Source organism: Sorex araneus, chromosome 3 (assembly GCF_027595985.1).
Source record: "Sorex araneus isolate mSorAra2 chromosome 3, mSorAra2.pri, whole genome shotgun sequence".
NCBI lineage: Eukaryota > Metazoa > Chordata > Mammalia > Eulipotyphla > Soricidae > Sorex > Sorex araneus.
In genome coordinates, this window is record NC_073304.1 from 195,809,149 (window position 1) to 195,953,327 (window position 144,179).

Below are 144,179 nucleotides of genomic sequence, written 5' to 3' on the forward strand. Positions count from 1 at the left end.
GGGCTGAGCATATGTTTCACTTGCAGGATGCTCAGGTTGGATCCGTGGCATTGCAGGGTCCCCCTGAGCTCCACTAGGGAGTGACCCTCAAATACAGAAATGGGAATAGCCCCTGAGCTACCAAGTGTGTCCCACTCCCCCCGCACCCCCCGAAGAAAAATCAATGGTAGAATCATCAATGGCACAGGGGATAGGGGTGCTTGTCTTGACCATGCTGGAAAATACAATCTGTTGCATAGCCCAAACAAGAACTGGCTGAAGGAAGATGAGACCTGAGTCCCAGTGGGGATGATGCTAGTGCTCAAGGACACACAGGTCCCTTGAGAAGCCTTGGGTGTTAAGGGGGTGAGGGAGTTTAGTCTCTGCTCAAGGAGTTTTGAAATCCAGATTTCAGAATTGCACTGGATTCCCCCATAGGCAATAGGGCAGAGAAATGGGGAAAGGAAGGAGAACAAGGGCTATGGGAATTGGGGGTATTAGGAAAGAGTATCTCTTCTTTCTCTGGAGCTGGTATTATTATTATTATTATTATTATTATTATTATCTTTTGGGTCACACCTGGTGATGCACAGGAGTTACTCTTGGCTCTGCACTCAGGAATTACTCCTGGTAGTGCTCAGGGGACCATATGGGATGCAGGTTGGCTGCATGCAAGGCAAACGCCCTATCTGCTGTACGATCACTCCAGTCCCTCTCTGGTGCCATTCTGATCTGATTCAATAGACCCACTTAAGGTACTTGAGGCAAGCTCTAGGAACCCAGAGGATGAGGAACTAGGCTTGTGAGAAGTTCATCTGCCCTGGTAAGACTGTGGGTAACATCTGTGCCAGATATCTCTGCTCAATCCCCAAGTGGCCACTTCCGAGTGTCAGCAGGTAACATCTGGGTCTCCTCTCCTCTATGCCAGGCACAGCAGAATTCATTACACACATCCTCAATCCACCTAATCCTAAAAACTAAATAAATATGAATTTTGAATCCTCAGTCTTCAAAAATGACTATTCTTCAGCCTGAGAGCATACATCTAATATATTTGAGACCCCAGATTCAACTCTGAGCATCACACAGTCCCCAAAGCATCAATCGATATGGCCCCTATTTTTGAAATGTTAAGGGCTGGAGCCATGGCACAGGGGTAGGGTGTTCGCCTTGCACGCAGCCAACCTGTGTTCGATTCCTCTGCCCCTCTTGGAGAGCCCAGCAAGCCACCCATGGTGTATTCAATATACCAAAAACAGTAACAATAAGTCTCACAATGAGAGATGTTACTGCTGCCTGCTCAAGCAAATCGATGAGCAACGGGCTGAGAGTGACAGTGACAGTGAAGTACTGAGGAGATCGCACAGGAGTCAGGGGTGATTCCTTTGTAAGCCTAGAACCCCAGTTTGATCCCTTCACTGAATGCCCGTCTTCCCCAGAACCATCAGGTAGAGGTCCCAATCTGCTCCCCCAGCACTCTGCTGTACCCAGCACCACCAAGATGACCCTGGTGACCCCCAGCACTGCAGGCTGCGGGGCCTAAACGTTGCTGCAAACTCGGGCCCTAGCATTGAATTGACCAGCCTGGTTGGCTGGGAATAGTCCCTGGGCCCCTGGCCATTGCTTAGGAGCCCTTCCCAAAACTAAATAATTTAGCTGTTTAGGCAGAAATAGAATGAAATCTATGGAAATATGCATAATCACTCCAAGGGAAAAAAATCTCTCTCTTTCTCTCTCTCTTTCTCTCTCTCTCTCTTACCCCCTCCAAGTGAATGAGGCAGAGATTAATGTATTGGAATCAAATGTATAACATTATACATGGATTACACGGAGGGGAAATGGAGGGGAACTGGCTCAGGAATAAGGTGCCTGATAGGGTGCTGATGGAAAGGAAAATGAGGCTTGAGAGATCAATTCTGCTTTTGAATCCGCTCCAGTACTGCTAGGGCCTGCTGGCAGAAATATCCTCACTTATCAAATTAGAAAACAGCCATCCCCAAACCTTTGGAACATGCACCTACAAAGTAATTGCTAATGTTTTGGATGATGTGTCTGTTTGTCACTAGGGATAATAGAAAGGCATGAAAAGTTTGAAGGTTTATATTTTTGCTGCCTGATTCTTGATATAAATCAACCCCCAACCCCCAGCGGTATAGAGAGGAAGTTTTATAATGCCATTGCTGCCTACTAGGGAAGGGCATGAGCCTCTGTGTGAGGACAGGTGTCACTTGCAGTCCAGCCATTACTGTACGACCCTCAGGTTATTATTTAACCACTCAGAACTTACTGATCTTCAGAGAAAGTAATCTACCCACTTACTTTGGTTTGTCTGTTTTGGGAACACACCTGGTGGTGCTCAGGGGCTACTCCCAGTTCAGTGCTCAGGTGCTACTCCTTGCTCTGCTGGGGGTAGGGAGACCACACAGTGCTAGGAACTGATCCTGGCCCCTACATGCAAAGCATGTGCTCCAGCCCTTTGACCTCTCTCTCTGGTTTACCCACGTATGAATTCACCTGTCCACTCAATAAACTTCATCTACACTAGACATTTTGCTATGTGGGTAGCAATAAATATAATCAATGCACAGAAGAACATGGCAGATTCTGGCCTTCAAGAAGTGCTGAGACATACACAGATAAATGAGAACTAACCTTGTTAGGGTTAAACCCAGGTGCTTTGATCAGAGGGCTTGAAGCGGAACAGGTTTCTAAAGCAATAGAGATTGTTCTGCCCGACAAAGAGGATTATTCCCTACTAATGATCATCTGGCTAGAGCTCCACAATGTGCCCGTGGAGAGTCTTGCAGATGACCTCTGCGAGAAAGGAGGAGAGGAAATGAGCTGAGAAGGCAGCAGGAGCCATTTAGGTGTAGGTAAAATGGAACTGGACCACGTGTTGGTCCCTAGCGAGAGTGGATGCAGCCCTGCAGTGCCAGGGGTCTTCTCTGCATCTCTCTGCCCAGGGCGTCGCTCCAAGAAGATGCTATTTTTCATTAACAAATGGTCCATTACCTAGCATTATTTCAGGAGAGAACAGATCCTGCCCTGCTTGTTCAAGCAAAGCCTGAACTAACAGCCTGGCATGGAAAGACAGGCCTCTTTCTTGCTTGTGATGTTATTTGCATCCATTTGGCTCCCTCCCTTTGAAAACAATGTGATTCAGGGCATAATAGACATGCAGCAAAGTGCATAAACCTTAAGCAAACAAGTGAGTTTTTACATATGTCCACACCTATGTAGCCACCAGCAGATGAGGGTAGAGAATATTTCCTAGGCCCCTCTAGGCCCTCCCAGGCCCAAGGAGAAAAACAGTTCTGTTCTTTTTTGTTGTTGTCTGTTTGTGTTGTTTTGGGGCCATGGGCTTACTCCTGGCTCTGGGCTCAAGGATCACTCCTGGCATTTCTCAGCCGACCATATGGGCTTCCAGGGATCAAAACCGGGTCAGCTGTATGTAAGGCAAGTGCCCTACCTGCTGTACTGTCGCTCCGGCCCCTATCTTCTAACTCTTTTTTTTTTTCTTTTTGACTTTTTGGGTCACACCCAAAGATGCTTGTGGGTTACTCCTAGCTCTGCACTCAGGAATTACTCCTGGTGGTGCTCAGGGGACCATTGGGATGCCGGGGATCATACCCAGGTCAGCTGCCTGCAAGGTAAATGCCCTATTTGCTCTACTATTGCTCCGGCTCCCAGTGAACTCTTTTTTTGTAGACTCTACCTCTTTATTCCCATCTTATATGAAAAGGGGAAAAAATGTGAATGTAAGTTATCTTCATTCCTAGGGGAGAATGAACAGTTTGATTTCTGCCCTGCTCCAGATCTTAGAAAACACTTGACATTAGCTAGGTCAGGGCTTTTGCTTCCCTCTGTCCAACACTCCTCATCTGTTGAGGAATTAGGGCTTCTTCTTTGCCCCAATTCAGTCCATGGACCCACCATGAAGAATTGGATTTTTCCCCCAGTGTTTCAGAATGAGGAAAACAAAAAACAAAACAAACAAACATACAAACAAACAAACAAGCAAAATGGTTGGTGGGTCTGGGGAGTGGCGGAGTAAGTGGAGGTTTGTCGTTCAATGGGTGAAGTTTCAACTGGGAAGACTAGCATGTTCTCCAGCTGAGTAATGGGGACAGTTGCAACAATGTGAATATGCTTGATACCACTAAGTTACACACAGAAAAACGGCAAGGAGGATAGATGTGTTATGTATATTTGTTATGTTGTGTATATTATGTTATATATTTGACCACAGTAAAAAAAAAGTTACAAGATAAAGAATCTTTTAGCGGGGCTGGAAGATAGTCGCTTGCCTTGCAAACAACTGACCCAGGCTTGATCCTCAGCACCCCATAGAGTCACCCGAGCACTGCCAGAAATAATTCCTGAGCACAGAGCCAGGAGTAAGCCCTGAACACTATTGGGTGTGGGCCCCCGAACTAACTGTCACTGTCACTGTCACTGTCATCCTGTTGCTCATTGATTTTGCTCGAGTAGGGCCCAGTAACATCTCCTTTGTGGAGAATTGTTGTTACTGTTTTTGGCATATCGAATACACCACGGGTAGCTTGCCAGGCTCTGCTGTGCGGGCAAGATACTCTCGGTAGCTTGCCAGGCTCTCTGAGAGGGGCGGAGGAATTGAACCTGGGTTGGCGGTGTGCAATGCGAATGCCCTACCCACTGTGCTATCGCTCCAGCCCCCTAAACTAACTAAATAAATAAAGTAGCATTTAGGGGCAGTGGTGGAGGGTTGTGGGTACTTAGATGATGATTGGGTGAGCTAAAATTTGTACATCACTCCTATTTTTATTTTTAGCACTATTACAATCATTTGTCTCAGTGATAATAAAATGTTTTATTAACTAACATTTTAAAAAATTAAGTAAGAGCAAGAGAGATAGCACAGTGGGGAAGGCACACACCTGGCACGTGAATGATCCCAATTATACCCCAGCAGCCTGTGGTGCCCTGAGTACCACCAGGATTGATCCCTGAGCAGAGCCAGGGGTAGACCCTGAGCACTATTTGGTGTGGCCCCCAAAGATCCCCCCAAATATCCAACAATCCTATGAATTCAGTGACTTCTCTAAGATAAATTTTATTTTATTAGTGATTACCTATTCTCTATTCATTAGGAAAACAATAATACATGTGTGTGAGAGCTAATTTTTTTTAAAAAATTTGGACTACACCCAGTGGTGCTCAGAGCTTATTCCTGGCTCTGCCCAGGAATCACTCCTGGTAATGTTCAAGAAACAATATCAGGTGCTGAAGATCAAACCAGATGCTAGGCTGTGCCTTGCCTCCTATAATACCTCACTGGCCCTCAAAACTGTGAGGCCTGTGCAAAGATTCCTAAGCCTGAGCACTGTCTGTGAGACACGGGCCTCCTCCCAGTGACCGAGAGCTCAGACTGTGAGTGACTGGTGGCACCATCACCCTCCATGAAAGACCCTGCGGCTCCAAGAGTGGTGGGATTTCTCCACGTCGCAGCAGCCCATCAGCAGCAGAGCCAAAACAGACTCTGGCCTCAGCTTCCTCTAGCAGGTGCTCCCGTCTCTACCCACTCTGCTCTGCTGCGCACGCGCTCCTCTGCGCCTCTGTCTTCTGTTTCCTGCAGATTCTTCGCTCCATGTGACCCACAGCTGGGCCGGTCCCATCCAGCCAGGAAGTAGGACATACAGCCAAGAGATGGGGCCTCCCCCACCCCCACCTTTGTAATTTGACCCTGTAGCTCAGGGGGGCCGCTGCTCCCTCTCATTCTTATCATCGAGGCTGAGGCTGCGGGTGCAGTCTCTGTGAACCGGGGTAGAGACACCTGGACGCCCAGGGTTCAAAGCCAAAGGCTGCGCGGAGTCCAGTTTCAGCAGGGCGGTGCCGTCAGAAGCCAGAGCAGGTGCCTTGGCGGCTCTGGGAGCTGAGAGCAAGGAATTCTCGGACACAGACTATGCTGAGCATTTCATACGGTGGGCTGGCCTGCCTCTGCCTTTCCTTGTCCCAGGCTTGATGGATGCTATTGCTCCCCACCCCCTCCTGACACTGCTAACCACGTCCAATTAATTCAGCATCGTTTGCTTCATTACAAGCTTTCAGATTGGCAGCCGTGTTTGCTCAGTGCAAAGAAAGGAGCAAGGTCCTGGGTTTGGAGAGGAGAGAGGACAGAGGCCTGCACTCCCTGCCCAGTGTGTTCCAAGATGCTGGCAGGAGCGTGAGACAGGCAGGGCTCAGGCCAGGTGCTCATACCAGCAAGACATATCTTTCCTGTAGCCCCTATAGCCTTGATTTCAAATATGACAGAGGGTCAGAGAGGGGCAAGGCCTTAGAAGCAGCCAGACTAATGTGATCCCTGGGACCACATAAGGTCCCCAAATCCAGAGCTGGGAGTAAGGCCAGGTGTGGTCCCAAATCCTTCTCCTCCAAACATGGCAGAAATGGGGATGCCATAAGACATACTCTGTGGGATTAAATATGCCAGCCCCGTGCTGAGTGAGCCCCTGCCTGCTGACTGTGTGACTTCCTGCAGGGTCCTGGGAAAGGCGGCCCTGGGCAATGACAGAAGCAGGGTCATTTTATGGGCCTGGACTTTAATCCCAGAGGAAATACCAGCAGAGAGCCAGGACCTGCTCACAACAGGCAGGGCTGAGGCAGGGGCCCCTGGAACAGGCTGGGGCAAAGGGCCAGAAAGGGCTGCAGAATCAGGCAGGCCAGGGCGGGTCTCAAAGTCCAAACCTCACCTGTGGTGTGGCCCGCCTGATCTCCACTGTCTTTGATTCCATCAAGATAATGATACCGTGTTCTTTAGACCATGGGGATGAAATGGGGATGATGAGAGCATGATGATGGCTAGTGTGGTTATGAAGGGAGGAGGCTGGTATATGTGAAGATTTGGTGTCACTGCTGGTGGCCAATGAAATGAGAGTCTCTGATGTGTCAAGAAAGTGCTTGACTGGCATCATGCTGGGGGTGGAAGCTGTCAGACTTGCTTGGCTCCTCAGAGTCACCATCTTGACTGCACATCACCAGTGGGAAGTTTTAGAGGGAAAGAACCAGGACAAAGGGGAGGGCTGGTTCTCTGAGGCAGACTGCAAGACTGCATCTTCTCTACAAACTTTTTTTTTTTTTTTGCTTTTTGGGTCACACCCAGCGATGCACAGGGGTTACTCCTGCTCTACACTCAGAAATTACTCCTGGCAGTGCTGGAGGACCATGTGGGATGCTGGGAATCAAACCCGGGTCGGCTGCGTGCAAGGCAAATGCCCTATCCACTGTGCTATCACTCCAGCCCCCTCTACAAACTTTGAACAAAGTTAAGGGTTAGGTTTTGGGGAGAAGGGTAAAGGGATGAGCTCTTCTTTTCTTTAGGTTTTGGGGCAAGGAAGTCATCTGCTCCAATACGGATCTTTGGCTGGGTTTTTGGCTAACGACCTGAGTTGTAAACCTGGCCCCATCACTGTGTGACCTTGGGCAAGTTGCTATAACGCCCAAAGCCTCAGTTTCCTCAGATGTAAAGTAATATCTTCCTCACAGGAATTGTGTCAGGATTAAGAGAGGGAATTAGCATTAGCAAGAGTGTTGGCCCATAGGAGGTGCAGGAAATGTGTGAATGACTGTAACTTTTATTAATGGTAAAGATGGACCCCCATTCTGCCTGGAGGGAATTTCACAGAGACTCCGGAATGGTTTATCCCAACCCTCTCCCTGAGGACTTACCCCCTTCTCCATTAAATAAGAATATTAACCGGAACCTGTGAGTGTGGATGATTCTCTGGGGTGCAGGGATGAGAGAGGACAGTGGCCTGGGTCTCCCTGTGCCTTTGTCCCTGCCACAAGAGTGGTGGGTGGTGCTCATGGAGGGCTCCAGGGCTGTGGGGACTGAATTCAATCAACGACACATGCCAGAATGCTCCAGAAGGCACCTGCCTCTGTGAGCAGCTGCCCTCTGAGTGGGGAGCACCAGGTCTCAAGCTCGTCCAGGCCCCAAGCCTCACTCTTTCCTAGATCAAGAGCCACAGGACCCTGTGGGATGACAGCGGGAAGGATGAGAATGGAACAGAGGGGAGAGCATACGCCGCCGCTGGCCCTGCCCATCCCTCGCCCTCTGCCTGGCCTCCACCCTTGGCTAATCACTGAGTCTGCAACATTAAAATCTCCAGGGGAACTGTTACAGAGCCAGAATGCCCAGGCCTCACCCCAGACCAATTAAATCAAAAACCCCTGGGGGTGGGTGCCAGGCACGTGCAGTTTCTTGTCGAGTCCTCAGGTGAAATCAAGGTTAAAAATATTAGCTGGTCCAGGGTAGGTCTCCAGAGTGGTAGGAGTGAGTGATGGTCTGCACCGAACCGTGGAGTCTGTCCTCCAGCCTCACTCTGCTCAAGGAGAGAGAGTGGCCCGAATTCACTGGTCTCCCCACTCCGCAGAGCTGGTGCCGTGGGCAGGGCAGTCACCGCGGCAAAGGCCCAAAGAATAGCAGTCACCGGGTGCCTTTTATGTGCTAGGTATTTACCAGACATTGCTAATCTTCTCAAAAATTCACCCATGGGTGCTGCCATGGGTGCTTGATAGGTGCTGTGAGACACGCTGCTGCAGGTGCTGCTGTGGGTATTGTCTTGGCCGCTGCCATGGGTGGATGCTACAGGAGATGCTGCTGTGGGCACTGCCATGGGTACTGCCATGGGTGCTATGTGGGTACTTCCATGAGTACCACAGTGGGTATTACCATGGGTACTGCCATGGGTATTACGTGGGCACTGCCATGAGTACCGCAGTGGGTGCTGCCATGGGTACTGCTACGGGTGCTATGTGGGTACTGCCATGAGTACCACAGTACTGCCATAGGTACTACCATGGGTGCTACGTGGGCACTGCCATGAATACCACAGTGGGTGCTGCCATGGGTACTACTATGGGTGCTACGTGGGCACTGCCATGAGTACCGCAATGGGTGCTGCTGTGAATGCTACAGAGAGTACTGCCAGAGCATAGGGGTCACCCAGAGTGGAGGGCCAAAGTATAACAGTTACCAAGTACCTTTTGTGTACCAGGTACTTACTAGACATTTGCTAATTTAAAAAAAAAATCACCAGAAACCACATCCTGGATGGCAAGCTGAAGGATCTAACCATGTTGCCCACCCACTCCTGGTCACTCTCTACCTCCAGGACTGTGCACCCAAACATCTGGGAGCTTGGGCTTTTGTTTTTTGGACAAAGGACTGGAGGATTTTTTTTGGGGGGGTGTGGATAGAGGATAGGGTTGTTGGGGCTGGAGCGATAGCACAGCAGATAGGGCATTTGCCTTGCACGCGGCTGACCTGGGTTTAATTCCCAGCATCCCATATGGTCCGCTGACCACCGCCAGGAGTAATTCCTGAGTGCAGAGGATAGGGTTGTCAAAGGAATGTGTTAGGACAAGTCACAGAATGTTCCAGCATCTTCTAGAACTCAAGGTGATGAAGGGTTCATGAATAAGCGCCCTCATCCCCATCCCTACTCCCTTTTTTTTTATAAACCAGAGGTGTATTCATATATATATATGTATATATATACTATATTTTTGTAAAAGTAGTTTACAATAGTTCATCACAGATAATATTCAAACACCAATCCCACCACCAAGCTTCATTCTGGAGCCATTTAAGCCCGAATATAAGAGAGTACAAACAAGTATTTTAGAAACCAAACAAATGTGTGATACTTTTGATAAGTAAGTGAGGTAGAGTATAAGAGGGTATAAGAGGTTGTGTGGCCGCAAATGTGGCCGTGCGCTCCATGGAATTCTGTGGCACTCTCTTCCAGGAGCTTTAGTTTATAGTCTCTGGGTCTTGGCTGTTGGTGAGATTACATGAAACCAGGGGCAATTTGTGGGTGTGACTGCCAAGCTACTGGAAAACTAGGAGGAGGCCCAGTCCTGAGCCTAGTGGGCTTGGAGATCTCAGTCACGGGTTCCCGCATTCGAAGGTGTATTCTGTACCTGTGAGTTTCAACATTGCTGCCTATCAGATACTCTAGAGAATATGGGAATGGGGCCTGATGTTCTGGCCGTATCCCAAAGCAGTTAAGTTAAAATCTGCAGGTGGGGCTCAGGCATCTTTATTTTTTTTAACTTCAGGTGAAAATGTTCCACCAAGGTATAAACCCATAGTCTACCCTTTCAGAATTGCCCCCAAGGAATGAGTTTTGGTTTCTGGGTGTGTGGGAACATTAGTTCACCCTCCATGGGGTTCCTTTCTTTCCCTGTCTCACCTCCCCATTTATGGTGCTTCCTTGGATTACCTCCCAATCAGGTTCTAATACTGAAATATTGGTTGCAGTGTCTTCTGTAGGAGTCAAAGGAAGCAGAGATCTCGAAAGGGGATGTATTCTGATTAGCCATGACATGGCAGAACCATTATTTGTAGGGTTTTTTTTTGAGGGGGTGTCACACCCAGTGGTGCCTGTGGGACCATGCAGTACAGGAATCAAATCCAGCCCCCACCACCCCACCGCCATGCAAAGCAAGTTCTCTATCAGCTGAATACATTCCCAGCGTGAAGAGTCAACATCTGAATTCCTACTCTCCGGGCTGGAGCGATAGCACAGTAGGTAGGGTGTTTGCCTTGCACACAGCCGACCCAGGTTCAATTCCCAGCATCCCCTGAGCACCTGAGCACCACCAGGAGTAATTCCTGAGTGCACCAGGAGTAATTCCTGAGTGCAGAGCCAGGAGTAACCCCTGTGCATCGCTGGGTGTGACCCAAAAAGAAAAAAAAAAACACTTTGAATTCCTACTCTCCAAAGACTGCAAGAAGATGGAGGAGATAGGTCCTCATATAAAAATGAAAGACCAAGCAATTCTTAAAAAAAAAAACCTGGCAGACGCAGAGGCAGGGTGGGGTGGTGGGGGATGGGGTTGGGGTGGTGAGAGGGATACTGGGATCATTGGTGGAGGAGAATGGGCACTAGTGGAGGGATGAGTAAACAATCACTGTATGACTGACATGCAAACACAAAAGTTCATAAGTTTGTAACTGTACCTCACAGTGATTCAATAATAAAAAAAAAACTGGTAGAGTATCACTGAAACAAAACAAACAGGTCTCAGAGAGATAGTTGAGTGGGTAGGGTGTTTGCTTAGCACATGACTGACCCGGGTTCCATCTGTAGCACCCAATATGGTCCCCCAAGCCCACAAGGCTCTGTGATCCCTGAGCACAGAGCCAGGAGTAAGCCCTGAGCACAACTGGCAATGGCCCCAAACCTAAAATAAATAAAACAATAAAAACCATAATAAGAAACAGAATTCTTTTAGTGGCAATGTGTGGCAAGGTCATTGACAATGTTGAGCCCTCAGGAGCAGAAGTGAAGAGTCAGAACCCAGGGCCTGTTTGGAGCAGTGAGCTGTCATCTGGAATGGGCTGGATCTAGGATAGTGGGGAGTTAGGCAGTCCCTGGACCAGGAAGTCCCCCAGGTCTCCCAGTCCCCACATTCCTTCCTTCGATACCCACATTGACCTCATGCTAAGTGGGGTGAGTCTTCTCTATAAACCTTTGGAACCAGGCTTAGAAAGTAAGAAACACACACAAAGCCACAGGAGGGAACATGGGTGAAAGGCCAAAAGACCCAATGTCAAGTCTAAGGAAGGAGAAGCTATGTCTCAATGACAGAATGTCAGGATAAAAATGCATCTGCCAGATCACACCCTCCCATCCCTCCTCACACCAGCTCTTGTCCACTCATGGCATTATTCTTCTTAGAATCCAAAATATGCCTCTGTTCCAGCTGCCTTGCCTCCACTATTCCTTCTGCCATGGGATCTCTTTGGATCTCAGACTGGGGGCAGGAGAGATAGTACAAAGAATCAGGCACTTGCCTTGCACGCAGCACACCCCAATTTGATCCCTGGCACCACTGATGGTCCCCTAAGGACCATCACGTATAATAATCCCTGTGCACAGAGCAAGAAAGCCCTAACACTGCTGGGTATGCTCTTCTCCCACACAAAAACATCTCAGAATAGCCCCTTTTCCCCATCACTCAGACTTCAGTTCAAGCGTAGCTTCTTTGAAAGATATTCCAGGCTGCTCCACCCCCTTGGCTGCCTCCCACAAGTCTCTCTCACATCGCCCCCTTTTATCTTCTGTATTGGACCCAGCACTGCTGAAATTCAGTTCCCTTAGATCTGTTTCAGTTTCCTCTCAGTCTCCCCTTCCAGGCTGCATGAGAGCTGGTGGGACCAGCTCTGTCATGTACAAGCCTGTTCTCTCCACGGCTCCATCAGCAACCGATGAAAGTGGGTAGGCACGGAGGGCCATGAGAGGGGCAGAGCCTGGTGATAGAATTGGTCTGAGTGAATTCTGGGAGGTGGGAGTCCCAGTGGGCAGTCTTTGCTTTTTCCACACAGCATTTGTGCCTATGAGCTGTGTTCAAGCAACCAGATTGGTCTGAAAAATGCAGTTCCCCACAGTAACCAATCAATACAGCTAGACATGCTAAATCAGGTTAAGACCTGGCTCTCCCCAGGGTTTGTGTTCATGCCATAAATGGCTTCTGAGCAGCTCAAGGTCAAGGGCACCCCACGATCACCACACTTCCATCCCCCACTGCCTTCAAGGCTTCCCCACAGGTTCCCCCAACTGTGTGCTCTGGGCTGTTGCTCTTCTGCCTTCCTGCCTCTCATCCCTCCCACTGGAATGCCCTTTCCTTCTGCATGCTATTTCTCTGCCCAAGGTCTGAAGTGGCCAACGCACACGCTGACATTTCAAAGCCCAGCAGAGAAATCAATCAGTGTGTTCTGTCCTTCAGCATCTCAGGAACCCGCATGACTGCACTGGGCCCGTATCTGGCTCAGACCATATCGATTTGTAATGGTATCTGTGAGCTACTGAAGTTACACGTGCAACTGCTTTGATGAAAACAAGGGGCCATGGAGCCAAGGGGACAGGAAGGAAGGGAGCCAAACTACCTGAACTTGAAATGAATTGACTACTGTTTGCTAGTGGTGGGGACTGATCACTGACCCAACCCCTCTGAGTCTCAGCAAAGGGAGTTAATTCTAGTACCTACAGTCTAGAACTGCAGTGAGGCTCGAATATATTACAAAACGTAGTGACTGGGGCTGGAGCGATAGTACAGTGGAGAGGGTACTTGCCTTGCATGTGGCCAATCTGGATTTGATCCCTGGCATTCTGTATTGTCCCCCAAGCACTGCCAGGAGTAATTCCTGATGGAGGAAGAAGAGGAGGAGGAGGAGGAGGAGGAGAGGAGGAGGAGGAGGAGGAAGAAGAGAAGAAGAAGAAGAAGAAGAAGAAGAAGAAGAAGAAGAAGAAAAGAAGAAGAAGAAGAAGAAGAAGAAGAAGAAGAAGAAAGAAGAAGAAGAAGAAAGAAGAAGAAGAAGAAGAAGAGTGCAGTCAATAATGACAGACCATTCATAATAGTATTATATGCAAAAATAAACAGTTAATTTTTTAAAATGTAGTGTCTGGAGAGAGTACAACAAGGAAGATGACTGCCTTCCATATGGCTGATCTGGGTTTGACTCCGCCATTGCATATAGTTCCAGGATTACCACTAGAAGTGATCCCTGAACACAGCGTCAGGAGTAAGCCCTGAGCACCTCTAGGTGTGACCCCATAAACAAAAAACAAAATGTAAAGCCCAGAGAATAGGGCCTTCTCCATGGTGCTCTAGAAATCTGAGTGATTGTATTGTCTTTGTACTGCCACAGACACTATGTCCACTAACAATCCCTACTCAAGATTGGTGTGATGAGAAAATTAGAGAACTGATGTGGAATCCATGTGGCATGTTATAAACACTCACTAGATATTATTTCCATCCCACAAGGGGTCACAGTCTGGTGACTATCGGCTAAGGAAATGGCTCCCTGAAGTAATGAGGATCATTAAAAGTTGTTTGGCTTGCCAACTTCTCAGAAAGATGGCTCTCAAGCATACAAGGTAAGCCTAGCATGAGGCTGACCTGAATTCAGGCGGTGGGGAAACACTTTGTCCCACAGAAGTCGTCTATTCTGCAGCAAAGGCCTTGTGGGCTGGGGGATGTCACGGGGTCTCCATGTGACTCCCAGAGCATGATTAGTGGGCCGTGGGAGGTAAAAATCCACCCCCAAGGAGTCAAGGCTCCGGGTCTCAGATACAATGTCTTTTTTATATGTGGCCTGTGTCTGGGCCAGGGCCTGGATCATATGCCTATTTGTATTGAGGGCAAAGGGGAGAGAAGGCCAAGGGAGAGAAGATTAAGGATTACCAAGTCCCATAAACATGAACACAGACAGCTTGCAGGACTGTCGGGGATCCAAGAAAAGGACCTGAAGAAAAGCCACATCTGTGGGAGGGTGAGGGGAACTGGCCGGAACACAGCTCTGTGGGTGGGTGCTCCATAGACACTCTGAGGGAAAGGCCCTCCCCTCAGATGCTGCAGCAGAAGTGATGCTCTGAAGATGGAAGTCACGTGGTAGGCCCATAGTGGGGCAGTTGGGATTTGACCGCTGGTTTCTGAATTTCAGAGCCTGTTTTCCCTATCAGGTGTGCTGGTCAGGACCTTGAGGGAGTGGAGGGAAAAGTCAGAAATCTTCCAGGGTTTATTCTGCAAGGGAGGTGGGGCTTGTGGCATATGGTCATGCCTTTGCTCATGTCAGTAGGAAGGAAATTCCTGTGGTGGACCAAGATCAGTGTGGCCATCATGTTGTGGATTGTGCCTCCTGACACTCTGTTCTCCCATAACCAGACAGCCTTGATCCTCCTGTTTCTGGCAAGTCCCACTGCCCATTTGGATGGACAGATTTTGGCAATGTGGGGGTCAAGAAAGAGCATAAAGAGACTCCCTCACTCTTTAACCTTCGAGTTATTCCACCTTTCTCTAAGCTTTAGTTTTCTTTCTTATCTGTAAAGTGGGGTTCTAGTCTTTAATGAAATATTTAATAACACCTACCTTGAGGAGATAACATAAGAAATACTAAGAATAGCAGGTATGTGGCCTTGCATGCAGTCAACATGAGTTGGATCCCTGGCACCCCATAGGGTCTCCTGAGCCCTGCCAGGAGTGATCACTAAGTGCAGAGCCATGAGTAAGCCCAGGCCACTGCCGGGTGTGGCCCCAAAACAACAACAACAACAAAGATTCTTTTGTTAGCTGGTCTCCCAGTTATTGGGTAGCAAAAGTGAAGGTGAGAATTCAATTCTAAAGTGCTAGACTTCAAGATGTTTTACCTTGGCCTTACAGAAGTGTGTGCCTACAGGCTGCCATAGTAACATCATCAGGAAGTGAATCTCTGGAAGGGCAGGAGAAGGTTGGAGGTAACTGCTGGGCACAGAGAGTATTTGAGAAGAACTGAGGGACATGATACTTATGAGTCCTGAGCTCTGAGATGACGACCTGACGTCAGAACAGGCAGGAATGTTAGGGGCTGGGTCCTGCCCCATCCCCACCAAACACCTGGGACCTTTATCAAAACAGATGCCTGGGTCCAGTCTTCAGAATTCTGATGAACTAGATTTGGATTGAGGCCCATGAAATGTTTGTTTTTTAAAATACAGAAATCTTCATAATTTTGCATTTTATCATTGAGCAGGGGCTCTGTTAATCACTGCATCATTCCAATTTTAGCATATGTAATGCTAAAGCAAGCACTGAAATGTATTTTTAAAACATTTCCCACTACAGAACAGTGTAGTGTATATTGTGTGCTTTATACATAACATTTACATGGATAAATGTAAAACCTTTTACCGCAAAATATACATATATGTATATATTTATATGAAGAGAGAGAGCAAGAGAGAGCATTGACTTAAAATATCTCTGAAAGGAAGGATAAAAACATTCATTAATTGCTAGAGTAATTGATGGTCAGGGGCAGAAGAGAGACCACCAATCCTTAATCTGCCTCTTAATCTGCATTATTTGCCTGATCTAGTTATTTCATATATGCAAAATAAATTTTTTTGTTTGTTTTTTTGGGTCACACCTGGTGATGCACAGGGTCACTCCTGGCTCTGCACTCAGGAGTTACCCCTTGCAGTGCTCAGGGGACCATATGGGATGCTGGGAATCGAACTCAGGTCGGCTGCATGCAAGGCAAATGCCCTACCCACTGTGCTATCGCTCCAGCCCCAAAGTAAAATATTTTACATATCTTTCAGCATGTTTTGAAATTTATCTACATCATAATATATTAATATTTTATTTCATTTTTATAGCTGAATATTAGTCAGTTGTATGGATATACCACAGTCTTCTCTGTTCTGCTGATGAACACTGAGGCTATTGTGAAGGTGCAACTGTGGTCATGTGCTTGCTTAAGTATCTGTTCTGTTCTTTTCAACATAGGAACTAACTTGATGATCATAAGATCGGTCTATATTAAGCTTTAAATTTTTTTAGGGGCTAGAGAGATAGTACTGCCAATAGGATGCTTGCTTTGCATGCAGCCAACCTAGATTCAATTCCCAGCATCCCATATGGTCCCCTGTGCACTGCCAGAAGTTAATTCCTGAGTGCAGAGTCAAGAGTAACCCCCAAACATCACTGGATGAGGCCCCAAGACCAAAACCAAAAAGAATTTTTTTTCTTTAGGCCTCCCAAGTATTAACTGGGGTCCTGGGACCAGATTGGGCAATACCAGGTCTGATGGCTTACTGCTTGGCTGGGAGCCACCACAGTTATGTCCATTGATAGCTTGGGGGTCCTTGTGGTGTCAAGGGTCAAACTGAACCTAGCACCTATAAGACATGTTCTCCAACCCTCAGAGCCATCTCTATGTCCCTATATCACATTTTTGAGAAGAAGCAAATTGTTTTTGACAGTAGTTGAAATGTTTTACATTTCAGGGAATACTGACTCAAAAGTTTCAAAGGTATTAGGTGTAAAAGAAGAAAAAAAGGTAATCTCATATACTTCTTTTCTAGAATTGGGATGTAGCTCAGAGGTAGAGCACTTGCCTTGCAGGTGTGAGGCCCTGGGTTCAATCCCTGGCAACACCACACACACACACACACACACACACACACACACACACACATACACACACAGAGTCTTAACAGACTTCTGACAGTCACGTAGCCTGTTTCCATAGTTGGCACAGAGAGTGGGCACTATCTCCTCATCCTTCTTCTCCACCTTCCCCTTGCACTCCACACACACCTGTAACTTACTGTCATTGACTCTAAATAGAAGCTTTCAGCTGCTTCATTTTTTCTCTTTTTTGTTGAAGGACTGTCAATGGGATAGGAATTGCAATTTTATCTGCTATTATTGGTGTCATCTGACTAGCTGGTACATTAACTGGCTTTATTTCCAAAGGAATTAGTCCCTGAAGTGTCATTGGTAAATGATAGAAACCCGGCACATAAATAAGAAGACAGGCATGCTCCACTGATGCGCCTTAGGAAGTGATCAGTTTGATCTGGTGCACTATACTCCTTTCCTCCCCTCCCTCCCCTCACCTCCTCTTTCCTCCCCTCCTCTTTCTCCCTCTCTCCCTCTCTCCCTCCCTCCTTCCTTTCTTCCTTCCTTCCTTCCTTCCTTCCTTCCTTCCTTCCTTCCTTCCTTCCTTCCTTGAACAGAGCAATTTGTGCCAGGCCACTCACTAGATATTTTATATGAATTACATTGTATAAAACTCATAATAGAAAGGTATTATTGATATCGGTTCAAAAAGAGAGAAATGTAAGTAGTAGAACTAGGGCTTAGTAGAACTAAGCCCTATGGGGCTCAGATATCTAGATTACTTAGAGCTTCCTTTTCTTTTCCTCATTTTCCCTCTCTCTCTGCCCTCCTTCTGTACTCACTCCCGGCGTGCTCGTATCCTAGGCACCTTCTGTAGATACTGAGACTATTAAGATTGACAGCTGCAAACTCCCGTTACTCTTTACTGGGTCTATAATCTGTGTGTTGTTTCAAACCTATTCCAGTTCTTCTCAAATGTGCTCTTGCACATAATAAACAACCATGGCAGATCAAAGTGCTGTAATGTGGAAGTGGAATCAAAATCAGGCTCTGGGCCCGCATGGCCTTTGATAGAGCCCCCAAAGCTCATACTTCAAAGGCGCCACTGATAAATCTGCTCCTGCCCCTCCTCAGCTGCCCAGAACTGTGCAGGTGTGTCTGCGCCTTGAAAAAATAATAAAGTCAGAGAGAAGCTTTTCATGGGAGTTTAGCCACGTGGAAAGGTTGGGGAGAAGATTTTAATAAATGCTTTTCTGTGGACAATGTGAAATTCAGGGATGGGTGGCATCAGCTGGGCAGCACACTGTGGAGACATTTCTCTAAACCAAGAAGTCTGGTGAGGGTTTCAAGGCTGGAACCTGACCTTCCTTAGAAAGAAGTGCCCAGAGGGAGATGCTCACCTCATGCATTTGTGTCCTTCATCCAACCCAGCCTTTGGGTGCTTCAAGTTTGACCTTTTTGGGGAAACTCAGAGCTTTACGCAAATAAACCTATGGTGGGAGGTAGTGTGTTTACTTTAAAGGAAGCATTTATGTTAATAGCTTTATAAATTGCACCAGCATTGCATCATTAAGGATCTGAAGAGGTCACCTCAATGTTTAAGTTAGACTTTGATGCTACAATTTATGAGAGATAATATATGCTATTAAAAGTCTATTGTAATTCTTTTTTGTTTTGTTTTGCTTTTTGGACCACACCTGGTGATGTTCAGAGGTTACTCCTGGCTCTGCAACCAGGAATCATTCCTGGTGGTTCTCAGGGGACCATATGGGATGCTGGGAATAGGACCCAGGTCAGCCACGTGCAAGGTAAGCACCCTACCCTTGCACTGTACTATTTCTCTGGCACCTGGTCTACTCTAATGCTGATCAAGACAGAAACTTGGTAATCACAATCTCAAGTTCCTGACCACCCCAGACATTCTTCAGCCCCAAGTGTGCTTTAAAGTTGGGGCTTGGGACAGAGACATTGAACGGAGATGTGGCTGGGGGCACGTAGCTGCCCCCTGTAACTCTAGCAACACTAGGAGTGACCCTTGAGCACAGATCCAACAGTAGCCCCTGAGAACCACCTGTGGGGCCTTAAAACTCCCCCCAAGGGGCTGGAGCAATAGCACAGTGGATAGGGTGTTTGCCTTGCATGCAGCCAACCCGGGTTTGATTCCCAGCATCTCATATGGTCCCCTGAGCACTGCCAGGAGTGATTCCTGAGTGCAGAGCATCGCCGGGTATGACCCAAAAAGCAAAACACAAACAAATAAAAAACTCCCTCCAAATAAAAACTAATAAAGTTAGGGGTTATAGGAGTTGGCAGGGAAATTTTATACATATCCTTATGCTCTTGCCAGTCTCCTGTGGATTAGAGTTCAGGATTTGAAACCTGAATACCCAAATTCTGTGCTCCATCACTTTAACTTGGTCGAATTACTTAAACTACTTTTTCCTCACTTGTTTTTTTAAAAAGGGGTTATGGGATGATCATAGCGTTGTTGTACCTGTGAAATAGTGACACCCCCGTGAAGTGCTCAGGAATGACAGTAACTTCCCGGCTCTTGTCACCCTCCTCTTCTCCCTTCTGCAAGGGTTGGGCTGAGATGAGCCAGGGGCCTCTGAGGGAATTTATATTTGTTTCCTGGAGTCCCTCAACAAACCACCAGAAACCAGGAGACTCAAAACAAGAGATACTTAAAGTCTCTCAAGAGTCTGGAGGTCAGAAGTCTAAAATCAGTGTTTGTGCTACAGATATGACTCCACAGGCCAAACACATGGCTTGCTTACAGGAGACTAAGGTGTCCTCCTGGTACTTCATAGTCCCCCAAGCACTGCCAGAAGCAATTCCTGAGTACAGAGCTAGAAATAGCTCCTGAGCACTTCTGGGTGTATTCCCCAAACCAGAAATAACAACAACGAAAAAGCCAAAAGAGCTTCAAATCAAGATGTCATCTGTGTGGGTTCTTCCTGGGAGAGAGATCTATTCCGTGCCTCTCTCCTCTTCTAGATTCCTTTTTTTTTTTTTTTTCATTTTTTGGTTTGGTTGGTTTGTTTGGTTTAGGGGCCATCACCAGCAATGCTCAGGGCTTACTACTGGCTCTTACTCAGGGATCACTCCTGGCAGTGCTCAGGGAACCATAAGAGGGTCTAGGGATCGAACACAGGTCAGCCATGTGCAAGGGGAGCACTTCACGCACTGCAATCTCTCCAGCCTCCTCTCTCTCCTAGATTCTGTGACTCTGGCAGTCCTTGGGGCTCCCTGACTTATCCATGACTTCCCATGGCTGCTGTCTTCTTCTTCTTCCTCCTCCTCCTCCTCCTCCTTCTCCTTCTCCTCCTTCTTCTTCTTCCTTTTTTTTTTTTTTTTTGCTTTTTGGGTCACACCCGGCAATGCACAGGGGTTACTCCTGGCTCATGCACTCAGGAATTACTCCTGGCGGTTCTCAGAGGACCATACGGGATGCTGGGAATCGAAACCGGGTTGGCCATGTGCAAGGCAAACACCCTACCTGCTGTGCTATCGCTCTGGCCCCCACGGCTTTCTTCTTATGTATCTCTCTCCAGGGGCCACTGAATCACGTCAGACCTTCTGTTTGCACCCCAGCAGGCCACATGCCCCAGAAATCCACCTGACTTGGTCAGCCAGCAAAGACTGTGTGTCTGCATTGTGAAGCTCTGCTCATGAATGTGACCTGTAACCTATGTTCCCCAACACCGGCCGTTGTTGTACCCTTCCAGCGCACGCATGCGCACATGTAGCAGATTCTCTTGTTTTGTCTTCCTGCATTCATTTTCTCACATCTAAGTTATTTTCTTTGGGCCTCGTTGCACCTTGGTTTTTCATGTGGTTTTCGGCTTTGCTTACTTTCTCCACCAACTGTATGGACTCCTGCCTATCCCAGTCCCTGCATAGGAACCCCTAGGAGGTTCAAGGTCCCGGAGGGAGATTCAGGCTTAATCAACCTTCCTATCCTCTCTCTTTGCGTACTTACAACTCTCATTCTTTGTTATGGATCCCCTGGTCAGATCTTCACCACCAAATCAGAGGGAGGAAGAGAATAATTATTCGGATAATTCAGTCACTCATTCAAGCCAAAATGAGTCTTTCCCCCACTCCTGAAGGATCCAGATAATTGTTTCAATCCTCAGGTTCACATGGTCCCTGGAGCTCTGGTCTCTTAATTTTGTGACTCCAGTTAAAATTTGGTCCTGGTGATAAATATTTCTGATCTAATTGTTTCCTCCTCTCATGGTCTACTGGGGGTATTTTCAGGGAAGAGGATCTGTAGGTAAGTGAGCATTAACTTCAAGCCTGAGCAATATTAGACTCAAAGCTCCCACAGCAGACCTGCTCTCCATATTGCACTTTCTGGAAGGACCCCAGTCTATTTCATCCCTCCCAACCCCTGGCACACTCAGCAGCAAGGAGCAAATTACCATTTATTAAACTCTAATTATCTTTTTCAGTTCTGCTCTCTGTGTATGTGTGCAGCACGCAAGCCTGTATTCCATCGCCATGAAATTAGCAGTAAGTCGTTAGCATAGCATTCATATTTATAGACAGGGCTGGGGAGGGGGCTGCCAGCACGTCATGGTGCGAAGTTGAATGCCCTTAATAGAAGGTTAGGGACAGAGCCTCATCTTAGCGTGATCCAAGCACATGGCAGACGTAGGGGATGAGAGATTTGCAGTGACAACAATGATTTAGGCAGTTTTGAGACAGCTTCAAGCCTTTCCTGGGAGTCTATAAAAAGTTCAAGCGAGACGTCTTACTTTGGGAGAAAAGCCTGTTCTTTATTTGGGTGTCACGGAGACAGGGAGGCTGACAGGAAATGACAGTGTTCTTGTGCTCATCATTCCAGAGCCTTGGAACAACAGCTCGGGATGCATGTGAGGATTCCTTTGAGCTGGTGGGGGCATGCTCCAGACCCAGATGTCCAGGCTGGGCTTCTACCTGAACAACACAAGTTTTTCCTAAGATGCTTCTCTATGCTTTGGGGGCTGGTTAGGGGAATACCCTGGTGGTGCTCAGGGTGAGAAGATGCAGTGGTGCTCCGGGTGGTGGGGACGAACTCCTGGCTCTTTGCTTAGGATTAGAAGTGCTTAGCTGGGAAGTGAAGGGAGATCATTTGTGCTGAGGATTAAACTGGGATCAGCGAGATGCAAGGCAAGCACGTTAGACCTGTTCTGTCTCTCCGGCCCAAGTTTCTTCTTAAATCGCCTGCTCTGCTGGATAACCCTTAAGTATTTGTTGGGACAGTGGCATGTGACAGAAAAAGCCCTATCCCACAGCAGTGGGGAAAGTTAGCTGTGTACCCAGGTAACCAAGTTTGTGGATAACACACATTTGATGAACCTGACTCATCAGACCCAGCTCAGGACAGTTCTTAAGTCTGTGCCCCTTTCAATGATTCTGAGGCTTCATCCAAAGCACACTCTTATTTATTTCCTGCTTCCTACTGTGAAACTTGACCCTGACCTCTGAAAAGTATATAGATTCCCAGTCACAGTTTTGACCCTCAGCCCCCACCCCCAGGGGAGCTGCCCACTTCCGTGGGACCCCACTTCTGCTGCCTTACACTTGCCAGGTGCTCCTGCCAGTCTATCCATGCATCACTGGCATGTCACCCTGGCTGCCCCACTGCCTTCCGGCCCTGGATCTAGTTCAGCAACTTCAGAGGCCATTTTCTGATGACCTCGGCCCCGCCTCTCACGAGATTGGAAACCCAAGAGCTTGAGGGAACATAAGAAACCAGGCCCACGTTTTTCTTTGCAGTCATTGTGTGGCACTGAGGCAGGACAAGGGGCACTCAGAGGAATCCATCCCCCCTGGCAGACACCTGGCCTCCCTTCACCTATTGTTCATCGGGCTGGCAGCTCCCTGCAGAGTAATCACCCGCGGCTCATTAACAAGCTGTGCTCATTTGCATGTCTAAATATCCCTGTTCCGAGAAAACAGCCCATTCCATCTCCCCCTTATGCATAGAGAGGAAAGGGGCGGGGAGGAGCAAGACAGGGAAATGAGAGCGCACCCCTTTCTCGGTACTGCTCTCACCTGCCGCCAGTTTGCTTTTTATGCCAGCTCATTCTTCCCTTATTAAACTTCATCTTACATGCACTCCCGCTTTCCTCTCCACTGGAAAAGCGCTAGGATGCTTTTACTTCCTTAGGTTCACCTCTTCTCCGACTCGGCCTTCGGAAGAATTCCCCGTCCCTTTAAAAACCAAACCAAATCAAAACAAAAACCGCCACCGTACCCTTCTACAGCCATCAGCCTTATGCAAATGTCTAAACACACCCACCCCCATTCAGCCTGCCGGAGACAGGAACTGTCTATCTATAGATCAGCCTGATTACAGTTCATTTTTATACAGCGTGAGAAGCGTGAAAAGTCACAGGCTGGGGGCAAAGCAGCTCGGAACCGCCCTACAGATGCCTGGGATACGTAGACATCCCTCATTCCTAAAGGGCCTGGATGGGCCGGTAGGAGCCCCCCCTCCCCAACACACACACACACACACACACACACACACACACACACACACACACACACACACTACCCCCCCCCCACGCCCCGCAGATTTCTGGTCTGTGTGTAGAAAAGGCTGCCATCCTGATGATGCCTTTTAGGGCATAATCATGGGGTGGTGGGGGTGGGGAGGGACACTCAGCTCTGCCCAGCTGCCAGCTTCCTGGGGAGATGGATGCGAAACCCTGGACCCCCAGGGCAGGCGCCAGAGTGGCTGGGCGTGGCTAGGGGCGTGTCTTTGTTGGGTGTGGGTGTGGCCTCGTCGGGTGGGGGCGGGGCTGAGTAGGGTATGGGTGGAGAATCCAGACCCAACTTTGTCTTAGTTTTGTCACCGGCTCCATCCAACTCAGCAAGTTTGTTGGATCCTCTGCGATGGGCATGAGTCTCTGCTAGTTCTTATCACATTTGTTTGCTTTTTTTTTTTTTTTGCCTTTTTGGGTCACACCTGGCTCTGCACTCAGGAATCACCCCTGGCGGTGCTCAGGGGACCACATGGGATGCTGGGAATCGAACCCGGGTCGACCGCGTGCAAGGCAAATGCCCTACCCGCTGTGCTATCGCTCCAGCCCCTCTTATCACATTTAACAAATGCTTATAAATGCATGTCAGTCCCTGCTCTAAGCACCACACGAACATAACTCATTTTGTCCTTATCCCAGTCCTGTCCGGTAGGTACTGTAATTACCTCAGTTTATAAAGAGGAAACTGAGGCACAGAGAGGGTAAGTAACTTGTTCCAGGTTGCACGGTTCCTGGCGTCATGTCAGGACTCTAACCCATGGCGCTTAGCTCCAGTCTGTGTTTGCACCTACCGTGGGCGCTTTCCTTAGAACCAGAACCCGCTGCCACTGCCACGCACCTGTTCTGATTTCTCCCGCTTCCATTCACATGAGTTTGCCAACAGCACCCCATTATCTCTTGGGGAAATCTCCTGCTCTCCCAGGGCCGGATGTGACCCCATTTCCAGGTCTGGTGGTGGATCTTCACCCTTCAGTCCAACCAGCCTATTCCATTCATAGCCTTTCAGGTTGGCCCAGCACCTGGCCACACTCTCTTTGCTTTCAGGACCCCAGGGGGTCGCTGGGAACTGTCCCCTACATGATGCTGCCTGCAAAGAGGATGTGAGATCAGAGTAAGTGTCAAGTGGAACATAAGAATGAATGAATGTGTAGAAGGAAGAGCAAAGAGAGGCATCAAGTGTGGTGAACTGTTCAAATTGGTAGACCAGGTTTAATGCTTACACTGTTTTCCAAACTTACTTCTGGCTCTCAATATTTAATAACTATGTAATATTGCTTTGGTTTAGTTTTAGGGCCATACCCAGGAGTGCGCAGGAACTGTTTCTGCTCTGTGCTCAGAAATGACCCCCCCCCCCCGGCAGTGCTCAGCAACTGTATGTGATATCTATGACTTCAACAGGGGTTGGCGAGTGCCTTAACCCCTGTACTATATCTGCAGCCCTATACATAATATTGCATGTATTATGTATACAATACATAATATTGTAATAAGGCTAACTAAACCTTTTATTGGCTAAACAAACTTAACTTGAAGTATGCCACTGGCAACATGTTTTATGCACATGTCACAAAGTAAGCATAAGAAAATTGTGTGCATAAGAAAAACAGTGCAGAGCCAGAGAGATAGTTTGAAGGGCTGCACACAGGCTTTGCATGCAGAGATCTAGGTTCAGTTCCAGCCTCAGCACTGCATGATGCCTCCCAACCACTGAGCCTGGGGTAGCCTCTAGGTGTGGCTCAAAACCTGGAAGAAAAGAGAAATGGTGTACCCTGAGATTAGTTTTGCTAAAAGACTAATCTGGGCTGGGGCTGGAGTACAGTGGGAGCACATTGGCCTTGTACACGGTCAACCTGGATGCAATCCCTGCCACCGGATATGGTCCCCCAGACTACCAGGAGTGATTCCTGGGTACAGGGGCAGGGCTAAGCCCTTAGTACAGAGCCAGAAGTAAGCCTTGGGTGTACCTTCTCCCCCAAATAAAACAATATTATGGGGCTGGGAAGATAGCCCAAAGGGCTGGAGCACATGCCTGGATTGCAGAGGCCCTGGGTTCAATTCCTGGCACGACATGGTCTCCAAGCATCACATGGGTGGCCCTGGTGGACCTAGCACAGTTGGGCTTAAGCAACATTGGATCAAATATTGCCTGGAATGGCCCATGATCATTGCTTAGAAAACTCCAAAACAAAGTCAATATACTATACTGGAGTTCTTCAGCCATCAGTAGCATGAGCCTAACAGCAGGGCTCCTAGGCCTGGTACCTATATAGCATAGTAGGTTAAATTTGTGCTTTTTGGAAGTGACAAAGGGATGTGTGAAGGGTACATGAGTCCACGCTCTGAAAAGAGTCCTAGATGTAGAGCCTGATAGGCCCACACTGGCAGGCTTTAAATAACCAGCCTCACTGGGATGCTGCAGCAGGGGCCCCTCCCTCGGGAATGGTGGGCCTCTGTTGTGTTCACAGGCCAGGAACCTTTTTTGAGGTTCCCAGCTGGATTGCCCTGAGCTCTCTGAGCTGGGTCCAGCCCCTTTCCCTTTCCAGACCCTTTATTGTTGAAATCAAGCCTTTGGTTCTTCACCTACTGAATGCCCAGGTGAAGAACTAGATTGGGTTGCTCTCAGACCCTGCCTGCATCCTCTTGCCATCCCTGTCTTCCTCCCAAGCCCCAGTGGAAAGACTCTGTTTGCTTTTAATTGTCTGGTGTGTGCATGTGTGTGTGCATGCATGTGTTTATGTATGTGTATGTGTGTTTGGCTGTACACTGAGGGATCACTTCTGACAGTGTTCAAAGGTACCAATGGGGTGCAATAACCAAACCCAGGTCTGTTGCATGCAAGGCAAAGGCCCTACCTGCTATACTATCACTTCTGCCTTATATCCTAGGGGGCTTGGGGAAAGTGAGAGATAATATTTTATAACTCTTACCCCTTGTTGGAATTTTCTCCAGCCCTCCCCCCGGAAAACAGACACTTGGTTGCGCCTAGTCAAGGTGTTGAAGAAAACAACTGACCAGAAGTTCACATTATAGGTTCAGTGAAAACAAAAATGAACAGAAGTGTTTCTTAATATTTTTTTCCACTGACCCACCTCATGACTGCTTCAAATATCTTCAACATCAACTTCCCTCACTTCTTCAGAATACCCTGATTTCCTTGATTGCAAATGTCTATTTGACCTGTTTGTGAATGCCAGTTACCAGTATTTCTTTAGAAGTTTGGCTCTTGTAGCCAGAGCTGGAGCCATTGTCCCTGGTGGACACTAAGACAGGGTGGAACATTTCATGTGGAAGGGCAAGTGCTGGGTCTACTCAGGGATCCTGGAAAGCCTGTATGTTAATGAGAATGTTAAGAAGCTGGCATGAGGAGGCCGGAATGATACTAGAGTGGGGAGGGCATTTGCCTGGCATATGTGGCTGACCTGGGTTTAATTGCCAGCATCCTACATAGTTCCCTGAGCACCACCAGGAGTGATTCCTGAGTGAGATCCAGGAATAAATCTGAGTATTGCTGGTTGGGACCTTCCCCACCTCCAGAAAAAAAGAAGCTGCCATGATGGTGCCTAGGCCCTGACTGGCTTGTGCTCTCTTTCCTACTCCCTGAAATAAAGAAAGGCCTTAGAAAAACGAAGTCTGATTTTTAAAATTAGAGTCTCCCCCACTGCCTCAGTGATGCTACCATGTTTTCTGGATCCTCATCATGGAGTGTCCCTGTCCTCCTCTCCTGCGTCTGTGTCTTCTTCTATGCGGGGGTGCCGCCTCCCTTCCTTTCCTTTGACTCAGCACCAAACTCTCTCCCCAACATGCTGCTCTCTGGCTTTCCCCTCCTGCTCTTCCCTGCTGAGTCTCTTTGAAGAGCACTACCATTCCTTCCTTTAGTTCTGGATCATAACAGTGGATCACTGAGCAGATCCCAGAACGGTCTAGAAAGGCCTCATTGAGCAAGGAAGAAAGTTATTATAGGGAGGAAGATCCCTCCTCACCCAGGGATCCTCCTTTTGATCTTCATGGAAAATAGAGGCCCTTCTTTGCATGTTGGAGGCCCAGATTTATTTCCTACATCACATGGTCTCCTGAGCATCACCAGGAGTGATCTCCAACAACTGAGCCAGGTGTAACCCCTGAATATCCCTGAGTGTGGCTCCTCAATAAAACAGAACAACAGTTAAGAGTCTCTAACTTTGCTCTAACTTTCCATCCCTTTTCATACCTTCATTTTTTTTTTTTTTTTTTTGCTTTTTGGGTCACACCCAGCGATACTCAAGCACTCGGGAATTACTCCTGGCGGTGCTCAGGGGACCATATGGGATGCTGGGAATTGAACCTGGGTCGGCCGCATGCAAGGCAAACGCCCTACCCACTGTGCTACCGCTCAGCACCTTATCTTCATTTTTTGAGAGAGAGAGAGAGAGAGATGTTTATCCTGCTATTCACCATCTACTCTTTGACTTTAATTCCCTTCCTGTCCATTCCAATTTAGGACTTGATTAATCAATTTTTTTTGGTTTTATTTTAGGGGAGCCATATCTGGCTGTGCTCGGGACTTACTCCTAGATCTGTGCTCAGGGGCCACTCCTGGGGATCATATGTGGTGCTGGAGATTGGACCTGGGTTGATTGTGTGTGAGACAAGTGCCTTATCTACTATATTATCTCTCGGTCCCCTCGATCATTTCTTTTTCTTTTTGGGTCACACCAGCAAAGCTCAGGGATTACTCCTGGCTCTGTACTCAGGAATTAACTCCTGGTGGTGCACAGGGGATTATATTGAGATGCCGGGATCGAACCTGGGTCAGCCGCGTGCAAGGCAAATGCCCTACCCGCTATACTATCTCTCTGGGACCCCCTTGATCATTTTTTACATCCCTCCCTCTCCTACATTTCCTACTGCTTCTGCTCAACGTATAAATATAATTGATTTCTGCTTTTTCAGAAAACCCTCCTTAACCCAAATCCCCGACACCCTCCCAATAGTCATCCTTCAGCCTTCCTTCTACTTTCTAATTCCTTCAAAGAGTCTCTATACTCACTGGCTCTTTTTTAGTATAGAAATTGGGTTCCAGCCCCAACCCTATTCAACTGCTCTCATTTTAGTAATCTCTCCCCGCACTCCCCCCATCAGCAGTACTAGATATTTTTGGGGAGAGAGGTTTGGGCCACATTGGCAGTATTCAGGTGCTACCCTAGCTCTGTGCTCAGGGGTCACTCTTAATGATGCTTTGGAGATCACATGACAGTAAGGATTTGAACAGGGCTGTGGCCATAGCCACATGCAAAGCAAAGTGCCTTATTCCTATACTATTTCTTCATTTCCCCCTCCTCCCCTTTTTTTGAGGGGTGGGAGTGAGTGGTCTGGGTGATGTAAGTGGAACAACCTAAGAGTCATAGGTTAAATGAGATCATAGGTCTCTGAGATGTCTGACGCTGAGACATAGATCTGGAGTCTCAGCGTTGCCCTGAACGTCCTCAGTCACGCATTCAGGTTCCCTAAGTACAAGCGTATTATCAAATCCTAGAAAATTTACATCAAGTGTTGGAAAAATAGTCCAGGGGTTAAGGCACTTTCCTGCATGTGGCTGACCTTAGTTAGACCTCCTGGTATCACATATGATTCCCCAAGTACTGCTGGAAGGGAGCCCTGAGCACAGAGCTGGGAGTAGCACCTGAGCATCACCAGATGAGACCAAATTCCATTCCCCAGAAATTAAATATATATATATATACATTAATATAAGACTATTATCTAATCCATAATTAATATTCATTTCCCCTCCCCCAGTGATCACAAAAATGTCCTTTCTAGATCCTTTTCAGCTCTCTGTAGACTGCATTTCAGGATTACTCACTGAATTAAATGTCTCTTTAATCTTCTTGAATGTGAAACAGTTTGTCTGCCTTTGCATTTTTCACCTTGGCATTTTGAAGATGAAGGGGCAGTTGTGTGGTATGTTGGTATAATGTATGTAAATTGGTGTCTGTCTGCTGTTCCTCTAGATTAGACACAGACCGTACATTTTGGGCAGAAATACAACAGAAATTATTGTGATGCTGTGTTCACAGTGGCAGATCACATCTGTGTTTTTGTTTCAGTATTGGGGACAACCAGCTTTGGTTATTCAGTTTTACTTCACTATAACAGCAGCCTGTTTTCTTTGTGATTGATAAATCATTGTGGTGACCATTTACAATGTTTGTGCTCTTTCCCTATTCACAGGATGGAAAGTAAATGCCCAGGGTGAGTAATAGAAGGGCTCTTTGGGAAACAAGTATTTGAGGGGAGAGACCCTGTCCTGAATAGGATTTGAACTGTTGTGAAAGGTGGGAGATCTCAGTATCTGTGTTGCAAACCATAATGCACAAAAGGAGCGAGAGAGTATGGGGGAAGTTGTCTGCCATAGAGGCAGGGGGAGGTTTGGGATGGGGGGTACTAAGGGGGTACTAAGGGTGGTAGAAAATGTGCACTGGTGGAGAGATGGGTGTTTGATCATTGTGTGACTGAAACTCAAACCTGAAAGCTCTGTAACTGTATCTCACAAGGATTCAATAAAAAGAAAAGAAAAAAGAAAAAGAGAAATGTGGGGGAAAGTCCCCTCTCCCTTTTACCATTTGAGGTTTAGCCAGAAAGTCCATCGATGAGCCAGGAAGTCATCACTGTTTATGAGTCACCCAGTCTTGGGCATCTGTTGCCACCATTCCAAATGGACTAAGATACCATTCATATAAAGATTTTTGCATTTGGGGGTTGTGGAACAGATTTTGGTGGTGGTCAGGGGTCATTCTTTGACTTTGTTTTATTTTCTTCTTTTTTTCTTTTTGGGTCACACCTGGCGATGCACAGGGGTTACTCCTGGCTCTGCACTCAGGAATCACCCCTGGCGGTTCTCAGAGGACCATATGGGATGCTGGGATTTGAACCCGGGTCAGCCACATGCAAGGCAAACGCCCTACCCAATGTACTATTGCTCCAGCCCCTCATTCTTTGACTTTGTGCTCAGAGTCTGCTGGTGTTTGGTGGGAGACAGACTATATATGGTTCTGGGAATCAAATTGGCATTAGTCTCATGCCAGGCCAGCATCTTAACCCCTGTACTGTCTCTCCAGCCACAAGATCTTGTCTACATTCAAGACATAACTGGAAGCCATTGGAAGTGAGGCAAGACCTGCTCTGATTAATGATACCAAAGGCTACCCAGGTTGCTATATGGAGTCAGTAGGAGGGTAAGAAGAAGGCTTGGAGGCATTTAAGTTGGTTTTCCTCAAGAGCACTAAAGCAAGCATTTTATTTTATTTTTTTAAATTTTATTTTATCACCATGTGGAAAGTTACAAAGTTCTCAGGTTTATATCTCAGTTATACCGTATTCAAACACCATCCCTTCACCAGTGCCCATATTCTACCACAAAAATCCCCGGTATACCCCCCGCCCCCCACCTCAACTGTATAACTGATGAATATCACTTCATTTTCTCTTCACCTTGATTACGTTCCATATTTCAACACAAAACTCACTATTGTTGTGGGAGTTATACCCCCAAACAAGAAAACCCTATTAAGGAAGCATTTGATAATTAGTTTTCCATTAAAAGATTGTATGTTTTCAGGTTTTAGAAAAGATTGCGCAGCCGCATTAGCGGCTGCGCGGCTCGGATGTGTCCCAGTCCCGAATCCCGGAGCCGTGTTAGTTGCTGCTCAGTGTCGCCAGGGCTCCATCTGGAGAAGGTGTGCAGGCTGCACCTCCTCCTTCTGGCTCCCCAGTGTTGTTGGCCCCAATTCGGGTCTGGAGCATTTTCCGGGCCGCGTTAAAGCAAGCATTTTAGTGCAGAAAATATCATAACGACATGGGGATGGAGAATGGGGGACATAGTCAAGAAATAGTCAAGAAAAGATATATTGAGTAGGTTCAGACATGGCAAATTGGAGCATCATTCTCACGAGGACTGGGAGCCAGTGTCCAACATGGACCTTCAAGTTCCCTTGTGGTAGAATGAAGGAAGTAGAATACCAATACCTGCTTCCTCCTCCATCAATGAAAGCAGAGACTGAAGTGACTTTAAGAATATTTTTTTCCAGCCAGTCCTGGGAATCGAGTAAAATTACCGCCCCAGAGAACCCCCTCTTCCCCCCTGGCAATGAACTACAGTCCCTGGGTATGGTCTGCAGCCATCAGGCTCTGGAGGAAAAAGCACTGAGAGACAGGTACCAAGACCAGCTGGGGGCATTGGTTTTGACCTGAGGCAGGTGGTATGTCTCTGCATGCTGCAGAGATGAACAGGGCTGTTCCAATAGGAAATCTTACCCAAAGGAGCCCAGGTGGGCTGAAAGATAGTTTAGTGGGCTGGAGCTCATGTTTTACATGCAGGAGGCCCAGGCTCCGTGCCCTGGTCTGCATGGTGGTCTCCTGAGCACCATACAAGCAACCCCTAAACACTACCAAGTGTGACACCCCAAACAGAAAAGAATCAGAGCTAGAGAGGGAAAACTGAGGCCACAGTGGCACTTATTTAAGAAGCTACTGCTTGCAAATTGCTCTGGTCTTCCGGAAAAGACTGGAACACTGATGGGATGGGATCTTGCAGGGGCCTTGAAGATCTGGAGGAGCTGACAGGGATGGCGACTGGAGAAGCTGCTCTGTTTGTTATTTTTCCCATGCCCTATTTCTTTTTTTGCCCCAGGCCCAGGAAATGCAATTGCATTCTGAATCTGTCTCTCTCTGTGACAGGCCTGGAGCACATGCTCAGACCCCATCTTTCCTGCCACATTTAGATCCCTGATCCGGGTCCACTGGTTCCAGTGGACCTCCCCAACCTCTGACCTTCGTGTACTTCTCGGGACTCCGAGCATCCCTTTGGTGCCTTTGCACCTCTCTCTCTCTCTGTCAACAGACCTGGTGGTGACCCCCTGCCAGCACAGTGCCTCATCGTGCCAGCCTGGCACAACTCCCAGAGAGGCTGTCCTTGGCTTGTCCTATTTCATTTCTCTCCCTCATTTGACACTAACATTGACAGACAAAGACAAGAGAGATGCCAAACCCCAGGGCGTAACCAGTGTCATTCAAGCGCCACCAAGTTAATCTTCATGATCTAGACGCCTGCCAGCCAGGAACAGGACTCTCTGCTCATGGTACAGAGGTGGAGAGCTGCTTTGTAAAATGACAGGTCGAGCAGCCATTTGTCCTATCTACCCCCACCTCCAGATATAGGAGCCCCAGAGTCCAGCTTCTGGAGAGGACAGAGGAAACTGGTGTCAGGGAGGAACCAGAAGGGCTGGGGAGAAAGGGGAAGCTGGAACAAGATAGTCATCTATACTCACAGTCGAGTCTGAGCACTGCCCAGGACGAGTGACATCTTAGTCAATGAGGGAAGCTACTGCCTGAGATCTTTTGTATTTAAAAAACTCACCTTTTGCACATAGAATAATTTCCTACCCAAATCAAGGCTCTCATGGTTAAGAAGTCCCTGGGGTTGGGGACATGCTCCTGCTGCACATGTGTGCAGGAGCCCTGGGCTCAAACCTCAGCACTGCACTGTCCCCAGAGCTGGCCTGAGCACACCTGGGTGTGGTCCAAAAACCAGACAGCAGGGCCAGAACAGTAGTGCAGCAAGTGGGGCACCTGTCTTGCACGGAAGGAAGGAAGGAAGGAAGGAAGGAAGGAAGGAAGGAAGGAAGGAAGGAAGGAAGGAAGGAAGGAAGGAAGTTTGGTTTTGATTCCGGCTACCACATATGGTCCCCTGTGCTTGCCCAAGTGATCCCTCAATGAGTGCTGAGCCAGGAGTAAGCCCTGAGCACCTCTGTGTATAGTCCAATGCCCCCCTCCCCCCCCAAAAAAAAACAAGGACTCAAACAAGGCCAATGTCATTGTTTTTACCTTTCTATCAGGACATTAACTTAATGTTGAGTTTCCAGCACTCTATTCCTCTCTATTTGGGGCCACACTGTGCTCAGGGCTTTGTTCAGGGCTTTCTCCTGGCTCTACAATAAGGAGTCCCTCCTGGTGGGGCTCATTTCGGGTGCCAGTGATCAAACTCAGAGCAACCCCATGCAAGGCAAGTGCCCAACTCACTGTACTAGCTCTCCAGCCCGGGGCACCCCTGTTTTGGTTACACAACATACCTGGCTGAGGAGTGGCTGGATGTGAGCTTGCGTTGCCGAGAGCACAGAGCAGAGCTACCAGGCTCCAGAGCAGCACGTGTGACACCATCTAGGAGTGAGCTCTCCACTGTATGCCTGCAGGGGTGGCCTGGGGAGACCTGGAGCTACTTCCTAGGTCCCTCTAGAACATTCCTGAAGCAAACCGCACACTTAGGAGAGGAGAGGATACCAACTATCTACATCTTGGTGGGGAGGCTGCTAGAAAGCCCTAATTGTCAGAGTAGCAGTAAAATCTGAGGACCCCCCGAGTGACTTTGTGGACATAGGGGTCATCCCTTGGATCCTGAATTTGGCCAACATTAAAAAATTATCTCTCATAAAGCTATTAATTATAAAGACAGTTAAAAAAATTTATCTCTCCTGGGCCTGAGCAATAGTACAGTGGATAGGGCATTTGCCTTGCATGCGGTCAACTCAAGTTCGATCTCTGGCATCCCATATGGTCCCCCAAGCACCAGCAGAAGTGATTCCTGAGTGCAGAGCCAGGAGTAACCCCTGAGTACTGCTGGGTGTGGCCCAAAAAGCAAGAAAAAAATATCTCCCTCCCTCCTTCCTTCCCTCCTTCCTTCCTTCCTTCCTTCCTTCCTTCCTTCCTTCCTTCCTTCCTTCCTTCCTTCCTTCCTTCCTTCCTTCCTTCCTTCCTTCCTCCCTCCCTCCCTCCCTGTCCTCCTCCCTCCCTCCCTCCTCCCTCCCTCCCTCTCTCTCTCCCTCCATCCTTCACTCCCTCCCTCCCTTTTTCCTTCCTTCCTTCCTTCCTTCCTTCCTTCCTTCCTTCCTCCCTCCCTCCCTTCCTTCCTTCCTTCCTTCCTTCCTTCCTTCCTTCCTTCCTTCCTTCCTTCCTTCCTTCCTTCCTTCCTTCCTTCCTTCCTTCCTTCCTTCCTTCCTTCCTTCCTTTCTGCCTTCCTTCCTTCCTACCTTCCTTCCTACCTTCCTACCTTCCTTCCTTGCCTCCTCACACCCAGCAGTGTTCAGAATTTACCCCTGGCTCTAAGCTCAGGGAACACTCCTAGAGGTTCTGAGGGAATTGCCAGGGATTGATCTTGGGTTGACTGGGTGCAAAGAAAGTGCCCTATCCACTGTACTATCTCTTTGGCCCTAGCCTGAAAGCTTTCTTACCTCTCCTCTTTTTTTCTATTGAGCTTTTAGCAAAATTCCAGTGAGATTCCAGTTTTTTTGGTCAGAATACACAGAGCCATTCATTCCAGAAAAACTGCAAGTGAGGAGTGACTTTGTTTCTGACTCAGCGCTTCTTTCTGTGGCAAGTTGTTTCGTTTCAAGCTGCTCCTGGTGTGCGTGGGCAAGAGGCATTCTTCGCAGGGCAGGGGGCCTCTCCCGAGGTTCCTTAGATGGGAAAGTGCTTCCTGTCACCATGGGTAGGGGGTGATAGTGAAGAGGGGCATATGGGAGTGTGGTGGAGGTGTGATATTCTACCCTAAAATATTTTTCTAAAACAGTCTCTTTGCAGCTAAATCTGACCATGTGAATGGGATTGAGTGGCGCTTCACTTAAAATGACAAGCTGGGCACATGGCACTCAGGATTTGGGGGGAAGGGTTGGGCCACGCCCCCAGGCTTGCTTCCTGGTGGGGCTACGCCTGGTGGTGCCACTGGGGATCCCGGGAGGGTTGGCCAACAAGCAAGGCAAGTGTCTTAACCCCTGTACTAGCTCTCCAGTCCTCACTCCAGGATTTGTGCTGTAGTTGGGTTTTGCATCCTAGAGAGACCTCTCTGGAAACTTGATTTCAAAGTCGTTTTATGCATCGAGCTAACACAGAGAAGTGCAGGACCCCAGCCAGTGAGCTGTGCAGAGTGCAGTGGCCAGTCTGGCCCTCCAGGTTCTCGATGAAGTCCCACAACCTAACTTGTAGGCTTGTTGGGGATAACACAAGGGGATAAAACAAAGAGAGTGGATTTTTATCAAGTGTTCTGAGTAGAGCCTGGGGAAAGGCAGTACATGAGTGATAGAATCTTTTCTAGCCTCTAAAAATAAAATCTACCAGCTACTGAGAATTTATGTTACACGACTACCAGCTCCTCAACGTCTGGCACCATGCTAAGTACTTTATGTACATTTATATATTTATTTGCTGCTTTTATTTGTTTTAATTAAGACGCCATCATTTACAAAGCTATTCATAATAGAATTGTTTCAGGCATACAATGTCGCGACACCAATCCCAACACCAGTGTCCCTAGAGTCCCTGCCATTCCCCAGGCTGCCCGCTTGGCAGGAATATAACAAATTTATTTCATATTGCTTGCTCCAACAAAACTTAAGGAGATGGAAAATGGAATTATCAGAAGATAAATCAACAATCTTCAAGGATACAAAATGATATTATGTTTTTATAGGAGACTGGAGGTCAAATCCAGGTTTGGGGCCCAAGACTCAGCAGTTTCTCAGGACCTATTCCTGACTCTGTACTGACCCTGGTTCAGTCCCTGACACCATGTGAGGTCCTTCAAGTATTGCTATGAGTCCCTGAACACAGCAGGATGTGGTTCCCTTTGCTACCCCAAATTGAAAAAACAAAAAACAGACTACAGAACCAACTTCTGCCTGAATTTTCATAGCTATGTGAAATTGTCAGAAATCTCTCTCTCTCTCTCTCTCTCTCTGTGTGTGTGTGTGTGTGTGTGTGTGTGTGTGTGTGTAAGGAGGCTGGTGGTGGAAAACTAATTATACATGGTCCTGCGGTCTGGAAGCATCAGGATTTGAATCCAGTTCTGCCTTATCACACACAAAGCTGAGTGCCTGCTCTCAGAGGTTCTCTCTAGCCATCACATTTTGGTTGAGCACTTGTGACTTCAGGCTATTTCTGGAGTCTGCGATGCTCTCTTGCTCTAGAATGCAGAAGAAAGAACTAGAAGTGCAACTCCTCTGACCATCTGGTCTGCTCTCTATTCTGATGGCATTTGGAGGAAAGACGAGAGCAGACAGCGCGGGAGCCAGGAAAGAAGGAGGTTGGCATCAGCGGAGGATGTGGGGTTGCAAGCAACAGAAGTCAATGATCGCCAAGTTCCACAAAAAGGAAAGGATTAGAGGAATATGGTTGCCAGGGGACAGCCCAGAGGGAAAGGTGCTTGTGGCTGGACTAGGATTGCTAGTGGTCAGACTGTGGGGAGTAGTGGGGAGCCCCCTATGGCAAGAAGCTAACCTGCTCATGGGTTCTTTTGGGGCCAAGTGCCAAAATTTCATGTGTGCACGTGATCCCTTAGTCTGGAGGCAACAGGATTTGAATCCAGGCCTGCCTATGGAGAGGAAGGAGGCAACGGGGAGGAACTAAATTTGTCCAGGGAGGGGTGGCCTATCATGGGAAAGGAGGAAAGCTTTGTTTCTCAAAAGAAAATCGGGACTGCATGCTTGACAATCCACTTGATAAAGGACAAGCGGAAGAGTCATTGCTGAAATCCCTTTTCACAAAACTATTTCAAGAAGGGCTCTACGAATGGGTCTAGGGTTGTGGGTTGATAAAGAAGCACATCTGTGGGATTTGGCTTAACATTTCAGGCTTCAGGGCAAACATCAACAACAACCTCTTTTTTTTTTCCTTCTCAAATAGCCAAGTTCTTCCCTCCGGTCTTCCTGTCCTCTTTGTGGGTGGTGGTGTGTGTTGTGATGGATGAGTGACCAGTAGCCCAGAGCCACGTACACTTGGTTTTTGTGGCATTGGCTAGGTGATCCCACTGGATTTGAGGGAAGTTTTGGGGGTGGGGAAGGCAGAGACTGAACTTGAGACAGGTGCTCTATGAAAAGGTTCTTTGTGTAAAAGTTTCAATATTCAATTTAATTAGCAATAGGAATAAAACAGGTTGGGTCCGGAGCGATAGTACAGTGGATAATGTGTTTGTCTTGCACACAGTGGACCGTGTTCAATCCTTGGCATCCCTTCTGGTTCCCTGAGCACTGCCAGGCATGATTCTTGAGTGCAGAGCCAGGAGTAACCCCTGAGCATCGGGAGGTTAACTCACTTGCCCACATGGCTAATGAATGGCAAGCAGCCCTTAGTGTCTTTTTTTTTCTATGCTAATCTGAGAATATTAAATAGGAGGAGGGGGCTGTCATCCAATCACAAGCTGTGAAGGTCCTCAAGGCAAAGGCTTCCTGCTAGCTGGGGAGCTGACCAGGTATGACACTTGCCTGATCTGGGCTGCCAGTTGCAACTTCCTGTTGGATCTGAGATGTTCAATTCCATTTTCTTAATGGCTGTCAATCAGTTCCCCACTGCTTCCCCTGAGGTGGGACCCAGCAGGGGTGTCGTCAGCACTTAGAAACAGTATTAAGAACAAAGCGAGATGGCCCAGCCTTCAGCACTGTGGGGAATGAGCTGTGCTGTCACTCAGCGGTGAATGAATTGCTCCCCCAATCACTGGGCCACTTTCTGAGCATGCCCGCTGGTCATGGGGCTAACAGAGAGGAGATGGGACTCCCTCCCCTGGTGCCTGCTGTCACTGCCCTTCCAGACCTTTCCTCTTCCACCAGTGATGCCCAACAGAAGCAGAAGAGAAGGGCCAGGGAAGGAGCTTCCTGCAGGAGTCTGGGTTTTGCCTTTGCCTGGATGACGCCCTGAGTTCCATCCCTGGTACCAACCCTCCCCCCGCCCCCCGAAATGTGAATCACACATGTCACTCAAAATTCTCTAGCAGCAGGGCTGAAGTGATAGCACAGCAGGTAGGGTGCTCATCTTGTATGTGGTTGACCTGGGTTTCTGGCCCCCCATACGGTCCTCTGAACACCACCAGAAGTAATCCCTGAGTGCAGAGCCAGGAGAAAGCCCTGAGCATTGCAAGATGTGGCCCCAACCTCCTCCCCACCCCCAACCACCAAAAAGCAAAACAGAACAAAAAAAAACCACCCTCTGGTAGTCACGTTTTGTTTCAGTTATTATTTGTATTTTAGTAGTCGCTTTTGGTGAGGGGGCGGGTAGAAGTAGGGGGCGTAAGGGAGGTACCGCTATACTTGGGCTGTTCCCAGGGCTTACTCTTGACACACTTGGAGGGGGGTGTCACTGTAGCACTATCCTCCTGTTGTTCGTGGATTTGCTCGAGTGGGCACCAGTAGTGTCCCCATTGTGAGACTTGTTACTGTTTTGGGTATATAGAATACGCCACGGGTAGCTTGCCAGGCTCTGCCGTGCAGGCGAGATACTCTCAGTAGCTTGCCGGACTCTTGGAGAGGGGCGGAGAAATAGAACCCCGGTCGGCCGCGTGCAAGGCAAAAGCCCTACCCACTGTGCTATTGTATGTAGTGTGAGGATCAAACCAAGGGTGGCCACATGCAAAGAAGCTCCCTATCCACTGTACTATCTCTCTGCCCCCCCCCCCCCGTAGATGTATTATTTAGATTTTTTTGGTGACTCTAGCATGCTTGGGCTTACTTCTGGCTCTGCACTCAGGAGTCACTCTTGACAGTGCTTAGGGATCTGCAATGAGCAAAGCAAGATCCCTGCCCCCACTGCTCAAGTGTGTGATCCATAGGAGGGTCTACGAATTCGTGCACATAATCCCCACCATCACAGAAATGATAGAAACAGAAAGAAGAGGAACCGTATTAATGTTGTTGTAAAGTAAAATAGTTTTATTTGAAAAAATTTACTTAGAGATGTGTGAGGGCAGAGAGAGAGGTGTTCACAGTGAATGTAGGCCTCTATAAAGTGAAAAAGAATCTAGTGTTTTTGTTCTTTTGTTTTAGGGCCACATCCCTGGTGTTGCTCAGAGCTTTCTCCCTGGCTTTGCACTCAGGAATTACATCTTGGTGGACTTGGGGGACCCTATGTGGTGCCAGAGATCAAATCTGCCTTGGCCGCTTGCAAGACAAGCACCTTACCTGCTGTAGTATCACTCCAGTACCAATCCCAAGATTTATGTTGGGATTAATGTTGCTCCTCAAGAATTTTGAGTTCCTGTGTGACTCACATTTGGCTTGGTTTGCTCTGGTGCTAAGAACTAAGTGCTTCATACGTGCAAAGCCTGCTCTCTAGCATGGAGCTTTTGTACAGAGGAAGTAAGGGGCATTCTTTTAGGGATGGGTGAGGACTTCTGAAGTGGAGGAGTTGAGTAACTAAGTGAGAAGGAAGGTGGCAAAACCATCCACTGGAAAACCAGTGGCAGAAGAAAACGCAGAAAGGATGCTGAATTTCTGGGATGACAGTTGATGAACAGAGAATGCATGGGGGAGGAACCGAACCTCTAATAGAGGTTTAGTTCCATGTGCATTGCTCGGGGCTCCCAACTCCAGGCTCTGTGCCCTGTGCTGAGTGGGATACACAGAACTTCAGAAAACATCATTCTGCCACATGAGAAATTTAACCTAAAAGGAGATAAAAGACAGTTTTGTGCATGTACTTGATGTACGCTCTTGTGTTGCTTGGTAAGAATCATTGGAGATGTTCCTTCATTGTTAGGGAGAGGGGAGCTCTGCAGCTTCCAGAGAAAATGAGACTTGATTACTTTTATTTGGGGGAAGGGGTTGGCCTTACCTGGCAGGGCTCAGTGGATGTTCCTGGCTCTGTGCTCAGAAATGACCTATGGAGATGCTTAGGAATCCAAATATGGTGCCATGGATTTGATCCAGGGTTTAAAGGTTACAAAGCAAGCATTCTAAACTCTGTACTACTATCTCTCTGACCTGAAGATGAGGCTTTATTTATTTATGTATTTATTTATTTATGTAATGTAGGAACACTGCTATTTATTCAGCCATTTATTAAGCTGATTGGGCTGACCATGAACTCCACATTACTATTTTTTTAATTTTTAAATTTTAAAAGTTAGTTTAGAATGTTTGATTGCATTCAATATTTAAATACCAATCCCACCACCATTACACCTCCCACCACAAAATTCAGGATGTTTCCATGCCAAACCCCAATCCCTGTCCCAAAACACAACTGAAATAATGTATTTCGTATTGTCTGTTATGAAGAACTGCTGAATGTACTTACAAAAAACGTTCATATAGCTGGGGCTGGAGAGATAGCACAGCGGGTAGGGCATTTGCCTTGCACGTGGCCGACCCGGGTTCAAATCCCAGCATCCCATATGGTCCCCTGAGCACGGCCAGGGGTAATTCCTGAGTACAGAGCCAGGAGTAACCCCTGTGCATCGCCAGGTGTGACCCAAAAAGCAAAAAAAAAAAAAAAAAAAAAAAGTTCATATAGGAAACACTGTGAAGATTGTTCTATTTTGGCAGGAGACATTAAGACATTCTATAGGATATCACTAACATGTTGTTAAAGTTTGGGTGGTGTGAGCTTTGGTATATATGTATATCTGAAAATATGTATATATGCATATGTATATATATTTTCCTCTATGATTTGTTGCCTACTATCTGAACCCCATCAATTGTGGTGTGGTAATTATGGAGAATGGGTAGGGTGTGTTTTACGATGTGTCTCGAAGCTACAAATGAGGCTGCGTGGTCCAGGAATATGTTTACTCATATGTGAGGCTCGGTCAGAGCGTGTGGGGGGCGGCCTTGAGTGTGGCGGCGGTCGGGTTGTGGAGGTTTTTGGCTGCTGGAGCTGGATCTCTTGGGGCGGGGAGGGCTCTCACCTGCCCCCCTCTGGGGTGCCTCTGTGAAGACAGCCTGGCGCTGGGTCAGGACATTCTGCAGCGCTCTTTTGGGAGTTTTAGTTTATAGTCCCTGGGTCTTGGCCATTGATGAGATTACATGGTGCTGGGGGCAGTTTGTGGGTGTGACTACTAAGCTACTAGAAGATTGGGGACCTGGGGGGAGGAGGCCTAGTCCTGAGCCAAGCGGGCCTGGGACTCTCAGTCACGGGTTCCCATCTACCTCTGCGCTACAGGCCCTAGCTGCATCTTTTGATCTCTTTTGAGAAATAAGGCCAATAAATGAGCTTAAATAGCTGAGCTAGAGGTGGTTTGTGGGTGTGTCTCTCATATACCTAACTTTTGGCCATTTAATTTCTTGGTAAACTTGGCCCCAAGTTGTTGGGATCTGGACAAAGGCACAGTAGCAATTTGGCGGCATCTGGAAGTCTGAAGGCACCATCAGGCTGCTGATGCACTCGCCTCACAGGTAGAGGTTGACCTGCTGGCGGCACCATACCCCTGAAGATGAGGCTTTAAGTGTGTATACAAGAATAGTTAGAGCTGGAGGGACTGGAGAGATACTATAGGAAATAAGTCACTTGTCTTTCATTTAGCTGGAATGACTGAGTCCCTGGCTTAAAATCCTGGCACCACGTACAGCACCCGGAACACTACCAAGGGTCACTCCTGACCAAAGAGCTTAGAATAGCCCCTGAGCACTACTGGGTGGGGCTCATAACCACATCCACACCCGAGAAATGGCTAAGACTTGAAGACAGAGTCCCTGCCATTGCGAAGTCGGTGAAGAATTTCTTCCACTCTTTCCTTTCAATTTCTATTATTTTTGAGTCTCATTCTTCTTACTATTAATTTCCTGTCCCCCTTTCCCATTGCTGTTGTTGGTATTGTGATCATCGGGAGCTGTACACTGCCTGGCATGGCACATTTTTAGCTCTGGTGCCTGCCTGAGTCTCCCCTCAGGCTGCTCATTGAGGTTTGAACAATGTGCACACGTGCTCACCACAATTTCCAGTTGTGGTGTTCTCTGAGTCACCATGGCAGATACGTGCTCACCAGAGGTGACTGGTCCTTGCTGTGGCACTCATGTATTGCTACAGTGCTCCCTGGGGGCATCACAACCTGTTGGTAGCGCTTATACACACCTGGGCTGTGGTGTGGCTGTGACTGGAAATTGCTTACTGTGTCACACATGACAGAAAGCAGAGTGGTCAGGACGGTGCTTGGTGCATGTGAGACACTGGGAGTTCGAACTCAAGACCATATTGAGTCAATGATTGACTTCCAAGTCAATCATTCTAAGTCACAGCACTATGTCTATGGACCTCTATCTCTTATTTTCACCTCTAAAACCCAGTCTGGCTTGCTCAGGTCCAGGTTGAATGCCTGACCCATTAGCCTGAAGTAGATACCTATTTCCCATTTACTCATGGTTATTTCTATGACTACTGCTCTTTCCACATGAAAAGACTGTGTTAAGTGTGTCTCCTTTTTGCCATGTGGCATTAGTCTTCAAAAATTGTTTAAGTAAGGGCAGGGGGAGTAGAGAGAGACTACAGTGGGCAGGGTGCTTGTCTTGTATGCAGCTGACCTGAGTTTAATCTCTGGCACTATATAAGGTCTCCTGAGCCCTATCAGGAGTGATCCCTGAGTGCAGAGACAGGAGTAAACCTTGAGCATACCCAAGTATAGCTACAAAACAAAACAAAAGACAACAAAAATTGCTTGAGGACCAGAGAAAGAGTGCAGTGGGTAAGGCACTTACTTGCATGCAGCCAACTCTGGTTTGGTCCCTGGCACCACATATAGTCCCTCAAGCACAGCCAGGAATGAGTCCTGAGCACAGAGTAAGCCCAAGTACCACCAGTTTGTGGCCCCCAAACTGAAAAATATGCTTAATTTGTTTCAGTGTTATAGTGTGGCGGTTGCTTGAAGTAATACTAAAGCAGACTTATAACCAGGAGGAAATCACAGTTGATTTCTTTCTTAAGTCTGAAGTTCCTGGAAAGAATGCCTTAAATTAATATTAGCATACATTTTTTGCCCTAATCAATACTGAAATAACTTACAGCCCAGTCATAAAAAATCATAAAGAGCTACATGAGAAATGTTGGGTTAAATTAGGCTTGTCTGGACACTTAAAGAAGTTAATCTTTAACTGGGGCTGGAAAGATAGTACAGTGGGCAAGTCTCTTGCCTTGCACATGGCCCACCCAGGTTCAGTCACGAGCATCCTGTATGATCCAGGCATAGCCCAACTCCGTCCCCACCCCCATAAAAGAAGATAATCAAACTGAAGATAGGTGACATTTTCAAACTCAGATGTCAGAAACCAGAGTGACAGTACAGGGGAAAGTGCTTGTCTTGCAGGTCACAGACACCAGTTGATTTCCAGGATCATAGATACAGGCCTGGGTCCCCGAGCACTGTCCAGGTGGCCTGGGGAGCAGGGAATGAACTGCATTCCATCCCTGAGACCTTGTATTGAGCCTCGGATCCAGCTGGCCAAAGATTGCCAGGAGAGGCCCCTGAACCTCCTGAGCACAGTTTGGGAGGCCCCCCCGCCCCCATGCCCCACCAAATGAAATATTGCTATTCTCAACAAATCAGATACACAACTCACACATAATCAGGTACACAACTTTTCTATAGTATTATTATTCCAGATATGAAGTAATTAAGATGAGACACACTGGGCTATGTATACCTAGAGGATAAGCTCAAACTTTGGGTTCCCTTTGAACTAGTTTGGGGTTCTCAGCAGCTGTATGAGTCACTCACTTTGGCAATAGAAAAGAAATTTCTTGGACTTCCATGCATTCACCATGCCTCTTGAACCTTCTTTTTTTGTTTTGTTTTGTTTTCTGCACTTAACATCTCTCAATATTTATGGAGGATTTTTCCTATTGCAATTACACAGACAGACAAACAGACAGACACACACACACACATGCACACATCTTCTCCCTCCACCCCTCCAGTAACCTTAGTTCTAGTATCAACGTCCACTGACTTATCTTTTAATCTTGGTTTGTCTGATCCTCAGTTTTATATCCTTATATCGCACACATAAGTGAAGTCATCCACTTCAGTGCTTTAAGTTTATTTCTTCTTAGCAGGATTCCCTGCAGCTCATCCCATTTGTTGTGTTTGATTTTTGTTTGTTTATTTGCTTGGTTTTGGGTTTTTGGTTTGGGGGACTATTCCCATTAGCTCAATGGATAATATGGTGCTAGGGAATTGAACTTGTGTTTCCTGTATTCGAAGCACAAACTCTGATCCATTGAGCTTTCTTCCTAGCCTTTTTCCTGTTTGTTGCAAATGGCAGCATTTCATGAAAAAAGGAAAAAATCTGAATAGCATTCCATTGCATAATGCCTTGCATCCTTATAATCTTTTACATATCCATGTTTTTTATATCCCATCTTTAGTTATCTGTGGACAGGCACTTCGGTTGCTTCCTTTCTTTAGCTACTGCAAATTAAAATTGAAGTAGATATAACTTTTTGTGTTTAATTGTTTTATGGGCTGGAGCGATAGCACAATGGTTGGGCTTTCGCCTTTCACGCAGCCAACCCGTGTTTGATTCCTCCGCCCCTCTCGGAGAGCCCGGCAAGCGACTGAGAGTATGGAGCCCACACGGCAGAGTCTGGCAAGCTACCCGTGCGTATTGGATATGCCAAAAACAGTAACAATAAGTCTCTCGAACAAATCGATGAGCAACAGGATGACAGTGATAGTGATTGTTTTATACCCTTTGGATGCCCCAAACTGAGGCTCCTGGATCATATGTTAGTTCTGTCTTTAGCCTCACAAATACACACTACAGCATTTTCCAAAATAATTGCACAAATTTTTATTTTTATATGTTCCCTTCTTTTTTTTTCTTTTTTTTATATTTTTGCTTTTTGGGTCACACCTGGCAATGCACAGGGGTTACTCCTGGCTCTGCACTCAGGAATCACCCCTGGTGGTGCTCAGAGGACCATACGGGATGCTGGGAATCGAATCCGGGTTGGCTGCATGCAAGGCAAACACCCTACCCGCTGTGCTATCACTCCAGCCCCATATGTTCCCTTCTTAAGGTCAAGGATTTTGCTTCATTTCTTTATGATCACCAAAGGTAAAACACTTCCTGATACATGGGGCCGGAGCGATAGTCCGGCGGGTAGGGCACTTGCCTTGCATGTGGTCAACCGGAGTTGGATCTCCAGCATTTTATATGGTCCCCCACGTAACACCAGGAGTAATTTTTGAGTGCAAAACCAGGAGTAACTCCTGAGCATCGCATGTTGTGACCCCCCCCCCAAAAAAAAAAAAAACCACTTCCTGATACATAATAGAATAACGTTTAAATAATCGAATATTTTCCTTGCTAATTTTTCTGTACTTCCCTGTTACTTGGTTTGTACCATTTCATATTATTTGGGATATGCCTAAAATAGCCAGAGTCAATGTAGCAGTAATTTAAATAAGAATGTTTATGGGCCCGAGAGATAGCACAGGGGCTAAGGGGCTTGCCTTGCACGTGCCTGATCCTGGTTCAGTGTTTGACCACACAACACTCCCGAGCACTCCCAGGAGTCATTTATGAGCACAGAGCCAGGAAAAGCATGAAAGCATAGTTGAGTGTGGTCTAAATCACCACTTACCCCCACCAGCCCAAGGGTAGGGCATTGCTTCCTTGTAAGAAGAACACAAGCAGTCAAAGGGATCTGGTGTCTTCATGGTGGAGACATCAGATGAGAGCATCCTGCTGGCCACTTGCTGTGTTATCCCTAGCATGCTGCCTTCGTTTGCATGATTGGCAGGGACTGGCCACCACTTCTGTATGCTCGCCAGCAGGAAGGAGGGGCAAAGAAGAAAGGGAAAACAAACTGCTTTCTTTCTTCCTTCCTTTCTTGCTTTTTTGCTTGCTTGCTTTTCTCTTTGGGTCACACCCAGTGGTGCTCAAGGCTTACTCTTTCTTGGTTGTGCTCAGGGATCACTCCTGGCAACACTTAGGGGACCATATCTAGTGTTGGGAATGGAACCCGGGTCAGCTGCAAGCAAGGCAAGCGCCTGACCCGGGGTACCAGCTCTCCAACCCTCCCATTCTATTTTGGCCTAGTCCCATGGTCAGCCCCAGTGACAAAAGAGACAAAGGAGAGGTAGTTTTCTTCTTCTGAGAAACCATGAGATAGTCAACGACTTGAGAAGAAGAACAGCTCAGGGGTGTGGGGTAGGGTGGGGATCAAGTAGCAACCGTGTCCCACACTTTTGTGTCCCAACTTCCTCTTTGTGGAAGGTCACAGTTCCAGATGACAGGCTTGACCAATTGTTTTTTTCTTTCTTCCCATTCATGGTACGTTCACTATTGGATTCCTTGCAATGACCAAGTCCTCTGTGGTCCTTTTGTCCGGAGAGTTCTTTCTGACAGAGTCTGTCTCTTAGAGCTTGATCTTAAAGCTGGGCTTGAACCTCCACGCTCAATCAATAGTTGCTGAATGAATACATGGGTGAAGAAGAGAAGAGCTTTTTCATTATGCCATTACCTTGTCTCAATGGAACACGATTTATCAATTACATTGAGTCCATAGAACTCATACTTCAGCACTCTCCGTGGGGTACGCTGTCAAAAGTTGAAGCAGAACCTCCTTTTTCCTATCTCTGGGACTGCACTGGAGCCAGGGCAGAGTCAGATTTGGGAGCATAGATGCTCCACCCAGAGCCCAGGTCACAATGTCAGCAAGACCACCACTACATCACTAACTTCTCCCCCTTCCTCTGCCTCTCTTTCATGAGAACCCATTTTCTCCTCCAGGGGTCCTGGGCTACATCCTACATGCTCGGGGGCTATTCCTGACCCTGTGCTCAGGAGTGAGCCCTAGTAGTGCTCAGAGAACCATATACGGTGGCAAGGATTTAAAACCTAGATCAGCCATGTGCAAGACAAGTGCCTTAACTCCTGTACTATGTCTCTAGCCCACCCCTTCTTTTTTCTATTTTTTTCCACACCTGGTGTTGCTCAGGAGTTACTCCTGGCCCTGCACTCAGGAATTACTCCTGGCAGTGCTTAGGGGCTCTTATGGGGTGCTGGGGATCAAACCCTGGTCAGCCGCATGCAAGGCAAACACCCACCCCGCTGTACTATCACTTCAGCCTCCACCACTCATTTTAAAAACATTTCTGGGGCCTGGAGGTGGCTCAGCAGGTCAGCTCTTGCTTTGCCTGAAATGAGACCTAGGCTGGATCCCTGACATCACAAGAAGGGTAGGGGGAATGCTCAGAAACATTTCCTTTGTGTTAAAATGCAACTATTTAGGGGAAGAGAGAGAGAGAGAAAATGCCATGAGGATCAACATTTTTCTACAGAAGCTCTGAAACTGCCCTCCTGTCTATCTTGATCATCAATCTGGGTTGGTGGAAATTTCTCTTTCCCCTGGTGAAACAGGGTTATGCCTTGCCCATGCCAGGCTGCCACCCCCCTCCACCGCCCCCCAGTGCTCTGTTACCATGGCAAACAGTAAGGTCATCTCGTGATTACTCACTTGACCTGAGCTTGTTATGTCTAGACATTCATGCTGAGGGCGACATCATCCAGGATACCAGACCCAGAGAGCCCCCTAGATTTGCTACTATCCCCTCCAGCTCCTGAACTAAGACCCAGTTTCCAGCCCTTTCCTGTGTATGTCTGGCATTTCCTTGCTTCCTCCTTTCCTGGGGCGGAGCCCACCCCCTCCCGACTCCCAGCTGAGACTCCCCTCCCCCCTTCCTCACCCCTCCCATCCACCCCCCTCACTCCCAATCCAGGAAGGGCCCTGGCCCTTCTGACAGCAAATCCATTGCACCACTTAGGTTTAATTAGAGCACAATGACGGATGATTAGTTTACACATCAAAGCACTGAAACAACTCAACAAATTGGCCCCATCCCAAAGCCCAGCGCAGGAGCTGGCCTTGAGCTCCGAGGCTCTGCCTGCGGGGTTGAGGAGCTGGCGCTGAAAGCTGGGGCACCCCAAGCCGAGCCGCACAGAAGGAGTTCTGTTTCGCAAATGAAGATACAGATCCCAGCTGTTTCCAATCCTAATTGTGCTGCTGGGGCGCTCACCTTGGCTTTCCAGCGCCCCGACCTGCTGGCTTCGCTGTTGCTTTGTGGTTAGGATGTGATGTGTGTGGTGGGGGGGATGCAGGCTGCAGGCGGAGGAGGGGGGTGGGGGCTGCTGATTATTAATCCTTCCGTGCCCAAACCTTCTGCCCAGTTCTCTTTTTCTGCCCTGTTAGCCTTGGTGCAGGATTTGGACTGTTCTTTAGAACACCCGCTGAGGAACGAGACGGGAAGCTAACCTTCAAGCAGGCCACTGTGGCTTCTGGTTTGAGGGCTGAGAGGAAAGGAGATAGACACAGGGCTGAAGTGAGGTGAATGAATGATTCCTGGGAATCCTTCCCAGACGCTCTCCCTGTTCCTTGAGGACACAGCTAAGCACCTCACTTGACACGAATCCACCCTCTTAGTCCGGCCTTCGGATCCCTTCTGGTCTGGGGTGGACTTCCCAAGGCTGATGGGTTGGGGGGGGGGAGACACAGCCATTTGGTCTTCCCAGTTCAACAGACCAGCCTGTGCAAATGAACAATTCTTCCATTCGCTGCAAACCAGCTCAAACCAACTTGACAGTCTTGGTCAAGACCTGCTCATTTGAACATCATGATCTCGCATCGAAGTCAAGGCACCACATCCAAGGGAGAGCCAAGACTGGAATCTTGGTTGTTCTTGTAGCCCTAGGAAATGAGTGATTGTTCTTGGCGTAGGGAGAAACAGATCTATGGCTACCCCCTGATCTCCCTGAGCACTAGGACACAGACTTCTCCTTTCCCATGGAGAATTGATGGAGACGCAGTGCATGGTGGGATATTGGCCTCCTTGCTGTGGGCCTTGGGGCTGAGTGGGCATCAGCCTTACCACTGTGATGTGGGCTGACAGATGAATGCTGGCTGCCTCGAGCCCAGGACAGTGGGCAGGAGCTGTTGCTCTCTGCACAGCCCTCTAGCAGGAGGATGAAACTGCATTTTTAGCATAAACCAGGAGCCTATTGATCTGGCTGATTAGAAAACCTTCTAAAGCACGGGGGTAATTAGCACAATTTACCAAGGAGCAGTTATCAGCTTCATTGCTTAATTAACAATGTAAATATCTTTCGAAATGACATTTTATAATCACCATCAGATCCTCTAACATTTGCCCTGTTCACTGCTAATTCCTTCCCAGATGTACAGATAAGTCTCCCTTTCCCCCCCACCCCCCACGCTAACATCCCTTTTCTGCACCGCCTACAATGCGGCAGTGGTACCTTGCCCACATCTTCTCTTTTATATCTTACTAGGGGTCTCTTCTGTCTTCCTCTCTGTGGCCCAAAAATACACAGTCTGCCAATAGAATTGCCAATTAAAAGTACTTAATTAGACATGAAAGGGGAGCTCTGTCATGTTCTGGATTCTGAACTATTTTTTATTTATGTGCTTAGCAGGATAAGTCATCTTAAATTAGCATCACATTTTTCCCTCTGAAGAGCATGTGAGAAATGAGGCTATTAGGAGGCGAGGTTTAACACAATATTTGTGTACACTAGTCATGGGTACAGAGAATCATTTCAGACGCATATGTTGCTTTGGCAAGTGGGGTGACTCTTCATATTTATTTTATTTCCTTATCATTTCTTGTTGGATTAATGTTTGCAATAGAATATTTGGCCTGCCTAATCAAACATATGTGCAAGGAATTTGATTGTTTCCTTCATTATTAATAATAATATTATTTAACTTTAAGTTCATCTATTCCCTTTGAGTATCAGGGCCATAGTAAAAGCAGATTGTTCCAGGTCCACATGGCATACACACAAATTAAAATCTATGGAGCCCCGGGGGTGGAAAGTTTTGCAACTCATAGCCCCCCACTGGAAAGAATGGCCCCTGCATTTCATTACTGGAGACCTGATGATTTCAATTGGTGACTTATTCACTTCCGATCTTTTTTTTTTGTTGTTGTTCTTACTAATGACAGAGTGGCCAATGCAGTTCCCCATTTTCAAAGTGCACAGAAAGGGAATTTAATAGAAACCAGCACATGTTGCCTTGGTAAAAATGGGAGGAAAGGCACAAATGAATTTTGGAGGAATTTGCAGTGGGTTTTAATTAACCATTTTGCCCTTGTTCCCCATTATCATTGATTTGTGTGATAAGTGCCAATTATATGTGTCATAAGTATACTCCTTTTTGTTGAAGACAAGAGATCTTATGTGTGATGCAAATAAGGGTTCTCAGAATGCTAATTTCGTAATGAGCCAATGCATTCTTCAAGGAGTTTATAGTCTAGAGGGGGAATAAAACATGTGCATAAATAATTATAATGCAAAGTAGGAAACTGGTGTGTCATGAGACAGTGCAGAAAGAATTATGGCCAAAACAGAGGGTGGAGAAATAAATTACAGTTGAGAGATTCAGAGAAGCCTGCTAGAAGGTTGGGGAGAGTGGTCAAAATAGCAAATAGAGGGTATTACAAACGGGAAAAGATGAAGAAATCAGGAGGAAAACGACCCAGAGGTGAGCTGCATGGAATGAGGAAGAAGCAATGTGCTTTAGACTACAGGAGCAATGTGAAGGAGCATTGCTATGAGGGCACAGCAGGCTCCATCACACATAGCATAAGAATCGAGGCTAAAGCAGTCACACTGTTTCCCATGAGCCAAAGATCTCAAGCATTGTTTTTGTAAAGGGCTAGAGAGTAAATATTTAGGTTCTATGGAACTCGTGCTCTCTGTTCTACTACTCAGTTCTACCATTGGAGTACAACAGCTGTCACAAACAATCCACAAATGAGAAACATTGCTCTGTTCCAATAAAACTTTATTTAGAGAGCCAATGAGATGGTTCAAAGTCCCGGAATTGAATCGTTGCCCACCAGAACTCCGGATTCTCTCCCTAACTCTGAAGCTCCCCGTGAACTGCCAGGAAAACCATAAACCTACCCTGCCCAGGTGCCAAGCCAGGAGTAGACCTGAGCACCACTAGGGGTGGCACAGAAACAAAAATACCCACTTTAGGGGGCAGAGCATTAGTACAGCAGGTAGGGCACTTGCCTTGCATGCAGTTGACCCAGGTTCAATCCCCAGCACTTCATATGGCCCCCTGAGCACCCCCAGGAGTGATCCTTGAGTGCAGCCAGTAGTAAGCCTTGAGCACTGCTGGGTATGGTCCCCCAACAAAACACCCCCACCAGCACCAAAACAAAACCCACTTTACTTACAGACACTGAATATGAATTTTTGTTCTTATTTTACTACCTTCCTGTGCCACTGGAACAGTCAAGGATCTGAAGTTGTAACCATCTTTTTTTTTTTCTTGTGCAAGGGGGCTTTGGGCCATACTTGGTGCTCTCGGGATAGCTTCGCTCTTTGCTCAAGTGATTCCTAGCAGCACTTGGGGACCATGTGTGGTGTCAGAGGATTCTATACAGGGTTGGCAGGATGCAAGGCAGGTACCTTAACCCCTGTACTAACCCTCTGGCTCCTCCTTTCTTTGCCTTTGGCCCTATCTCCTTGACTACAGAGAACTAAGTACCAAGAAGCTCGAATTTCACAGGTATTACTTAAATAACAGCAGAAAGTTGCAAAGTCAAGGCAGCAAGTGACTGTCATGGTACACATATGCTTTGGTGGCTATGTATCTGTTATGATGGCTGGCTCATGAGTGCGTTAGTGACTGTGGTTCTGTTATGGTGGCATGAGTACAAGAGGAGAGCTACATGCTTCAAGTGGGCTGAACAGTGTTTGGGAATAATTTTATTATTATTTTGGTGAAGTAAGATAGGATTGGGGTTCTTGTTTGTTTGTTTTTTAGTTTGGGGGCCATACCCAGTTGATGCTCAGAATTACTTCTGGCTCTGCACCCAGGATTGCTCCTGGCAATGCATGGGGGACCATATGGGATGCCAGGGATCGAACCTGGGTCAGCTCTGCCCACTGTGTTATCACTCTGGCCCTGAAGCAAGATAGTTTTTTGTTTTGTTTTGTTTTGTTTTTTGGGTCACACCTGGCGATGCACAGGGGTTACTCCTGGCTCTGCACTCAGGAATCACTCCTGGCGGTGCTCAGGGGACCATATGGGATGCTGGGAATCGAACCCCTTACCCGCTGTGCTATCGCTCCAGCCCCCTGAAGCAAGATAGTTTTATTGAAACTTATTTAGAAAGATGTGAAGGGAGAGAAAGAGAGAAGTGTTCAAGAGAGAACACAGTGTTCTTCAGAGTAGATACAGACAAGCAAAGAAACAGAAACATGCAAGAGAGATATGTATTCAAGGGAGACCATGAACTTGAAGAGGAAGCCAGTACTTGGGAATTAAAAAGAAATACATAGGTCAGCAGTGTTGACCATCCTGGGTGGTGAGTGTTGGATGTGGACCGCCCTCCATTTCCATTGACTTCCACATTGACCCTGTACACTCTCATCCCTAACCCACCTTCCCTGTGCTGAATTAGGTCTTTCTACACACCAGCAGGCTAATAATAACTTGCTTCCATCTCCTGGGTGAGGTTCTGCAGTTTTTAGCAAGTGGTTTTTCTCCTGCCCCCTCCCCAAGCCCCTCATTGAACCAATTTGCCCTCCAGAACTGGGGCAGGAGTTGTTTTTATTTGGAGGCCACACCTGCAGTGCTAAGGGGCTACTTCCAGCCTGGCGCTTGGGGGTCTCTCCTGGTGGTGCTCCCAGCACAGACTAACCCCCGGCCTCCTGCACTCAAAGCATGTGCTGCTTCCTATTGAGCCCTCTCTGGGCCTGGCACTAGAGTTTAGACTGCCGGGGGTCCTAGAGAAAGCTTCAGAGCCCCTTCCTGCTTTCCTTCCTGCCCGGGGCCCCGGAGAGCTGATGAAGGCCTTCGGGAGGCAGGTCCGGAAGTACTGTTCAAAGAGCTTTTTTTCTTTGTGAGCTGGATCAAAGCAATTAGCCCTCTCATTCCCACATATACCTGCCGTAATAAAAGGTTTAAGAAGCATCCCCACCCCCCACTCCTGGTTTGGAGTTACATGTTTAAACTTGAATAAAACATATCTCATTTATCTCTTTCCCTTTTATCTTCCCTGCGTTCGCTTCCTCTGACCTAGAGAAGTCTTCAAACATTTATATATTTTTTTCCTCTCACAAGAATTAACATTGAATGATATATAGCAAGGAAAAGGCTAATTAGGTGGAAAAGTTAATTTTGTATTTGGAGAATGGGGCTGCATCGGGTTAACCCAGAGGCTGTCAGGGGAAGGCCAGGATGGAGAAGGGCATGTCAGTCAGCGGAGCCCCAGCCTTAGCTGCCAGTGTGACGGTGGACGCCAGTGGGGGTCTGTTGCGGGATGAACGGGTAAATGAGTGAAGAAGTGAGACAGACTGTGTAGACAACGCTCCTGATGACTTCTTGTCATTTAGATCTCAGTTTAAATGTCACCTCTTTGGAATGATCTCAAGTAGCCATCTGGTGACTATCACATGACCATATTTTATTTCTCTGTAAAGCATTTATTTATGACCTGATCACATCTTCTTTCTTTTTGTTCTCTCATACTATGAAACCACAAGTGTATGATTGCTTTTTCTTCCTTCCTTTTTCTTCTTTCTTTTTTTTAAATGGTGTTAGGGATAAAAACCCAGGGCCTCATACGTGCAAGGCAAGTCTACATTCCCTGCCCCATCAATTGTGTTATTTTCCTGTCCTCCCCCCTGAACTGAAAAGACTGTTTGGTACCTACTGGGTGTTGTATAAACATTCGTTGAGTGACTGGATATAAGTCTGATTATGCTAGAGCATGCGGAAATAGAGCAGAGAAACAGGTCAGCTCTTCTTTTGTTTATCTTAAGTTTTGGGGACTCAGGTCCTTGGGAGCTATTCCCAGTTCTGTCCTTGGAGGTTGCTCCTGGTAGTGCTCAGGGTCCCAGGAGATGCCTGGAATCAAAGCCAGGCCTCCTGTATGCAAAGCATGTACTCAGCCTATTTGAGTTCTCTCTCCGGCCTAGCCGAGCATCTTAAATATTCCTGTTTTTAAGGTCCTGTTAAATATATATTCTGATTCTGCTGATCTGGGTTGGAAGGTCTGCAATTCTACCAAGTTCCCAAGTAAGACTAACGCTGTGATCCATGAATCACACTTTGAATAGCAACACCCAGGACCATATTAGAACGTATTGCTTAGCTGGCCAGGTGTCAGAAAGGAGAAAGAGCAGATACACGTAGGCACAAAGATGTCAGGAGCGGGTGGAGGGAATAGAACCTAGAGAATTAGCCAAGGGAATGTTTTTTTTCCCACATTTCTTCCTTGTTGTTGCTGTGATCTGGGAGTCACCTCCATGCTTGGTCGAGGCACTCATACACAGTGCTGAGGTGCTTGGCTGGAGTCTCCTTTTGCTGTGGTGCTGGCACTCACACTGGTGGGGCCCGGCTGAGGTCACACTCCTGGTTGTCGTGCTTACATGCCTTTAGTAGCAGAATTTACCCAGCTCGCACACTTTAGCGATGGTGCTTTCATAAACCTGGCTGTGTGATCACCTCAGCAGAGACCATATTTGCTGGCTGCGCTGAAGGTCCCAAGCAGTCAAGCTGCAGGGTCTGTGCTCAGCACATGTGATGGTCACCAGGGATCATACTCAGGGCCTCACACTTGCAAGTCAGACTCTTTTTGCCACAGAGCCATCTACTGGGCACTATAGAGATTGGTTTTTCAAAGACAGGTTTTTCAAAGGACAGGTTCCTTGGTGTCAAAAAGATGAAGGGTAAGACGTCTCCACTTTTGGAATTTGATGGAACTTTTTGGTTTTGATTTTGGTTTGGGGGCCGTACCTGACGGTGCTTGGGGCTTACTCCTGGCTCTGCTCTCAGGAAACATGACTGGTAGGTTCAAGAGACCATATGGGATGCCAGAGATAGTACCCGGGTCGGCTGCATACAAGGCAACATTCTATCCTCTGTACTACCTCCCTGGCCCCCGTCCCTGAAGGATTCTTAATCCTCAGCAATATCACCTCTGAGAGAAGATGGAGGTGGACGGTAGGAGTTCAGGGAAACAGTCATTTTCTACCCAGGCAGCATCCAGAGTGCCTGGGAGATGAGATCATAAATACAAAGTAAATCCCAGCAGTTCTGTTGTTTCCCTTTTTCAACATTCATCTGATTAGGAACAGGTGAGAGGAGGAAGTTGGTGGGTTCCTGAGTGAATGTGACGGAGGGTTCAGAGTTGTGAAGGAGGAACTCCAGAAAAGGAAACTCTGGCCCTGGGCAAGACACAGTTCTCTGATCCCTGCCCCATAGAGTGGTTGAGGAAGTCGAGGAACATGTGCATCTATGCACAATCTGGCCTTGGCATGTGTGTAATGAGTGGGACCCGTAGGATCTCATTCATAATGGCTAGAGCTTTGCTGTTGTTTTTATGCCTGGAGACTCCAACTGCCAGAATTTGCAGTTCTTTGCCTAAAAGCACAGCAGGGGGCAGAAGCAGTTCAGTGGAGTGAGTGCACTTGTGAGCATTGTTCAACTAAATCACTAACTACTAATTAACCAACTAACCCACTAACAGGAAGTGGTGTACAATTCCCAGCTTCCACACCCCCCTGAGGCAGAGGTCTGTGTTCCACCTTGACTCCTGAGCAGAAGGAAGCTCAGTTGCTTACTATGGAAATGTGTTGGGCAGGATGTTTTGTTATTGGCTTAGTACCCTTGTTAGGTATTTTCTAGAACTTTCCAAATCAACTACTTGCCCTTAAATTCTTATTTCAGAGACATCTTCAGGGAGAATCCAGTCTTCAGTTTGTATCATTATAAACTGTGATGTGTGCCAGGGAGAAGGGCATGGGACACTCTGGGAGGAGTTATCTGCTTCAGGGTCAAGGGAGAGAGGGGTTACCTGGGCAGCTGGGGAATGGAGGGGAGGAGCCAGGTGGGAGAAAAGGAACACAGGAGGGCCTGAAAGGCCATGGTGGTGCTAGGAGACTTGAATTTTGGAGAGAGGTGAGAGAGACAGGCCTGCAGGGTCTTGTGAGGAGTTTGGCTGGTCTATTCAGACAAACCTAAGAAGATAGTAAGGGAGCCACATCAGAAGAGTAAAACAGCAGGTTGACCCTCCAACAAAAAAGTGGAGGGGCCGGATTATTAACACAGCGGGTAGGGCGTTTGCCTTGCACGTGGCCTACCTGGGTTCAATCCCTGGCATCCCATATGGTCCCCCAAGCACTGCCGGGAGCAATTCCTGAGTGCAGAGCTGGGAGCAATCCCTAAGCATCGCTGGGTGTGACCCAAAAAGAAAAAAAAATGAAAAATGTGGAGAAGACCAGGAGAATGGGGTGGGGGTGGGGTGGGCGAGATGGAGCCTGAGACCCTTCCTGGGACCTGGGGCTTTACACAGGAGGAGACTTGCAAATGAGCACTCAAGTGGAAGGTCACTATTAACCTGTCTGACTGACCACAACGGCCTATTTCCTGGCTACTTGCAGAATGGTCTTCCTTAATTAATGATGTCCCTCATGTGTCTGGGCTTCACTTAACTGTGTCAGGGCCTTTTCCTCGGAGAGTGTGGAGGAGGTGACTGCCTTTTTTTCTCCTCCCCCCCCAGCCCTCTCTACCCCCTCCACCCTCCTCTTCCACCTCTGCACCCCACCTGTCATCTTCCTTCAGGAATCCTTTCTAATAAGGCTGATTGCATCCCATAGTCTACAGTGCCATTACTGGAGGCACTTTTTTCCCATCTGTTTTGGGGTCATGCCCAGCTGTGCTCAGGAGTTACTCCTGATGGTGCTTAACGTGTGTTGTTTGGGTTCAAACCCAGGCCAGCAGCACACCACACAAGCATCTTGCTTGCTGTTGTATCACTCTGGCTCCTAATTCTCTCTGTTATCTTCAGGCTCTGCAGATAAAGTCAGTGAAAATAGAAATACATTGTGGGAACAGCTAAATTCTTTTCTTTTTTTTCTTTTTCTTTTTCAGGCCAGGCCTGAAGTATCAAACCCAAGGCCTCACACCTGCAAACGTGTGCGCTTTCCATTGGACCCAGGCTGTGAGCAGGGAATTTGAAAGAGGATCTTTGGGGGCTGGAGTTGAGGCTCTTGGGTAGAGTATATGCCTCACCTGTGTCAATCCCTGGCGGGGAGTGGCCCAACCCCCTTGGTCAACACCACCAAGGGTGGCCTCCATAATAATAAATAAAGTGGATGCAGTCAAATGCCATCACAATGTCAAAATGAAAAATGTTCCAAGGCCCCTAAACTTTTTAGTATCACCATATACACGGTCAGACCACACTTATTCTGTTTTTCTTCTTCTTTTTTTTCTTTTTGCTTTTTGGGTCACACCCGGCAATGCTCAGGGGGATACTCCTGGCTCTGCACTCAGGAATTACTCTTGGCGGTGCTCAGAGGACTATTTGGGATGCCGGAGATTGACCTGGGTGGGTTGCATGCAAGACAAACGCCCTACCCTCTGTACTATCACTCCTAGCCCCCACAATTATTCTTTTCATGGGAAAATTTCCATGGTGGGTATGATTGTGCTGGTTATTTATAATCTGAACTCATAAGACATTAAGCATATTTTCTGGCCTTGAAGAAGTGGAGATTCACCTTCAGAGATGACAAACATCTGATCATCAGTGTCTTGTCATGGGTGAGCCCTATTAATATATGACTAGAAAACACACTGCGAAATCTAGAATAATACATACCAGGGGCACACTTAGATTTATGAAGCTGCAGAAAGTAACTCTTGACAGAGGTCCAGAGCGGCTCCAACCCAGGCTGTAAATAATCTTCTGAGTGCATGTTGTAAATAGTCACAAGTATATCCTTTCTCTCCTGTACTCCTTTTTCTAAAAATTGTGAAATCCTTGCTCATCCCCTTCTTCAACCCAGCAATTAAAGGAAAAAGACGCTCTAAATTTCATGTAACCTTTTACACCCAATATTTTCCTTGTCTTAAAAAACAAATCTTGAGCTATCAGGGAGGGTTAGGGTTCAGGGCACCCTGTGGGGGGTGGACGTGGGGGAGCAGCTCTCCAGGGTTCTTCCATTTCCACCCTGGTGTCCCCTTTTGGCACACTCACCAGTTACCCCATGCTCCTCACCCTGTGTTCTGGCAGGACTGGAGACATGCAAATTGCAAACTGGTAAATAGCAACTTTGCATATTTTCAATAGAAGAGAACAACATGGTCCCACTCTCTGGGCTCACAAAGAAATCAGAGATAATGCCAAGTGCAAGCCAGGGATCCTAAGTGTTTGCTTCCAAGTGTTTATTATGCTTATTAAATCTATTGTACAGTGATGAATTAATTTGAATTATTTACATGGTCAGCCTGGGAGACAATCGCCTGATTTCATCAGAGGATGCAAATGTATCATTTCTCTTTGAAACCGAACAAACAGGTTTCAGTTGGGACAAGCGACTGTGCTTGTATCTTTTCCTACAGATACTGGAGATGTAGCTGCAGTCATCGGGTTAAGTGATATGATGTCAGAAATCAAGAGTATGTGTTGATGCATTTCTTCGGAAAGTCAACAGACTGCCCTGGAGAACATGTGGCCTGGAAATCCAACTCTTGGTTGACAAATTTCTCATCTTTCAGCTCTGTTTATCAGGGAAGACTCTGCATTGTGACACGAGTATGTTTTTCCTCTAAAGTCTAAGACAAGGGATTAGGCCATGGGAAAACTGGAGAGGTTTCCCTTAGATCATAGGCCAATTGACACTGTAAGTGAATGTTTGAACTGGAAAAATATTTTCGATTTTACCACTGAAGCTGTAAAAAAAAAAATAAGCTAAGAGTGCTTTCATGTTACAAATATTATCCAATTATCTTCACTGTCACTGTCACTGTCATCCCGTTGCTCAGCTATTTGCTTGAGCGGGCACCAGTAATGTCTCTCATTGTGAGACTTATTGTTACTGTTTTTGGCATAACGAAAACACCATGGGTAGCTTGTCAGGCTCTGTCGTGCGAGCGCAATGCTCTCGGTAGCTTGCTGGGCTCTGCGAGAGGGGCGGAGGAATCGAACACGGGTTGGTCGAGTGCAAGGCTAGTGCCCTACCACTGTGCTATCGCTCCAGCCCCAAATTATCTTAATTTTATTTTTTTTTGTTTTGGGGTCATACATGGCTATACTCAGGTCTTACTCCTGGCAGGTTCAGGGGACCATGCAGGATGCCAAAGATTGAACCAGGGTTGACCCCCTCCCCATTGTACTATTTCTCCAGCGCCCCCTCCCGTTATTTTTTTAAATCCAGGTTTCCATTGTGATGGGAAAAACGTTAAAAATTGTAGCCTAAGTCTATTTTATTATGATTGCCCTTCACCCCTTCCTTGATGTTTGGCTGTTTGTAAGAAATTTGGATGAAAGGAAAAAAAATCTTTGTGAAATCAGAAAGAAGGGGCACGAGTGCTTCTGAAGGTGGAGCCTCTTGAGGTAAAGTGAACAGCTTGCCTCTTGAATATTTTATGAGATCTAGATATTAGAACAATGTTTCTGATGCAAGAACATAGTGATCTAGGAACAAATGGGAGATGAGGCCAGAGGAGGGACTGTGAAATTTCTTTAAAATATGAAGTGATCCAGAGACTGAAGACAGGAAGGGCTGTTGATGCTGCAGATTGTTCCTAATAAGGGTATTAAATGCTGAAGGATTTATTGATTGCATCTGCTCTAACGACCCGCCGGACTGTGCCTGCGTGAATAAGAGGGCTGATTTAGGGCGGTATAATCTCAGCTTCCAGCTGTATTTGGTCCAACTCTCCCTAATGAAAAGAAATTGGAGGATGAAGAAATCATTTGAATATATCAAGGACGGAAACTCCCACCTGGTTTAGAGGCAAACTCCGGTGTGTTAGGTGAAGGATGGGGAAAGAAAGAAAACCTAATTGTCCTGTTAAATCAGCTACACGTGGAATCTGGCTATGTCAGGAAATCAGCGTTTTCATTACATATCAGTTTAAAAAACCCTAGAGAAGAGACAGGAACTGAAGCAATATTATCCAGTAACAATCTAACTCCTTTTAGACATCAACCAAGAGAATATCAGCATCACTGAACAGGAGGTTTGTCTTAAGATAAAGACTCATCTTTCTTTCTTTCAGGATATAAAACTTGTATTTAAATCAATTCAAGGAAGCACTTAAGCCTTAAACATCAGAGAGAGGGGAGAGCCTATTTAATAAAATCGTATTATTTCATTTTCAAAGAAAGCTGCCAGTAGTTCTGAGTTTAAATTCTGTATTCTTTCCCTCAATTATAATTATAGATGGGTCTGAAAGGAAGCAAGCCTATTACTGTCATATTTATTCTTTTGACAGGTGTTATGGGACTGTAATTTGATGAAATGACTCAAAACGCATATTTCCATCCAAATATAATTCCTGTCACCAACATGAGCGGTTTAGGAGAAGTCCTCCCGCACGCACGCCTTTTCACAGTTCTTGAACACCCCTAAGTGTCTGAGCAGCAAGGCACAGACAGGGATCTGGGGGAGAGCCTGTCTCAGGGGTGCGATGCAGCTCAAGGAAGAGTGGGCTGCTCAAGATAAAGAAACTTGTTGGGGGGGGCTGCTCGCTTTCCTCTCTGGGCGGGGTCGCGCCAGGAAAGGGGGCGCCTAGCAGGTGCTGCCTGTGGGGGTTCCCCGAGTGCCCCGCGCGGCTGGCAGAGGGCGCTGTGCGCGCAGCGGGCGGGGGCGACGCCGCGCGCGCGCGCGCGCCCGTCCCGGGGCGCAGGCGCACTCGTGGCCGCCGCGTCCGCCGCGCCCGGGACGGACGTTCCCCCGCGAGGAGGCGGGTGAGCGGCGCGGCGGCGGCCGGGGCGGGCACGCGTGCGGGGGCGCGAGGGCCGGGGCCGCCGGGGAAGGGGCCGCCGGGGAAGCGCCCGCGTGGGCCCCCGCGCTGCCGTTGCCGTTTCTCGCGGCAGCTCCGGAGCGCGGCCTCTGCGGGGCCTGTGCGGGGCCTGTGCGGGGCCCCCGGGCGGGACCCGGCGCGGGCGCGCGGGCCCGTGGGCCCGTCTGCTCCCGGGTCCGGTGGCTCCGGGTCCGAGCGCTGTTGGACTAGAGTGGAGTTTGCAGCCCTCACCAATGCCAGTTTACCACCGTTTACATTACTCACCGAAGAAACTCCAAGAAACCGTTTATTTATTTATTACTACTTCTTGGGGTATTGGGGGGGCCACCCCGGGGGTCATGGGGGGCTTACTCCTGACTCTGCGCAGGGATCGTTCCTTGCAGACTTGGGGGGAACGCGTGGGGTGCCCGCATGCCAGGCCTGTGCCCTACCTGCCTTACTATTGCTCCGGCCCCAGAATTCCGAGGGATCGTTCGTTCTCTGCTTTGGGATTTGTCTAATCTCAAGGGTTTCCTTCCCTTCAAGGTGGCTGTGTTTGCTTTCGGCGTTCAAGGGCTGTGTTGTAGCAGTTCTTCGTTTGTTTTTATTATAAAGAGATATTCCGCTGTATGCATGGGCCATGTTTTAGGCAATCACAGCTGACCTGGGTTCAATTTCCAGCACCCCATATGGTCTTGCTAGGAGCAACCCCTGAGCAGAGCCAGGAATAAGCCCTGATGTGACTCCAGAATAAAACAAAAATCAAATGACTACACATACACATATATTGGTACTTGAGCTCCACTCGGTGGTTCTGGGGGGCTACTCCGACTCTCTTGGGCATCTTTGAAACGGAAGGAATCAGAAGGTGCCTCTGGTCAGGAATTACAGGCAGAGTGTACACTCAGCCCCATGGACTATCTCTCTGGCCCATAAAAATGCTTAAAAATTCATTTTGGGGACTCTCTCAGGCTGTAAGGGGTCATGGGGCCCTCCAGGTGCAAGGGGCCACCAGGACCACCCAGTGGTGCTTCTGTCTCTTATCCCCCGAGTGCTAATTTGGTGGTGGTGGAGAGGTCAGGCTACTAATGGGAGCACTTCAGGGTGTGGGAGGATCCCTAGGTGGTGCTGGCTCCCCAGCCTTCCCCAGGGCTGATCTCCCTTCTCAGGTGTGTACCTGGACCTTCTTGAGGTGACCTACCTTCCTAGACTGTGGCCTCGGTTCTTGCCCTTCCTCCTTTGGATTCCTAACGGCCTGGTGGGTCCCTTTATCTCAGGTCTAATTAATTGCAGACTGCAGGCTGCTGTCTGCCTCATCAGCCAAATCAGTCTTAGACCTCAGATCCCAGATTTAATGTTCCTTTCTCAACCCCCTTGGCTTTCTCTACCCCCTCACTGTCCACCCTTACCCCCCAGCTTTCTCCTCGAATGGAAAGGCCCCAGGAGGTTTGAGCTGACAACTGTGAATGAAGTTCAGAGAGAGCCAAGGACTCGACCCAAAGACCTGAGTCTCAGAGGCAGAGGCAGGCTTTGTGGCCACAGGACAGTCAACTGTAGTTGTCACTGGTAAATGGGCATCGAGCACCACATGATGACGGGGTTTCTGTGGGTTTCTGTTCTGGCAGCTGTTCAAGGATGCCTGACATTAAATAGTGTCTGTCCTCTAGAAACTGGCAGTGAGCAAGGCTCACCAAGAGCCCGTTGTGGCAGGAGAGGGATTTGAACCTGGGCTGCCTGATCCCAAAGGCTGAGAACCAAACCTCTAGATGCAATGTATGTCTGTGATGCAGGAGATACAGGGAGGAGATCAGGGGATGAATTTGATGAGAGAAGACAGATTCCTGAAGGCTGTGGGATAGAGTACCCCACACAGGTTTAGGAGATGGGGAGTTGCAAGTGTGTTTTTTACAAGTTGTCTTGGGGTGGTATTGGGGGGTTGGTATTGGCTGGAAGGAGAGACTGAGCAAGTGTTTGGTACAAGACTAGGTGGGGCTGGAGCTATAGTATAGCGGGTAGGGTGCTTGCCTTGCAGGCACCCAACCTGGGTTCAATTCCTGGCACCACATAGAGTCCCCTAAGCCCCGCTGGGAGTGATCCGAAAACAAACAAGAAAACAAACCCCCTAAGACCCCAGTGTGACAAAGGAGCTTACAGTGGTTTAGTAACCAAGGATCTAGAGAGAGCAGGAAAAATGTAGCATGAGAAGAGGGTTTGGCTGCAGATGACATAAAGATTGGCAGCAGGTAGGGGACATGCTCGAATGCCCTACTCTTCTCCCAGACACATCCGTATGATTGACCTTAAAGCTTGGATTTTTTTTTTTTTTAAATTGAATCACAGTGAGAACAGTTTCAAAGTTGTTCATGGCAGGGTTTCAGTCATACAGTGTTCCAACACCCGTCCCTTCAAGTTTGGTTGGGGTTTTCGGGGGTTTGTTTTTTGTTTGTTTCAGGGGCCACATGTGGCAGTGCTCAGGGCTCACTCCTAGCTCTGCCCTCAGGGATCACTCCTGGCAGGGCTTTGGATATCTTTTTTTTTTTTTTTTTTTTGCTTTTTGGGTCACACCTGGCGATGCACAGGTGCACAGGGGTTAATCTTGGCTCATGCATTCAGGAATTACTCCTGGCGGTGCTCGGGAGACCATATAGGATGCTGGGAATCGAACCCCCGGGTCAGCCGCATTCGAGACAAATGCCCTACCTGCTGTGCTATCGCTCCAGCCCCAAGGGCTTTGGAGATCTTTTGGGATGCTGTGGCCATGCCAGCTTGGCCATGTGCAAGGCAAGTGCCCTAACCATGGCACCATCTCTCTCTCTTAGAGCTTATTGTGTGTGTCCTTAGTCACTAGGGCATCAGGCCAGGCACTGAAAGATGAGATCCGTCTTTGGAGGCCCATTTTGGCTGCAGCCTTGGGAGGAAGCGGAGAGGAGGCAGAGGGTCTTGGATTAATTCAGGATAGAGGATCTGAGGGCCTCCCCCGGCCTCGGAAGGATGATCCTCTTTTCTTTAAGAACTTGGCGGGCAGTCCTGGAATTGGAGCCAAAGTTTGCATTCCCTTTCCTCAACTCCCTAGTCGGGTCCCTGTGCGCACGTTGGCACCTCCTTCCCTCCGTGCCCACAGCTGTGGATGATCAGATGCAGCGCACACTTGGCGGGGTCTGTGCTTAGTGCTTGTTGGTCTTGGGCCAGGATACATTTCGTGATGGAGGGGATCTGAGGCGCCTTCTCTCTGGCGGCCCCTCTGAGAGTGGGGAGGCCTGGGTCTCTGGCATGGAGTTCCTCTCAGAGAGTCGGAGCATAGCAGGAAAGGCCGGAAGTAGATGGGCAGGAGAGGACACCAAAGACTCTGCAGGGGCATCACCTTCTGGCAGCAGAGGACATACTTGGGTGCCCAGGTCCTCAGACAGAGCTGTTTCTCTGGGACGGAGGTTTAGTTTTGAAGTCATTCAGCCAGCAGGCATTTGTGGAGGAGGCCACAGCGTTCCCACATGTTGGTGGGTACGAGGGAGCTGGGATGGAGGGGTGTGTGCGTGCAGAGAAGCTGGGTCTGCAGGGGGAGCAGGAAAGGTTGAAAGGCACAGGCCCTTCCTGCTCACGGGTATACCGGAGGCAAACCTAGAGGAGAGGGGCCAGGCCTGTGTGGGTAGGAGGGAAGAGGAGGACTTAGCCAGAACATTATTTTAGGAGCTCACAGTATGGTAGAAGCCTGGAGAACAGGGCAGGTGACAGGACCCACAAGGACAGCCCCAAGGAGAGAGGCGCATCAGGGCACACCACTGTGGGGACAAGAGTTTATTTTCATCCTCTTTGCAGTGCAGTGTTCAAGGCCATTCCCGGAAGTGGGGAGCAAGAACTTGGCTTGGGTCTCATTTTCTCCTTGTGGCTACAAGGGATGGAGGGGTGGGTGCTGATGAAGAATGAGTGCTGTTAAGGACTGGAGGAGTGGGTGCTGATGAAGGGGGAGGGACGGGTGCTGATGAGGGCAGGTGGAGGGGTGGGTGCTGATGAGGGAAGGTGGAGGGATGGGTGCTGATGAGGGATGGAGGGGTGGGTGCTGAGGAGGGATGGAGGCGGGATAGGTGCTGATGAGTCTCAGCAGGCTTAGCCCTAGGGGAAAAAAATTATCCCCTGGGACTAGCGATGTGACAGTACAGCGCATGCCTCGGATGCATGAGCACAACACACAGAGAAAATCATCCCTTACAAAGATTTGGAGGTATAGAAGGGCTGCCAGACAGGACCCAGAAGTCCACTACAAGTCAAGGAGAAGTCCATTCGTGGGCTGGAGCTGAGATTCTAGGCTGTCGGTTTCTGGGGCCAAGCTTTCTGGGTGAGATTCCTGATTTGGTACCAGCTCTATGACCCAGGACTAATTCCCTATCTTTTTTTGGTCTCTGTTGCTTCATAAAAGAAGAGCATAATGCTATTCTCTGTGTGAGGGTTATTTTGAGAGTTAGAATTAGTTAATTCATGTATATTTTTAAGAATAGTGCCTGTCACATGAGAAGTATTCATTAAAGTAACGGTAATAATAATTAGAAGTGAAGGTGATGAAGAAAGGAGCTATAGATGGGGCATCCCTGGGCCTGGCAGGTGAAGAGGGAATGGGGGAGGGATTTGGGTAAGATCAGAAGCTTAGGAATTGCCAGCTTCGGGAGTTTAAGGCTTGCAGGTGGGAAAGCTGTGTAGGGATTGCTTTTTCTGAAATAACCTTTTTACGGGGAAATTTTTCAAAATATGTAGAAGTTGAAATAACAGTGTGGTATCTACACTTTGTACTTGCCAGCTGAACAGACATGAAAGTTTTGCCATGCTCTTTTAATTCTTTTGATCTTTTTTTGTTCTGGGAGCCACACCTGACAAAGCTTAGCACTTGCTTACTCCTGGCAGGGACCATATGTGATGCTGGAGATGGAAACCCAGTTGGCAAACGACCATGCCACTGCATTGTTGTACTGACCCCTGTTTGTTTTATCTTGCTCATTCGATCTCTTCCTTTTCATGTTCTTTGTTGAACCACTTGCAAGTGGATTGCAGGTATGATGCCATATTGTCTCCAAATCAGTCTAGTGTCCCCCTGTCCTACCAATTGCCATGGTCCCCTCATTTATGTGATTTTTACCTGTGGATCCTTTGGAATGTCTTTAGGGACTGAGGCCTGTGTGGTCCCTCATTGAGAAATGCTATTCTAAATGTTTCCATTCATGTCTCTTAAGAAAGGGCATTCTTAGAACCACAACATGGTTACAGACCTAAAACGAAAAAAAAACGATAGTTGCTAACTCACAGCATCGTATAATGTCCAACTTTGGGGCTGTTTTAGGCTGGGGATTAAGGTGGCACAATCTGGTTGCCCTGGAAGGGGTTTGAGATCTGGGAGAGAGAGATCCTTTCAGTAATCCAGCTAAGAGAGGATGAAGCTTCAGCCAGAGTCATGTGGGGTAAGGAGGGCTATTTGAAGAGCCTGTGGGCCTTCCACTGAGCGCGGTGGCAGGGTGATAGGTCAGCAAGGGCTCCCCAGGAGAGCTGCCAGATGTCAGAACGGAGTGTTGAAGGATTGGAGGCTTTGCAGGAAGCAGATAGAAGAAACATAAGCAGGAGCAGAAAAATTTGCTCAACATGTGACTTTTAAGTAAATACCAGCCGTGATGGTTGAGATTGTGTCAATTTGATTGGGCATTGGGATGCCCAGGTATTTAGCCAGCCATTATTCTAGATATGTTTGTGAGGATGTTTGGATTTACATTAGCCTTTTTTTTTTTTTTGGAGGGGGTTATTTCTAGCAGCTCTAAGGGACCAGGGATCAAACTTAGGGCTCCTTCATGCAGAGCGTGTACACTAGCCTTTCAAACCATTGCCCTGGCCCTATATTCATTTTTTCCCTTATTTATGCTTTTGGACTTTAGGGCCACACCTAATGGTACTTAGGACCTGCTCTTGGCTCTGTCATCAGGGAACATATGCCGTACCCAGTATCAAATTGGGGTTGGCCCCGGGTTGGCCCCATGCAAGGCAAGTGCCTTACCCCCTATACTGTCTCTTCAGTCCCTGACATCAACTTTTTATTTTTATTTATTTATTTATTTATTTATTTATTTATTTGTTTATTTTTTGCTTTTTGGGTCACACCTGGCGATGCACAGGGGTCACTCCTGGTTCTACACTCAGGAATTACTCCTGGCGGCGCTCAGGGGACCATATGGGATGCTGGGTTTCGAACCCGGGTCGGCCGTGTGCAAGGCAAACGCCCTACCCGCTGTGCTATCACTCCAGCCCTGACATCAACTTTTAAAATCCGGAGACTGAGTAGAGCAGGTTGTTCTGCTGTACTGGGGCTGGACCTCATCTAGGGACTTGAAAAAAATTACTAACTCTCCTCCAAATAAGAGATTTTGTCCAATGGATTTTTAGTGGAACATTGGCTCTTCCTGATTCAATAGTAGCGGATTTGAAAGGAATCAGAAGAGAGAGAGAGAGAGAGAGAGAGAGAGAGAGAGAGAGAGAGAGAGAGAGGAGAGAGAGGAGAGAGAGACCGTCCATCCCCATCCTATTGCTTCTCTCTCTGGAAAACCCTAACCCCCATACTGTATTCTTTCACAGTGCGGGGACTGTGACACATGGATAGGACCGGGCCATGGTGAGTGCCACTAGAATTCAGTTTGCCTGACTCAAAGGTGAGTGGAGGAAGATATGATGAAGTGTGAATAGGGCCTAGAACAAGAGGGGCCTTGGAAGCCCGAGAAGGATTGTGGCTTTTAGTTTGGAGGTCTCTGCTTTCCAGACGTCCGTTCCACTCCCATGATTTTAGTCATAGCCTCATTTTAAGTGCTAACTTATTTGCTTGATAATTTAAAATATGGGCTGGAGCGATAGCACAGTGAGTAGGGTGTTTGCCTTGCATGCGGCCGACCCGGGTTCAATTCCTCCGTCCCTCTCAGAGAGCCCAGCAATCTACTGAGAGTATCCTGCCCACACGGTGGAGCCTGACAAGCTACCCGTGGCGTATTCAATATGCCAAAAACAGTAACAACAAGTCTCACAATGGAGACATTACTGGTGCCCACTCGAGCAAATCAATGACCAGCGGGATGACAGTGCTACAGTGCAGTGCTATCACCTTGCATTGTCATTATATTTTTTAAATTTTATTTAAAAACTTTTAAAACCATTCTTTTTTTTTTTTTTTTGCTTTTTTTTGTCACACCCAGCGTTGCTCAGGGGTTACTCCTGGCTCTGCACTCAGGAATTACTCCTGGCGGTGCTTGGGGGACCATATGGGATTCTGATTGAACCCAGGTCAGCCACGCTCAAGGCAAATGCTCTGTCCGCTGTGCTATCACTCTGGCCCCAAACCATTCATTTTTTTTTTAAGCCACAGTACCTATGAAATGACAGGACTTCCCCCTTTGTCACCCATGACAATAAAGCTTAACATCATTACAATGAAAAGATATTTGTTTCCATACTTTTGGAAACGATTTCAGGGGGCTGGAGCTATAGTACAGCGGCTAGGGCGTTTGCCTTGACCTGGGTTCAATCCCCAGCATCCTATATGGTCCTCCGAGCACCGCCAGGAGTAATTCCTGAGTGTGCAGAGCCTGGAGTAACCTCTGTGCATTGCCGGGTGTGACCAAAAAAGCCAAAAAAAAAAAAAAAAAGATTTCAGGCATTGGCCCCACACGGGGGAGAGTTGTGAGTGATGGGAGAAAGAGGGACCAGAGGAGTCCGGTAGGGATGTGCTAGACTGAGATTCGTTTTGGAAAGATTTACTCTGGGTACTGAGTGGAGAGTAGTTTGGACCTGAGGACCCTGCAGTGGCGATTCCCATAAGTGGTGATGGTGGGGGGGAGGGGGAAGTGGGGGGTCTGCAGTGAGCATGTGCAGTTGCCATAGGCGGGAGCAGTTGTGAGGGACACTCAGAGGCAGAATTTGATAGGACAGAGAAGCACCCGGCGTGGGGCTTGGGGAGGGAGGAGTCTGGGTGGGCCCTGCCACAGTTTTGCTGTGGTTGCTGCGGAAGATGGAAATTCGGAAGATGGAAGTTCGGAAGATGGAAGTTCGGAGGCCAGCTCGGGGGAGGCTGAGCCAAGTCCAAAGGGCAGGCTGCATGAGTCAGGCATTCCTCGGGCCACCGGCTCCGACTGCCAGTTCAGCAGTGATGCATTGAGGTTCATTGTCCCTTAAATAATAGCAAACCCACACTTTAAATTAAATTAAAACATTTTTAGTTGAGCTCTTTTGAGTGGACCCACACATGCAGTCTCTGCCAGTTATTACTGAGAATGACTAAGTATTATAATTGAGCCGAAAATAATCTCCCGCCCATACTTTCTGGGTTGGTTTCTAAGTATTGCTTGGGTTTTTAAGCAATGAAACAAAGTTGTGCTCTTTCCAAATGTTAATTTTGAAGGCGGCAGATGGTAGCCATCTGTTCCGGGACTAGCATTTTACAATATTTGATTAGCACTTTATATAGTTTGGGTAAGCTTGCCAGTGGAGTCCGCCCGTCAGGTTGGGGGCTTGGGTGCTGTGTCCTCTACAGTGCCCCTTAAAGGTCTTTGTACTGTTGGAGGCAGAGCCCCTCTGTTTGCTGGGCAGAGGCCGGTCTCTGATTGGTGCATTAACAGGTACTGCTTTAGGGCACTGAAGGAGCTTGGCCATTTCCACGCTTCCTTAGAGCTGTAGCCATTGGGGCGTGGTGGGAGATGTTTGGGTGATTGGGTTCCCTCTGTTAGGACTCTTGGTTGCCAGTGACAAGACCACACCCAAAAGCAGGGATAAAGGGCCCAGATCCCTGATAGCGCCAGGAGCAGGCTGCCTGCAGGTGAGTTTCCTTCCAGTTTCAAGGAGTTTCTCCGGACTCGGTTTCAGCTCTGCTTTTGACTGTCTTGGCTTCAGCTTCAGGCTTCAAGAGGATTGGTGATGACTTTTCTGACTGAGATCAAGTCTTCCTAGCATCAAATCTAGAACAAAAGATCCGTGTCCGTTCCTGTCACTCTCCCAGAGGTGCTGAGGTTCGCTCCGATGGGATTGGCTTGCATCACCTGCCTGAAGGGGGAAGGGTGCTAATTGGAGGAAGAAGGGCTCTGATTGAGGAAAGAAGGACTCTGATTGGAGGAAGAGGGGCACTGATTGAGGGAAGGGGGACTCTGATTGGTCAAAGCCCTTTCAGACTTTGTGGACCGAGACAGGATTGGCCAGCAGCAAAACCCCCAGCACTGTACTGGGAACTGAGACTGTTTCTTCTAAAGAAGGACCTGGGGGTAAGGGTGGCTACCCACCTCCACTGCCCTCCCCTGCCCCGCACCCCCCAAGCTCTCTACCCCACCCCCCACCATTAGCACCTCAAAGTGCTAATGAGAGCTCCAAGTTCCTGCAGGAGCTGGCAAATTTAGCTGGAGATGAGACATTTATTGTTGCCAGGAAGATCAAGTACTGGAAATGGAATGAAGGAGCTTCTAAACTCAGCGTCTTAATAAGTTTCCTTACTTAGTCTCAGGGCCTCTGATAGGTTTAGTATTCCAGATCCCTTCTCTTCATTTTACTTTAGGACTGAGGGCAGCCATTTCCTCCAGTTTTATTTTTGAGGGGGCCACACCAGGCAGTGCTCAGGGCTGTCTGTGAGCTCAGAGATCACTCCTGACAGGCTCTGGGAGATCATATGGGATCCTGAGGATCCTTCTGGGGTTCTTTCCTCCTCCTCCTCCTCCTTCTTCCTCTTCTTCCTCCTCTTCTTCCTCCTCCTCCTCCTCCTCCTCCTCCTCCTCCTCCTCCTCCTCCTCCTCCTCCTCCTCCTCCTCCTCCTCCTCCTCCTCTTCTTCTTCTTCTTCTTCTTCTTCTTCTTCTTCTTCTTCTTCTTCTTCTTCTTCTTCTTCTTCTTCTTCTTCTTCTTCTTCTTCTTCTTCTTCTTCTTCTTTCTCCTCCTCCTCCTCCTCCTCCTCCTCCTCCTCCTCCTCCTCCTCCTCCTCCTCCTCCTCCTCCTCCTCCTCCTCCTCCTCCTCCTCCTCCTCCTCCTCTTCTTCTTCTTCTTCTTCTTCTTCTTCTTCTTCTTCTTCTTCTTCTTCTTCTTCTTCTTCTTCTTCTTCTTCTTCTTCTTCTTCTTCTTCTTCTTCTTCTTCTTCTTCTTCTTCTTCTTCTTCTTCTTCTTCTTCTTCTTCTTCTTCTTCTTCTTTCTCCTCCTCCTCCTCCTCCTCCTCCTCCTCCTCCTCCTCCTCCTTCTCCTTCTTCTTCCTCCTCTTCCTCCTCCTCCTCCTCCTCTTCTTCTTCTTCTTTTTGTGGTGGCGGGGTGGTGGGTTCCATCCGGTGATGCACAGGGCTTACTCTTGGCTCTGTACTCAGGAATTACTCCTGGTGGTACTGGGGAGCCATATGGGATGCCAGGGGTGGAACCTGTGTTGACCACGTGCAAGGCCAGTGCCCTACTGGCTGTACTCTCTCTCCAGGCCTTTGAGCACCTTCGTTTGGAGCACTTTGAGCCGTGTTCTTGCTCAGCACTCAGGGCGCAAGGTGCTGGGGCCTGGACTGGGCTCTGCAGGCCTGGTAGCCAGTGAATCCCTGGCAGAGTGGAAGGCGCTGTCCCTGGCCCATGAACAGGGCTCTGCGAAGGCAGCGGCATTGAGCTCGACCTGGCAAGAAGGACAGGAGTCACTCCAACATGGCAGAGAGGAAGGGCGCTGCTCCCTGAGGGGACCTGCTTGCTAGTGTCGGGATCTGAGGCTACCTTGGACGCTGTTTCCAGAGTCCCCCAAGCGTCAGTGTGGTGGAGAGAGGAGAGGATGGCTGGAGGCAGGGCACCGGGTGAAGTGCTGGGGTCTGGGTCCAGGCAGGCGGCAGGGATTTGTGGGCCATTTGTTTTAATGATTCCCAGATTTACTGGCCCACTATCCCCTTTCAACTTTCTCTTTCCCCTGCTACCCCCACAAATCAACCCCCTCATGGTTTTGGGGTCTAGTACCTGTACCTGGCTCTGTGCTGGGGGCTACTCCCAGCTCTGCACCCTCAGGGGTTTACAGGGGATCAGAACCCCATAGATCCTGCCAGATACTGCATTTCCAACCAGCTCCAGGGCAAGGTTGCTGCTGCTGCGGGCCCAGGGCCCCTTTGTGGGTAGCGAGCTCAGACCTCCAGGCTCTCCATTGGGTTTCTTCTCGATTGCAGCGCAGGGTCTTCCTGCTTCACACCCCTTCTCTTCCTGCCCGTGATGCCTCTGGACCCGCTCCCCAGATGGTCTCTAGAGAAAGATGCCAGGACGAGTCTGCGCGTTTGGGCCTCACATGCCCGCTCTGGCCTTCGACTTCTACAGCCCCAAAGGCCCCCCTTTGAGCCCAGGGTCTGCGTTCGTATGGCCCGAGGGAGAGCTGGCCTCCCTGTGCTCTCTTACGCCTGCTCCTCAGAGGGCTGGAGCCCACGAGCCAGGGCTGAGTCGTGGCCCGGCAGCAAGGAATTAACGCTCTCTCTTTTCCAGAACTCTGGCCGATGGCCCCGCTGCCAGGGGCCGAGCTGGTCCAGACGCCGCTACAGCTCTACCGATACCTGCTGCGCTGTTGCCGGCGGCTGCCGACCAAGGGCATCCAGGAGCATTACAGACATGCCATCAGACAGGTGAGCCGCAGGGGCTGTGCTGGGGTGGGAGCTCTCGCAGAGGTGCTGTCACGGGGCTGCGTTCCCGGCAGGCGGCAGGGATGGGTCTTTTTTTTTTTCTTTTTGGGTCACACCCAGCAATGCACAGGGGTCACTCCTGGCTCATGCACTCAGGAATCACCCCTGGTGGTGCTCAGGGGACCATATGGGATGCTGGGATTTGAACCCGGGTCGGCCGCTTGCAAGGCAAACGCCCTACCCGCTGTGCTATCACTCCAGCCCCCCGGCAGGGATGATCTTTAGGGTACAAGGGAAGCAGTTAGGTAAGAGGCACCAGGAACCAGGGCTGAGCAGCCCAGACCCTCCTCCCGGTGTCTGTTGAGGAAGAAGGGCCCAGCTCCATGCCAGGGCTGGAAAGGCAATCAACTGGATAGTTAAAATAGATCCCGGGACTTGGCCTCATTTTGACCGGCATTCCCACTACCAGTGCACAGTCTGGATTTAATCTGGAGAAAGCATCGCCCAGATGGAGGGGTTGTCCACCACATACAGCCGGCCTGGCCTCAGCCCCCCGGGCCAGTGTCGTGACCAGCAGACAGAGGCCGCAGAGCTGCCTGGTTGGGAAGCACACTGGAGAGAAGTGGCCAACCGCCAGGTGCAGTACGTGAGCTTGGATGGGATCCTGAAAGGTTCTCAATGCCCAAAAGAAAGAAAGAGAAAGAGTAATCAGAGAAAGAAAAAAAGTGCCTGCCACAGAGGCAGGCTGGGGTGGGGAAGGTGGTGGCGGGAGGGAAACTGGGGACATTGGTGGTGGAAAATGTACACTGGGGGAAGCGAGGAGTATTGAAACGTTGTATGACTGAAACCCCCAAATGAACAACATTGTAACTGTGTATCTCACAGTGATTTACTTAAAAAATTCAGATGGGCCAGAAAAAAAAAATCGGAGTTCATTAAGTGACATTACTGGGGATATTCATGAAATTGGGATATGGGCTGTAAGTTCGTGGTATTGTCGTGGACCTGGGAGAGCTCAGAGAGCCATGCTTTGCCTGCAGGGTACGGGGGGGGGGTCAGGGGGGCTGGGGGATGAGGGGGTGAGACTCTCATCCCTGGCATGATTCTGGGAGCAGCACTGTGCCCTGGGAGTGGCCCCTTAGCATTGCCAGGTTGGACCCTAAAACACACGAAAAAGAAAGTATTGTATCAGTGTTTCATTTTCTGGCTGTGGTCTGTCACCATGTGTAAAATGCCCCTTTTGTCGGGCAGTACACACTGGGGCGATTGTGGAGGAAGGGCAGGATGCCCACACCTTTCAACTGCTCCCCAAAATTGTCTCCAGGCACAGAAAGCGAGAATGACACAGCACTTTTGCAAAATGCTAACAGCTAATGATTCTGGTAGGGAATTCTTGTGCGTGTGTGTATGTGTGCTCGGGGATGCTCAGGGCCGTGTCCTGGCTCTCCACTCAGGGATCACTCCTGGCGGTGCCAGGGAAACATACAGGTTTCAGGGATCGAACCAGGCGCGACCATGTGCAAGGCAAGTGCCTTCACCCCTGTACTATCTGGCCTCCTAGGGAAGTTTCTTTTTTTTTAATGTTGTTTTTGAAACCTTTCTGGAGGTTAAAAATGATTCCCAAGTCCAAAATTTAAAAGTAAAATGAATACAACTATCATGTAGAATGTGAAACAATAGAGATAGTACCAAAGGGCTTTGGAGAAGGTGGCAGTTAGTTCCTTGGTGTGTGTGTGGGGGGGAAGGCGTGGCAAGGGGGGCTTCCTGGGGTGATGGTTTGCAGCACTCCTAAGGACAAGTTGGAGTCTGTGTGGAGCAAGAGTGACGGGGCACAGATGCTGCAGCACTGACCCTGAACCTCACACATTGCTTCTCGGGGCAGACATCGGGTGATGCTGGGAGTCGAACCCAGGTCAGCCACGTGCAAGGCAGTTGCCCCACCTGCTGTACTATTGCTCCACTCCTCCTTTCATTGCTTGCTTTGCAGCAGAGCCAAGAGAAGCCTGTCCCAAGAAGCTGTGCAGACATGTCACCTAGTGAAAACAGCACCCTGCCCTGGGAGAGAGGCAGTGGATAAAGGCGTTTGTTACTGCCCGATACACCCCAGGGCTCAGCTTGACTTTAGGGAAATTTGGAAAGTTTTTTTTTTTTCTTCAGGAACTCTGCTGGCAGGGGTATGGGCTGGGCAGTTGAGTAGACTAGGGTTCGGATGTTGGCAACTGCTTAGTGCCATGCTGGGTCTCAGGGGCTTCTTATTTTCGCCCTTCCAGGTAGGCTTGTCATCACAGTCCTGGAGGGGTTAGGAGCGATGCTGAGTTTGCAGCACTGGGCCAGGGGCCTGAGAGATAGTACAGTGGGTAGGGCACTTGCCCTGCATGTAACAAACCTGGGTTCTACCTCCAGCATCCCATCTGCCCCCCTGAGCATCTCTGGAATGGTCCCAAGACAAAAAAATTAAAATAAAGTTCTGGCTGGTGTGTGCCTGGCCCTCAATCTGTGCTCTGAAGCTGCCACTGCCATGAATTTCACTTAGAGTCATTTTTTTCTTTCTTTTTTTTCTGGTGGTGGGGGGGTGTCACACACACCCAGCGATGCTCAGAGGTTCCTCCTGGCTCTGCACTCAGGAATTACTCCTGGCAGTGCTTGGGGGAACATATGGGATGCCAAGGATTGAACCCTGGTCGGCCGTGTGTAAGGAAAACGCGTTCCCCGCTGTACTATTGCTCCGGCCCCCCCGAGTCATTTCTTTTAACGCTCAACTCTCCAGAGTTTCCGAGTTCATTCAGATGAAGACAGCCCTGAGAGAATCCAACAGATTATTAAAAGAGCCATTGAAGATGCTGACTGGATCCTGAACAAAGTAAGTGCGGGTGGACCGGGGATGTAGCTCAGCAGCGGAGCACTTGCCTCCGTTATGTTTGGCCCTGGGTTTGGCTGCCTGTGTCACAAAACAAAATCTGGACAAAAACAACCACCACCACCTCTCCAGACACTAAGTGCTTGCCTAGGCTGTAGCCAGCTAGTGTCCATTGGGGTATTGGTGGTTGTAAGCTCTGTGACCACTAGGGGTCACTGCTGTCCTGCTGTTGAGGTGGAGCAGTGCCGGCCCGGGCCAAAGGGTGATGCTTACCTGGTTGTCTTAGTTTTCTGCAAGGAGGCGTCCCTGTCCTCAGTCCCAAGGGGATTTATTCCATTGAGGAGTCTTTGGTCCATATCCCAGCTTGGGGAGTGTAATTTCCCTCTTTCACAGTATCACTGTCATCCCGTTTGTCGATTTACTCGAGCGGGCACCGGTAATGTCTCTGTTCCTCCCAGCCCTGAGATTTTAGCAGCCTCTCCTTACTCATCTTTCCCAACGAATTGAGGCTCTTTTAGGGTCAGGGGAATGAGACCCATTATTGTTACTGTTTTTGGCATATCGAATACACCACGGGTAGCTTGCCAGGCTCTGCCCGCATTCATATTCTAAGCACATTAAAGAATTTTTAAACAAAGTAATATTCTTAAGCATGGCACTATTGGCTAAAAAGCAAGCTACAAACTGTGGCAAAAACAACCTCTGAAAAGTCTAAGTGAGGGGCTGGGGCGTGGGAGGTGTCCCCAGTGGTAAAGTACACAGTTTGTGTTTAAGGGCCTGGTTCCGATCCTGCACTACAAAGGCAGAGCCCCAGCAAGGTGAGTGCTGCGGCCTGCCATGCGTGACTCAACATGGGAAACCTCACCCGGCCCGGACACGGACAGGATGGACAGATTGATAGCTCTTTCTCGATTCCGTGGGTGGTGGTGCATGGCCGTTCTTAGTTGGTGGAGCGATTTATCTGGTTAATTCCGATTTCCCTCTTTAATTTTTTTAAATTTGGGGGCAGCTTTCTTCTTCTGCATTCTCTTGAAGAAGCAGCTTTTGGACTTTTATTTATTATTTGTTTGTTTGTTTGTTTGTTTGTTTTGGTCCATGCCCTGCTCTGCTCAGGGCTTACTCCTGACTCTGTACTCAGGGATCAGTCCTGGTGAGGTTGATGTGGGGTGCTGAGGATTGAACCCGGGTTGGCCACATGCAAGGCCACTGCTCTGTCTGCTGTACTATGGCTCCAGCCCTCTCTCTATTTTGAACAAAACTATTTTACTCAAAAAAAAAAAAATGGAAAGAAAAGAATTCCCTAAAGACCAATTTTGTCTGTTGACCCTGACTCTGCAGAGAATGAACCGAGTCGGGCAGCGGGTCAGAAGGGCTGGCCCCGGGCTGGCAGAGGCTCAGGGGCAGGGCAAGGGGGCGGTTCACAGTGAGGAGGGGGACTGCGGGAACATTCAGGTGTCTGTTCCAGTTGAGGCAGGGAGAGCCAGGCCTGTGACGACTGGCTGCTGCTTACCCGCTTGCTCTGGTATCCAAGAAGCCCAGAGACTCGGAGATGGCTCGCTGCCCCGCCGACACTCGAGTCTCCAGATGTGGGGTCCGGGCCACTTCTTGCTGGACTCCATGGCTCCTGAGGGTCCTTGCCCACCCGAGGATTTTTGCGTCTCTTTAAACAAATTTTGAGTTACTGATTAAAGGTATGGTGAGAGGGGCTCAGGGGCCAGCTAGATCCGACTGCCTAGTTCCTGTGACTGGGTTCCCCCGACTCCAGGCGCTCCCTCCAGGAGGCACCCAAGGCCTCAAAGCCCTGGTTCCCCGTCACTGATTCCCTGTCCTTCCTCCATGTTGACCCTCACCCTCACCTTCGCTCTCTGATCTTGGTATCTTGCAGTATAAAAAGCAGAACTGAGCCGCTCCACCAGAGCCCGGCGCCGGGTGGAAGACTCTGAGGTTGTGAGACCCTCTTCTGGATCCGGACAGGAGCCGCACTATTGGTTTGGGGGTTCCTAGGGAAGAGTGAGGTGAGGGCAAGGCTGCCTCCTGCCCCGCCGACCTCTCCTCCCCTCACTCACACCAGACCCCTTCCCCCATTCCCATCAGACCACCAGGCCTCTCCTCCCCCACCGTGGTGCCCCCACACCCCGAGTCCTTCATGTGGCTCTTCCTGCTGATCCAGTGTGGGGAGAATGTTTTTACTTTGCTCTGAAGAGGGATGCGGTGTTCAGACCTGGAGCGGCTGTTCCCAGATGTGCAGAGGACCGGGCACATCTTGGCTGGCTTCTCGAGGCTGTGGGTCCCGTGGCCCTCCCTGCACTCTCTGTCCGAGCCTGATCAAGGAAGGAAGAGTGAAAGATGGATCACGGTCGGCGCGGCAGTGTGGCAGGGGGCTTCCTGCAAGCCCTCCGATGGGATTCAGGAAGACGGAGTTAAAGAACTTGGCGTATGTGGTGCCGTACCCCAAGGAGACCCCTGGGCCGAGGGGCTCTGTGCACCCCTTACCACTCTCACTCTCACCCTCCTCACTTTGGCACCTCGTCCCGCCCTAGCTGCGGCTCCAAGAACTTGCTGTCTGTCCTGACGGGCCCCTCCCTCTTTGTCACCCCCTTGGAAGGAAAGGACAGTGCTCGAGGTCAGAATGTCATTTCGGTCACAGAAGCCTGTCATCCACGGAGAAAGAGAAGGTTGAGTCTCATGCCAGTTCCACAGCAGATGCCCTTGGGTTTCTCGCCTTGTCTCTCCTGCCTGCCGTCTCCCATCTCACAGGGGAGCAGAGAGGGGCCTGCCTCAGAGGACTGTGGTGAGGAGTCACAGTGAGGAGGGAAACTGAGGAAGCATTCAAGTATCTGTTCCGGTGGAGGAAGGGCCTCGAGAAGTGCCTCCTCAGAAGCCCCCGTGGGAGCCTGTGCCAGGGGCACGGCTGACACCTGGGGCTTGAGAGTTCCAGGACTCCCGAGTCTCCAAACAGCACAGGCTGGGGAGCTAAAGGGGAGCAGTGGACGGGGCCAAAAGGAAGGGAAAGGGCAAGCCCAGAGCCCTGGTGAGAGTGAGGAAAGCAGCCGTGCGGGGGACCCCCAACGTCCACCCCACAGCTGGCACATCAGGCCTTCTGTGTTATGACTGAACATATTGGTGTCCATGGGTACCCCTGGTGGGTCACACTGGAATGTGGTTTAATACAGCCCGAGGCACCAGTGTCCATGTGCTACAGGGACACAGCCACGTCGGTACCCTAACAGATACTTTTGGCCCACCAGGAGGCATGTGCAGCCACTGGAGAAAGCTCTGGATCTTTTCCAGCACCTACTTGCTCCCTGCAGGCATTGCTCCTACTGTGTGCTGCCGTCACTCTAGGTGTTGAGTGTGACACATAGTCACGCCAGGGATTGGGGAGCAAGATGAGGCCCAGGTAGGCCTCACAGAGCCCCCCGTGGCCTTATGGGTCAGGCGCACGGTCTCATGTGGTCTCATGTGAGCCTCGTGGGCCCACGTCTGAAGCCTCCCCCTCTGCACCTCACTGTGTGGTGCCTCCGAGAGCTGCAGGGGATGCCTGGATCAGAGGAGGAAGGGAGCCTGAGTCCCAGCAGGTGAGGCGTGAGAGAAGGCTGGCCAGGGCTGCGGGCAGTCAGGGCCCTGCCCTTGGCTGGCTTCTAGAGGCCGTGGCTCCCCACACCCTCCATTCGGTCAGAACTTGATCTAGAAAGGAACGAAATCTGTCTTCTTGCTTTCTGCGTGGCCCCACAAACGTGTCCACCCAACAGACGGTCTCTCCCTCTCCCTGCGCTCTGCCTTCTCTCTGCAGGTGCCCACAGCTGCCCTTTCCTGCTGGCCCAGGAGGATGCAGAAATCCTGGGTTTTGCCGGACCATCTTTGGAATCTTCACATAAATCTCCCACACTTATGTAATTGTTATTCCCCCCTCCTTTTCATCTATCCAATGGTAATTTGTTTGTTCAACCAGCTGAATAAACAAGGGGAAGGGGATTTTCCCCCCTCTCTAGATTGTCTGGTGATTGTTTCTTGCCTAAATATTGTGTGTGTGTGTGTGTGTGTGTGTGTGTGTGTGTGTGTGTGTTGGGATGGGAATGCATCAACATTTTTTTTTGGCTTTTAGGGTCATACTTGGTGATGCTTAGGGGTTACTGCTGGTTCTGCACTCAGGAATTACTCCTGGCAGTGCTCAGAGGAGCATATGGGGTGCTGGGGATCAAACCTGGATTGAACCTGGGTCAGCCACATGCAAGGCAAAAGCCCTCCGTGCTGTGATCGGTCCTGCTTCAGGGAACGCATCATCTTGCCCCTGAGACTGGGGATCAGAGTTAGAGCTCCAGATCAGTTTGTGATTGACTTGGAGGTGAGTGGCCTCCCTTAGACTTCTCCAGGAAGTCTGTCTAAAGGAAGAGAGAGGATTTCCCCTGAAGCGAAGATGATCAAATACCGAAATCCAAACTTCCTCTCCGCCTCCTGCATCAGCCTGGCTAGTTTGCCCGTGTCGCTGCCTTCCGGGAGCACAGCGTGCAAGCAGGCGAGCCCAACAAACCACCTTTGTGAGCGGCAGGCAGAAACCAGGCAGGGTCATGTGAGGGACATGCCTCGTCCACAATGGGACGGGTGGTGGAGTTCAAAGAAAAGCCCAGAGCTTCGAGAAATGTGCTCGAGAGGCTAAAAACAACTTTGTGGGAGGCCACAGGGCCACCCCAGGAGGGCACATAGTTTCAACACAAAATAATAAACAAGCGAAAAGATTGGGGTTGGAGCCAGTTGGAGGAATCTGGTCCTGAGCTGCTCATGGCGGGCCACAACCGCCTCTCAGCCTCTGAGGCAGGGACCACACAGTAGGGTGATGGGTTTGGGGCACCCTGGACTGCACACAGGCCGGGTACAGTCAGGCAGGGGGACCATATGCATTGCTGGGGGCGGAGGTGAAACCTGGGTCACCCATTTGCAGGGCAGGCGCCTCCCCCTGTACTGTCTCCCGGCCTGAGTCTTTAGAGCTGGGAGGGAAGGGGACGCTCGCCGGGCCCCTGCTGTGTGTTGGGCTGGGCAGGTGATAAGGACACAGAGGTGAGTGGGTGCTTCCTGGGTGTTGGTCCCATGCGCCACCCTCACCCCACTGGCTCCCGGCACAGCACCTGGCACCGAGTAGGAGGGTCCCAGACCTTGACTCCGAGAATGGCAATAGTGCTCCCTGCCTCCTCTGCAGCCTGCTTTCTGATGGGGAGAGAAGCCAGGCCTTGGGAGGGGGAAATCATTTTCCTTTGGCCCTTCTGAGTTCATGGCAGAGACAGTCCTGTAATAAGACAGATGGACAGGAGGGAGACAAGCAAACAAAAGTGAAATAACACATAAACTCTAAATATATACATATGTATGATATGTATGCATATGTCATTTATAGGTCTTCTAGGGAGAATGAGTAACTCACAGAACAGCCTACAGTGCTCCTGAAGATGACATCAGTTGAAAACAAGGCTGTGAGGGAGAGGTGGCCCGGGAGGCCGGTGTCTTGGCTTTGTTCCGCACACCTTGCTTGTGGCTTCTGTGATAGGGAGAAGGAGAGTTGGTCACCCCCCTGGTTTGGTCCAGTCACCCCCACCTTCGATCCCATAGTGTTTGCCGGTCCCACGGGGGCTGAATCTGCTGGGGAGGGCTGTGGGGTCCCATAGGGGGACCCCAAGATCTGGTATTTAGAAAAGCTTCGTTCAGGCTCAGGTTGCTTCATAGCGCCAGCCGGCCCCTACCTCACCTCCTACGTTTTGGGGGCAGGGCTGGCTCTGCTAACTGGAACCTTCCCCTGTCATGGGGGAGGTGGCTCAAGCCGGAGCAGTGTGAGGGCTCGGAGCCTCTGACTTGGCCCGCCAGCCTCTGTCCCTATCCATGGTAATGAGAAGCAGGCGCCCATACCCAGTGGCTGTGTGGGTTTTTCTGTGCCCACCCTGCAGCCCTCCCTCTAGCCCTGCCTATGAGGTTTTACTCGGCACCCTCAGGTCGCCCAGTACCTGACCTGTCCCTTTGTGCCCATTTGCCCTCGCTTCTCCTGTCTTCGAGTCCCTTCTCGTCCCACTGGTTTCCCAGGAGGACGCTGTTTTCTCCGTCGAGACTGGGCCAAGGCGTTGCCTCTTCTTTAAGATGCTCTTTGCTTCTTCCCCTGGCACTGCCTCCCTCCCTGCCTCTGACCTAAGACTGAAATAATACTTGCCTCCTTATTCCACTTAGACCCTGGTCCCAGGGGAGCCCAGATTCCAGGAAAGGGGGATTTTCCTTGTGTGTCGCTCCTGACCACACAGCTGGGAATAGCCCCTGAGTACCGTCAGGTGTGCCGCACCAAAAAAATAAAAACCCTGCTGGACGGGAGTTAGTGGTCACCTTTGGGGACCTTCCACCCCACCCGACTGAGCTGGCAGTGTGAGTGTTGTGAAAAAGAGAGCAATGTTTTGAGTTAGTCTTCGGGAACTTTCTTAAGACTGACTCAGTGCTTGGGGTCACTCCTGGAGTTGCCTCAGGATAACTGTTGCCAGATATTGAACCCTGACCCCCATATGCTGCAGCCCCCCAAGGAGGGACAATTGGGAAGCAGAAAGGACACACACTACAAATGTTTCCCTGGACTGGAGAGACAGCATGGGGCATACGGCACTTTGCTTGCATGCTGCTCCTGGCCACAAAGCTGGGAATAGCCCCTGAGTACCACCAGGTGTGCCCCAGCAAAAACCAAAAACCCCACTGAGGCTGGAAAGATAGTAGACCAGGAAAGGCACTTGCCTTGCATGCAACCATCCCTGTGTGAGAGGTGGTTCTGGACCCTGTGGTAGCAGTTCCATGAGTCTGTAACGCATTCACATCCACAGTGCACCCAGAAGACAACTTAGTGGGTGAGCTTGTTCCTTGCTCTCTTTCTTTCTCTTTCTCTTCCTCTTCTTTCTTTCTCTTCTTTCTTTCTCTTTCTCTTTCTCTTTCTCTTCTTTCTTTCTCTTTGTCTTTCTTTCTTTCTTTCTTTCTTTCTTTCTTTCTTTCTTTCTTTCTTTCTTTCTTTCTTTCTTTCTTTCTTTCTTTCTTTCTCTCTCTCTCTCTCTCTCTCTCTCTCTCTCTCTCTCTTTCTTTCTTTCTTTCTTTCTTTCTTTCTTTCTTTCTTTCTTTCTTTCTTTCTTTCTTTCTTTCTTTCTTTCTTTCTTTCTTTCTCTCTTTCTTACTTTTGGTTTTTGGGTCATACCCAGCGATGCTCAGGCTTAATTCTGGCTCTGTGCTCAGGGCTCACTCCTGGCAGTGCTCAGGGGACCATATGGGGATCTAATCTGGTCAGTCACATGCAAGGCAAGTGCCCTACATGCTGTACTATCACTCCAGTCTGTGGATGAGGTTTTTTAAATGATCGACCATCATTCCTTGATTTTGACCCCCTTATGTCTTAGCTTCCTCCATGATTAGGGGCAGGTCAGTCAGCCTCCATTTTCATCCTCAGGACCAGAATGAAGGATGCGCACTGGCGCTTTGGAAGATGCCACAGTCTGAGTTTTACAGGGCAGACAGGTAATCAGGCAGAAGGATGACAGTGCTCTGGAATGATTTTTTTAAATAAGTTACCTGTTTATAAGACAGTGAGCCTTTACTTACCACCAGAGAGTAAAGCTCTAATTGCTTTCCTTCCTGTTTCCTCAGACAAGCAGGTGTTATTCTGAATAACCCTACTTTGCAGCAGAGAGACTTAAAGGCCCAGAGAGGTAAGGTGGTTTTCCCAGGGTCACACAGCAGGTGAAGGTGAGACTGGGATTGAATTTAAAAAGCAGGTCTTTTCTCCCTCCTCCGGGCTCTGCGTCTGTTCATTCAGCTGCGTCCCCTTCTCAGCTCCACGGAGGGTTCTCCCTGCTGAACAGAATGAGACCTCCACATTGACTTCCACACCTGGCGCCCAACATGGCCGTCGGATTCACGGAAAAAGGGTCCCGTGTACTTTTGCAAAAAACGCAGCTGAAGCTTACTTCGTTAAAGACACTACATGATTTTCAACAACTGCTTGGGCATATTACATGGCTCAGCCCCTATCTGAAACTTACCAAAGGAGACCTTATGCCCCTTTATGACCTTTTGCGCGGTGATGCTGACCCTTCTTCCCCTCGGAGTCTGACACCAGCAGCCTGAGAATCCCTAGTTCTCATAGAAAAAGCGATTGAAGGTCAAAAAAATAAATAAATAAATAATAAAAAACAGAGTCCTTGGGGCCAGGGAGATCACACAGGAGTCAGGCCACATGCTTTGCAATCACAGGACCCTAGTTCCATCCATGGCACCACATGGCCCCCTAAGGACCACGGGGTGTAGCTCTGAAAGCCCCCGAACACCCAGGGCGTGAGCAGCACTACATCCTTATGCCCTCCCACTGAGCCACCGGGCCCCATCGACTGAGTGCCTCTGGGAGTGACCCACCAGGCCCCCCGATACTATTTGTGAGGACCCCCACAACCAACCAACCAGCGCCGCTCCATTTCAGTGTGTTGCTCTGTGGAGCTCATTAAGGTCCCTCTGGTTGCTCCGTCTCGCCCCTCCAGCACCCTCTGTCTCCCTCTCTCCCAGCTCAGCCTCGAGCTGGCCTCTCCCTAGGCAGAGGGGAGGCAGTAGTCCCCGGATCCCATGGCAGGAGCTGCGGGGCCTCCTGGTGAGAGGGCAGGATGGGCTTCACTCAGGGACTGAGAGTTTCCTGCACTCAGAGAGCTGCAGCTCCCCCCGGCCCCTCCCCCCCAGCCTCTGTAGGCATTTCCGGACCTGGGTTTCCTGTTCCCAGGCTGCTGAAATGCAGGCCGAGTTTCTGCTCTCCACGCCCACCTGTCTCGGGCTGATACTGAGCCTGGGTCAGGGGGAACCTAGTCCCTGAATGTCATCTAGTAGCTGTGAAAAGTGAGGCCCTGGAGAGGGACAAAAACCTGGTGGCAGCTCTGGTGTCCTTGTTCTTGGAGCTCCCTGGCCATGAAGAAGGCCGAGACTGACCGTCATCCAAGGGACTTCCCCAGCAGTGAGTCTGTTCCTTCCTCCACCCCCTGGTCTGGTCTGAAACAGCCCATCCTGGGGCACAGAAGCAGCAAGAGTGTCTGTGGTGCACAGTGAGGAAGGTGGGGATGGAGGTTTGGGATGGGGGCTGCGGCTCACCCCGGAACTATATTCCCACGCCTGTCTCCAAGTCTGTCTCATCACTGGAAAACCAGGGGATCCTAGGGGAGGGTGCAGAGGCGGAAGGCGGCATTGAGCCCCTGTTGTGGTTTCTGTGTTGGGCACTTTCTGTGTTCACTGGATGGCATGTATGGAGCCCTGGGCCAGGATTCCTGCTGAAGAGTGGAAGCAAGGCTCAGAAAGGTTAAAGGATGGGAGATGGGAGCCCAGCACAGCCCGGCATCAAAGCCTGAGCCAGCCGCCTCGCCTCTGCCACTGAGACAGTCAGCAGGGGGCCACTTTTGGTTACCCCGGGGACTCACTGCATGTACCCTTGGTTGTATTAGGCCCCGTGGTGGCCGTTCATTCCTAGGATTTTTTTTTTCTTTTTGGGTCACACCCGGCAGTGCACAGGGGTTATTCCTGGTTCATGCACTCAGGAATTACTCCTGGCGGTGCTCAGGAGACCATATGGGATGCTGGGAATCGAACCCGGGTTGGCAAACACCCTACCCGCTGTGCTATCACTCCAGCCCCAACATTCCTAGGATTCTGATTTTGCTTCCTTTCGTTGCCTGTGGTAGCTTCATCTTTAAAAACCATGCTGCAAGATGACTTCATTTTACTGTAATAAAACTGAAACCTAGGGACCAGAGCGATAGTACAGCGGGGAGGGCGTTTGCCTTGCAGGCATTCGACCCAGGTTTGATCCTGGCACCCCATATGGTCCCCCAAACACTGCCAGGAGTACTTTCTTTTTTTTTTTTTTCTTTTTGGGTCACACCTGGCGATGCACAGGGGTTACTCCTGGCTCTGCACTCAGGAACCACTCCTGGCGGTGCTCAGGGGACCATATGGGATGCTGGGAATTGAACCCGGGTCGGCCGCGTGCAAGGCAAACGCCCTACCAGCTGTGCTATTGCTCCAGCCCCTAGGAGTACTTTCTGAGTGCAGAGTCAGGAGTAACCCCTGAGCATTGCCAGGTATGACCCAAAAAGAAAAAAAAAAAAGAAAAAACAACCTGAGGCCTAGAGCGATTCATGTGTTTGAAACTGCACAGCTGAGCGTCAAGGCTGGACAAACCCTGGGCCAGCCCAGGTCAGCAGCCTGTTTTCCCACCTGGGTATCACACAGCCTCCAAAGTCAAAGGGCTCTTGAAGGGATGAGCATCATAAATGTGCTTTAACAGCAAGAAAAATGCCTATGGTAGAAGGCTTCTTGAGAAAATGTCATTACCAAGTGGAAGGTGCCTTTGCTTGTCAGAAATTGGCAGATAAACTTGCCCCTGTAGAGCACAGAGGCTGGGGACAGAGCCTCCAGGCGGGAGCAGTGCAAGGAAGCTATGCATGGGTTTTTTTTCTTTCATTTCCCCAAAGTTTGCAATTTGTCTTTAATGGAAAATAAAAATCTTAAAACAGCGACAGCAAGAACAGTCACCCTATGGGCCAGAGAGGTAGAACAGGGGTTAAGGTATGCGCTTTGCATGCTGCAGACCCCAGTTCCATCCCAGCGCTGCACATGGTCCCCTGAGCACCACCAGGAGTGACCCCTGAGCACTCCTGACAAGTGGAAATGAGGCTCAGAGAGGTTAAAAGATGGAAGATTGAGGCCCAGCACAGTCCCCAAAGGTGGGTGTAAGCCCCTTTGGAATCCTAAACAGAACATCCGCCCTGGCAGAGAAGCATTGAAGCCTCGTCTGGTAGGGGAGCAGAGGGAGGCTCGGGGGCCACACACCCTTTTTTCCCTCCAGAGTGAGGCTGTCCCCGCTTCCACTGGCATCTGACCCTGTTAGAGTGCTTTTGTGGGTATAGCCTGGGCAGGGCCCCGGGGCTTGCTCTGCATCCCCTCAGGTCCTGTCATCTTTGCCCCCCCCCCCAGGACAGAAGCAGTCCTCTGTGAGGTAAGAAAGTTCTCAGGCCAGGAGGACGAGGCGGAGGGCGCATGACCTGACCCTGAAGCCTGGATTCCCAGCTTCCTTCTTGAGCCAAAGGGGTGACATCAGCTTGTGATTAGGACACCCAAATGCAAAGGGGCCTCCTTCTTGGAGTAGGTGACCCTCAGGGGGAGCAGAGAGCTTCAGCTCAGAGCCCCTGGGCCTGTGGGGTTTGAGTATGGGCTGTTCCATGTCTCATCCTTCTGTTGTTGTCGTGAGTCATCTATCCTGACATGACCCTCACCGCCAAGACTGACGGTACTACAGGTCCGCCCAATCTTCCTGCAGCCTCACACTGACCCTGCAGGCCCTTTGATGCCAGCTGTGACCTGCCTCTGGCCTCCGTCCCAGGAATCCCCCCACCCCAAGCCCTCCTCAGCCACAGCTGCATCCTATCACCTGTCTGCAAGGGCCCAGGACTTCCGGCTCCAGTCCCAGTCTCGTTCAAGCTATTCTCCAACCTTATGCGTCCAGCCTCTTGCCCTTCCTGAGGGCTCTGCTCAAATGCAGACTCCTTTTCTGTGCTTTGTTTTTATTTTGGGGGTGGAAGGGACACATCTGCTGTGCTTGGGGGTTGCTCCTGCAGGCTTGGGGGGCCATGGAGTGCCAGGGATCAGATCCAAGCCTCTTGCAGGAGGCTTAGCCTCTTAGCCCGCCAAGCTCTCTGGCCCCCCAAAGGCTTTCACCACTCGCCAAGGCAATACTGGTCTCTCCTGGAAATCAGCCCCCTTGAGAGTATGTCTTCCTGCTCTCCAACATCCAGTTCTTTCTTATGCAATTGGCCTGTGACCAACATGGGCTATGAGAGGGCATGGTGGCAGGTGAGTGCTCTTATAAACGTGATGTCAAACGTATGGGTCAAAAATATTGGCCTTTGGTGCTGGAGAGATAGCACAACAGGTAGGGCATTTGCCTTGCATGCAGCTGACCTGGGTTCGATTCCCAGCATCCCATATGGTCCCCCGAGCACTGTCAGGAGGAATTCCTAAGTGCATGAGCCAGGAGTAACCCCTGTGTATTGCTGTGACCCAAAAAGAAAAAAATGGCATTTATCTCTTTGTTATGGTGTTCTTAGTAAATTTTTGTTTTCTCAGTTGAAGATGACAACATCAATACACAGAACACAAGACCTCCAGTTATTAGCAGACTATTACTAATTGAATTTTGAGGGAGTCAAAGTTGTATAAAAATTAAATTTTTTTTCGACGGGTCTTACCCAGAAGTGCTCAGGCTATGCCTAGTTTAGTGCTGGGGTCCTGGCAGAGATCAGGGAACCAAGTAGTACCAGACACTCAACCCAGACCTCCTTCATACAGAACCTGCACTCAGCTCAGCCCACTGGGCTCTCTCTCTCTCTCTCTCTCTCGTTCGCTCTCTCTCCCTCTCTCCTCTGTCTGAAGGTGTTTGCCTGCCACAGACCCATGTTCAAGGGCCAACTCTACTTAGCAGACAATTGATATGAGCTAAGTAGATACTTATCATGATGCTCTTGAATTCTGCTCCAGAATGAAAGGCATAGTTTCATTCACTATTGAGGACACGGGGCTTGGAGAAATCAAGGGCTGTGAGACCCAGGATCCCTCAGATATAGGAGAGTCAGGATTGCCTAGGGCTCTGCCAACATGCAGTGAGTAATCTCCAAGAACCACCAGGTGTGTAGCCCCTCCCAAACAATTTTATGCTGTGATATTGTGACTTGTGAGAAATATGTATTTCTCATCTATAATTTGGTCTTTGTCCACAGCTTCCTAAAGCCCTTAGAATGTCTTAAGTGGTGAAGTGGCAAAGGTGGTGTCTATAATGTCATTGTGGTGACTTTGGAACTGCACCTAAGTAAGGATGGAGGCTTGGTGACCAGAGAACAGAGCTGAGATTGGAGGTTGCACTTTTCAGTCCCTCCTCCCAGCCCTGCACGGGGGGAAGAGGGGGCTGGGGTTGGGTCAGTTGCCAGCAGTGATGAGTCGCTCAGTCATGCATGCCCCCATGGGTTGATGCTGCCGTGAGGGCTCCAGAGGAGACGGTGCTGAGAGTTCCCAGTCGGTGAACCCAAGGGGACCTGGGGGAACTGCAAGGCTGGAGCCTGAGCATGTGTTCTCACCCCTGTGTCTCTCACTCTGCTGGCTGGGACAGCGTGGTATGAGAAAGTGGAGTCCGGTCAATAAAATGCTTCTCAGAGTGTTTGTGAATCACTCCAGCAAACAAGCCATGTGGGGGATTCTTTGCAGAGCAGGGGGCCAGGGGAGGGCTGGGAGTCTCTCATTTAGAGCCAATCAGAAGCTCAGGTGACAGCCTGGACTTGCGAATGAATCTGGAGGTGGTGGCCGTCTGATAGGACCGAGGCTTGGACCTGTGGGAGCTGACCCTGTCTCCAGGTAGGTCGTGTCAGAGCTGATTTGAATTCTAGGACAGCCAAGTTGTTGTCTGGAGAATTGCTTGAGTGTGGGAAGAAATTCCTTATTTGATCCCTGGCACCACAAATAGTTGCCTGTATGGACTGGAGCGATAGCACAGTGGGTAGGGCATTTGCCTTGCACACAGCCGACCCGGGTTTGAATCCTTTGTCCCTCTCACCCCGGCAAGCTACAGAGAGTATCCTGCCCGAACGGCAGAGCCTGGCAAGCTACCCATGGCATATTCGATATGCCAAAAACAGTAACAGCAAGTCTCACAATGGAGACGTTACCTGAGTCATGAGTTTCCATGGCAGCGGTGTGAGGTAGGGCTGGTATGGCTGTTGGGGCTTCTGGAAGTATGGGGTAGGCATAGGAGGAGGCTCCTACGCCCGAGAATATCCCAGAGTTCTCAGCCTAAACACCTGTGTTCCCGAAGTGTTCGGAAGTTTGGCATGGCTGCACAGCTTAGTTGTGAGACAGTGGAGTGGAGTCAATGCACCTTCAGGTGTGGCCCAAAAACAAACAAACAAAACCAAACCCCAAAACCCGGTGGTTTCTGATGTCTAATCCACACTGTCTACATTACTAATGTAAGGTGATTTCCCTTCTGGGTTTGTATTCAGAAAAGCCAAAAGACACAGGCTGGGGGAGGTGGTCCCAAAGTGCAAATACGTTGATCTTCTTTTCCAGGGGGGTATGCTTTCCAGTGGTGCTGAGGACCACCAGGGCACTGTTTGGAAGCCATGGGGTGCCAGGGGCCTGCCTAAGACATGTGCTCCAGCCCTTTGAGCCATCTCCCAGTCCAGTTTCTGGTCTTGACTCCAAATGTCCCCGTGGAAAGCTTCTGGCATCTAGGATGGCCCAGGTCTGACCCAAGAGGAAAAGGAAAGGAAAAAAGAATTTGTCTTTGGAATAGAAATAATTTACAGATGACAAAAAGCATAATGGGACGCAACTGAATATATGTATTATGTATTTATGTATGTATGTATGTATGTATGAATTTTTGGTTCGTGGGGAGGGAGGTCACACCTAGCATTGCTTAGGGGCTACTTTCTTTCTCCTGGTTCTGTACTCAGAAGTTACTCCTGGCAGTGCTCAGGGGATCATGTGTAGATTTGAACCAGAGTGGGGAGGGATGCAAATCAAGTTCCTTAATCCCCATTCTCTCTCTCTCACTGCTGAGATGCAACATCTTAAAGTATCACAAGGCTTCAAGGGGATGTTTAAAAAAGTCAATGTAATTGCTTCCAACTTTGAAGAGACCTGAGCCCATTTCTTTTTTTTTTTTTTTGGCTTTTTGGGTCACACCTGGCGATGCACAGGGGTTACTCCTGGCTCTGCACTCAGGAATTACCCCTCGCCGTGCTCAGGGGACCATATGGGATGCTGGGATTTGTACCCGGGTTGGCCGCGTGCAGGCAAACGCCCTACCCGCTGTGCTATCTCTCCAGCCCCGCTGAGCCCATTTCTTTATGTGACTAGTGTGGCTTATGTGAGATTATTTTCTGGCAGTTTCCTGAGCCTCAGCTTCAGCATCTATAGAATGGGCTGGAAAGTCATCATCTCTAATGACTGATACCTGTCTGGACAGAGGCTGCAGTTTGAAGATTCCTGCCCTGGCCCAATTCTCTTTTCCTCTTGCTCTTTTAAGGTATTTGTCCCCCCTCCCTGACCCCTGCATTGTTTACAGAGCAGCCCCAGAGATTCCCAAGACTACCTCCCTGCCCAAGGCACTTCCAGCTTCTGGAGCTTTCTGCTCTCCTCCTCCTTCCTTTCATGCTCTTATCAAACCCAGGTGATGAAACCCATGGCCTGAGACACATTCCTGGACCATCAGCTGCCCTTTCCTCTGGAATTTAATCAGAATTCTCAGCGCAATGCTCGGCCTGTCGCAATTGGAAAGTAGAGCTGAGTCTGCCTTTACCCACCCAGGATCCTTCACCCAGTACTGAAAATACTTTTGGAGAGTTGATTTTTACTGTTTGTTTGTTTGTTTGTTTTAGGGTCACACCCACCTGTGCTCAGGGATCCCTCCTGGCGGGCCTTGTGAAGTCAGCTGCGTGAAAGGCAAGCACCATAACTTTTAAGTATCCAATCCTGAGAGTCGGCATTTATGCAGAAGAGCACCAACTGCCAAGCTGGGACAAGGATGCACGAACACACATGCTCCAGCAGCATGATGCCAGTCCAGGGACCAAAGGATCCTCCTTAATGCTTCTTGGGTACAGGAAGTCACCCAAAGCGGCAGTGTCCACAAGACCCCAGATGGCCTGCTGTCTTCAGGAGAAGAGGCAAGCCCTTTCCTGGAAACACTGTCAGCTGATCAAAATAATTTTCATCCCATCTGCCTTTTGGAAAACGCCTGGGGCTCCTCTGGTGGTGGATTCCTCTCCGGGATTGTGCCAGGAACTGGGGCCTGGGGCAGATGAGACTCCCCTGAGTCTGTCCCTCTGCACAGCAGGGGAGGTACTGGATAGAAGCCACTTGTTCAATAAGTTTATTTAGCCTGTGAATACTTGCTCATAGATTCATTTAGTTATGGAATAGTTACAGCGCTTGCACTGAAAAAATTCCCTACAGAGCCACTTTCCCTCTCCCAAGACAAGTTACATAGCCAGGGTCTTCCTTCTCCTTCAGAGGTGGCCCGTACATGGAAAAGCTGCCCATACGTTTCTTCCCTTTCCTTCCCTCCATTGATGCAGTGTTCCCCGCAAACTTGGATATGCAATCAGGCCTGACCACTGCCGGGATGGCTCCTCGGTATGTGGGGTGATGCTGGGGATGGTACTCCAAGGTCTCATGCCCGCAAGGCTGCTGCTCTACCTTTGAGCCATCTCCGGACCCATACATGTTGGTTTCTAGCTTAAAATTTTCTAAATTTATCTTTTGAAATGGTTGTTTCTTGTAAACTCTGTTCTAAACTTTGATTTGTTTTAATTTATTATATTGTAATTCTTTTTTAAAATGCATATAAGGGAAGCTGGAGATAGAATACAGGAGAGAAGATGCTTGCTTGAGGTCAGCCCTGCTTCAATCCACAGCACTGTATATAGTTCCCCAAGCACTGTGAGGTATAACTACTGAGCACAGAGCTATGAGTAGCCTCCTGAGTGTCCCTGGGTGTGACCCAACACTCCTCAGAAAAATAAAATAAAATGCATATAAGACTTTATTCTATTTTGGTTTGGGCCTATATCTGGCCATGCTCAGGGCTTACTTCTGGCTCTGTGCTCAGAGATCATTCACAGTGGTGTGCAGGGGACCATGTGTTGTCAGCAACTGAACCTGGGTCAGTCATGCAAGGCAAGTGCCTTTTTAAAAAGTTTTATTTTATTTTTATGAAGTTGTTCACAATAATTTATTACATTTAATATTCCAACACTTATTCCACCACCATTACACCTTCCTACCCTCACCCCAACCCCCAAAGCCTGCCCCCAAAGCTGGACTTAAATAATTTATTTTGTATTGCTTGTTATGAATAATCCACTAAAAATGATCCAAAAAAGTTTATTTAAAGGAAGATTGTTGTATTTCACCCTGGAGCCACTAAGTCCTTGTATAAGAGATTACTAACATGTTGTTAAAAATTAAGCCTTGTCTAATTATACCTATATTTTTTCTCCCTGAGATTGGTTGCCATCTACTTTACACTTTTACAATGCTTACATATATGTGCTACTCTTGGTACATCAGTGGTGTAGAGTATGAGATATCGCTCCAGAAATTCTAAAATTTTAAATGCAATTATGCAGCTGAGGTTAATTTAAAATTTTTTTTAACTTGGATGATGACTTTGGGGTCTGGAGGCATCTCTGCAGCATGTTACTCTTGTGTTGCTCTTTTCTGAGAGATTTATGTGAGTAGCAAGCCTAACCCATGTTATCTCTCCACCCCCTTCCTTCCTCTCTCTCTTCCCTCCTCTCTCCCTTCTTCCTTCTTTCCTTCCTTCCTGTGGTTCAATTTAAGCTATTGCATGAAGGTATCACAATGTTTTGAGTAATCTTTTGAGGCATCTGGTTTGTTTTCTTTCTTCTACTATTATAAATATTACTGAGAGTGACCCTGTACAAATGGCATTTCAAACAGGGTCAAAGATACCTATATCCTTAAGTTTCTAGGAGGTAATTGCTGTGTGAAGGGTGAATGCATACTTGAAATTTTGTATTGCTCTATATAGAAGTTAGATCACTCCTGCCAGTGATGTGGGGGTTTTGTATGTTTGTTTTTATTTGAGGGCCAACCTTAGTGGTGCTGGGGGCTTACTCCTGGCTCTGTGTTAAGGGATCACACCTGGCAGGGTTCAGGTGCCCTGGGGACATGGGGTGCTAGTGATCAAACCTAGGTCAGCCACATGCAAGGCAAGGATCCTACCAGCTGTACCATCTCTCCAGCTCCAAGCAGCAGGTGCTTTTAAAAATTACTTAATTAATTTTTTCAAAATTTCCCCTTATAATTTATATAAACACTGTGGTTTACAAAGTTGTTTATGATGATTTGTTATCACTGTATCACCGTCACTGTCATCCTGTTGCTCATCGATTTGCTCAAGTGGATACCAGTAACATCTCCATTGTGAGACTTGTTGTTACTGTTTTTGACATATCGAATACGCCATGGGTAGCTTGCCAGGTTCTGCCGTGTGGGCAGGATACTCTTGGTAGCTTGCCGGGCTCTCCAAGAGCGACAGAGAAATCAAACCCAGGTTGGCTGCACGCAAGGCAAACACCCTACAGCTGTGCTATTGCTCCAGCCCGATTTGTTATAGGCATTCAATATTCCAACATCAATCCCACCACCATCATACCTTCCTTCCGCCATTGTCTCCAATTTTCCCAACCACCCCTGAAGCCTGCCCCTATAGCATGCCCTCAATAATTTATTTAGTATTGTTTATTATCAATAATTTGCTTAAAGAATGACCCCCAAAAAAAGGTTTCCTTAGAAGAAAGTTAGTGAAGATTGTTGTACCTCACTTGAAGCCATCAAATCCTTGTCCAATAAATGACTAAGATATTGTTTAAGGTTAAATCTTCTGTGTTTGTATTTTGTTAATCGAGATTGGTTGCCTTCTACGTTATATTCCATCTAATCTGGTGTGCTACTATTGGTTTATAAGTGTTTTAGAGTTTTAGATGTAGCTTCAGGAAATCCAAAAATTTTAATGAGGTGGGGCAGCTGGAGTTAAATTTTTAACTGGGCAGCATGCTGCTTTGGGATGCATGTGTGACTGTCAGGGTTTCTGGGACTACAGGAATATTGGGGGTGGGGGATGGAGGGAGGTAGCCCATCCTGACTCTGAGAAAGCCTGGATATTTTAGTCACAAAACCTGTATATCTGAATTTTTTTCAGCAGATTCATTTCTGGCTGAGGCTCATCTGAGCAGTGGGGTCCAGACAAGTTCATAGTGGCAATTGTGAAACTTTGGGGGCTTTTGGCTCCTGGTGCTCTGGTGGGTGAACCCTGGACTAACCTACCCCACTCTGGGGTGCCCCTGATGACTCAACCTTGCGTAGGTGTCCAGGAGAATCTTCTGTAATTTGTTGACCTCTTTCAGGGTTTATTTGTGAGTGACTTGTGTTTTTAAGCACACAATTTTAGAAGGGCAAAAGGAGCAGAGGAATCAGCTCCAAGAGCTGGAGCACAGGCTTTGTATGTGGGAGGTCCAGGTCCTCCCTGAGGATTGCCACCTGGTCTCCTGACATCTCCGTCCCCACCCCAGCATAGAGCTAGGAGTATTCTCTGATCCTACCAGGTGTGGTCCCCAAACAAGACAAAACACAACACAAAATAAAAAAAGGGCCAAAGACTTGAGCTGATGCTTCATTAGAGAGACATAGATGGCAGAAAATGTGGATGGCAAGAGAAATATACAAGCTTAATAAAAACTGCGCTGTATCATTAGTGAAAGGCAAGTTAAAACTACAGTGATATGCTACATAACATCTATTAGGATGTCTAATATGAAAAGTACTGACAGTATCAAAGATGAATAGGAAGCAAAGTAACCTCTGGTGGGGTAGCAGAAATACTACAACTCTTTTAAAATAAACATACTGGCAAGTTCTTATAGGGGTAACATATCTATTATATGACCCAGAAATCATAGTTGAGAGAAGTGAAGACATACAATCACTCAAAACCAGTGTTCATGTTTATAGCTATATTGTTTCTGCAAAAAACTGGAAACAGCCTACATTCCCCAGAGTTAAGGAAGATACAAGCAAGTTGTGGCACATCCATTCAATGAAATATTACTTTGTAATTAAAAAAAAAAACCCTGCGAAATCAATGACGTAAAGCAAGGCCAAATGTCTTCTGCTAAGTGAAAGAAACCATTTCAGCAACAGATCTGTAAGGACAGAAATCATATCAATGGTTGCCAAACATTGCTGAGATCAAAATCAGAGGTCTCTGTCCTCGCTGCGTTCCTGGAGAGCAACTCTTACTGGGGGAAGCTCACACACATGCACACCAAGCAACCTTAGAATAAGTTGTGCGTGAGGTTTTTCTCATCCCGGGTACTATTATCATAAACTCGAGAGCTAGGGACTGTTTGGTGATCCATATTATCCAAAACCATTTTATCCCTGTTTACACACTAGAATCGTCTAGAAGGAGAGTTGAAAATGCTGGCGTCTGGGATGGAGAAACAGTATGGGAGTTCAGGTGCTTGCCAACCAAGGTACCACATGATCCTCTGAGCACAGCCAGGGGGCACTGCTGAGCACAGAGTCATGTGACTATTTTTTTCTCGCCATGAGGAGAAAGAAAATGTACAGAGGCTCGGGACTTATCTCAGGGACTAGTGAGCATGCTTTGCATGGTGAGCCCATGGATTTGATTCCCTGGCCTGTGAGAGTCATTTTGTGCATCTGCTTCTCCTTGGATGGAGCTCTGTAAGGTGATGCTGGCTTCACATTTGTTCTCCCAGTCTGGAACTCAGCAGAAGCTCACCAAGGAGCATGGTGTGGGAGGTTGGAGCTGTGTGTGTCTTCCAGGCAGCACCTTGAGAGGGGCAATGAATGTGACCACCAGCACATCTGTCCTAACAAGGGTCCCATACAGAACTGTTGGTCTCCATCCATGCACAGGGCAAGACACCTTTTGGGGAAGGATGCAGTTACTTATTTAAGGAACTGACTTCAGAAACTGGACATGTGGGGCAGAGGAGTTAAATCCACAGACTGAGCACATGCTTTGCATGCAGGAGACTTGGCTGCCACCCCCTGGCATTGCATGACCACATGCAGATCCGTCCAGAGCACAGAGGCCAGAATAGACCCCTCCTATCCCAGAACCACCAGATGTGGCCCCAAGAATGAAAGTGCGTGAATAATGTTGCCAAGCAAAGAGTTTTACCTATAGAAGAAAAGATTGGTTTTGTTCTATTAAGACTCTTTTTTAACTTGCCACTGTTATTTATTTATTTATTTATTTATTTATTTATTTATTTGGGGACATCTCCCAAATGGTGCTCAGATGGCCTGAGCGTCCCACCTGGTGACACTTAAGTCAATTAGTTTTATTTGGGCTCACACTGGGCAGTGCTCAGGGCTTACTCTTGGCTCTGTGCTCAGATCTCACTCCTGGTGGAACTCAGTGGACCGTATGGAGTGCCATGGATTGAATCTGAGTCAGCCACATGCAAGACAAGTGCCCTATCCACTGGACTATCTCTCCAGTTCTGATTCTCAGTTAATAAGATCAATGGTTCTGCTCAGACCCTGTGGTGCTGGGGATTCCCCAGGCCACCTTGGCAGGGCTCAAGGCCTCCAGGGCGACACCTGGCAATGCTCAGGACTTGAAGGGCTATTACCTTCGAGCTCTGAGGATTAGATTGTGCTGGGGATTAAATTGGGGTCGGTTGCACGCAAGGCAAGAGATTTACCCCCTGTACTATCTCCCTGACCCCTGCTTGCTGTTCTTTAATGCTTCCTTTTGCTATTTTTCTCCCTCTCCCTTGTTTGTGTTGGTGGTGCCCTCTGGAGTCATACGTTTGGTTGTGGCATGCCTGGGGCTGTACCAGAAGTGCTAGGAATCTCATTCAGTGGTATGGGGCAGTGCTGTGGTTTGAACTCGTGGCCTCATGCATGCAAGGCAGACACTCTACTTCTGAGCCAGAGGATTTGGCCCAGAAAGACTGTTTTAACCTGAAGACTTTCTGGCAACCCAAGAAGACATGATCCTTCCTAACAGAGGAGGGAACACATGACTATTCCGCACCCCACCAACCCAAATCAGCGCCAAGAAAATGGATTCAGGTCAGCAGCTAGACACACTCAGAGCTAATTCTTTTTGAATAATTGTAACCAGGGGTTCCTCAATGGAGTTGGCTCATTGCCCCCTTTTCAGAAGAGTAATTTGTCAGTGCCCCCTTTGGAAATCTAATTTCCCACACCTTAATCATGGTGTGAACCACCAGAGGATGCTTAGATGAGGTTTAATTAAGTGGAATTGCAGCGGCCACATCAACAAACAGCAGACAAACAAGAAGTATATCCACAACTCTTCCCCCTTTCCCAGTGCACCAGACATTACTACACCTCTATGTCCCCATCATTCTAGTGTCTCATCCTATTGGAGTCTTACCATCTCAGGGAGAAACTGCTTACCCAATACCTTGGTGAACTTTAAGTACAGAGTTCTCTTTAAAGAGCACCCCGAAGTCAGGTGTGATTAAATTTCCTCTCTGTGAAGAAGGACACTGCGGTCTTATCTTTCAATAAAGCTAAAATGAAATAATTATTATTATTATTATTTTGTTGGGGGGTCACAACCATCAGTGCTCGTCTTCCTTCTGGTTCTGCACTCTTGGATCACTCCTGGCTGGGCTTGAGAGACCATTTGGGGTGCCAGGGATCAGACCTGGGTCGTCTGTGTGCATGGCAAGTGCCCTACCACCTGTACTATCTCTCTGGCTTCTAGAGTGAAGACTAAAGAGAGAAACTGGAAGCTGGTTCTGGCCAAGGAGGAAATAGTCTATCAGAAATGAAGACAAAAGAGTTTAAATATGGGGCTGGAGTGGATAGAGGAGGGAGGGAGGCAGAGCATTTGTTTGCTCATGGATCTTCAGAGCTAGATAACTTGCACAGCGATGGCTTTAGCTGTTTTTTTAAGGGGCAAAAATGGTCCAGGTTTCCCCAGGAAATCACCAAAGCACAAATCAAAGATGGTTCTTGGCATTGAAGCTAAAAGCATCTTTAAGGATGAAATAACACTGACCATGCAAGTGGGAGCAAACATAAACAAATGGGACTACATCAAACTAAGAAGCTTCTGCACTTCAAAAGAAACAGTGACCAAAATACAGAAAGAGCCCACAGAATGGGAAAGAATATTTACCCAATACCCATCTGATAAGGGATTAATATCCAGGATATATAAGACACTAGTAGAATTGTATAATAAAAAACCTCCAACCCCATCAAAAAATGGGGAGAAGAAATGAACAGAAGTTTCCTCTAAAAAAAATACAAATGGCCAAAAGGCACATGAAAAAATGCTCCACATCACTAATCATGGAGATGCAAACCAAAACAACAACGAAATATCATCTCACACCACAGAGACTGGCACACATTCAAAAGAACAAAAGCAAACAGTGCTGGCGTGCATGTGGGGAAAAAGGGACGCTCCTTCACTGGTGGGAATGATGACTGGTCCAGCCTTTCTGGAAAACAATATGGACAGTCCTTCAAAAACTAGATATTGGTGGTGGGGAATGTGCACTGGTGGAGGGATGGTGTTTGATCATTGTGTGATTGTAACCCAAACACGAAAGCTTGTAACTATCTCACAGTGATTCAATAAAATTTAAAAAAGAAAAGAAAAAAGAGATGGTTCTTGGAGAAGAATATAATTTCATAATTACCTTTTTGCACATCAAAGCCTGGCCACAGATCACAGTGATTATTATTATCACTGTTTTTCATTTTTTGGGACCACACCTAGTAGTATTCAGGGGTTACTCCTGCCCTGTGCTCAGGGGTCATTCTTGGCATTGCTCAGGGGGCCATATGCAATACTGACAATCAGACAGGGGTTGGCCACATGTAAGACAAGGGCCGAAACCTCTGGGCTGTCTCTCCTGTTCCTGTCACAAGTATTTTTAACTTCGGTTCAGGATTGTGAGCCGTGAGTCAATCATGAAGAGCTGACTTCCAGAAAGAGAAATTTTAGAGAGAAATAGGTAATACAAACAAACAAGTCAGCTTGAGCAAACCAGCAGAAAAGCCACATGCTTCCCCCACACCCCACTGGTTGCTTAATTCTGTACTTACTTATTCCTAATGGTGCTGTCAATGGAGAAAAGAAAAGAAAGTGAAATAGAGAGAATGGGTCTTGTCCAAAGGTGTCACAAGGAATAGCCTGGACGGAGGACATTTGGGAACTTCAACATCTGGGAATTCCCAGTGCACATTTCAGTGTTTCCCTCAGAATTTTGGCTTTCTGGGTGGAGGCAGAGCCCCACCTAGCACGGGTAGTTAGAATGGTGATTTCCCAGGGCAAATCTACTGGTTTTCCCTCTCCAACCAGCAGACAAAATGATCCAGTGCCCATATTAGACTACACAAAGGCAACCTTGCTGAAGCACATTTGCCAGAGACTCTGATTAGCTTGTTGCCTTGCCTTGTCTCATCTGGTTCTTCTGCAGCCAGCTGCAAACATCTGCATGGCAAGTGCAAGAAGATAGGGGCATAGTAACCTCTGTTATTTCTGTAGCCTCTCCCTGGGGGCTTCTAAGCCTCTGGCCTAAGAATGAATATGTACCCCGAGTGAATTTAGTGGAGACACTGCGGTGCCTGCCTCCAGCCCTTTGAATGGGGATTGCCCCTGGGAGCGGGCAGCTCATTTCTATGCTCAGGGCTTTCTCCTGGCTCTGCACTCAGGAATCACTCCTGCAGCGTTTGGGGGACCATGTGGGTTGCTGGGATAAAATCTGGGGTGGCTGCATGCAAGGTAGGCATTCCACCCACTCAGACCCTCAGTGATGGGCTTTGTCAGTGTATGCCCTTTGGGGGATACCGCTTCCCAGAGTACTGAGTTAATGGGGTGTTGAGCACAGTCTCAGTAATATATGTTCCCTGTGTCCAACAGATGGCTGGGAGGCAGAGGCTGGAGGCTATCCTCTTACAGGAGGGGCACTAAGCCAACGTTAAACTAAAGGAGAGAGGAGAGCGCCCATCCCCTCTGTCAGCTGATTGCATGTGTGTTCTAAGGAACTCCCTTCCCTTCTGAGCATGGAGCCTAGGGTTTCCCTGCCTGGGGGAGACAAGTCAGTCAGCTCTTTGGGCTCTTTTCCTTTCTATTATTGGCTATAAGTCTCGACATTACCATAGAACACACACACACACACACACACACACACACACACACACACACACCCCTCAGAAATGAGCATCACTTAATAGAGCCCCTTATCAGGTAGCCAGAAAACAGTATAGACACTCTCTAGCTCCCTAAGGGTTCAGGAAGTAACACTAGTAAAATATTACTACAGCTTTTCCCTTTAAAAAATTATTCACTATCAAATTACAAAGTTATTCATAATTGGTTTTCAGACATAGAGTTTCAACACCCATCTCTTCACCAGGGTCCACTTCCCTCTGCTAATGCACCCCCCACCCATTTTTGCCTCCCACCACCAGTCTGCCTCTAAATAGGGTCTTCAAATTTTTTTAAATATAGTTTTGTACTGTGGTTTACAGTACTGTTGCTGATAAGGTTTTCTGTACAACACTTTACCTCCTTTCAGCATCACCTCCTCCTCCTCCTGACCGAATGCTTTCCTCCATGATAGATATTGTCCCTCCCTGTCCTATCCCCCAGTTCCCTCAAGTGGCATGTTTCATACAAAACACCAGTTCTTATGTTGTTTCCATTGCCTTTGGGTATTTATTATTCCACCATAATGTTTCTTTATATTCCACATATAAGAGAGATCATTCTGTGTCGGTCTCCCTTGCTGACTAACTTCACTCAGCATGATACTCTCCAGGTTCCACCGCGTAGCAGCAAATCTCGTGACCTTATCTTTTTTATGGCAGAATAATATTCCGTTGTATATATGTACTATCATGTCTTTATCCAGTCATCTATTCCTGGATAATTGGATACTTTATTTTATTTTTAAAAAATTATTTTTTAAAAGAAATTGTAGTGCCAGCATTGAACCCAGGTCTTATGTGTGCCAAGTATACACTTTACCACTGAGCCACACCCCGGGCCCCTACAACAGCCACTCCTTCATTAGCACACTCTATGTATGACTTTTTTCCCTCAGCACTTTAAATCCCTATCAGAATACCAAATAATGGTTTTTTGCAAAACTGGAAAAATCCATCTTAAAATTCACATGAGATTTCAAGAGACCTTAAATTGCTGAAAACAGTCTTAAGAATGAATAAAACTTAAGGACTTAAACGTCCTCATTTTAAAACTTACTACAAAGCTACAATAATCAAAAGCTCCAGGATAGTTTGACACTGACATAAACACAGATAGACCAGTAAGACAGACCAGAGAAGCCAGAAATAGACTCTCACTCATTAGGGAGAAATGATATCAGCAAAGGTGTTGGTGGAGGAAAACGGTCTCTTCAGCCAAAGCTGTCCACAAAATTAGATACCCCAACACAAAATAATGACAGTGAGCCCTCACCCGACACTGTATTTAAGAACCAACTCGGGGGCCAGAGAGCTAGTATGAGGTTTAAGGCATTTGCCTTGTACGTGGCTGGCCCAGGTTTAATATCTGGCACTGCATGTAGCTTCAAGACCCCAGGTAGCTTCAAGAGTGATCCCTGAGCAATGCTAGATGTGGCCTTCAAAACAAAAACAAAAATAAAAAATGGATATTAAACATAAAAGAAAATTATAAACTTCTAAGAAGAAAACGAGGGAGACAACTTGAAGATGCTGGATTTCATAATGCTTTTTTGGATATGACAGCAAAAACACAAGCAACAAAATAAAGTAAATCAAAATCAAAATTCATTAAAATTAAAAATGTCTGTTCAGTTCTATCCTGAGTTTCAGCACCCCCCTCCAAAAAAAGGTTGTTCATTAAAGGACATTACTAAAAAGGTAAAAAGGCAACCCAGGCAAGGGATAAAATGTTTTGAAGTCCTATCACTAATAAGAGAGAGACATTCAGAATATAGAAGAAACTCATTTCATTCAATCACAAAAACCAGAAAACCCCCATTTTAAAAATGGGTCAAGGACTCAGACATTTGTCTAAAGAAGATAAAAAGTGGTCAATGAACATATGAAAAAGCTTATCAAAATGACTTAATCCTAAGAGAAATGCGAATCAGCATCACTCTGAGAAACCAAGGTCGGATGCATATAGTGCATGCGCCTTAACCCTGCACCAGCTCCCCAGCCCCAAGGAAAGATCTTAGATACTAAACCATTGCAATGAGGAAGAGGGTCCAACATGGATTAAACTCAACTCGAAAGAAACTTAAAGAAGAATTTGTATAAGTGTGAGTGGCAGAGAAAGTATCTCAGGGTTCGGGGAGGGTAGGAGGGATGTTTGGTGTACCGGTGGTGGAGAATGGGCACTGGTGAAGGGATGGGTTCTCAAACTTTGTATGGTGGAAATATGAGCACAAAAATGTATAAATCTGTAACTGTAACCCTCATGGTGATTCACTAATTAAAAATAAATAAATTTTAAAAAAAAGAAAGTATCTCAGGGTTCTAAAGAAAACTAACCCATGAGGTAAGGCTATGTGAGTTCACTGAAACTTATCAAGAGAAGTAACAAACCCCCTATATTTACGACAGACAAATCCAAAGAGCCCTTTGCCATAAAAACTTTGGTGCTGGGGCCAGAGCAATAGTACACCACATTATCCCTGAGCACAAAACGAGGAGTAGCCCCCAAGATGTTTGCCTTGCACAAGGCCAACCCAGGTTCAATTCTTCAACACCCCATATGATTCCCTGAGCACTGTCAGGAGGAGTTCCTGAGTTCAGAGCCAGGAGTAACCCCTGAGCACCGTTTGGAGTGTGTCTCCCTGCAAACAGTTTGCTTCCTAAAAAAGTCTTGCCTATGTTCTGAAGGAGACATAGCAGGTCTGTGGAGGAGACTTGCTGTATCAGTTACAACTCTGAAGGGCGGAGAGAACCTTCCACAGCACCAAGGAAAAATGGATTCTGAAATATTCCTACAGCAAAATGCACCAGCAATGGCAGTGAATGTCAGGCATATACACTTTTTTGCGGGGTGGGGGAAAACAAATCTCTGGGGAATACACACACACACAGTGTGATTCCATAGAGTTCAAAATCACTACAAAATCTGGGCGGTCAAACTCCAAAGAGTGGCTGTGGAATGAGCGACGTGAGGGTGGGGTGTGGTGCTGCTGAGGGGAAGGGAGCGGCGGGAGGGGCTGCAGAGGAAAAGGTGATGCTTTCTCTAAAAACAAGCACTGCTCATTTTTGCCATGGTTCTTTTTCCTTGTATCACTTAAAACATCATTTGTTGGGAACCAGAGTGATAGTACAGTGGGTAGGGTGCTTGCCTTGCACATGACCAAGCTCTATACTCTTTTGCTTTGTTTTGTTTTGTTTTGGGACAATGTTCTGGGGTTACTTCTGGCTCTGAGCTCAGGAATTGCTCCTGACGGTGCTCAGGGGACTCTATATGGGATGCCGGAGATCAAACCCAGCTTGGCTATGCAAGGCAAGTGCCCTTTCCACTGTACTATCATTCAGCCATTCTCTTGACTAGGCCTCAGTCTTAATCAAGGAAGACCTGCAGACTCTCCCCACTAATGTTGGCCATTAACACCTCCAGCCCCACCACATACATGCACAAAGAGCCTTGGACCAACAATATCATAGTTTCTGTCATAACCTTAGAACTACCCCCTACTCTCCCCCCAAACTCAAGGTTGCTAGAGAATTTACTGTCCTAGCCCCCAACTTGGTGACAAACATATTGGTCCCTGCCCAAGGCCCTCCGTGAGCAGTAACTTTAGAGCTACCACTGAAGTTCCAGAACTGTCATTTTGTCAGGTGAGGGGCATGTGAATTAGCCCGATTTTACCACGCATGCACATGTCAAAACATCACACGGTACAACTCAAATATATGTTTTGTCAATTTTAAAAAGGATTGCAATGTTCACACTTGCAACCCTCTGGATCAACCCTTAATACATTAGTGAAGGGAAATAATCAGTTGCAGAAGCACAAACGTTGGATTTCACTTCTGTGAGGAATCTAGAACCGTCCAATTCATAGTAATAGAAGGTGGTGGCTGAGGCCAGAAGGAATTAGGGATAAAGTATATGCCTACTAGATAGAGTTTTATTTTGGGAAAATGACAAGTTCAGGAGAGGAATGGAAGTGATGGTTACACAATAAAGTGTCCAGAATGCCACTGATTTGTAGGCACTCCATGGAGACTGAAGCAGGGGGCTACAAGGACAACTCAAGTTGTAGTACAGAATTGGGGACTGCTTTGATCCTGAAATGGTAGCATTTCTTAGTGCAAATGATGCATCATTTACTACTATTTGTTTTATTTTGTTTTAAAGTCACTCGCAACTGCGCTTAAGGCTTATACCTGGCTCTGTGTTCAGGGATCAAATCCTAAAGACATCTGTGGTTCCAGGGATGAAACTGGAATTAGCCTCATGCAAGGCAAATGCACCATCCCTGTACTATTTCTCTGGCCCCTTTACTAAAATTTAAAAATTAGAATTAAGGAGCTAAGGGGCCAGAGCTATAGTACAGTGGGTAGGGTGTTTGCCTTGCACTCTTCTGACCTGGGTTGGATCCCCGGCATTTCATATGGTTCCCTGAGCACCTCCAGGAGCAATTACTGGGTGCAGAGCCAGGAGTAACCTCTGAGCATTCCTGGTTTTATCCCTGAGCACAAAACCAGGAGTAGCCCCCAAATACTACCGATGTGGTCCAGATCTCCCCAGAGTCTTAGAGATTCTATATAGTGTTGATAATTACACAACAGTATGAATGTACTTAATGAAATGAAATTGTACATTTAAAACTGACTAAAATGGTAAATTTTATGTTTTGTATATTTTATCACAAAAAATCCAATATGATAGTAATTTTTACTTTTTCAAATATATTACAGAATTCACCTTAGATGACAGTAGAAGAAAACCAACATTCTGTTCTTTATTTGAGGGTATGTCAAGTTCTTTTTTTATTGATTGAGATTCTGTGGTTTACAATGCTATTAAGAATGGTTTCTCATGCGTATAATTCCAACACCACACCCATCACCAATATGCCCATCTCCCTCCCCCAAGGGCTCAAACACCCCCTCCCTCCCAACACCCCTAACTCAGTTGTGTGGATAAATTCTCTCATTATGTTATCTTTGAGCCTTTGTTGTTAATATGCCGTGTAATTTTAAGTCAGATAAGAGAGATCATTCTCATATCTATCCCTTTCCTTCTGACCAACTTCAGTCAACATGATACCTTTGAGTTCCATCCATGTTGCTCCCAATTGCATAGGTTTGTTCTTTCTTAGAGCTGCATAGTATTATTCCACTCTGATCAACTTCTTGATCCATTCATCTATGGGCTTGTGAGTTGTTTCCATATCTTGGCTGTTTTACCAGGTCTGGTGATAAACAAAGATATGCATACATTCTTTTGAATGAATGTTTTTGTGTTTTGGGAATAGATGCAAGAAGTGTTATGACTGGGTTGTATAGTAGTTGTATTCTTGTTTTTTTAATGAGTCTTCATATTAGGCATTCCAAGTTCTATAGCCCTCTGTAGAGCAATTTGGTATTTAAAGCATTAAAAATGTCTGTACACTTCTAGCTGAGGAGTTAGCGGGAAAGGAAAGTGCATAACACAGAGCCCAAGTTTATTCCCAGCTCTCAAGGCCCTTCTGAGCATCACCAGATGTAGCCCTGGAAACCCTTCCCTACCAGTCACTACATCACTGGGCCCAAGCACTAAACTGTCAGACCCACAGCCCCTTCCAGGTATCACCAAAAGGGGTCTCAGCCTCTGAGCACTTCTAGCGAGTTCCCTGATAAAATGTCCATGAAATTTGAGAGATGGTTCAATAGGCTGAACACATATTTTGCCTGCAGGATGCATGGGTTCAATCACTGGCACTCTCTGGTTCCCAGGGCACCACCAGAACCAACTCTCTAGCACTGCACTAGTTTGGAGGCAGTCTGAGCATTGAAAAGAATGATTGAAATGAATTGAAACACTTCCAATATTTATAAAACCTTAAATTCATAACGATCCTTCAAATTCATTATTTTCTGTAGAGCTTAAAGCAAGAAGGTTGAACAAGTCATTATTCTGATAATTGAAAATAAAGAGCATCAAGGAGTCATTTGCTTTTCGGGTAGGAAGTATATTTAACGCAATCAAATAATTGATAAGGAAAAGTACTTTATAAATGACTACAGATAATGAGTGTGAAAGGAATGTTATAATAATATCTTCCTTTGGGAACTAATTAAATAATGAATCTAAGTAATGGTTACCAATCTGTGTTAAAGTCCACTGGAAGCTTAACAAAAACCCGATAGTAAATGAAGCACACTGACCTCATAGGAACCCAATGATGTTATTAGAATTAGTTGAAGGATGACGATCCTCAGTGTGTTCTTTCTGATTTGATGCCTGGAGAGCAGGAAGAGCCACCTGGGAAGTGGAGGGGGGAGAATAACATCTTCACTGAGCTCTGTAGGGCTATTTATTAGTCTAATGGAAAGAAATACTGGGAATAGAAGAATAGTACCAGAAACTCACAGCCCAAACGTGGGAACATTTTTGGGAGATTTGCCTTAGAGTCTTCAACACATATTTGGCATGAAAATAAGAGGAGGGCTGCATCCACCAGCCTAGCTGAAACAAGGCGGCCAACAATACCAAGCGCTAGCAAATCATAAGAAGAACAAACTATACTTTTGGGGCCGTGTGGGGGAGTGGGTGCTGAGGGGGGGTGTCAATGAGCACACGTTTGGAAAACTGTCTGGAAATATTTAGAAGGTGATCACACTACCTGGGAATTTCACTCCTCTTTACTTAGCCCAAGAAAGGAGTCCACAAAACACACCACACAAAAATGTATCCAGGACCTCTACTTAGATTAGTCACACACTGGAGACAACAGGAATACTGGTAAGTAGATTGGGCTTCATCCATACATTACCGCCAGGAGTAATTCCTGAGTGCATAAGCCAGGAATTAACCCCTGTGCATCGCTGGGTGTGACCCAAACATCAAATAAATAAATAAACAAACAAATTTATTTATTTATATATATTTTTTTGCTTTTTGAGTCACACCTGACAATGCACAGGGGTTACTCTTGGCTCTGCACTCAGGAATTACCCTGGCGGTGCTCAGGGGACCATATGGGATGCTGGGAATCAAACCCAGGTCGGCCACATGCAAGGCAAATGCCCTACCTGCTGTGCTATCACTCCAGCCCCTAAATAAACAATTTTTTTTTTTAAAGTCAGAACAGTGGCTATGTCTTCAGGACAGAATAGAGTGAACAAACTCAAAACCCAAAGAACACAATGGACATTTTCTCTTCATGGGTATATTCTATGTCTTCATCTGAGTATTAGTTGCATGATCGTGTTCATATGTTTAAACCATGAGATTGTACAGTCAAAATGAATGTATTTTATGCCAAGACACAAGGGACTTTTCTCCAGAGTTGATGTTATCACTGAAAGAGTAAGAAAGAAATGCATGAATGCCTGAGGATAGCTGGGTGTCAATCCTGATGTCATGGGTTCAATCCACCATCAGTATGCACAGGCCTGACTCAGTCCTGCCAAACTTCCGGTCACTACAGCAAAAGGAAGGAAAGAGGGCATTTAAAAAGAAATGAAATACACTAAAAAGGAGTGGGAGAGATAGTACAGGGGATAAGGTGCTTGTTTGCCTTCCTTTCTGTCGGTCCTGGTTTGAATTCCTATGACCACATATGGTCCCTGAAGCACCTTTAGGGGTTACTTATGAGCACAGATCCAGGAATAGCCCTGAGCGTGTCTGGGTGTGTTCCCCAAACCAAAACAAACAAAAACACTAAAACTAAAAATAAAACAAAACAAAAACTCAGGGCTTTCTTGTTCCTAGGAACATTAAGATACTCCTGAAGGGAAGAGTGTTGGAACATTGTATGACTGAAACAAAATTGTGAACAATTTTGTAACTGTGCATCTTTACAGTGATTCAATAAAAAATAAAAGCAAACAAGCAGACAAAAAGGATATACTAAAAAGGATATACTATTATATATAAATATATCATATACATATCATAAAATCTTTAGGTTCAAAGACATCTACATTTAAGGGCACGTCACTGACTAGGAAAAATTAGGTGCAGCTAGTGATGTATATTAATAGATATTAATTGAATTAAAATTAAATCAAATTAAAAAATTTGAGGGGCTGAAGTGATAGCACAGTGAGTGGGGTGTTTGTCTTGCACGTGATCAACCTGGGTTCGATTCCCAGTATCCTACATGGTCCCCCAAGCACCGCCAGGAGTAATTCCTGAGTGCAGAGCCAGGAGTAACCCCTGAGCATCTCTGAGTGTGACCCAAAAAACAAAATTAAAAAAAATAATAAAAATAATTAAAAATTTGAAACTATTGACATGTCACACAGTTGTAGGAAATAATACAGAAGGATCCCCAAGATGTCACTTAATAACATTATGCAAAATGGTAATACAATATCACAGCCAGGTTGCTGATATTATGCAATGTCCTTGCACAGAACTTTCCCTTCATTGACCTCCCCCTAGCCACACCCACATGCCTACTTCTGCTCCCCTGTGTTTAATATTTTGTTTAATATTTTAAAGCAAAGTTGAAATTGTATATTTCAAGTCATTACTAGTTTCAAAGCCACTTTATATAGACATTATATAAAACCATAATTGCTGGAGCTTGAGACTGAGTACAGGGATCAAGGTGTTTACCTAGTATCCTCTCACTCCTGGAGTGAATTTCTGACTCCACAAATGGTCCCCCAACTACCAGGGGAGTATCCCCTTGGTCAATGTCTTGGCTAGAGAGATAGTACAGCAGGTAAGGTACTTGCTTTGCTCGTTGCTGACCAGGGTTCATCCCCGGCATCCCAGATGGTCTCCTAAATGCTGACAGGAGTGATCCCTGAGTGCAGGGGTTGGTCACTCCTGAGCAAAAAGCTAAGATTAGCTGAGCATAGCTTGGTCTGACCCATACCTGCCCCCAATCATAATTGCTATATAAAATTCCTGACAATATTTTATCTTATCATTTTATCATCAGTGGGATGATGATGATGATGATGATTTTATCTTAAGATTATACTGTATAATGTGTCAACTTTTCCCACTATTGTTGAACATTTCATTTTTTTTTTGTTATCTGTTCTAAATAATACAATGATTACCACCTGGTGCACTGATTTTTTTAAGGAGAGGTGATTTGGGCCACACCTGGATTTGCTCAGGATTTACTCCTGGCTCTGTGCTCAGGGATCACCCCTGGTGGTGTCAGGGAACCATATGTAGTGCCAGGAATTGAACTCAGGTTGACCATTGCCAGGCAACTGCCTTACCCCCTCATTGTACTATCTCTCTGGTTCTACACATCTTTTTAAAATCTCTCTTAACCGATGAGAACTGAAAGTAGACTATATACCGAACATGAAGGCCACTCAATACCTCTATTGCAAACTACAACACCCAAAAGGAGAGAACAAAATAGAATGCCCTGGCGAAGACGGAGGGTGGGGTAGTGGGGGACGGGGTGGGAGTGGTGAGAGGGATACTGGGATCATTGGTGGAGGTGAATGGGCACTGGTGGAGGGATGGGTAAATGATCATTGTATGAGTGAAATACAAACACAAACGTTCATAAGTTTGTAACTGTACATCACAGTGATTCTCTAATAAATATTTTTTAAATCTCTCTTAACCTAATTTGGACTTCATAATTTTTTATTTTTTGCTTTTTGGGTCACACCCGGCGATGCACAGGGGTTACTCCTAGCTCTGCACTCAGAAATTACCACTGGCAGTGATGAGGGGACCATATGGGATGCTGGGAATCAAACCTGGGTCGGCTGCGCGCAAGGCAAACGCCCTACCCGCTGTGCTATTGCTTCCGCCCCTGAACTTCATAATTTTTAAAACCAAACTCAACTTATTTTTCTGGGTTTTACTTGATTATTCCATCATCACTGAAGTGTTTAATCTTCTTTTCTAATATATTAGATATTATTTTGCTTGTATCGATATTATGAGGTATTATATCTTCACTTCATTTTTTAACTAAAAACATTGAAGAGTGCAAGGTATTTGACAGAGCCGTATAGTTTCTCATGAGAAAGAACTTTCTCTCTTCTGATATTAATCACTTATGGGAAAAGGAAATTACAATTTATTACTGTTTATATTCTTGACACTTTAGACATTCACAGCAGATGCTTTATCACACAAGCTTGTCTGACTGCAGACAAAGTCTCTATTAGTCATATGCCACATTTAGTTACTTACTGAATCTCCACATTAATCCCCAGCTTTTCCTTTATTTGCCATGATTGTTTTAGCCAGGGGTCAGCAAAATAGTACCTGCAAGGCCCATTTGGCTCACAACCGGTTTTTGTAAATAAAGCTGTATTGGAGCAAAGTTATAAATGTATGTCTATGTAGCTTTGATACTTGCTTCTGTGTAGCAAAAGCAGAACTGAATGATTGTGACAAGGACTGAATGATTCAAGTTCCCTTATACATCTGTATTTTTAAAATACTGCTGGGAATTTTTTGGAGGAGTCACAGCCAGCAGTGCTCTGGGCTTACTCCAGGCTCTGAGCTCAGGAATAATTCCTAGCAGGCTTGGGGGACTGTATGGGATGACAGGGATCAAATCTGGGCCAGCCAGGTGCAAGGCAAGTGCCCTATCTGCTATACTATCATTCTAGTTCATACAGCTGGGATTTCTTCTTTTTTAAAAATTTTATTTATTTTTATAAAGCTATTCACAATAGTTCATTACAGATAATATTCAAACACCAGTCCCACCACCATGCACCTTCCCACCACCATATGAAAAAATATTGTTGTATTTCATCCCCCCATACACACACACACACACACACACACACACACACACACACACACACACACGCCCCTACATTTTAAGTGGAAATTAATTTAAAGTTCTAAAGACTCCATTGCCTCTATTGCCCACATCTTCACTATGGACACCGTTTCCTCTGCTTCTTCTTGCCCAGAAGGTTTGGGCTTCAAATTTCATGAAGGTAAACATGGCATCCGCCGCACAGAGAAAAGGGAGGAGTCCAAAACCAAAGCTTACTGAAGATCAGATCCAAGAGATTCAGGAAGCCTTTGATCTCTTTGATGACGATGGAACTGGGATCATAGATGTCAAAGAACTTAAGGTGCCAAAGAGGGCACTTGACTTTGAACCCAAGAAAGAAGAGATCAAGGAAATGGCAAGCAAAATTGATAAGGAAAGGCCTGGGAAAGTGAACGCTAGTGACGTTTTGGCTGCTGTGACTCAGAAAATGTCTGAGAAAGATACCAGAGAAGAAATCCCCAAAGCGTTCAAGCTCTTCAATGATGATGAAACTAGAAAGATATCATTCAAAACTCTCAAAATGATGTTCGAGGAGTTGGATGAGAACCTTCCTGACAAGGAGCTTCAGGAAATGATTGATGAAGCCGACCAAGATGGAGACAGAGAGGTCAGTGAGCAGGAGGAGTTCCTGCGCATTATCTTCAGCCTTTATTGAGACCAGTCTATTTCTACTGCAAGCACATCCAAATCTACCTTAGATCCTGCCTGTGTGAAACTTGTCTCTGTGCAACACAAACGCTTCCTGCCTCTGAATCCCTGTCTAACTTTAGCCACCAGATCGGAACTGTTTTTGACCTCTGAAAGTTCTCTCTGCTAGTAAGTTCTTTGCAAGATGATCTGATGACTTAAATTCTCTAAGGCACATTAGAAGAGCACAGTGGAGGAAAGGGTCTCAGAGCTTCTACTTCCCTGCCAGTACTGCTCCCTTCGTCCATGCATTCCACTTTTATCCACCCACAGGAGGATTTCCTGGACAAACTCATCTTGTGTCAGTGTTCCTCAAGCAGGGATATCTCTTTGATGGATCCTGTTTTAATCGACACCTGTGCTTTCTTTTTTATAAAACTCTCACTTGCATTTGGATGTGTATTTGTGCTACTTTGTTATGTCTTTAAAATAAATTCTTGGGACTGGAGCGATAGCACAGCAGATAGGGCGTTTGCCTTGCACCGCCAGGGGTAGTTCCTGAGTGCAAAACCAGGAGCAACTCCTGAGCATCGCTGGGTGTGACCCAAAAAGCAAAAAATAAAATAAAATAAAATAAAATAAAATAAAATAAATTCTTTCTTGTTTTGAAAAATAATTAAACTTCTATTATCAATATTCTTAATATTTAGAAACAAAATTGATGTTGTATATTGATCTAACTAGTGAGTTTGTTAAATTAGCTTGTCAACTGCTGTAATAGAACCTTCAGATTTTCTACATATATAATCATGTCACCTTCCCACGCTCTGAACCGCCCCCCAACCCAATTTTGCAACTTCCTTTCCAATATCTTTCTCTTGGCTTATTGCATTGATTTGGACCTCTAATAAGGTGTTGAATATAAATGATAATAGTGGATATTTAACATTTTCTCAAACTTTGAATTAAAATGTTCAATATTTTACCACTAAATTAGATTGTAGCAATAAATTGGGGGGATGGTGGGGGAGCTACAGCCAATGGTGCTCAGGGGCCAAACCTAATTGTACTCCAGGGATCATATGTGAGGCTGGATCTGAACCATTCTTATGACCACAGCTGCATGCAAGGCAAAGTGCCATACTTCTGTACTCTTTCTCTGGCCTCAATAACTATTTTGTTAGTATTATTATAAAGGATGTCAATAAAATATAAAATCCAAATGCCCATTAAATAATTATATATATCAATAAAGAAAATGGATTCCTTTACCTTCAGCAATATGACGAACCTCATAGGTAAAACAGTGAGTGAAGAAAGCCAGGAATAAGACTATTCAATATTATTACACTTATAAGAAGTTTGAAAGTAGACAAAGTCAATCATAATAGTTCTGAATTAAGAGCCAGAAATGTATTAGATCTTGATTGAAGTGAATGGTACAGAGAATATTCGCTGAAAATGCACTTACAACTAATTCAATTTGATCTTTACAGAAGGAAAGTAGGTTTATACAGAAACTTCAAGATCTCTATGTTTCATATGAATCTATAGTGTTGCCAGCAAGGGCCGTTCTCATCAGCCAGCTCGTGCTCTTCCAGATTATCCATATGAAAGTTTCATGGGCCATGTTGAGCAGCGATAGTAAGAAGAAAGGTCCCTGTACATCCATGGGTGCCCAAATGAGAGCCTAGGTAAGAGGGGACCTCATCAGTCCTAGAAATGCACTGGAAGTGGGACTCAGAACTATAATCCAGAATCTGCACCAATGCAGGGCCTCTCCCCAGTAGGTACGTGGTGGTGGGGGGTGTGGCCTCTTGGGCTGCAGCTGCTCATGCAGATGCCAGTTAATTTCCTCTTTCATAGTGCATTGAACCCATATCTCGGTCTCCTATACTGAACTCTTACAAGGGTAGCCTGGTTACCTCAACCACACTAGGCCAATAGTCCACTAGCCTATTCTAATCAAAATACCCCCTAAACTCACCAAAATAACAGTGAACACAAGAATCTGTACAAACCTAATCTAAAAGAACATAGCCCCCATATCAATGCTAGAGGCCCCACATAGATCACACAGGAGCAACATAGAGAAAGGTAATATCTTTGAAGGGGGAAGAGGAGACCACCATCAACTGGAGCTCATCCAGAGTCCTCCCTGGAAGTGAAGGGGGACACTGATAGTGAACTGGAGGGATCTACCTCTATCCTATTACAGGATCATGGGGAAACAGCACAGGTCCCCACCATGAGAAATGGATGAAGAAAAGAGCCCTGAATCCTTGACAGGGAATACCCACAAACATATCTGATAAAGAATTCAAAGATGAAATGGTGAAGATGTTTAATGAGCTCAAAGAAACAGTGGAATGGTCAGCCAATAAAATACAGGAAGAAATGAGAGCATAAATAAGGAACTTACAAACAGAAGTGTCACTAATAAAAAAATTAGATAGATGAAATTAAAAACTTAGTGGGGGGAACTGGAGCAATAGCACAGCAGGTAGGGCATTTGCCTTGCACGCGACTGACCCAGATTTGATTCCTAGCATCCCATATGGTCCCCTGATCACCGCCAGGGGTAATTCCTGAGTGCAGGGCCAGGAGTAACCCCTGTGCATCACCAGTAGTGACCCAAAAAGAAAAAAAAGAACCTTAGTGGGTGCCTTCAATGTAGAATGACGACAGCCAAAGACAGAATCAGTGAGCTTGAAGAGGAGCTGCAAAAAGAACCCAGGCCAACAATAGAAGATGAAAAGAGATCTCAAAATTGCATAAGGGCAAGCAAGAGACATATAGAATGAATTCAAGAGGAACAACATAAGAATCGTCAGAGTACCAGAAGGACAGGGAAGCAAGCCCAATGAGGTAGTAACAGTTAAAGACATCATTGCTGGGGGGGCTGGAGCAATAGCACAGCGGGTAGGGCATTTGCCTTGCACGTGGTCAGCCCGGGTTCAATTCCCAGCATCCCATATGGTCCCCTGAGCACTGCCAGGGGTGATTCCTGAGTGCAGAGCCAGGAGTAACCCCTGTGCATCGCTGGGTGTGACCTCCCTCCCCCAAAAAAGACATCATTGCTGAGAAGTTCCCAGACCTGGAGAATGCAGGCATCCAGATGCAATAAGCCTGGAGGTACCAGCTAAAAGAGATTCTAATAAAAAGACTCCAAGACATATCATAATCAGAACGACAAATACCATAGATAGAGACACAATACTGCAAGCAACGAAGTCAAGGAATAAAATAATATACAAAGGAGCATCCCTTAGATTTACAGCAGTCTTATCAAACAAAACCATCCAGGCCCAAAGACTGGTAGGATTTAGTGGAAAAACTCAATGAAATGAATGCCTCACCAAGAATACTTTATCCAGCTAGATTCTCACTCAGACTCGAAGGAATGATACACTACTTCATGGATAAACAACAGCTCAGAAACTTCGTAGACTCAAACCGATCTTAAAAGAAGGACTGAAGGGGCTACTGTAAGACAAGACAAACCCCACAAACTCAACAAACTTCTTCAAAAAGATGGCACAAAACCCTATGACAATAATTTCTCTTAATGTCAATGGTCTAAACACACCAATTAAGAGACACAGAGTGACAAAATGGATTTAAAGGCTGAATCCATCATTCTGCTGCCTACAAGAAACACATCTGAACAGTCAAAGCAAACACAGAGTCAAAGTGAAGATTAAAAACAATTCTTCAAGCAAACAACTCCCTCAAAAAAGCTGAGGTGGCCATTCTAATATTTGACAACATATATTTCAGACAGAAAAAGATTAGAGGGGACAGTGTAGGCCATTTCTTAATAATCATGGGATATATACAACAGAGAGTCTTTTGCCCACATGCCTGGCTGTCTTCCCCGGGGGGACCCCTTGGAGGGGATGGGCTCCAGCTTCCCTCCCTGCCCCGAGCAGAGCTCCCGGCGGCCAAAGACCACCGGAACCTAGCCACAGTCATGCTCAAGGCCCCTCTCCACACATTCGGACAGGCCTCACACATGAAGGTACCGGCAGAGGAACCCAGGTGTGTGTAATCCCATCAACGGCCAACATCCAGAGACTTAAAAGCAAAGTGGCTTCATGAAACCTTATAACCTACTTTTCCCTCTGGGAGAAACTCGAAAGCTACTGAGAGCTTCCTGCCCACATGGACAGCCTCGCAAGCTTCCCATGGTGTATCTATGTGCCAAAGCCAGTAACCAGCTGAATCTCATTCCTTGACCCTGAAAGAGCCTCCAATGCAGCATTGTTGGGGAGGCCAAGAAGAGAGAGGCTTCTAAGATCTCAGGGATAGGACGAATGTAGAGGTTACTGAGACTGCTCGAGCCACTCGATGATCAATGGGATTTTGTGATTCGTGATATACAACAGGAAGAAATTGCATTCCTAAACATATACGCGCCCAATGAGGGGCCAGCAAAATACTTAAAATAACTGCTAATAGGGCCACTCTCCACCGAGATATGACCCGGGGCGGCCTCTCCGTTGCTGGATAACCATGATCCCGGAGGCCAGCTAAACTACTTTTGGTACCAGCAGCTTCTTGCAGAAATGTCTCTAGAATGTGAACTAAGCCATGGCCTCATGCCACCCCAGGAGGGGAAAGGTTTTTCTCTTTGCTTTTCCTTTTTGGGGGACTGGGGGAAGGCATGGCAACCGCCATCTTATAAGGACCACTACAGAGAGGTACGAGCTTGCAATGATGCAATTTCTGGCAGAAATTTCCCTGGACTTAGTTACTAAATTACTAAAATACAGAAATCGAAAACCTCGTGGCCAGGATAGCAGCCAAGCAACCTTATATCTCTTTATTCTCAGCAATGAAAAATAAATTATCAAATGCTTCCTTTTCAGCAGGTCTGATTTTGGGAGGGGGAACTTCAAGCAATAATAGTGAGTTCTTTTTGTGTAAATATTGAATGTAATCAAAGTAAAAAGAAAGTAAAGTGAAAATTATCAGCTACACAGGTGGGGAGGTAGGGGTGGGAGGAGAGGTATACTGGGGTTCTTGGTGGTGGAATATGTGCACTGGTGAAGGGATGGGTGTTCGACCATTGCGTAGCTTAGACTTAAGCCTGAATGCTTTGTAACTTTCCACATGGTGATTCAATAAAAAAATTTTAAAAAATTTAAAAAACTGCTAATAGACTTCAAGGAGGTCATTGTTAGCAACACAATAGTAGTTTGGAGACATCAACACCACCTTGTCACCTCTTGATAGAGACTAAAACTCAGGAAGGAAGTAGAGGCCTGAAAGAAGAAATGGAAGAGAGAGGGCTAATAGATAGATACAGGGCTTTTTCATTCCCCACTCCTCCCAAAGCCGGGTACATGTTCTTCTCCAATGTACATGGAACATATCCCAAGAGACCACATGATGGGCCACAAAACATACCTCAATAAAATCAAGAATCACTGTCACTGTCATCCCGTTGCTCATAGATTTATTCGAGCGGGTGCCAGTAACGTCTCTCATTGTGAGACTTATTGTTACTGTTTTTGGAATATCCAATACTCCACAGGTAGCTTGCCAGGCTCTGCCATGGGGGCATGATACTCTCGTTAGCTTGCCGGGCTCTCCGAGAGGGGCGGAGGAATCGAACACGGGTCGGCTGCGTGAAAGGCGAACACCCTACCGCTGTGCTATCTCTCCAGCTATCTTTTGAGACCATGATGCGCTGAAAATAGAAGTAAACCGCACACAGAAAAGGAGAATAATATCAAACACCTGGAAATTAAACAGCTCACTACAGAACAATCAGTGGCTTAGAGAGAAAATCAAAGAGAAAATCAAAAGATTCCTGGCAACCAACAAGAATGAAGACACAAGTTACCAGAACTTTTGGGATATGGCAAAAGCAATGTTAAGAGGAAAGTTTATAACTCTACAAACATTCCTCAGGAAGGAAGAGGAGGCCACAGAAGTAACTTAACCTCACAGCTTAAGATATTGGAAAATGACCAACAAAAGGAGCCAAAACCAGTAAGAGGAAAGAAATAATAAAACTTAGAGCAGAAGTCAATAAGCTGGAATCCCAAAAACAATCCAAAAGATCAATGAAACCAAGAACTGATTCTTTGAAAAAATAAACAAAATCAATAAACCATTAGCAAGACTCACAAAAAAGGAGAGAGAGAGATAACCCTAATGAAAAGAATCAGATATGAAACGGAGGATATCACAACAGAAACCACAGAAATTCAAAAGATCATCAGAGATTACAGCTATACAAACAAATTTGTATAGTAGAGTGGCAGGTTGCAAAATCAGTATACAAAACCCATGGGTTTCCTATATACAAATAATGAAAAAGAAGAAAGTGATATTAAAAAAAACAATCCCTGGGACTGGAGCGATAGCACAGCAGGTAAGGCATTTGCCTTGCACGCGGCTGACCTGGGTTCAATTCCCAGCATCCTTATGGTTCCCTGAGTACCTCCAGGAGTGGTTCCTGAGTGCAGAGCCAGCAGTAACCCCTGTACATCGCCAGATGTGACCCAAAACGCAAAAGTAATAAAATAAATTTAAAAAAATTAAAAAACAATCTCGTTCACAATCGTGCCTCAGAAAATCAAGTACTTTGGAATCAGCTTAACTAAGGAGGCAAAGGATTTGTACAAAGAAAACTACAAAATGTTGCTTCATGAAATAAAGGAAGACATCAGGAAATGGAGACACATCCCTGCTCATGGATAGGGAAAATTAGCGTTGTCAAAATGGCATTAGTCTCCAAAGCATAATACAGATTTAGTGTTTAATAATTTATCCTTATCCGAGCAGTCTTGGAAATCTCAACCCCGGGTCCCACACACCTGGGTTCCACTGCCAGCTCCTTCATGCGTGAGGCTCATCTGAACGTGTGGAGAGGGCCCTTGAGCATGGCTGTGGCTGGGTTCCAGGAAGAGATATGTCTCAACAAATGATAATCATGTGTCCACATATGTAAGGCATTATGTTTGAACTGCCAGTCAAATTTTCCCCCCCATAGTAAGAATTTAAGGGTTCAGGATGTGGTTCATTCAGAGCCTATATGACTTGCACAGAAAGCTACAGGCTTGAACCCTGGCACTGTCCCATATCAATCAGAGTACAATCCCTGGTATGATCAGCTGTAATCCTACCTGCCATAAGCATACTCCCTGTGTACTACAAACAAGTGTGCCACTTCCAATTCCACACAAAAAGTGCTATGAGTACATTAAAGAATTTAAGAGAAAAAGATAATAATGTTAAAATATATAGAAGTCAGTCATACATACGGATAAATAGCCACTTTAATGTCCTGGGGTTGAGATCTCTAAGACTGCTTGGATCAGGACTGGGCCTCTTTCACCAAGATTTTCTAGTAGCTAGGCGGTCCCACCCAGAAACTGCTCCCGATCCATGTAATCCCATCAATAGCCAACATCCAGAGACTATAAAACAGCTCCCTAAAGCACGCGGCCACAAAGTGGCCATGCAACATCTTATAGCCTAGTTCTCCCTCTCAGAGAACCTGGCAAGCTACCGAGAGTTTCCTGCCTGCATGGGAGAGCCTGGCAAGCTCCCCGTGGTGTATTCATATGCCAAAACCAGTATTAATGATGGGTCTCATTCCCCTGACCCTGAAAGAGCCTCCAATGCAGCACTGTTTGGAAGGACGAGTAAAGAGAGGCTTCTAAAATCTCAGGGCTAAGATGAATGGAGACGTTACTGAGACCACTCGAGAAAATCAAAGATCAATAGGATGATGATGATGATGAATTTATCCTTACAGGGATACCCATGATATCTTTCAAAGAAATAGACAAAACACTCCTGAAATTCATATGGAACAATAAACCCCCATGAATAGCTAAAGCAATCCTTGGGGAAAAAAGGATGGGAGGCATCACATTCCCCAACTTAAACTGTACTACAAAGTGGTGGTAATTAAAACATCATGATATTGGAATAAAAACAGACCCACAGACCAATGGAATAGGGGTAAATATCCTGACACAACCCTCAAATATATGATAATTTAATCTTTGAAAAGGGAGCAAGAAATGTGAAGTGGAGTAAGGAAAGCCTCTTTAACAAGTGGTACTGGCAAAAATTGGACAGCTACATGCAAAAAAAATCTTGGGAATCAGTCCTTTATCTAACACCATGTACAAAATTTAGATCAGAATGGATTAAAGACCTCAACATTATACCTGAATCCATACATGGAAGAAAAGGCAGAAAAAACTTTCACGATATTGAAGTAATGGTATCTTCAAAGATGAAATGCCACTGACCAACCAAGAGGAAGCAAAAATAAACAAATGGGATTAAAATAAACAAATGGGATTACATTAAACTAAGGAGCTTCTACACTTCAAAAGAAACAGTGACCAAGATACAAAGACCGCCTTTGGAATGGGAAAGGTTATTCACCCAAAGCCCTCCTGATAAGGGGTTATTATCAAAGATATACAAGGCAATGATTGAACTTTACAAGAAAAAAATCCAACTCCCACCAAAAAATGGGGAAAAGAAATGAACAGAATAGCCATGCTGTGGGACCCAGCACCAGGCTGTTTCATTTGGGGCCCGGAAGGGGGTCAGGTGAGGCCCTTCCCATCTCCAACGGACCCAGTCCTGGCAGCCGAAAACCTCCAGAACTCAACCACGGCCATGCTCATGGCCACTCTCCACACACTTGGGATGGGCCTCACCCACGAGTAAACCTATACCTGCACCGAGGCTGCACGACATCTCATACCTCACACCACCCATACTCCGAGAGTAGCACACCACATTTAATGGGGTTTAAAGTAGAAGGCAACCAATATTGGAGGGAAATATATTTTTACATATATATGCATATGTATGTATATATGTATATGCATATATATACACATATATAAATATATATATGCACACGGACTGGAGCGATAGCACAGCGGGTAGGACGTTTGCCTTGCACACGGCCAACCCGGATTTGATTCCTCCCTCCCTCTCAGAGAGCCCAGCTAGCTACCGAGAGTACCCTGCCCACACAGCAGAGCCCAGCAAGCTACTCGTGGTGTATTCGATATGCCAAAAACAGTAACAACAAGTCTCACAATGGAGACATTACTGGTACCGGCTTGAGCAAATTGATTAACAATGGGATTACAGTGCTAACAGTGCATGTAAGCAAACATGGCTCAATGCTTAATAATAGTAAGTGTTGTTAAAAGTATCTTATAGAAGGGCTTAATGGCCCCTAGGTGAAATACAACAATCTTCACACACTCTCCTCTAAGGAAAGATTTTTTGAGAATTTTCATCGGTTAATTTATAACAAACAATATAAAATAAATAATTCAGTTCTGCTTTGGGGCAGCGGTTGGGGTTAGGGGTGAAAACATTCAAAATATGGTGGTGGGAAGGTGTAATGGTGGTGGAATTGGTATTCAAATATTAAATATAATCAAATGTTGTAGAAAATAAATGTTAGTGTGAATTTATAGTTTGATTTTTTATGATTTTTATACATTTTCTTTTCACATTAGTTCATTACAGATAATATTCAAACACCCACCTAACCAGCGAGCATCTTCCCATCACAATAAGAGGGAAGTGTGTGAAGGTTGTTGTATTTCATTCTGGGGCCATTTAAGCCTGTGTATACAAGAATACAAGCAAGTATGTTAAAACCAAACACATGTGTGCTACTTTAGGTACATCAGTGGGCTAGAGTGTAAGAGAGTGAGTGGCTATGGATGCGGCCATGTGCTCCAGGAAATACTGCAACACTCTCTTCCGGGAGCTTTATTTTATAGTCTCTGGATCTTGGTCGTTGATGAGATTACATGGCGCCAGGGGCAGTTTGTGCGTGTGACTGCCAAGCTGCTGGAAAACAGGGGACCTGGATGGAGGAGGCACAGTCCCAATCTGAGTAAGCTTGAAGATCTCAGCCATGGGTCCCACATACCTGGGTTCCTTTGTCAGTACTTTCATGGATGAGGCTCGTCCAAGTGTGGCCTTGGAGAGTGTCCTTGATCATGGCTGTGGCTGGATTCTAGAGGTTTCCGGCTGCTAGAGCTCTGCTTGGGGTGGAAGGGAATCTCAACCCGCCCCCTCCAAGGTGCCCTGGTGAAGACAGCCTGGCACGGGGTCAGGAGATTCTGTGTCGCTCTCTTCTGGGAGCTTTATTTTATAGTCTCTGAATACTGGCCTATAGGAAAGCCTGGCAAGCTCCCCATGGCATATTCATATCCCAATACCAGTAACAATGATGGGTCTCATTCCCTGACCCTGAAAGATCCTCCATACGGCACCATCGGGAAGGACGAGTAAAAGGAGGCTTCTAAAATCTCAAGGCTAGGACGAATGGAGATGGTACTGAGACTGCTCGAGAAAAACGATGATCAACAGGATGATGATGATGATGATGATAATGGATCTTGGCCTATAGTTTGATCTTAAAATATGTAGTTGTACAATTCACAGATCATCTAAATATATTGCCAAAAAAGAGAAATGAACAGAAACTTTCTCAAAGAGAAATGGCCAAAAGGCACATGAAAAAAATGTTCTTCATCACTAATCATCAGGGAAATGCAAATCAAAATGACAATGAGATATCATCTCACAGAAATTGGACTGGCACACATACAAAAGAATAAGAATAACCAATGCTGGCATGGATGTGGGGAGAAAGGGACTCTCCTTCATTGGTGGGAATGCTGACTGGTCCAACCTTTTAGAAAAACAATATGAACATTCCTCAAAATATTAGAAACTGAGCTCCCATTTCACCCAGCAATATCACTTCTGGGAACATACCCTGGAAACCCAAAAACTCACAGAAGAAACACCATCTATACTCCTATGTTCATTGCAGCACTATTCACAATAGCCAGAATCTGGAAGCAACCTGAGTGCCTGAGAAGAGATGAATGGATGAAGAAACTATGGCACATCTACACAACGGATTACTACTCAGCTCTTAGAAAAAAATGAAGTCATGAAATTTGCCTATAAATGGATGGACATGGAGAGTTTCATGCTGAGTGAAATGAGTAAGAAAGAAAGGAACAAATGTAGAATGACTGCATTCATTTGTGGTATATAAAAATACATATAATGTATATATTATACTAGAAGACATATCCATGGCCAGAGAAAACAGGATCTAGGAGTACTGGTCAATGGTTGGAATCAACCATAATTATGTGTGAGACAGAGGGTAGGTAAGATAGAGAAGGGACCAGGATGACAATAATAGTTGGAAATGATTATGATGGACAAGATCTGAATGTTAAAAGTAGGTAAAGGGACATACCTGATAACCTTTCAGTATCTGTACTGCAAACCACAATGTCCAAAAGGAAAGAGAAGGAGAGAGAGTGGGGAGAGACAGACAGAGACAGAGAGAGACTGTGAAAGAGAAAGTGAAAGAGAAAGAGAGAGAGAAGAAAAGTGCCTAAAATAGAGGCAGGCTGGTGAGGGTAGGGGCGGTGATGGGAGAGAAACTGAAGACACTGGTGCTCGGAAATGTGCACTGGTGGAGTGATGACTGAAATATAATTATGAACAGCTGTGTAAATATCTATCTCACAGTAATTCAATAATAAAATCTTCTAAAAAAAAAGTTTCACGGGAGGTTTTTTTCAAACATACTTCCTGAGTGTCGGTAACCCTACCTCTAGGACAGTGCTTCTCATCTTCTTTTTCTTTTTTTTTTAAATTTATTTACTTTTTTGAATCACCATGTGGAAAGTTACAAAGCTTTCAGGCTTATGTCTCAGTTATACAATGCTCGAACACCTGTCCCTTCACCAGTGCACATATTCCACCACCAAAAACCCCAGTATACCGCCCACCCCCTACCCCCCGCCTGCAAAGCTGATAAATTTCACTTCACTCTCTCTTTACCTTGATTACATTCCATATCTCAACACAAAACTCACTATTGTTGTTTGAGTTTCCCCCAAAAAAACAGCCCTGCTGACAAGGAAGCATTTGATAATTAGTTTTCCATTGCTGAGAATGAAGAGACATGAAGTTGTGCAGCCGCAGTAGCAGCCACAAGGTTTGGGAGTTCTGTATTTTAGTATTTTAGTAACTAAGTCCAGGGAGATTTGTGTTAGAAATTGCATAATTTCCCTTCCTGGGGCAGCATGGGGCTATGGCTTAGTTCACAGTCTAGAGACATTTCTGCAAGCAGCTGCTGGTACCAAAAGTAGTCTAGCTGGCCCCCGGATCGTGGTTGATCAGCATCAGGGTGTCCGCACAAATGTGTGGCCACCTGGGTCACATCTCGGTGGAGAGCCCTTTTTTCTCTTTTTTGCTAATACACTTTGCAATGATTATTTATTCCTGTTTCAAGAACATCTGTATCAGGGTATGGGAGATGGATCAAGAACTGTCTCCTGCTTTGCATGTGAGAACTATGGGTTCAATCCCTAGCACAGCAGGATTCCCCAAGCACCACCAAGAGTTACCCCTTAAGCACTGTGCTAAAATCACAGTAGGCCCAGATCAATGCCAGGTGCATTTTCAAAACCAATATATAGGGCTTCAAAACCAATATATACATATTGGACTTTATTATATATTATATATAATATATATTATATGTAATAAATCACGAATCATGAAATCCCATTGATCGTTGAGTGGCTTGAGTGGTCTCAGTAATCTCTACATTCGTCCTATCCCTGAAATCTTAGAAGCCTCTCTCTTCTTGGCCTCCCCAACAATGCTGCATTGGAGGCTCTTTCAGGGTCAAGGGAATGAGATTCAGCTGGTTACTGGCTTTGGCATATAGATACACTTTAGGAAGCTTGCGAGGCTGTCCCATGTGGGCAGAAAGCTCTCAGTAGCTTGCGAGTTTCTCCCAGAGGGAAAAATAGGTTATAAGACATCACGTCGCCGCTTTGCGGCCACGCACTTCTGAGAGCTTGCTTTTAAGTCTCTAGATGTTGGCCGTTGATGGGATTACACACACCTGGGTTCCTCTGCTAGTACCTTCATGTATGAGGCCTGTCCTAACATGTGGAGAGGGGCCTTGAGCATGGCTGTGGCTAGGTTCTGAAGGTCTTCAGCCTCCGGGAGCTCTGCTCGGGGCAGGGAGGGAAGCTGGAGCCCATCCCCTCTGAGGGGCCCCGGGGAAGACAGCCAGGCATGCGGGCAAGAGACTCTTATATGTAATTATTATATATAATAAAGCAGAGGGCTGTATTATATGTATATACATATATATATATCACTGTATCACTGTCATCCCAGTGTTCATCGATTTACTCGAGCGAGCACCAGTAATGTCTCCATTCGTTCCAGCCCTGAGATTTGAGCAGCCTCTCCTTACTCATATTTCCCAATGATTGGAGGTTCTTTTCAGGGTCAGGGGAATGAGACCTGTTATTGTTACTGTATTTGGCATATTGAATATGCCACAGGGAGCTTGCCAGCCTCTTCTGTGATATACATATACATATATAATATATAATAAAGTCCTCTGCTTTATTTTCAGTAGTTTCTATTTTGTAAAACTATAATAATTTAATTTGAACTCTGCTTTTGTAAATTCCCTCTGAAAGTGCCTGGGCATGCCTGCCCACACAACTTGAGAATTATTCTTTCCTGATGATGATCCTATTGAAAAGGAAGGAAAAGACTATCTTCTAATAACTTCTTTGCATCAATTTGCTTTGATCCCCTGTGATTAAGGAACTCAGAGATCATTGTGATTAAGAACTCAACAATCCCTTGAAGTTTTGTGAGGTCAGGTGGTAACTTTGCTGGGGGTGAGAGCAAAACAACAGCTCAAGTGACATTAAAAACTGATTTAAGAAAAAACCCACCTTGTCTCTTACTTATGTTGATAAATTCCATTTTTGCTTGGGCCAGTTTAAGGTGGGCTACTTGCTACTTATAGCTGAAACCTGCTACAGAAAAACTGACACAGAAAGGGCTCTACCCCTGGAAATGAGTATGTGGCACATACTCTAAGCCATTGGCATTACATCTTATTGTCATACTTGAGTTCATTCAACCTTATGTTTCCCAAATGTCTTGTTCATGAAATCCTGCTTGAGATAAATATTTATTTTTAATTTTTTGTTGCATTTCTTGGCCACACCTGGCTTTCTCAGAGTTTACTCCTAGCTTTGTGCTCACGGGTCAATCCTGGTGGTGCTAAGGGCACTTTGGTTTGACCATGTGCAAGGAGAATGCCCTACCTGCTGTACCATTTCTCTGGTCCCTTGTGAGAAATATTTATTAAATTTTGGTAAGAAATTAAGTATTTGATGGATTAACATTTGGTAAATGTTGATGTAAACATCAAATAGTAGGCTGCATATCAGTTTTTTTAATTGCTTAACCCCATGAAGTCTGAGTATTTAAACTTTGATGACCTAGAGTAAGTAGAGACAAGGAATTAGCTCAAGGGGCTAGAGCACATACTTTGTGTGTGGAAGTCCCAGTTCAGTCCCCAGCACTGCATGTTCCTCCAATCACCATAGGAGTGTCCCCTCACACTATCAATTGTGATCCCCAGCCCCCCATCAAAAATAATAGCACAACAGGCAATCGAGCAATCATCTCTTCTGTTTTGCAGCATCAAGCAATTAGAACTGAAATAAGTAGTCACTAATTTACCTGCTGTGTGTGATACCTAGAAGACAGATTTATTTACCCGAGTTCAGTCTCAGTATGAAATTTATTTTTTTTATTAGTTTATTTTTAATTAGAGAGTCATCGTGAGGGTACAGTTACAGATCCATACATCTTTGTGCTCATGTTTCCTCCATACAAAGTTCAATAACCCATCCCTTCACCAGTGCCCATTCTCCACCACCAGTAAAACCAACATCCCTCCCCCCCTCCCCAGTCCCGTCTCCCCCCACCCCACCCTGCCACTATGGCAGGGAATTCCCTTTTGTTCTCTCTCTCTGATTAGGTGTTGTGGTTTGCAATAAAGGTGTTGAGTGGTCATTGTGTTCAGTCTCTAGTCTGTATTCGGCCCGCATCACCCTTCCCCCACATGACCTCCAACCACATTTTACTTGGTGGTCCCTTCCCTGAGTTACCCAGAATGAGAGACCAGCCTCCAAGCCATGGAAACAATCTCCTGGTACTTATTTCTACTATTCTTGGGCGTTAGTCTTATAGTCTACTATTCTATATTCCACAGATGAGTGCAATCTTTCTATGTCTGTCTCTCTCTTTCTGACTCATTTCACTTAGCATGATACTTTCCATGTTGATCCACTTATATGCAAACGTCATGACCTCATTTTTTCTAACAGCTGCATAGTATTCCATTGTATAGATGTACCAGAGTTTCTTCAGTATGAAATTTATTTATAAGATGACTTTTCTTCATCTCTTGCTGTACCTAGCTCCTAAATTCAACTTTATCAGAGGTATGGCTGTACAGGCCGCACAACATCTTATAATCTAGTTCTTCCTCTGGGAGAACCTGGCAAGCTACCAAGAGTTTCCTGCCCACATGGGAGAGCCTCGCAAACTCCCCATGCTGTATTCATATGCCAGAAACAATGATGGGTCTCATTCTCCTGACCCTGAAAGAGCCTCCAATGCGGCATCATTGGGAAGGACAAGTAAAGAGAGGCTTCTAAAATCTCAGGGCTAGGACGAATGGAGATGTTACTGAGATGGCTCGAGAAATTCGACGATCAACGGGATGATGATGATAATGATGATGATGATGATGATGATGATGACAACAACGACGATGATGATGTCTGTACAGGGAAAAGCCATACAGACATCCTTATGGCTTCTATGTAAAGGCCTTGGTACCATCTGCAAACTGGTCTTGAAACATTATCTCTGTGGATAAGGGGAGCTGAGGAAAAGGCACCAAATTCTGCTCCACCCTGTATGAGTCATGCCAGAGAGAGACGATGCTTTTGAGGGTCTTCATCAGGACTTGATCCCCAACAGCCTCAAGTCTTAACTACTGTCCCATTCTGCCTCTTAGCTCCAAGCTTCCCCTCTTCTGCACCTTCGCCTTCCTGCATCTGACTCAGCCACTTGGCCTGGAGACATTTCTGGCCTCCTACACTGGGCTGGAAAAGGGCTGGAAATTCCACATTGGCACAACACGGTGCTTCTGTGTATGGGTGTCCCTAAGCACACAGCCACCAGACACAAAGGGCTTAGGTCCAGCTGGTGACCTGCCCCTGATGAAGGAAACCCAGGGTTTGGTGGGAATAACTGAGCCCCCAAAGATGGGAGATAGACGCCTTCCTGTATGCTTATCAGAGCCCCAAGCAAACCGGATGTCTGAGCTCAGCCACTTTTCATGTCCAGTGAGGCTGGGCTCAGCCATTAACCCTTCTCTGGGGCAGCTGCTCGCAGTCTAGGGGTGAGAATGCGGTCTTGATAGCTTTTGTGTGGAGAGATGGCCGAGAGGCTCTCTGGGACACTCCTCTTAGTCCCACTTCACAAGGATCTGCAATCCCCTTCCTGCTCCCCTCCCCGTCTCCCTCTCCTCTTCCCACCTGCATCTCTGTCCTTCCAAGTTCTCCTTCTGCCCTTGGTCTCCTCACAATCCACCTCATCCCACACACCAGGAGTCCACAAACTGCGGTCTGAGTTTGCTGCATCAGAACATGTTGACACCCCCCCCCCACACCCCACTGATCAAAAAAACTTAGAAATTAAAAAAAAAAACTTAGAAATTTCAGGGGCAGGGAGCACGCTCCCAGGGACTTGCACTGAAGTCAGGACCAGGGGTGGGTAGTTACCTTTGGCACATCAGTTAGATTCAGAAATTTAGAATCAAGTCTATGGGACCAAAAGGGCACTCAGCCTGAGAGCTGGCTAGATCTGCCACTGCCTGGACAGGCTCTGTTCGAAAGGCACGATGTGAGGGGTGGGGTGGGGAGTGGGGGTGCTGCTGAGCAAAGGTACAGCAGGTAGGGTGCTTGCCTTGCTTGCAGCCGACCTGAGTTAGATCCTTGGCATCCCATATTGTCCCCTGAGCACTCCCAGGAGTGATTCCTTAGGGCAGAGGCAGGAGAAACTCCTGGACATGGTCAGGTATAGCACAAAAACAAAAACAAAAGATGCCATGGTGTGATTCCAGTAATCCTGGAGCTGATCTCCCAGAGGAAGGAGGAAATCCTGGCTCCTATCCTCTCCCTCGAGGCAGAACTTGCTTAGAGCCCAGGATTTCAGGGCCCAGGAGGGCTAGCGCAAAGGTCTGGGGCTTCTGCTTGACATACACAGGGCCCCAACTCTGATCCCCAGAACTGCATTATCTCCTAAGTCCCTCTCGCTGTAGTCCTAGGGACGCCTGGCAACACTGGGAGCTCCCAAAACAAAACTAACAAACGAAAATCAAGTGTGGCCTCTAAGCAGTAGTCTTCACGAATTGTGCACCTCGATGGGTTTTTTAATGTAGTTACATATGGGAGGAACAGAGGGATGGAGGGACAGAGGACACATGAGGAACAGAGTTCAGGATCCCTTGCGTGCTTTCCTCCTACCCAGGGGAAGTGTCACTGGAGCTCGTCACCACAGACTCATGTGGCCCTTGTCTGACCTTTACATGCAGAGTTAGACAAGACGTTGTCTTTCATGTTTGAACTCTTTCACTAGATATTTGTCTCTGAGATTCATCCGTAGTTTTGCAAGTAGTAGAGGTTGTTTTGTGTGCCTGTCATCTACACTTATTTCCCTAAAGGGTCAGACTGCCAACAGTTTCCACTCATAGGCCATAGACTCTAAGGAGCATGCTCAAGGCCACGCTTTGCTCAGGTGTGGCCACCAAACAGGCTATGCACAGGGCCCTAGAACACAATTTCCTGGTGGCCCCTGCTCTGTACAATTTTATAACTATAATAGGGTCTTTAGTGATCTGATTTCCTGCCATGGGCATTTGAGAAATTGTCACTTTGGAACACAGCGATCAGAGGCACTGTGTGTGGTGAACATGAACTCATTTGGAGAAGAGGAAGAAGTGGAATTGTTGGGGCAAGGGAGGCACACGTGGAGCATTCCTAGAGAATGACAGTGAGCCTGCCAATCATGTGGCCAATTCATAATCCCCTATAAGGTCTTTAAAGCATGAGGTTTTTCTTTTAATGCTTATTTTTAATTTTATTCTTTTTTTGGGGGGGTGGGGTCACACCTGGTGATGCACAGGGGTTACTCCTGGCTTTTCACTCAGGAATTACCCCTGGCAGTGCTCAGAGGACCATATGGGATGCTGGGAATTGAACCCGAGTCTGCCGCATGCAAGGCAAACACCCTACCCGCTGTGCTATCACTCCAGCCCCTTATTTTATTATTTGATTTGGGGATCACACCTGACTGCTCAGAGCTTACTTATTTTTTTGTTTGTTTTTGGGTCACACCGGGTGATGCACAGGGGTTACTCCTGGCTCATGCACTCAGGAATTACTCCTGGCAGTGCTCGGGGGACCATATGGGATGTTGGGAATCGAATTGGGTTGGCCGCGTGCAAGGCAAATGCCCTACCAGCTGTGCTATCACTCCAGCCCCTCAGTGCTTACTTCTAATTCTATGCTCAGGAATCACTCCTGGTGGTACTCAGAGGACCAGATGTGGTGTTGGGGATGGAACCTGGTGAAGCTGTGTGCAAGGCAAGAAAGGGCTGACCCCCCCTTTTTTTATTGAGGTGACTTTTCTGCAGTGTGTGAATTACGAGTACAGACTCACACTTCTAATGTGTGTTGCTATACCATGTCCACCACCACAGTCCTCTCCACCCCTCACTCCATCCTTCCTACCACCACTTTTTCTGGTGGGAATCAGGGAGGTTGTCTTGGTTTCGGTTGTTGTGTTCCCCAGTAAAGTTGTACTACATCCTCGATAGTACTTGGTATTGCCATTTCCTTATGAAGTCATTTGGGTAGGTGTATTGTGAATTTTTATTTGCATTTACCTGATGACTAATCATGGCAAACACCTTTTCAAATACTGATTAACCACTTGGAAATTCTTGTGGGGTTTGCTTGTTTTTTTGTTTGTTTATGGGCCACACCCAGCAATGCTCAGAAATTACTCCTCATTTTTAAAAAATATTTTTTTCTTTTTGGGTCACACTGGAGATGCTCAGGGATTACTCCTGGCTCTGCACTCAGGAATTAACCTGGGGTGCTCAGGGGACCATATGGAATGCTGAGGTTCAAATCCAGGTCCACTACATGCAAGCTAAACGCCCTACCCACTGTACTACCATTCCAGCCCCACCCCTCACTTCTGACAGTGCTCAGGGATGATATGAGGTGCAGGGATCAGGCCCAGGTCAACCATGTGCAAGGCATGTGTTTTAACTGCTATACTATCTCTCTAGCCCCAATCATTTGGAAATTCTTGAATGAAAACAAAATGTTCTACTTGTTCCCAAAATGAATTTTTTTCTTTTTAATATTAACATATAGAAGATTGTTAGATACTTTATACAAATCTTTGATCCAATAGAATTGTGGCAAATATCTTTTTTAGTCTGTAAATTTTATTTTCACTTTTTTTCCTAAAGGAATTTTTTTTGGGCCAGGGAGGAACACCCAGAGGTGCTCAGAAGCTGTGCCTGGCTCTGTACTCCAGGGACCTGTGGTGCCAGGGATTAAACTGGAGTCTCCTAAACACAAAACATGTGTGCCAACCCACTGAGCCGTCTCTCTGGCATTGTATTTTTGTTCGGTTGGTTTGGTTTTGGGACCACACCTGACTGTGCTCAAGGCATATTCCTGGCTCTACGCTCAGGGATCACTTCTTGGGCTGGGGGGACCATATGGGGTTTGGGGATAGAACTGGATCAGTCACATGCAAGACAACCCTACCTACTGTCCTATTGCTCCAGCCCCTATTAGTGAATTTTACTATTTTAATAATGTCTTTGAATGAACTGAAGCTTTACATTTTATTTTAGTTATTTATTGTTTGGTGGGTACACCTGGCAGTGCTCACGGGCTACTCCCAGCTCTGTGCTCATGGTTCATTCCTGGTGGTGCTCAGGGGACCATGTAGTTCCAGAGATCAAACCAGAGCACCCTAAATTCAAAGCCTGCACACAAGCTTATTGAGTTATCTCTCCGTTCAAGAAGTTTTACATTTTAATAGGGTCCACTGGCACCCCCCAAAAAACTTTTTATAATGTCCAGTTTATTAGTTTTCTCTTTCATGATTGAGTGCTCAGTTTAAGAAACCTCAGTGTGAGATGAAGTCATGAAATTTGCTTATAAATGGATAAACATGAAGAGTATCATGCTAAGTGAAATGAGTCAGAAAGAGAGGGACAGACATAAAAGGACTGCACTCATTTGTGGAGTATAGAATAACATAACATGAGGCTGACACCCAAGGACAGTATATACAAAGGCCAGAGGGATTTCCCCATAGCTGGAAGACTGTTCATGAGCGGAGGGGAGAAGGCAGATGGAATAGAGAAGGGATCACTAAGAAAATAATGGCTGGAGGAACCAGTTGGGATGGGAGATACATGCCGAAAGTAGATAATGGAAAAAACATGATGACCTCTCAGTGTCTGTGTTGCAAGCCATAATGCCCAAAAGTAGAGAGATAATATGGGGAATATTGTCTGCCATAGAGGCAGGGGGACGGTGTGAAAGGGGGGGTATACCGGGATATTGGTGGTGAGGAATATGCACTGGTGGAGGGATGGGTGTTTGATCATTGTGAGATTGTAATCCAAACATGAAAGCTTGTAACTATCTCACAGTGATTCAATAAAATTTAAAGCAATAACAACAAAAGAAACCTCAGTGTACCCCAGGGTCATGAATATATTCTCATGTTTTCTTATAGAAGGTTTATTGTTTTGCCTTTACTTCTGGGTTTGTGACATGCTTTGAATAGGCTCTTGTGTTTGGCACGAGGCAGGACCCAAAGCTCAGTAATTCTGTGTGGAAATCCAATTGTCCCTGTGCATGTGGTGAAAAGAACCTTTCCACGTGGCGTTCACTATTTAGCTCTAGCCTTCAAAGGAACGTGGATGCCTGTGGTGTGTAAGCTGGCAAGGGTTGCTAGACCAGGCCTCAGATGTAGAGATAGTGAGTAGGGCCCTGAAGTAGGAGCTCTGGTTGGAATGAGCTCTGGGGTGGATGGGGCATCTAGAGAAGGAGGCAGCTTCTTTGCCCCTAGCAGATTCTCTTTCCTTGTAACACTAAGAAAGATACCACAGTAGGCCAAGATTTTTCAGTTGCTGGGGCCTGAGTGATAGTAAGCAGGTTAGGCCCTCACCTCACACTTGGTCAATCTGGATTCGATTCCCGGCATCCTATATGGTCCCCTGAGCACAGCCAAGAGTAATTCCTGAGTTAAAAGCTAAGAGTAATCCCTGAACAATGCCAGGGGTGAACATTGCCAAAACAAAAACAATAGTACGGTAGGTAAGGCACTTGCCTTGAATGCAGGTGACTTGGGTTTGGTCCCCGGCATTTTATATAATCTCCCGAGCACTGCCGGGAATGATTTCTGAGTGCAGAGCTAGGAGTAATTCCTGAGCACCACCAGGTGTGGCCCCAAAACTCTAGAAAGTAAATAAATAAAATTAAGTTATTTTAAAAATGAATTTTCAGCTGTTGCTGGAGGGGGGAAGTTGGGGGAAGAGAGAGATTTCTAAGAAATACCCTTGGAAAAAATAACCGACTTTGCATTTTTTAAAATGTTTTCATTACTCTTCATTTGATCCAAGTCAAATTTATGCTTCCGGAGGAAACCGGCTTTAAACCGAGAAATAGTAAGCCAGTGCTGGCAACAGCAGTGCCCAGGGAAAGTCCTGAATATTTTGAGACCCAAAGCTGTTTATTTCTGTAAGTGCAAGAGAAAGTGTCCCAGGACTGGGTTCTGGAGACATCAGACTGTGGGCTCATATTTTCCAGACAGATTACTGCTGTCTAGAGTGTTCCTGGACCGCTCCCTGGCCTTCTCTCTCACATTGTGAGCCCCAGAAACTACTCTGCCATCTGCAAGAAAAAGAAAGCTGCTTTTGTCTCTGGGGCGCTGATTCTCTGAGGCTAGGACAGAGGGTATTTGTTATTTCTCATTATTTCTGGAGGGTGAAGGGACTTGGCAGTAGACATTGAACCAGAGGATAAGCTGGGGAGGGTCTTGGCCCTTGCTTTGAAGCTGGAAACAGATTTTCTTCTGGGCACCTGGAGTCTGTAGGGGCGCTGAGCCTGGGGACCACATGCCCTCATCTCTGTGGGTTCCACTCATTGACAATCATCCTTTGGGTCCAGGTTTCTGGAAGGGGATAACAATTGCAATGAAGTCATCTCTTCTTTGCCATTTTGGTCAATGCATTCATGCAACAAATAAAAGGTGAGCCAAACACTAGCATTCGATTTCAGCTAAATTGACAAAAATTAGCCCTCGATACCGGAGCGATAATACAACAGGTAGGGCATTTGCCTTGCATGTGGCTGGCCCGGGTACTACCTTCTACCTCTGGCATCCCAGTGCTCAGTCTCCCGAGCACTGCCAGGAATAATTTCTGAGCATAGAATAAGGAGTAAACCCTGAGCATCGTCAATGTCACCCCAAATCTCACCCCCACAAATTCCTGCTTACAGGGGACTTATATTCTAGTGCGGAAAAACAACAAGCAGCCAACCAATTTAAAGGAAGTGAAGTTGGGACTGGAGCAATAGCACAGCAGGCACGTGGCCGACCCGGGTTCAATTCCCAGCATCCCATATGGTCCCCTGAGCACCGCCAGAGATAATTCCTGAGTGCAAAGCCAGGAGTAACCCTTGAGCATCACCAGGTGTGACCCAAAAAGCAAAAAATAAATAAATAAAGTGGAGTTAAGTTAGAGAGAGGGGTGCATAGAGAAAGATCAAAGGGATCAGGAGAGTCAAAGGGGAAAATCTCTTGACAGTGGTGACCTCAAAGGAAGTCATGGGGGCAACAAGTTGAAAGAGTATCATGGGATGTTCTGGAAGTTGTTCATGAACAACTTCAGTTCACTCCCAGATTAGGCAAATTCTAAATGCTAACTACCTCTCTTCCTTCCTTCCTTCCTTCCTTCCTTCCTTCCTTCCTTCCTTCCTTCCTTCCTTCCTTCCTTCCTTCCTTCCTTCCTTCCTTCCTTCCTTCCTTCCTTCCTTCCTTCCTTCTTCTTCCCCTTCCTCCCTCTCTCTCCCCCCTCACTCCAGACCCCTATCCTTCCCCTTTCCCTTCCACACATGTTAATTCAGCACCTGTCATAAAATAGCTGCTCTATCCACCCTCCTCCCCAGTTCTTCTCTCGCTAAGAATCAAAGGACGATAAGCTCAGTTGCCGAGAGCTTTCCAGGCCTCTCCAAACAGGATTTGGACATCTTCAGAAATTCCCCAGTAGGGCAGGACAGATGGTAATTTAGTGATAGACGGTCTCTCTAATATTAGAGCCTCATAGATGCCCTCGGTGAAGCAAAACTGTAGTATGCTTGCTCCGATCTGCTGACACCTTTGATAGGCATTTTAATTAAATCATGAAGAGGCCTTTATCTCTGGAGAAGGAAGACTGAAACCTCCCAGCCTGCCCACTGCCTCCCTCCTGCCCCAAATGCTGAGGAAGGTGCCTTCTTCCCAGTGGAGTGTGGGGATGGCAGGACACTCTCTAGACACATCCCCACCCCAAGCCCCATTTCTAACTTCAGGTGTCTCCCCAATATAGAAGGCAGCAGCCACATGTGGAAAGAGCAGTTGCCTGATCCCAGACGCTAGAAAAATAGCATAGCATTGCAGAAACACAATCTGCCCCTGAATCCTGCATGTTTAGGGGTCTCTGGTCTGGCCTGTTCTCAGAAATTGACTGCCGGCTTCCCAGATGTAACAGCCAGAGCTTTCCACGGCTATGCTGTGAATGTCCCTGGGCTGGTCATTTATTCGTGTGTGGCTGCGTTTCCTTCTCATTCTACACTATCCAATTCTGCAAGCATTTTTTTTAAATAAATGAATTTTAATGTAAGTAAAAGAAAATTTAAATGGCAGAGGAACAGATTCTAAATGCAACAAAAAGAACATCAACATCAAAAAAAAAAAACAACCCTTACATATAACTGAAAAATGACTTTAGATGAAGGGTGAAATCTAGAACCTGTTTTCTACAATAGCAGTTAGATGAACATAATATTCTAGTTTTAATACTATGAAAGGAAATAACTTTTTCAAGACTTCCATGTAACATGATTCATTTTTAAAAAATAGGACTACATTGATTGCCAGGGATAGACTTGAAATTTTGGTTTTCCAAGGATACTACTGCAGTATTTATGCCACATTGATACCGCAGCTAAATATCATAATAGTATATGTAGCAGCCTAATGCACATGATCTAGATTATCCAAAAACTAAGTTCAGCCATAATTTTCTTGCAGTATATTAGAGCAAAATAAATGACCAACATCCACAAATTTAACATTTGTCATCAGTTAACTCACATCCAAAAAATTAAAGAAACATAATTCATCAAAACAGCAGCAAACTTAAAAGGGATTTATTTGTGATTTCCTATATATATTTAGCTTGTAAATACAAGACTGTAAATGTATTAAGAGACAATTTCTGTTAAAGTTTTCATTGTGTTTCACTTCAAGTACTCTGCAAGCATTTTAACCCAGTGCTACAAGATTTGTGTTCCTAATGCTGCCCTCCCCTCTCCTCCCCTCCTTTTCCCTATGCTCCCCTTCCCTTTTCTTCCTTCTCTAGCCATGTAAAGGCCTCATAAACTCAACAGTTAGAGAGCATTTTTCATTTGTTTGTTTTGGGGTCACACCTAGTGATGTTCAGGGGTTACAGTTGGCTCAAAACTCAGGAATCAATATGGACAGTGCCCAGGGGACTATATGGGATGCCAGGGATTGAACCAGGGTCAGCTGTGTGTAGGATAAGCACCCTACGTGCTGTGCTACCTCTCAGACCCCTAAAAGCAGTTTGTTTTAATGAACAAAAGACTCATGACAGGTACTTGGCCAAAGAAAACACACAATGGCAAATAATTGTTTAAAAAAGATGCTCAGCATAATTAGTAACAGGGAAATGCAAAAGCATAAGATACTATGACCAACTAGAGTGACTCAGCTAAGCTGAACAAGCAAAGACCTGATCATGCTAAGTGCCCGCCAGCAGCATGGGCCGCCCAAAGTCCCATCATAGCAGGAGGAAATGTGGCACAAGACTTGTGCTCTGGACAAAAGTGCCAGTTTCTCAGACATAAGCCCCTGGCCCCGTAACGCCTAGAGTTGGTATTTAGAGAAAAAAGAGTCACACAAAAGCATGTACACAAGTGTTTACAGCAGCTCCCCTCATTGTTGTCAAAAACTAGAAACTCCCACATGTCTTTCAGGGGTGAAGTTTTTCCTTTTTCTACTTTCTTCTCTAACCTGCATACGCCCAGAGTCATTTTGTAAAGCTCCTCATCTCAAATACTGCGTAATTCTAGTCTTAAGAAACAAATCCAAGTCTTTCTTTCTTTCCTTCTTTCTTTCCTTCTTCTTTCTTTCTTTCTTTCTTTCTTTCTTTCTTTCTTTCTTTCTTTCTTTCTTTCTTTCTTTCTTTCTTTCTTTCTTTCTTTCTTTCTTTCTTTCTTTCTTTCTTTCTTTCTCTCTCTCTCTTTCATTCTTACCTTCTTTCTTTCCTTCCTTTTTTCCTTCCTTCCTTCCTTCCTTCCTTCCTTCCTTCCTTCCTTCCTTCCTTCCTTCCTTCCTTCCTTCCTTCTTTCTTTCTTTCCTTCCTTTTTCCTTCCTTCCTTCTTTCCTTCCTTTTTTCCTTCTTTCCTTTCTTTCTTTCTTTCTTTCTTTCTTTCTTTCTTTCTTTCTTTCTTTCTTTCTTTCTTTCTTTCTTTCTTTCTTTCTTTCTTTCTTTCTTTCTTTCCTTCTCTCTTTCTTCCTTTCTCCTTCCTTTCTTCACACCCAGCTGTGCTCAGTACCTACCCTTGGCTCTGTGCTCAGAGATCACTCCTGACAGTGCTTGGGGGACCATATTGGTACTGGAGATTGAGCCTGGGTTGACCATATGCAAGGTAAGAGCCTTATCTGCTGTACTATCCCTCTGGCTCCATAACTGTATGTCTTTATAAGGGAAGGACAAAAATTTTTGCACAAATATAATCTTTTATTTCTTTACTTTTTGGTCTTTGGGTCACACAGGGCTGTAGTTCAAGAAGGAGAATTCTGATCTGAGTCATCCCATTAAAACACAAATGTGGGGAAGGTAGGACACAGAAGAAAATAAAGGGCACTGTTTAAAATTGAAGTGAAGTGACAGATTGGGAGATAGCGCAAAGGTCTAGGTCACTAGATTTATATGTAGAAGCCCTGGATTTAATCCCCAGTACTGCATGGTCCCCCAAACAGAAGTAAGCCCCAAACCAAAAACATTAGATTTAATAGATAAAACTGGAGTGACTGGTTCCTTTCCAGAACTTGTTAAAGACAAATTAAAAAAGGGGACTAACTTCCTCAAATATTAAATTAAGACATATTACAGATAAACTGAATGTTTTCAGCTGCCAAAACAAATCATGAATCCATTTTTCTTTTATAAACTAGTAAGTCTTATATTGTATCCTGGTTCACAACAATTTAAAAGGAAAACACAAGGGGCTAGAGGGATAGTAATGTGAGTAAGATACTAGATACTTGCTTTGTATGTGGCCCACCACCACAAATGGTCTCCTGAGTACCACAGGAAGTGATCTCTGAGCACAGACCTAGGAAATAAGCCCTGAGTATATGTGGTGTGGCCGCCCCAGCGAAAACCAATGCAAAACAAATGAATGAGAAGAAAACACAGCCACTGAAAGAAGAGGAGCCTTTTAGGCTGCTGCATTAGGGCTCATCTCTGAGCCTCCAAGAGCAGAGTTAGAGAGGCTCTAAGGGAGGCCTTTGGGATTCAGGATTCCCTCTTCCTACAAATCCCTGCTTTTGTTTTGGTTGAAGACCAAATGCAAAGGCAAACATGATCAGAAACCTCTCCTTAACTCTTGAAGACACTGCAGATTCCAGGACTAAGTTAACAGATGCCAAACAAAGATCCTTAGACTGGCCAAAGTTATCTCGAAAGCAGGCTAGTACTGGTGATCTTTCTGCAGTAAGGAGGAGTTTATGACACACCGAACACCACTTGTTCCTGCTGCACACTCACACTTCTTTGAAAGCCGATACTGAGCCACAGTACCTGGCACAAGGCGCTTAGATTTTTAAAAAGTAATTCCTGCAGCCAGAGGGATATCTCAAGGGCATATCTGTTTTGCATGTACCAGCCCTGAGTTAAATTCTTGGCACTGCGTGGATCTCTGTAGCCCTGGAAGCCCCAAGAACTTCCAGAGCACAGCTAGGGTGTCCCTGGATGACCCCCAACACCATTAGGTCTGTGCATCTCCACATTGCTAGGCTCTTACATTGAACTGTTTGATGCAGTTGACTGAGAATCCCTGGGAGGGGTCCCTAAGCCCCTGAGCACTGCTTAGGAGGTTCCCTCTCCCCAAATGATTCCTTCAGTAGTCTTTCATTAATTTATCTGATTTTTGCTGGTTTGGATCTTTGGGGACCATGCTCAAAAATGCATTCCAAACATTGGAAATTACCTAGTTTTTATAATCATAATAATGTCCCTGGTATACTGCAGTATATTCTCTCGGAACTTTCTGGGGATGCCACACTTGGTGGTATTCAGGACTTACTCCTGGTTCTGCACTCAGAGGTCACTTTTGGTTGGGTTTGAGGAACCACATGTAGTTCTGGGATCTAAACTGGGTTGGGCACATACACAGCACATACTTTAACCACTGTACTGCCTCTCTGGTTCCTCTTTTTCCCTTTTTCTTGGCTCTCAGAACTTTAACTGCACATTTGCAGTCACTGACATAGCAAAAGACCTTCGTGAGGCTGGGTTATTAGAAGGGGGCAGGAAAGGAACGAAGCAGTTAATGTAATGATTGTGAAGTTGAAACCCTGTTTGCCACAGGAACTGAACAAACATAATCAAACCACCACGCTATCAAAACGCAGGAGCAGGGGCTGGAGCAATAGCACAGCAGGTAGGGCGTTTGCCTTGCACGCGGCCGACCTGGGTTCAATTCCCAGCATCCCAAATGATCCCCTGAGCACCGCCAGGGGTAATTCCTGAGTGCAGAGCCAGGAGTAACCCCTATGCATCGCCGGGTGTGACCCAAAAAAGCAAAAAAACAAAACACACAGAAAAAAAACACGCAGGAAGAGCAAAAACTGCGAGAACTTCAGAATGGTAGCTAAGATTGGTGTGAATGCCTTAATTTTTTTGTTTGTTTGTTTTTTTGCTGTTGGTGTTTTTTGGCCACACTCAGTGGTGCTCAGTGCTTACTCCTGGTGGTTCTGCACTCAGGGATCACTCCTGGTAGAGCTCAAGGGATTGTATGGATGCCAGGGATCAAATCCAGTTTGGCTGCATGCAAGGCAAATGCCCAACCTGCTACACTATTATTTAGGCCCTTTAATGACTTAACTTGGATTATGTCTCTAAATTGAGTTGAGAGTTTGACTAAAAGGGAAAATTGTTTTAAAAAGTGGGGGTGGGAGGCATGATAGATCTCAGATGGAGGGGTTTATAATAAGCCCACCATTGCCTAACCTAATTGTGGCCCCAAGGTCTTCTAGACCCAAATCTGATTTGCTCAATATGGAATATCCTGGTCCTCCGCAATGAAGTAACTCCTTTCTCCAAATGAAGATGGCCTAGCCTGACATAAAAACATTTCATGTTTTGTTTTGTTTTGCACTCTCCATAGGTATGTTACCTAAACCTGCAGCCATTTTTTAAAAATTGTTGTTGAGTCTCTTTCCCGCGCGCCTGGCTGTCTTCCCCCGGGCCCCTTGGAGAGAATGGTTTCCAGCTTCCCTCCCTGCCCTGAGCAGAGCACCCAGTAGCCGAAGACCTCCGGAACCTAGCCACAGCCATGCTCAAAGCCCCTCTCCACACATTTGGACAAGCCTCACGCATGAAGGTACTGGCAGAGGAACCCAGGTGTGTGTAATCCCATCAACGGCCAACATCAACATCCAGAGACTTAAAAGCAAGCTCCCAGAAATGCGTGGCCGCTTTGTGGCTGCGCGATATCTTATAACCTTCTTCTCCCTCTGGGAGATACTGGTAAACTACTGAGAGTTTCCTGCCCACATGAGAGAGCCTCACAAGCTTCCCGTGGTGTATTCATATGCCAAATCCAGTAACAAGCTGGGTCTCATTCCCCTAACCCTGAAAGAGCCTCCAATGCAGCATCGTTGGGAAGGCCAAGTAGAGAGAGGCTTCTAGAATCTCAGGGATAGGACGAATGGAGAGGTTGCTGAGACCGCTCGAGAAATTCAACGATCAACGGGATGATGATGATGATGATGATGTTGCTGTTGAGCCACACTCAGAAGCACTCAATGGATTTCCTGGGGGCTACTCCTGGCTATGCTGAGGACTGAGAACTGAACTCAGACATCCCACACGCAAAGCTTGTACATTAGGCCTTTGAACTAGCTCCTTGATCCCTGAAATTCTTTCTTCTCTTCCTTTTTTTCTATTTATAACACTTTCATTTTCTACAACTTTGCAGACAAACTTTTTCTCTACCTTGCTATTATCTAGCTAGGCTACTGCCTAATTCAGAAATTGTTGGGGCTGGAGTGATAGCACAGCGGGTAGGGCATTTGCCTTGCACGTGGCCAACCCAGGTTCGATTCCCAGCATCCCATATAGTCCCCCAAGCACCACCAGGAGTGATTTCTGAGTGCATGAGCCAGGAGTAACCCCTGAGCATCTCCAGGTATGACCCAAAAAGAAAAAAAAGTTAAATAAAACCAATTAGATCTTTAAATGTACTTAGTTGAGGTTGTGGAGATTGCCTAACAGCAAAGCAAGTGCCTTGCATACATGAGAACTGGGTTTGATCCCCACCCAGTAAAACATCATCAACGACAGAAAACTTCATGGTCAGGGATGTAGCTCAGTGGTAGAGCACATTGCTTGCATGTGTGAGGCTCTGAGTTCAGACCCCAGCACTACAAATAAATAAATAGATAAATGTTCACCATTGAATTTTTATTATGTAGCATGAGCACAGTGGACACAGTAAATAAAATTTATTTTTCATTCTGGGTGTTGGAACTGAGATGGCCCTTCCATGATCTCTGCCTGTGTGTCTGTGGTTTAAATAGAGTCAGCTCTCCAACCAGCTGTGGCCCCCACACAACCCCTACCCACCCACCTACATATATACCCCTCTCCTCCAAGGACCTACAGAGGCGGCTCAGGGGTCTGGAGTTGTCAGCGTTGCTCAATAAAGTGAATGACTGGGAGAAGCTTCATCCATTTGAGGCCTGTGATCTCCTCCTTAAATTGTGACTCCTGCCCCTTCACTGATTTGCATCCTGCCTCTTAGAGCTGCCCGATTTCTTCCCAACAGCCCTCCCCTTTTTTCTCAAACACTTCCAGGAGTTCATTGAGACATTTGAAAGGGACATTTGAGTCACAGACTATACAACAGAGATGCTACCAACAGTGAGTGCCTGCAGAGGCCATGAACACTCCTTCATTTCATAGCACCCCACAGGCCAATGGTGATTCTTTCCAAAAGAGCAAATTGAAAACTCACAAAACTTGCTCCATCCAGAGATAGGTCTTGTCCAGGGCCTATCTCCCCTTGGACTAAGGGAATAGCCCAGGCTCCCTGCAGGCTTTGGAACCCCTCAAAATTGAGGCAATGTGGGTGTCTGGCCCCAGTCAGTGGCAGGCTATAGTTCTTGGGTCCCCTTGATGGCATCCCCTGATCCACCTCATCCCAGAGCAGGGTATGAATGGTCTGTCACAACTTGAACTCGAGAACTGGAAGTCACTTCTGTCCAGCCATACACTTTTTTTCCCATCAAAAGCTCACTCTTGTGACCACTACACCCTCGTGAGGAAGTGAGAGCAAAACGACAAGCAATGATGAGTATTGGTACAGAATGAAGAAATTCCAACCTCACATAGTGCGGAGGGGGTGAGAGCTGGAGCTGACTCGAAGAAACTATCTGACAGGTCCTCAGAAGCTTAGCCTTGAAGTCAAACTATGAGCCATGAATGATGTTTCTAAGCTTCTAAGCAGATGAGTAGGAGAACTGAAGAGACCCTGTACACAAATGTTCAGAGTTGCATTATTTCAAAAACCCAATCATGAAAACAACTCAAATGTCCATCAACTGATGAGGAACAAATACGTTTGCCTTTTTTTCCTTTGCTTTTGGAGTCATACTCGGCAGTGCTCAATGTGTTGGGTTCACATCAGGGATGAGTCCCGATAAAGGCCACCATATGGATAAACCTTGAGATCACTATGGTCAGCCAAGTAAGATCAGCATAAAGAGCCTGTGATTAGTATAAGCCTGTGATTCCGGTTACAGAAAACATTTGGAATAGACAAATCCATAAAGACCAAAGGAGATTAGGGACCTGGGTTGTGGTTAAAAGTGGTAGAGCACATGCCTTGGGTTCAATAACCCACATGGGCCCCCTGGGCACTACTGATGTCACCACCACTACCACAAGGAAGACTGGTAGTTGCTCAGCCTGAGTATATTTCACCTGTCACCCCATCCCCTGGCCCCTCCCACATCACTGGCTCCCTTTGCTTTGGCTCTCTTCACCCACATAGAGTTGCACCCCATTTCTGCTTCAAGGAGGTGTAACTTTGCCAATCTGGCATGGTGATGATCTAACTCCTTCTATTTTTTACTGGTTTTTACTGTTTCCAAAGACTTAGCCTCTATTGCCCCCCTACCCTGATCCCAGATTCTAGACTCTTTTTGCTGTCTCAACTGGTGGCAGTAGTGAAAGGTAGAGAAAGATACATCTGGCCTGTGGGCTCACTGGATCCCCAGCACCTGTCCTGTAAGATGTTCATCAAGATGCTCGGAGTGAGCATAGGACAGGAAGGAGCCTTTGGCAGCTGTGTTCTCTGAGTACTACCTGGAGTAACTCCTGAGTAGAGAGCCAGGAATAACCCTGAACATTGCTGTGTGTGACCCCAAAACAAAATTTCTTTCTAAACACAAATATTTTTTGTTTTTTATTGTATATACAATTGAGACTGGATACATGCCTTAAATTCACATCTCTCATTTTGGAGAGGGAGCCAAAATGAGTCTTGATTGTTGGGCATTTTCCCCTCCAGTGTGGTATTTTATTTGCACATAGGTATTAATTGCATCCCTAGAAAGAGAATGCGAGGACTTTCCCTCTTGTGTGTTTTTATCTCACTTCTTCACGGACCCTGATACCAGCTGAGGTGATCAGTGCAATGAAACCAAATTGACAGGATAAGTTCAGGTCATTTTACTAGGTCTTTGAGCTGTGCATCAAAGCTGGGCTCATCACGCCCCACTTCTCCACCATGCCTGTGAAATTCACACAAATTTTCCTGGCTCTGTGATTGTCAGTGATTTCAAAGTTGCCAACGTGACTGGCTTCATGGTCACAGTTCGGAAACTAATGGAAATTTGGAGCAC

The 144,179-nt window shown here is 46.8% G+C and overlaps 2 protein-coding genes and 1 non-coding gene across 4 annotated transcripts; 2 read left to right on the forward strand and 1 right to left on the reverse strand.

Annotated features, from left to right (window-relative positions):
• Positions 1-15,493: 15,493 nt before the first annotated feature.
• LOC129403893 (U6 spliceosomal RNA) lies at positions 15,494-15,597 on the reverse strand. Its single transcript, XR_008629543.1, has one exon. It is a non-coding gene; the product is annotated as a U6 spliceosomal RNA (small nuclear RNA).
• Positions 15,598-60,887: 45,290 nt separating this feature from the next.
• LYRM9 (LYR motif containing 9) lies at positions 60,888-79,473 on the forward strand. 2 transcript variants are annotated; one of them, XM_055131180.1, is made up of 4 exons: positions 60,888-60,987; positions 72,487-72,623; positions 75,388-75,480; positions 77,363-79,473. In XM_055131180.1, the coding sequence occupies exons 2-4, from the start codon at positions 72,498-72,500 to the stop codon at positions 77,378-77,380; spliced, it is 237 nt and encodes a 78-aa protein (XP_054987155.1). In that variant the 5' UTR covers positions 60,888-60,987; positions 72,487-72,497; the 3' UTR covers positions 77,381-79,473. The 2 variants fall into 2 exon arrangements, with proteins under 2 accessions (XP_054987155.1, XP_054987154.1); XM_055131179.1 differs by lacking the exon at positions 60,888-60,987 and adding an exon at positions 67,635-67,696.
• A 421-nt stretch (positions 79,474-79,894) lies between these two features.
• LOC101548562 (centrin-2-like) lies at positions 79,895-111,729 on the forward strand. The gene is made up of 2 exons (XM_055132219.1): positions 79,895-80,047; positions 111,208-111,729. The coding sequence occupies exons 1-2, from the start codon at positions 79,895-79,897 to the stop codon at positions 111,727-111,729; spliced, it is 675 nt and encodes a 224-aa protein (XP_054988194.1).
• The last annotated feature ends 32,450 nt before the right edge of the window (positions 111,730-144,179 follow it).

What these genes read in the sequence shown, in the direction of transcription:
- LYRM9 (XM_055131180.1), top strand. Translation starts at nt 72,498, where the DNA reads ATGGCCCCGCTGCCAGGGGCCGAGCTGGTCCAGACGCCGCTACAGCTC. An exon ending in ACAGACATGCCATCAGACAG is followed by an intron (nt 72,624 to 75,387) that starts GTGAGCCGCAGG and finishes TCAACTCTCCAG; the next exon opens with AGTTTCCGAGTTCATTCAGA.
- LOC101548562 (XM_055132219.1), top strand. Translation starts at nt 79,895, where the DNA reads ATGATCAAATACCGAAATCCAAACTTCCTCTCCGCCTCCTGCATCAGC. An exon ending in CAGAAACCAGGCAGGGTCAT is followed by an intron (nt 80,048 to 111,207) that starts GTGAGGGACATG and finishes CTTCTTGCCCAG; the next exon opens with AAGGTTTGGGCTTCAAATTT.